General features: G+C 40.2%; 9 protein-coding genes, 2 long non-coding RNA genes, 1 other non-coding gene and 1 pseudogene across 25 annotated transcripts in view; 8 read left to right on the top strand and 5 right to left on the bottom strand.

Moving 5' to 3' along the window:
* Nucleotides 1-16072, top strand: part of ccar1 (cell division cycle and apoptosis regulator 1) — a 17532-nt gene extending 1460 nt beyond the window's left edge. Inside the window, exons 3-26 of the mRNA XM_086259489.1 lie at nt 63-238; nt 351-476; nt 996-1028; nt 1490-1686; nt 1942-2068; nt 2611-2730; nt 3313-3505; nt 3665-3809; nt 3926-4078; nt 4202-4427; nt 5061-5174; nt 6203-6369; nt 7250-7460; nt 8684-8767; nt 8854-9042; nt 9144-9335; nt 9456-9686; nt 9765-9888; nt 10005-10093; nt 10184-10324; nt 10459-10579; nt 10697-10879; nt 11985-12190; nt 15057-16072. Coding sequence (XP_086115615.1) covers nt 63-238; nt 351-476; nt 996-1028; nt 1490-1686; nt 1942-2068; nt 2611-2730; nt 3313-3505; nt 3665-3809; nt 3926-4078; nt 4202-4427; nt 5061-5174; nt 6203-6369; nt 7250-7460; nt 8684-8767; nt 8854-9042; nt 9144-9335; nt 9456-9686; nt 9765-9888; nt 10005-10093; nt 10184-10324; nt 10459-10579; nt 10697-10879; nt 11985-12190; nt 15057-15134 — 3626 coding nt within the window. The 3' untranslated portion in view covers nt 15135-16072. The remainder of the gene's footprint in view (nt 1-62; nt 239-350; nt 477-995; nt 1029-1489; nt 1687-1941; nt 2069-2610; nt 2731-3312; nt 3506-3664; nt 3810-3925; nt 4079-4201; nt 4428-5060; nt 5175-6202; nt 6370-7249; nt 7461-8683; nt 8768-8853; nt 9043-9143; nt 9336-9455; nt 9687-9764; nt 9889-10004; nt 10094-10183; nt 10325-10458; nt 10580-10696; nt 10880-11984; nt 12191-15056) is intronic.
* Nucleotides 5207-5271, top strand: LOC147316195 (small nucleolar RNA SNORD98). Its single transcript, XR_015124517.1, has one exon. It is a non-coding gene; the product is annotated as a small nucleolar RNA SNORD98 (small nucleolar RNA).
* A 15138-nt stretch (nt 16073-31210) lies between the features above and the next one.
* Nucleotides 31211-53330, top strand: stox1 (storkhead box 1). Its single transcript, XM_086259488.1, has 4 exons — nt 31211-31730; nt 48375-48527; nt 49689-52323; nt 52851-53330. Exons 1-4 carry the CDS (start codon nt 31400-31402, stop codon nt 53002-53004), a joined length of 3273 nt encoding a protein of 1090 aa, XP_086115614.1. The 5' UTR covers nt 31211-31399; the 3' UTR covers nt 53005-53330.
* A 1183-nt stretch (nt 53331-54513) lies between these two features.
* LOC147316192 (uncharacterized) lies at nt 54514-61186 on the bottom strand. 6 transcript variants are annotated; one of them, XM_086259486.1, is made up of 4 exons: nt 60321-60901; nt 58464-58524; nt 58263-58361; nt 54514-58104 (listed from the first exon to the last, which is right to left on the bottom strand). In XM_086259486.1, the coding sequence occupies exon 4, from the start codon at nt 57981-57983 to the stop codon at nt 56328-56330; it is 1656 nt and encodes a 551-aa protein (XP_086115612.1). In that variant the 5' UTR covers nt 57984-58104; nt 58263-58361; nt 58464-58524; nt 60321-60901; the 3' UTR covers nt 54514-56327. The 6 variants fall into 6 exon arrangements, with proteins under 6 accessions (XP_086115612.1, XP_086115613.1, XP_086115608.1 ...); XM_086259487.1 differs by lacking the exon at nt 60321-60901 and adding an exon at nt 59738-60300; XM_086259482.1 differs by lacking the exons at nt 58464-58524; nt 60321-60901 and adding an exon at nt 61007-61186.
* A 2383-nt stretch (nt 61187-63569) lies between these two features.
* Nucleotides 63570-67994, top strand: ftr14l (finTRIM family, member 14-like). The gene is made up of 7 exons (XM_086259478.1): nt 63570-64176; nt 64273-64368; nt 64496-64729; nt 64859-65018; nt 65128-65244; nt 66014-66150; nt 66273-67994. Exons 1-7 carry the CDS (start codon nt 63778-63780, stop codon nt 66654-66656), a joined length of 1527 nt encoding a protein of 508 aa, XP_086115604.1. The 5' UTR covers nt 63570-63777; the 3' UTR covers nt 66657-67994.
* Nucleotides 67679-69868, bottom strand: LOC147316190 (uncharacterized). Its single transcript, XR_015124455.1, has 3 exons — nt 69684-69868; nt 68055-68134; nt 67679-67956 (listed from the first exon to the last, which is right to left on the bottom strand). It is a non-coding gene; the product is annotated as an uncharacterized LOC147316190 (long non-coding RNA).
* On the top strand, nt 69777-93382 carry LOC147316189 (transmembrane protein 150A). The gene is made up of 8 exons (XM_086259480.1): nt 69777-70190; nt 70533-70758; nt 75344-75391; nt 76299-76385; nt 77431-77498; nt 82403-82530; nt 86603-86780; nt 87429-93382. Exons 2-8 carry the CDS (start codon nt 70694-70696, stop codon nt 87689-87691), a joined length of 837 nt encoding a protein of 278 aa, XP_086115606.1. The 5' UTR covers nt 69777-70190; nt 70533-70693; the 3' UTR covers nt 87692-93382.
* mat1a (methionine adenosyltransferase 1A) lies at nt 91264-98174 on the bottom strand. The gene is made up of 10 exons (XM_086259479.1): nt 97948-98174; nt 96386-96463; nt 96008-96130; nt 95803-95915; nt 94619-94762; nt 94297-94422; nt 94106-94198; nt 93834-94016; nt 93604-93737; nt 91264-91807 (listed from the first exon to the last, which is right to left on the bottom strand). Exons 1-10 carry the CDS (start codon nt 98012-98014, stop codon nt 91705-91707), a joined length of 1164 nt encoding a protein of 387 aa, XP_086115605.1. The 5' UTR covers nt 98015-98174; the 3' UTR covers nt 91264-91704.
* Nucleotides 98175-106297: 8123 nt separating this feature from the next.
* LOC147316187 (peroxiredoxin-like 2A) lies at nt 106298-108170 on the top strand (annotated as a pseudogene). Of its 2 annotated transcripts, none has more exons than XR_015124453.1 (6): nt 106298-106342; nt 106547-106716; nt 107080-107171; nt 107257-107397; nt 107495-107659; nt 107751-108169. The product of XR_015124453.1 is annotated as a peroxiredoxin-like 2A, transcript variant X1 (transcript). The 2 variants fall into 2 exon arrangements; XR_015124454.1 differs by having other exon boundaries at nt 106333-106371; nt 107751-108170.
* A 128-nt stretch (nt 108171-108298) lies between these two features.
* Nucleotides 108299-115178, top strand: LOC147316186 (peroxiredoxin-like 2A). 4 transcript variants are annotated; one of them, XM_086259473.1, is made up of 7 exons: nt 108301-108375; nt 111230-111472; nt 112230-112415; nt 112869-112960; nt 113066-113206; nt 114536-114700; nt 114780-115178. In XM_086259473.1, the coding sequence occupies exons 2-7, from the start codon at nt 111277-111279 to the stop codon at nt 114873-114875; spliced, it is 876 nt and encodes a 291-aa protein (XP_086115599.1). In that variant the 5' UTR covers nt 108301-108375; nt 111230-111276; the 3' UTR covers nt 114876-115178. The 4 variants fall into 4 exon arrangements, with proteins under 4 accessions (XP_086115603.1, XP_086115599.1, XP_086115600.1 ...); XM_086259474.1 differs by lacking the exon at nt 108301-108375 and adding an exon at nt 110618-110755; XM_086259477.1 differs by lacking the exon at nt 111230-111472 and having other exon boundaries at nt 108299-108375.
* A 1457-nt stretch (nt 115179-116635) lies between these two features.
* On the bottom strand, nt 116636-127002 carry sfxn3 (sideroflexin 3). 2 transcript variants are annotated; one of them, XM_086259472.1, is made up of 12 exons: nt 126863-126956; nt 126407-126561; nt 125119-125336; nt 123186-123356; nt 121662-121760; nt 121023-121098; nt 120825-120910; nt 120599-120726; nt 120182-120231; nt 119927-119976; nt 119758-119805; nt 116636-119668 (listed from the first exon to the last, which is right to left on the bottom strand). In XM_086259472.1, exons 3-12 carry the CDS (start codon nt 125280-125282, stop codon nt 119572-119574), a joined length of 969 nt encoding a protein of 322 aa, XP_086115598.1. In that variant the 5' UTR covers nt 125283-125336; nt 126407-126561; nt 126863-126956; the 3' UTR covers nt 116636-119571. The 2 variants fall into 2 exon arrangements, with proteins under 2 accessions (XP_086115598.1, XP_086115597.1); XM_086259471.1 differs by lacking the exon at nt 126407-126561 and having other exon boundaries at nt 126863-127002.
* A 5250-nt stretch (nt 127003-132252) lies between these two features.
* On the bottom strand, nt 132253-134422 carry LOC147316184 (uncharacterized). The gene has a single exon (XM_086259470.1). It carries the CDS (start codon nt 134220-134222, stop codon nt 132534-132536), a length of 1689 nt encoding a protein of 562 aa, XP_086115596.1. The 5' UTR covers nt 134223-134422; the 3' UTR covers nt 132253-132533.
* A 507-nt stretch (nt 134423-134929) lies between these two features.
* LOC147316183 (uncharacterized) lies at nt 134930-138080 on the top strand. Of its 3 annotated transcripts, none has more exons than XR_015124451.1 (5): nt 134930-135298; nt 135999-136064; nt 136415-136570; nt 137023-137115; nt 137408-138080. It is a non-coding gene; the product is annotated as an uncharacterized LOC147316183 (long non-coding RNA). The 3 variants fall into 3 exon arrangements; XR_015124452.1 differs by lacking the exon at nt 134930-135298 and adding an exon at nt 135314-135455; XR_015124450.1 differs by lacking the exon at nt 134930-135298 and having other exon boundaries at nt 135309-136064.
* The last annotated feature ends 3065 nt before the right edge of the window (nt 138081-141145 follow it).

Genomic DNA, 141145 nt, shown 5'->3' with positions numbered 1-141145 from the left:
TAGCACTTTACCCGGCGGTGCAATTACACTCACGTTTCACATTATACCCCACACCCCCACAGCTCTTGGAGTGCAGCAGCCGTCTCTTCTGGGAGCATCTCCTGCTGTTTACTCTCAGCAGTCAGCCTTGGCTGCAGCCTCTCTCAGCAACCAGTCTGCTGCAAACTATCAGCTTTCTCAGCAAACTGCTGCTTTGCAACAGCAAGCTGCAGCAGCCGCTGCAGCAGCATTACAGCAGGTCAGTCACAAAAGAGTAATGCTAAGCACAGTAAGACGTGTGTGTCTTTTCCCTGGTCACATTTGACGCTCTTTGCTACTGCCCCCCTTTTGTTTTTTTTAAATGTCCATAGTCTCAAATCAATACAGCGCTTCAGCAGTATCAACAACAACAACAGCAGCAGCAACAACAGCAGCAACAACAGCAGCAACCTCCCCAACAACCCCCCCAGCAGCAGCTGTACAATGTACCTCATCAGGTATCTTGCCGGCCTTTACTTTTATTTGTGTCACACCTTATTTCCTTACATTGGAAAATATCCTTTTCAGTTTAGAATCTTATTGACATTGTGCTTTAAATTTAGATTTCTCTGATTGTTTTATATAGCATCACCGTATGATGTGTTACAGTAGACTGAACGGTCGTTTGGAAACTGACCATAAGTTTGCTAAATCTTAAAGTTTTGTAAGATCACTTTGAAATCTTTAAAATTAACATAAAATCCATTTCTGCTATTTTTTTTAGCCACTTTTCGATTTTTTTCCCCAAGACAATGTAATGTAAATATGTAAATAAGGTAATTGTAATTTGATACGACTGCACAGCATGTTTACATCTTTCGCTAGATGGATCGTATTATTTATGTTGTAAGAATCTGTTAGTGAGCAAACAGCTGTTGGGAGCATTATGACAGCACAAGATGTGTCTTTGCTTTGGGTGTAAATCTGTTGTTTCATTTCAACAAAAAGTTCACTTTTTTTTTCTCTTCTTAATTCAGCTTCCACAGCCTCAGCAGGCACTCATTTCTCAGGTAATGTGTTTACAAAAACATATTCAAACAAACTCAAGCTGCTACATAGGACAGATCTCGGTGTCTATCTGCCCTATCTGTTTACATGTTAGCTGGCAATTATGCTCTGTTGTGGACACAGACAAGGGCAGCTGCTCCAGACGAGGTGCAGCAGCTACACCCTGTCTGCTCTCATACTGTCACACTTTTTCAAGTACTACAGTTTTTTTGTGGACGTTTGCACAGAGCATTTGAATAATCAAACTATCATTTAGGTTGAATTTTTTTCCAGATGACCATATCAAAGCATATTTCCTTATTATTTATTATTATTTTTAAGGTTCTTTTTCTTGAAGCTTTGTGTTTAATGCATATAGAAATAGAAAAGTTAGCTATCAAGCGATCTCCCTTGGTATATTTTAGATGTACCACTAAAATGTAATTTTAGTGTTTTGATTCTTCTTTCTTTTCCTGACCCTCAGCCCCCTGTCGCCCTGCCCACGAGCCTGAGCCTGTCTAACCCACAGCAGACAGCCCAAATTACTGTGTCTTATCCCACACCACGTTCAAGCCACCAACAGCAGACGCAGCCTCAGAAGCAGCGAGTCTTCACTGGTGTCGTCAATAAGCTGCATGACACGTTTGGCTTTGTAGATGAAGATGTCTTCTTTCAGTTAAGGTGAAAAAGGGTGGTCCTAACATCGCTCAGATTCTGTTACTTGGTGGTTTAATAAAATTAACACTTTCACTAGAGGTTTTTTAGTGTATAAATTGCACATACAATCCCTTTTCTTGCACCATTGTTAGCCTGCATAGGACCTTATTTATCATCCATAACTTAAAGAGCTACAAGTTTGCTTCTGTGAATCTGAAAATGATACAGCATTACAAACAGATTTTCTTATGTGTTTTTGTATATATTTGTATTTCATAGTGCTGTGAAGGGGAAGACTCCCCAGGTGGGTGACAGGGTCCTAGTGGAAGCTGTGTACAACCCGAATATGCCGTTCAAGTGGAACGCCCAGCGCATCCAGACTTTACCTCAACTAGCAAATCAGTCGGTGAGAATGTTCAAACGTTGCATTTTGGAGCACAGCATTACAGTTTGTGGCTTTGTATTGTATTGAAATGCATACTTTCAGCTTTAATTTAAGGAGTTTCACAAACGCATTGTATTTCAAATGTAGAGGTATTTATACAGTCCCTTATTCTGAGAATTAGGAACTTTACTTTTTTTCATATTATAATCACAATTATATCAGCACCAGTGTTTTCATGGAGTTCATTATAAAGTTAAGCACACAAACCTTTTACTGGTTTTAGTGTTTAAGTCCTTATTTACTGTAATAAAAATCATATCAGTTTTTCATGTTTGAATAAACTCCCACTGTTGCAAAGTGTTTAAATGCAATTTAGCGCTTAATGCACAGCAAACACGTTCTCATCATCTGAAACTGGTGGGGTTACTTCCAATTACAACAAATGTGCTCAGACTTTCTAGTCTTGCTATGAGTGTTTATTTATTTTATTTTTCCTTTTCAAAAAAAAATCTTAGTCCTGCTTTCTTTTTTTTTTTAACTGTTGTGTTTTCCATCCCTCCTAGCATCAGCAGCAGCCTCAGCCTTTACCTCAAGCTTCCCCACAGCTCGGCAGCCTTTACAATGAGCCAGGGATGCAGCTGCGCTACTCGGACATGCACACCACTGCGGACAACAGACAAAATGTAACCCCTTAGATGTGAATCACAGACTTTTTGTGTTCTTTCTCTCGGCTTGTTTTTTCATTTTTGTTTTTTTTGTTTTTTTACTTTGAAAGTGGTGAGCAAAATGCCAAACCTGGCTGCTCACTAAGTATATTAAATGTCTTTACAAATACGCTTCTTGATGACAAATATTATTATACTAATCATTGTCTTTTAACGTGAGAAAGCATCATGATTTTCTGACAGTATAAAGCTGTACATCAGAGATGTCTCTTAAACTGACAGTAAACAGGGCCTCATATATTTCTTATCAAAAGGTTTTTCCTTTAAACAAGTCAGAACCTGCTGTATTACTTTTAGCAGGTTAACTGAAATAACTTTGAGATCAAAGCTGCACGTCAGCTTTCCTTTGATTAGGACAACCTTTAAGGAAACCCCTGTTGAGATTTCTACAAGTCTTTGATTTAAACATATTCAGACCTTCTTCTAAGCAGGTGCTGACCAAGATTTTATTTGTTGCACAGCTGGCATGTTATTGATCGTTTCATGTCTGCATTTAAAGATTTTTTTTAACCTCCTTTTTCTTTGTTACTTTTTATGTAGAACCAGCCTCAAGCTTCGAGCATGATGAAGGCAGCCCCCACCATGCTGCAGTCACTACCTCCCCCGACCACATTCAGTGTTCCAGCCCAGGCTCCCCCTCCGTCTCTTCTGCAGGCACAGCTGTCTGCTGCTTCTCTTGCCCCTCTTCTCCAAAACCCTCCTCAGCCTCTGCTGCCACAGCCTCCGCCCAAAGGTACAGTACTTGTCAGTGGCATTTATCTAGCGTTTCCTTGTAAAGCAGTCTGAACAACTAGTAATGATGAGTGTTATTTGTGCTGCTGTTTTGGTACCACCTTTGAACACAGAATAGTATGTGTAGTAAGGAAGTGGTTTGCATTCTTGTCATTGCCAGAAGTGTTTCCCGGGGGTCTCCTCCAGCCCCCAGTGAGAATGATGGCACAGCCGCAGCCTGTCCGAAGAATTGAGCCTCCGCCTCGTTTCCCCACTCGCAGCGATCGAGGCCCTGAGCTCATCCTCAGGACTAAAGAAGAACGCAGGTGAGATGGCAGACCATATAATTACTACATCATACACCTATTCCACATCCATTTCATCCTCCTGTTCATTAGAAGTAATAAGTCATTAAGTTTTTAAAAAATTGATTCTTTAACAGAGACAGAGACCGTGAGCGCAGGCGATCGAGAGAACGGTCACCCACACGCAAACGTTCCAGAGACCGTTCACCGCGACGTGACCGCTCCCCAAGACGGCCTCGCAGAGTTGTACCTCGCTACACTGTCCAGTTTTCCAAGTTCAGCTTAGATGGGTATGTATATTGTTTCCTTTGTTAAAAACACATCATCCTAGATATGCCACATGTTAGCATAATACTGTACAGCAGGATGTGGCGCCCCAGTTTGAAATCTGAAAGCCTCCTTGTGTTCTGCAGCTCCAGCTGTGACATGATGGAGCTGAGGAGGCGCTACCAGAGCCTCTACATTCCCAGTGACTTCTTTGATGCTGTCTTCACCTGGGTGGATGCCTTCCCTTTTACGCGACCCTTCCACTTTAGTAATGCTTGTAACTTCCACATTTTGCACAAAGAGGTGGATCCTCTAGTCAAGAACACGGCTGTGCTGGACCCTCCTGACGCCAACCATACCTACAGTGCTAAGGTACGACTGCCAGTGCTAAATAAGTTGCAACAATATAAGTAATGTAAAAAAACTTTTCAAATAATAAACTTAACAGTAATCAGCTTTAACTGCAGTGTGTATATCATAGCACTGCAGCATTAAAGTGAAAGTAAATCAGAAAATGATAGGCTTGTATATAGTTGTCATGTTTGAGCTGTGCATATGTCATCTTTAGGTGCTTACAGAGGTACATACCCTACAGCCAAAAAGGCTTCATATACCATTCATTCTGTTAAAGCTGGTAATGCTAAATGGCAGCTAGAGGTGTGCAAGCCATCACCCACAGCTTTTCAACTAATCCTTGACTGTGACTGTTAACCCTCTATAGTAGGAAATGTTATGTTGGTATTTGTAGTATCTTTGTACACCTCTGACACAGTGTAAAGAGTGTGAATAGTAACAGCTGCCATCATAAGAGCCTCCGAATGAAGACGTGTATTTTCATAGGAACGCATTAGTGAGACAAAGCAGTGATGAAGAGGCATAATTACTGACTGAACTCTGACATTTTATACAAAGGGAATGCAGACCATAAATTGTGTAAAACATGGCATTTGACTTAAATAGTATAGAAAGGATTATAACTTTAATGTGGCCTCTTCCATTTTTCAGGTGATGCTGCTGGCTAACCCCAGTATAGAGGAGCTCTATCATAAGTCCTGTGCTCTGGCAGAGGACCCACAGGAAGTCAGAGACTCCTTCCAGCATCCTGCTAGACTGATTAAGGTATGTCAAACCCTTTAGAATGCACAGGAGCTGACGATGATGTAGTAATCCTATTCCATTGCTGAATACTCAGTGTGGAAAGCTATAAACTGATGTCAGCTCCCTTGTGTTAATTTACCTGTGGTGTATTATTTGTTTCACCTTTCCCTGAAAGCTATTTCTAATGCTGTATAGTACAAACAACAGTGAGATCAGAGATAGATTTTTATTGTCAGAGCTCACTTTACAGTGACAAATAGAGTTGACAGTAAGTTTCTTTTCTTGCTCCAAGTCTGCCTTGATGGCTTTTCAGTGTGCCACCAAGAACCAACAGGCTGCTTCAGTGGGAAAATTAGCTACATTTTTTGGAGGGCGGATCATCAGCATCAGAATTCCTACAAAGCTTGTGGAACTACAGTCACGCACATTAGCCGCCATCTCTGGAGAACAGTTACACTGACAGCTTGTTGGGTTTGCATCTGATAACATAGTTGCTATTGTGGGCCAGTAATATTGAAAGATTAATAGACCAGTGCTAACCTGAATATCGCTCACTGTATGAATGACAACTTCAGGCCATGATGCTGTAAAACGGGAGTTGCATCTTATGTCTGGAGATTTGCAGAGGTGTGTGTGTGTGTGTGTGTGTGTGTGTGTGTGTGTGTGTGTGTGTGTGTGTGTGTGTGTGTGTGTGTGTGTGTGTGTGTGTGTGTGTGTGTGTGTGTGTGTGTGTGTGTGTGTGTGTGTGTGTGTGTGTGAGAGAGAGAGAGGGGGCGACCTGCAGGGGGAATTCATTCTGGCATTTACATTTCTGTGTTATGTTTGAAGCATCCTCTGTGTCTGCAAGAGGAAAGGTCAGAAAATGAGAATATTGCACAAATTTATTAGACGTGTGATTATTTGGACATACTGCTGACGCTTTTCTGTTTTTGTCTCTATTCTCTTTGCTCTTTCCACTCTCCGCACCTTTGTTTCCCATATTCCCATTCCCCATTTCCATCTAACCTGTACTCTGTGGCTCTCCTTGCACCTGTCTTTTTCTCCTTCAGTTTTTGGTGGGCATGAGAGGTAAAGATGAGGCCATGGCCATTGGTGGTCACTGGTCTCCATCTCTGGATGGAGCGGACCCAGAAAAGGATCCATCAGTCCTTATTAAGACAGCGATACGCTGTTGCAAGGCCCTCACAGGCATAGACCTTAGTCTGTGCACTCAGTGGTAAGCTCCGCTACTCTCATCAGTATTTATTGTTCTCACTGGTTGTGTTATAATTCTTAACGTTGTAACTAAAATCCTAAATTATCTGTAATGTACTGCATCTTTATGCTACCTCGATACTAAATCTTTCCTGGACATGTAGAGTGTGGTGTTCTGTTTTGTTTTCATTTTTGTTATATTAATGATTATTGTGCTGTTAATTTGCAATCTATTATTTACTATTATAATTTTTTGTGTTGTGTAATGTCGTTTTTTTTGGCCTTTTGTGTGTTGTAGTCTTGGCTCTCTCTTTCTGTCACACACTCTTATTCATATACACACATTTCATTGTGATGAAAAACCAAACGCATGGACTTGGTGGCTGGAAGCAGTAGCCTGGACCAGAAGACACTGCCATTACTTTTTGTTTTTCTTTTCTTTTCTTTTTCTATTCTCTCTGTTAAATATCTTACATATTTAACTGGCTTTCACTGTCCTGTTGATTCTGTCTCTCTTCACACAACCCTAATGTAGTACGTCAAGTGCATCCTAGGGCAAATGCAGAGTACTCATCCATAATTGGCTGAAGCTATAATGGGGATGAATTTTGGGGGTGTGATTATTAATTTTTTTAAATTTTTTATTTTCCTGTGATTGTCTGTCAACTTTTTCAAAATGGCTGCCATAACCTGTGCCAACAGTCGGAGAGCTGCAGACTGGGTCCATTTGTCTATGCTGTGTGTTGTGTGGGAGAAGGGTCACTGTAATGACCTGTACGATCATTGAGTGACCTGATGGGAGGGAATAGCTGTAGAAGGCTCGCCCAATAGCAAGGCTTGCCTTTTATACTGTGCCCTGACCAGAATGTTTCTTTCCAATGCACCTTCTTCCTTTGCGACAGGTATCGTTTTGCAGAGATTCGCTATCATCGGCCAGAGGAGACACACAAGGGGCGGACAGTCCCTGCTCATGTGGAGACAGTGGTTTTGTTTCTTCCGGATGTTTGGCATTGTCTTCCTACCCGCTCAGAGTGGGAGGTGCTGTCACGGCGACTCCGGGAGCAGCTGGCTGAGAAGCTGTCGGCCGAGCGAAAGGAGGCAGATGGAGAACAGGCACTGAACCGCTAATCCCTCTCTTCTCATTTCCGCTTCTCACAGGAAGGCACAGGACTTACAAAAAAACAAACAAAAAACAAAAAACCCCAGACACACACACACACACAAAATACAAAGCACACCTCACCTTGCACGCACACAGATACGAACCCAGGCATATTACGGCTCCACCAAACCTCACCTAGGTTTCTTCTGTTTATTCCTCCACCTGTCCCCTTTTCCTCTGCTCCAACTCCTCCATTCCTCCATCAGCACTCCCACCTTCCCTCACATCCAGCAGACACACACAGTGGAAGCAGTGAGACTAGGTTGTGTTGTGTAGGCCCCGGTCGCAAATGGTAAAACAGCTTCCAGTTGCTTAAACACCACAAAATTGGGTGCTAATCTTGTTCAGTATTTTATGTTAATGTTGGCATTTGTTTTGCATTATTATAAAAAGGCATCTGCTTGCAGATTGATTGAGAATGAGTTTAAATTTGAACCAGTGATCAATTGTTAACACTGGGACCCATCATTTACAAACGTACTGGAATCTGTGGAGTCAGTTGCGCTCACATAATGTGTTTGTTGTAGAGAAATGTGTATTTCTATATGATTTTTCACATCAATTTGATATCGTCTGACTTCGAAAAGAGAACCTCCCCTAAGTCCTGCTTCTTGTCTGTTCTTGTTGTTGGATTCTACACTTTCATTTGGACTATATGTAGAATTTGGTTTTTCCAGGGCAGTTGGTTGGACAGAAGGACACATGGCTCCTATCTGACGTAGGTGTATAAAACCCATAAATGGCAATACCCCAGTCATAGAGCATGGTAGGGCCAGCCTATCCTCACTCCGTTTGGAGGCCAGCTTCATTCACCTGATGTACCTACACACCTTTTGGACACACCTCTCATTGATTTTTACCTTTTTTGTGTTCCACAGATTGATTGATTGGCAGCTGGGGGGGAGCATTTCTGTTGTTTTTTTATTATTATTTATTTAATTTTATTTATTTTTTTATAAGAGCTAGAGAGCTTCCCTGTGTACGCTTCAGTAGCAGTGGACTTAAACACAGTCGAGAGCTCACTAGGACAAGAGAATGAAAGACAAATGAGGCCTTGCTTCTTGCACGGATCAACTTTAAAGCTCACTAGGACCATGAGTGCTATGCTGACTGTTTGTTATCCCACCTCTTTCTCTCCCTCTGCCTGTCTCTATCTTAATGATTTTCTGTCAAGGAGGAAGAGGAGAAGGATGACGATGATTCGAAGGACGTTAGTACTCCCACTCACTGGGCTAAACTTGACCCGAAATCAATGAAGGTGCGTAAAGCTGGTGCAGGTATGAGTAGGGACCAGGACGAGAAATGTTCAACTTGCTTTTTCATGTCTGTTTTCTCCACTTGTAGGTAAATGACCTGCGCAGGGAGCTCGATTGTCGCTCTCTAAGCTCTAAGGGGTTAAAGTCACAGCTGATTGCTCGCCTCACCAAACAGCTAAAGGTGGAGGAGCAGGTAGAGGAGTCCAAGGAGCCCGAGAAAGTAGAGACCAAGGATGTGGAGGAAGAGGAACCAGCACGCACTGAGGATGACAGAGAGGTACAGATAAATTTTTTTTTAAGCCTTTTATATATAACAAAATCTTTTCAGTAATTAAGGTTAATTTTAAATTCCACCTGATGGATACTTTTGTCTGTCAGGAGGAGGAAAAGAAGAGGCAGGAGGAGCTTGAGCGCCAGCGGAGAGAAAGGCGCTACATCCTTCCTGATGAGCCTACCATCCTTGTACACCCAAACTGGGCAGCCAAGAACGGCAAATTTGACTGCAGTGTCATGTCCCTGAGTGTGTTACTGGACTACAGACTAGAAGACAACAAGGAGCACTCATTTGAAGTGAGAATTAATGCTCTGGGGTTTGTTACAAAGACCTGCAAACACACACATGTGATGTGTGTGTGTGTGTGTTTGCTTTCTTTACAGGTTTTTTTAATATACTGTCTTCTTTCTGTACAGGTTTCTCTGTTTGCTGAGCTTTTTAATGAGATGCTGCAGAGAGATTTTGGTTACCGCATATATAAAGCCCTCGCTGCGCTTCCTACCAAGGATGAGAAGAAGGAGAAGAAAGCCAAAAAAGAGGCTGAAAAGAAAGAGGCTGAAAAGCGTGAAATGAAGAAGGAGAAAGAAGAAGAGAACGAAGAACCGACAGCAAAGAAGACCAAAGAAGATGAGGAAGAGAAGAAAAAGGTTTCTGCAGCTTTTCAGGTTTTTACTGTTTGTCTGATAAATGTGAGTTTTTATGTCATTGTCATTTTTTTAAATTAGTCTGAAGAAAAGACAGTGAAAAAGGAAGAGTCTCGAGATGAAGAGGAGAATGAAGATGATGGCAGCACAGCCAATGCTGAAGAATATGATCCCATGGAGGCTGAAGATGATGATGAGGATGATGGTACTATACTCTTCTTGATTAAATGAATGATTTGGAACTGTGTACTACTTGGGATATTTTCTTTTCACAAAGACACAAAATGGTTTTAAGAAAAAATATTTCTGATTGTTTATTAGACAAAGATGATGACGACTCCACTGACAGAGACAGAAAAGACCGCAAAGATGACCGAAAATCATCGAAAGAGAGGTCCTCCAAAGATAAGGTTGGCTCTATGTTGTTATAGACACGTTGGTGAGGTGTAGATGTTGTTCAGAAAGTTGTTTTTTAATGAGCGTGGTTGTCGTTACACTAGGAAAGGAAACAGATGATCACGCACAACAGGGAGCTGCTGATGGCGTTTGTCTACTTCGATCAGAGCCACTGTGGCTATTTACTCGAGAGAGACCTGGAGGAGATCTTGTACACACTGGGACTGCATCTCTCTCGTGCTCAGGTGAAAACACAAGCACATGGTCTTTCTGGTTCTGTGATTCTTACCCTGTCAGACCTTCTTTTTCACTTTGCTTTAAGACACGTACCGTCAGCCTTACAGCTCAGTAAATCTGTCTTGTTGATTTCTGTTTTCAGATAAAGAAGCTTTTGAACAAACCTGTTGTCAGAGAATCGTGTTACTACCGAAAACTGACAGACAGGGGAAAAGATGAACCCATTCCTTCTTTCAATGAAGCCCAGATTGAAAATCTCACAGGTAAGCCTGAAGATATTTCTATTAGTGTGTCCTTTAATTTTCCATAAATTTATTTTAAGCAGGATAGAGCGACAGATGCCAAATGACTTTATTTTGTATCACATTTCCTTTCTTAAGGTAACCGAGGACTGCTTCCTGCTTCTAAAACTCGTGCTCAGTCAGAGGCCAGCGAGTCTGGTAACCTGATCGTGTATAACGGAGCTATGGTTGACATCGGCAGCATGATGCAGAAGCTAGAGAAGAGTGAGAAGGCGAGAGAGGAAATAGAGCAGAAGCTTATGTTGCAGGATGCTAAAATGGGTACGTTTTGGATTGCATTATATGTCCTAAACTGCAAGCTACACTCTGTGTCAGTAGTCCCTCGGGACAATGATCTGGCTCAATTTGAGCATTGCTACAGAGAAGCTCAGTCTCACTTCATTCTCCGGACCATCCTTCTGTGATGTCTGGTGAAACGTGAACTGGGACATTGTATGTTGGATGGCAAAGAGGAGTCTGCAAAACTGAGTTTATTGTAAATTCAAACTGGAAACTGGAAATTAGTTAAAAGTTTGACTGTAACATAAACACAAACACAGTCTTCAAAGAAAAGGCAGGCAGTGTAGGACTGAACCTTATTTTCCTAGCAGAGAACAGACAGATTTACATGGCTTCGCTACAGTATACGTGCAGGAGTGTAAACAAGTTAGAGCATATGTAACATATTATTAATCTACAGGAGAGGAGTCTTCCTACTGCCCTTACCCCATATTTTGCCCTTACCACATGTTTGTGAATGTTTAATGTTGGCATTTATAGACGCTGATGTTTACTGCCAGTCCACAATGTCCACGACTGAGCTGTTTCTTTGCTGTTGCGAGGATACCGCCACATTGGTTGCTTATGATTACACTGACATGGAAGAAATACTAAAACACAGGCATTCATAAAACATTAATGAGAGGTTACTGACCAGCTGTGCACATATTGTATAACAATCGTTTGTTAATCACAAACTGACAGCACAGACCTTTGTCACCAAGATGGTGGACTAACTTGAGAGGCAGTTAAATGTAGTGTATAGTTACGATGATTGGACGTTTTATTAGGTACACCTTGCTAATGTTAGGTTACATTCGTTGGCTGTAAGGAGTTGTTTTGGTGTGTGACAATCCCAGTAGATCAGCACTTTCTGAAATACTTCTGCAGGTCATCTTGACCTTGTTGCTAACATGTAACTGGCTGATTAGATATTTGTGTTAATGAGCAGTTGGACAGGTGTACCTAATAAAGTGGCTAGTTTTTACAGACTTCAGTGGGATACGCTGCTGTTTCCAGTTCCGATTTCATGTTTTACTGTGACCAGCGTTTGCCCACTGACCTGCTGTCTCTGTGATCCTGACTTGGTGTTGATTCTTTATCGCAGACGAAGACGCAAAGGTTAAAGCTCAGCTGGATCAAGCCAACAAATCTTTGTCGAGGGAGCTGGAGGAGGTGAAAAGCACTCTGAGCCAAACCGAGCAGACTCTGAAGACCGTGGAGGAAGAGAAGAAAGTCTACCGCGAGCTCCTGAGCAAATCAGCAAACTCACTGATGTCCACTGTGAAAGGAGTGCTGGAAGTGCTGAAGAAGGTGCAGCATGTTTAATCATAATGTCCTCCTGATTTCCATACACCTGTGGTCCTCAGGGGTCAAAAATGTCCCCACTTCATTTGAGTGTTTTTTTTTTTTAAAGTATAAATTGTCAATCTTTTCAGTGTTGCATCTTAGTTTTACTTAAGACCAACACTAACACAAAATTGACCCTACATTTTAGGGCCACCAGACCTTGTTAGATAAAGTACACTCTGTTTTTGAGCGAAAATAAAACAAGACAATAAACTATTTAAACGTTTAGATAATTTTGACTATCTGACTAACTACAGAGTGCTGTATGTTGAACTTTAGTAAGAAAGTTTTTTTTTTTTTTTAACCACTTAAAATTTTTAAATGGCAGCACGTAGTCACACCTGTGGTCCTCAGGGGTCAAAAATGGCCCCATCTGGTTTGATTGATACTTAATTAACATGAAGTGGATTTTTCCCCCCTTTTATTTAAAACTTAATTCAAACATTTTGACACTATTTCTTTATTCCATTTCAAATTTATGTCTGATAAAACCTCATTTATACGAAATGTTTCTTTGTTTTCGGGTAAAAAAAATTAATTAAATGATCAGTTATCGTGATTATCGTTTCACAACCAGAGTTGGTTGTTTTAACAGATTATCACAGACGGGTTTATGTCAAAGTTAATTTAGAAAGCTGTTTTTAAACTACAAGTTTTTTACTGGCAGCAAATAATCACATCTGTTGTCCTCTGGGCTCAAAAATGACCCCGTTTGCTTTGACTGTTTATAAAGCAACAAGTATAAAATATCATCCATCTCTGTGTTTCAAGGTTTTATTCAACTTTATTCCAACTCATTGCCTGACAGTTTTCTATATTTTGGCATGGTAGGAACACTAGCGCATGGGTCTGAGTGAAGGCAAACTTTCATGAGAACAAAGGCGTGTCCATATTTGACACAAGAGCAGGAGGAAGCTCAGGTTTATTCCTCTGCACTGGTCCCATCATGGACAGCTTTCTTTTCTGCAGTTGCAGGCCAAGGGTCATATACAGTAAACAAGCTGTTACAGGTGATTGTTTTCTTTTGGAAACCTTCTGCAATGTTAGGGACAACTTGTGTGCCCTGACTGCAGGACAGACGGTTTGCCATCGCACACTAGCATGTTCCATGTACAGCTGGACCTGCATCACATACTGCCCATGTTTTTATCTCATAGTTCCCTGGTTTACTTGGGATGTTCTGTTGGAATGGACAGAGTCCTCTGAAGGGGACTTGCTGCTCATACAGTCATATCAGTACCAGGACCTTACATCACAGCAGGAGAAACACCCACTTGTTCCATACACCTCAAATGGGAGCACGTTTGTGTCATGAACGACGATCATCTATTGTGTCTTTATCATGAAATGATATCACTTTTGTGCTTCTATGGATTAATCTTGTGTCACTTTTAAAACTTCTCTACCAGACTCAGGATGTCATAAACTGGCCGTAGCGACTCTACTGGATGCACGGCAGTAAGAATCAACACACCCACATATGCCTACAGCTGCATTCGGTCCATTTTTCTTCCTCTCTCGTTGTTCCTCCTTGTTCGTCATTGAGTTGGCTGTAGAGCAGGTCATCTGCTAATTGGATGGTTGTTGGTTCAGTCTCTGTGTGCTCTAGTCTGGAGTTCTTACCAAGGTGTCCTTGGACAAGTTACTGAACTCCAACTTGGTCTCTGATGCATCCATTGGCATGTGAACGTTAAAAAGCAGAATACAAGCAGAATACACTGTGTATAATGCTTTCAGTGCTCGAGTAGAAAAGCAACTGAAGGAGTATGGGACCTGGCACATGTGCTTGGACCGTGATAGATTGTCTTTCTCTGAGGCACATGAGAGAGTCAGGCATCGTCTGTCACTGGGAAGGATAGAAGACCAGATCAGTGTTTCCTCACATTACTGTAAATATTCCTCTGTCTCAGCTGATTCCTCTTTCTTGCTTGATTCTTTGTCTTCATCATAATTGAAATGGAAGATGTGCAGTCCTCTGACACATCTTCTATTTCAGTTTCACATTCTGAAACTTCAAGAAGCCCAGTCACTTTCTTTCCAAGCTCCTCAGACTACCATGTCCTGGATGCCTGAGAACCTACTTGAACATAGTTCAGATTCTTCATCACTTTTCTTCACTTCATAGCCTTCTTCCACTTCTGCAGGTGGCTGATGTGCTTTTTCAGAGAAAGGGTGGCACGTGATCTAAATATTGACAATATTTTCTTTATCTTCTAACCCTGGATCTTCCTGAACATTGATTCTTCCTCCTCATTATACTAGAGGACAATATATGCTTTGTTCTACTGGTCATTGCTTTGCACAACATGGTTAAAAAAAAAAAGTGAGCATACTTTGTGTATGTATTATTGTAGGGTCTACCTTACAATATGAAGCACCTTGATGCGACTGTTGTTGTGATTTTCCGCTGTATAAATACAATTTAATTGAATATAGAGCACTTGTCTCCTAATTGTGCTGCCTGCTGTCGTTGTTGTGGTTGTTATGACCAGTGCTTGACCCCACACATCAGTGATCCAAGATGTTTGAAAGCAGTATGGTGTGAAAATATGGCCCCTTGCAACACTTTGTACTTTGAGGTCATTTTTGTCCACGAGGACCACAGGTGTTATAAAATCCGATTAAAAACCCCATAAATAAATCAAATTACTTAAAATTTATTCCAATCATGCATAGCATAGTAATGAATAACTTCTGTTATTTTCAGACCATTTGATGAATAAAAAACACATTTCTTTAGAGGACAAATGACCCAAGGACAACACAAGGGTTTGTTTACCTCGATGGAGGAAATGAGCTCATATTCACTTTACTGCTTTTTCCTTTACAGGATCAGGACATAGACGAGCCTGGCAGCGAAGTCGCCGCTGATCACAGTCGGACATCCCAGACGAACGGCGCAGATTAATAAGTGACAGATTTCAAAGGAATGAAGCTGATCAGTACTGATCATCTTAAACTGTAAATATTCACTACACGAGTAATTTGACTGTGTTATATTTGAACCCGTTGTCTCCCAAGTATGTTTAATTTAATGAATTAGTTCCCTTGTAATAATTTGACCACCTCCTCTGTTTCTGAGGAGTTACTTTTCTTACTTAGAGTCATTTTAACAATGACAAAGCTTTGAAGCGCTTATTTTCAAAGTGAGTTGAGTTGCTAGCATCTTTTTGCCATCGCGTTTGCTTTGCTAAGGCCGCTCACGTGCCACTCTGTAGATTTAAATGCAGGCCTGTGTGTGAGTGTTACTTGAGTCTTGTTTTTTTGTTTTTTTTTCTAATAAGCAATAATGATGCTATTTATGTGCGAGAGTATTCATAAAATATTTAAAAGAAGCTAATTTTGGATGGAAGGAAGTGTTGGAGTGTTCCCGTGTGCTTCAGACAGAAGCACTTCCTTAACCAGCCCCTCTTTATTTCTCACAGCACTGCTCGGTTTGTAGTCCTTTTCTTTGGCTGGTTTAACAGGTTTCTGCAGGATTCTTTTTCCCCCACACACACACGGCTATGCATGGTTCCTGCCTGTCATGGACTTTTTTTTTCCTGTCTCATTGTATCCACCAACTTCTGCGCTGCCACTTTCATGTTTTACTGTGACCAGCGTTTGTCGTGTTTTCTGCTAAAGGAAACTAACACATGAACCAAAAGTTAAGCTTAATGAATGTGTGTTCTGCTGAAGGAATGAACACTTGAGATCCATCTCTAAATTGTGTGCATTGGTTTGGGTTCTTAACAAGAGGCACAGTTGCGTTTTAAATGTGCTCCAAAGCAGGCGATTTTATTTTTATATTGAAAATGCGCTCTATGGATGTCTTGTGCAAGAGTAAAGTGGTCCATTTTAACACTACCGTGTGTCTGCATTTCTTTTCCCCACTGTTTGTGTCACAGCAGGTATTTTGACTTGTCTTTATAGAAAAAAATGTTATTTGTTTATTTGCAAAGATAAGAGCACACTGAAAGAGATGAAAACTTAATAGAGCAGCTGCTGTGTGGGTTGCAGTGTTACACTGCTGACCAGCAGATGGCAGTAGAGTTGTAGCTCCTGGAAACTAGATTGATTTGAGGGATTAAACCAGGTTTAGTCCAACTCGTAGATTAGTTAGATACATGTTAGACAACTTTGTAAGCATTTTTAAGACATAAAATTAAATACAACCATGCCAGCAGTGCAGTTTTAACAATCTGTGATACACCCGTTGACCGCAGTTCCCTCACAACAAAGGATAGAGAGAAAAAAAAAGACTCATAATTTACAAAATAACTATTTTATGAAATCCACGTCATCATCCATAAGAAGCTGAGAAAGATGTTAGTTGCAGGAGCCAAGGTGATAGTTCCATTTATATCCTCAGCACCAGGAAGCTTTTCCTGTTTAGACAGAGCTTTTTCTGGAGGAGTAAACACAACCGAGTAGGTAGATGCTGCCACTCTGACTCATTCAGGTCAAATGGTTGTTAAACTTTCTGATTTTCTTAAAACAATGCATACAATTCCCTTATCAGATTTCAAAGATCTCTGATAATTACTCTGGTGTGATGATTTTATGAAGTTTAAAAGATTTTGTTTTTTGGTAGCAGTTTCTGTTCAAGCTCAGTAATAATGCAGTAATGGTGGTGTAATAAGGTTAAAACAAGCGGGTAATGGTTTTGAAATGGGAAGTTACTACTACTTAATTACAGTGTTGTCCACATAACAGCAAACTAATTCTCTTGCATCAACAGTAACAGTAATAGTACAGTAATATTACATTGAAATTTATGTTATATCCAAAAACTCGAGAGTAATTGCAAATATATATATGAGACAAGCCAAGTGTTACATTTTTTCCCCCACAACGGGTGTTTCTGTTTCATCATCCTTTAAATCAGCAAGTGTAAAAACATCTCTGCATAATGCAGCACGCAGGGCTACAAACATCAGCATCCAACAGCAATGGGGCTGTTTAATAAACCTTCCCAGCTAATTACAACAAAAACTGATCGATCTTCTTCTCACAGCTTCACAAAGTACATGTGTTTATACTCACTGCTTCTGCACAGAGTGAGCTAAGGGGTTTTATTTCTGCCATCATTTTCTCATTTCTAATAGAAAGCCTTTTTTTGTGGATGGATCCACATATTTGATTTGGGCCTTCCTGAAACAACCCTATGATGGATTTGAGTTTTCAGAGGCAGAGCCTTCAGCTATTAGTCCTCTCTACTATGGAACCAGCTCCCAGTTTTGGACTCGGCGTGGACACCCTCCACTTTTAAGAACGTCTTAAAACTTTGATAAAGGTTATAGTTAAGGTTGGATCAGAAGATCCTGAACCATCTGCTCCAATAGGCTTTGGGTGCTGGGTGAGTTCCCATAATGCCCTGAGTGTTTCTTCTTCTCTCCTCCCTTTTCACTCTGTATTGAGACACGACTACTCTAGTAAGCCTTAGCGATTATTAAACTCTGACTCTCTCACCTATAGTTTACCTTTGCTCTCTTGTTTTCCCCTCACTCCCACCCAATCACGGTGGATGGCTGCCCCTCCCTGAGCCTGGTTGTGTTGGAGGATTCTTCCTGTCAAAAGGGAGTTTTTCCTTTCCACTGTTGCCAATGCTTACTCATAGGGAATTGTGTGATTGTTGGGGTATCTTTCTAATATTGTAGGTCCTCAGAATAAAACACCTTGAGGCAACTGCTGTTGTGGATTGGTGCTCTGTAAATAAAACTGAACTGTCTTTTATTGAATCATGGATCTACACTTCTCCTTTACTGGAGGTCTGTTGGTTCCAGTGAAAACCTCACAAGCCAACTGCTCATCAGCCTCTATTAGAAATACAATTTACTGTATTTCAATGCAAAGCTGTGCGTATTTACATTTATTTGACTAATTTACTTATTTGCTTTCACGTGACTCAGGTCACTTTTAATTAAAGTGTAAACAACACAAACCACATAAAATCTTTTAAAACTGTTTTTTAAGTTCTGATTTGGTCCCCCTTCTTTACAATCTGACCTCAGGCTGAAGTGTCAGATCACACATGTGACTTTAACGCTAAGCTCCCAACATCAACATCTCGACTCTGGTGAAGAGGTGTTGAGGTTGTCTAAGAGTGGTGATCGTTTGGATCACAACATTTTAGATGAAAATCTGTTTGTGTCACAAAAAGGAAGGAAATTTGCAAGGAAATGTGAATAGCTGAAGCGATTTATTAAAACATCTGCAAGCGTAATTAGAAATACAGTATACAAGGCAAAAACAATGACTTTGAGAGTCAATATTAGGTATGAGGAGGACCTTTACAGTCCAAACATCCTTATGCAGGTTTCTTAAATTGTCTTTAAGTAGTGTTGAGGAATAGTTCTCCAGGCATCTTGCAGGACATTTAAAGTTCTTTTTTGGATGCTGTTCTTTGTTCTGCTCTCTGTCAGGATGATCCCACACTGCTTCAATAATGTAGAGGTCTGGGTCCTGGAGAGGCCAGTGCATGACTGATAATGTTCCACTGTATTTGTGCCATTTTTGCCATGCTAAAAAAATGACTCTGTTGCCAATCGGATGCTTTCTAGATGGTATTTCATGGTGGATCAAAATCTGATGTTAATTTTCTGAGTTCATAATTCCAGCAATTTAAAAAAAAATCTCCAACACCACTGTCTGAAATGCAGCCCCATTATCTGAATGAAGACCATTATCTGATCAGTTGCTCTCTAAGGGGTCAACCCCCCTCCCCCTATAATCCTGTTTCTTCAGACAAAAAGGTTTTTGTTTGCCCCTCCAACCCGGGACTGTGCTACCAGGTGATGGATCTAAGTGGAGAAAAGTGCACTAAAACTAAAACTTAGACATCATTGAAGCGGACGTGGAGCACACCCAGGTTTTCTGCAGGCAGAGGTCCATACACTGACAGGCGAGATAACGTAATGGACTCAAGAGGAGAGCACAAGAGTGGCTGCCACGCATTTATCAGATGTGGTATCACTGAAGATGTTAAGGGTGTGACCGGAGTGTTTATCATGTAGAGTAGAGTTTGTCTGAGGAGCATTTATCTTTAAACGTTTTCCTCCCACCACTCTAAAACACATTCATTCATGTTCTTTAATAAAGCAGAATGTTGCTTTCTTTGTGCCTTTTATGCTTTTTCTTATATTTTGTCATACATATGTTCAAGTTATCACTGTGAGGGACATAAACAGGCCTCAGGCTGCTCTGTGTGATCAACTTGAGAGACTTTTTTAAGGCTTATTTTGAACATGCAAAGCTACTCTTCTACATGTCCTCTAGATGTAGGTCCTCTTTAATGTGCTTTTAGTGATTAATCATTTTATCTCTCATACTTTTCTGTCTGTGTTGTCGCAGGCAGCTGCAGACACTGTCCAGATGTCGAGTCTAATCTGTTATTTTATACTCCATTTAGACCTCATTAGTATCCAGTGTGATTAATTGAGATTCTACCCCAATTTTTAATGTAATCCCACTGCTCGGCTGTCCCACAAAGCATCAGAGGCGCTGCAGCTGTGGAACTGACAGCTAAATTTGTTCCCACCAAGAAACAGAGCTAGTGCACACTGGGGAAAAAAAGAGAAAGGGTTTACTTAGCAGGACACATCTCAGAGTGTTTCCAGCAGCATGTCTGTGTCATTTCCAAGAGAACAATAACTATCTGTCACCCGGTACTTTGGTTATGTAGCTGCTTTTGTCCTGTTGTCATGCTCTGAATGCTCGACAAACAAAACTCATTTGTCCCCCAAGGAAACACGCGCACACTTTCTCGCCTCTCAAACTCCTGTGTGTGTGTTTGTGTTTGCACTTAATGTGCATGCTTATGCGTCTGCATGCACATGTGATGTGTGAAATTAGACCCCGTCAGCAGAGAGCGGGCCAGGTAACCCCACTCCCAGGCTGCAACAGAAGGCTTTTGTGGCCACTTCCCCACCCCTACTCTTTAACCCCCTCTGCCATTAAAGAGCTGCTGAACTCACAGGTAGACAATCAGGCCATTTCGAGGCATGCTCTAAGTTTTCAGATATGGGGCGCACACAGAGTTGGCTTAGTAACTGATCACTATGCCCCCTCGCTCCCCCACCACCTCCTCTGATCCCTCACTTTTTGTAATGATCAGTCCTCTGAAGTCTGAGGGTGCGGCTGTGCAGCATGTGCAGATGTAGCATGACGTTACACGTCTCTGGTTTACTTCCTACATGTCCTCGCCCTCGTAGCTTTATTTAAATTCTCCTCCCTTTCTCATCATCATTTTGTGAAATCACCCGTTTCCATCAGCACCCTCCAGTCTGCGTGTCAAAAGTTCAGAGTCGTAGTTATCATGACAAAAGCAGCTGCCTCACACAGCGTAATCCCAAAAGGCCGGCTTTTCAAAACCAGCCCGGAGTGCCTGTTTGTTAGCCTTCTGTGTTGGCAGAACACAAAACTTAATAAAAAGGAAGGTTGCAGCTAAAATGTAACAAAACAAGCTTATATCTTACAAAGCTATGTTTGTCTTTTTGTGCCAAAAAGTCTTCTTTAACCTCAAAGACTTACTTTGAAAGGGAGTTCAGAGAATTAGGTTCACTTAGAACCTAATTCTCTGAACTTCCTTTCACCTTGAAAACTGGAGACATTTTTCTTGCTGGTTATTGTTTAGCAGCATTGTGGAGCAAAGAATTGGACTTCCTGGACGATGAATTATGATTGAGATAAATCTTTCAGGCGACAAATGATCCAGCTTCTCTCCCAAATCCTCTGGGATAAATAAACCTTTTCTCACTCTTTTCACATTTATACTTTTTTCCTTCCCTTGAAATCTTTCTGACCACCAAAGTCAAACAAACAAGTCAACCGCCCTCTTATGTGCTGTTTGATATTTCAGGTAATTGATACTCAGAGGCTCCATTGAGCAGCTTTGCTTGTCTCCCCGGCAGCCTGCACAGGCCCCTGCTGGAGAACGGGGAGAGAGAGAGGCCCCTGTTCAGCTGGAGCTGCAGGAAGCTGGCTTCCTCCGGAGCGGCACAGCAAAGTGGTGTAGTTGTTGAGGAAACGATCCCGCTCTCAAAGGCCTTTCCCTGGGAATACTGGGTTACAGTGTGAGAAAGTCCCACAGTTGTTTTTGACATCGTGTCCCTGGGGCATGTCCTGGTGGGAACACACAAACGCCACATCTCTACGCAGCGTGGACGTCCATCAAGACACCATCAGGAGCAGCAGAGCGCCCACAGTCCATTGCTACAGTGCAAAGCGTTGGTTCGACTGATGGCGTTGCAAAATCAGGTGGCCCTTTAATGCAACTGGACACCTCGTCACATAAATTTGAAGCAAGTTTCACATATCGCTGCAACAATAGTCACACAAAGCCCAGCATTCATCCGGGCTTAGCATCTACACTTTGGGGGGAAAAGCAGATATTCTCTAATTGCCACTGCATGCTGCCCTGAAGGAAAGTATGTCACTCAATAAGATAATCACACAGTGGGAACCCTGGATTGCCAGCACCAGCTTGCTATCTGGAAAACAAATATTTCCATTGTGAATTTGCAGAGCTGGCTTCGACATGGTGCATGCAAACATCTTCAGAGTGTTTGTATGTGTAATGAATACAGGAAGCATTCCCATTCAGTCCAGCCAGTACAGTCACTACCAGTCAGTCAGTCAAAAAGCTGCAGGTGTGCAGGGTCAGCAGGTCAAGAGCTCAAACTGATTTGAATATGTGGAACAAATGGCTAACATATGAGTGCATATAGTGATGTTTGCAATCTCAGATAAATGCCTCTTTATCACAAAAGCTAGATTTTCTTGCATTTACCCTGTGAGGTCGTGATATGAGTTCCCACATGAGGGAATAGTGTATTACTCTGTCACGCATGCAGCTACTTGAGTTTTAATTTAAAAATGATCTTTTCCAAATATGTGTCTGTGACCTCTTGTTTTTTAAAGGGCTTCAGAGGAACAACTTGGCTTCAGAGGGACCGACTGGAATATGTAAAATACTGAGAGATGGACTAACATTGTTAGTTTTGGTCTTTTCATTGGATTTGTTATCAGGAAGGAAAATACAGTGGGGCAAAAAAGTATTTAGTCAGCCACCGATTGTGCAAGTTCCCCCACTTAAAATGATGACAGAGGTCAGTAATTTGCACCAGAGGTACACTTCAACTGTGAGAGACAGAATGTGAAAAAAAAATCCATGAATCCACATGGTAGGATTTATAAAGAATTTATTTGTAAATCAGGGTGGAAAATAAGTATTTGGTCAATAACACAAATACAACTCAATACTTTGTAACATAACCTTTGTTGGCAATAACAGAGGTCAAACGTTTACTATAGGTCTTTACCAGGTTTGCACACACAGTAGCTGGTATTTTGGCCCATTCCTCCATGCAGATCTTCTCGAGAGCAGTGATGTTTTGGGGCTGTTGCCGAGCAACACGGACTTTCAACTCCCGCCACAGATTTTCTATGGGGTTGAGGTCTGGAGACTGGCTAGGCCACTCCAGGACTTTCAAATGCTTCTTACGGAGCCACTCCTTTGTTGCCCGGGCGGTGTGTTTTGGATCATTGTCATGTTGGAAGACCCAGCCTCGTTTCATCTTCAAAGTTCTCACTGATGGAAGGAGGTTTTGGCTCAAAATCTCACGATACATGGCCCCATTCATTCTGTCCTTAACACGGTCGTCCTGTCCCCTTGGCAGAAAAACAGCCCCATAGCATGATGTTTCCACCCCCATGCTTCACAGTAGGTATGGTGTTCTTGGGATGCAACTCAGTATTCTTCTTCCTCCAAACACGACGAGTTGAGTTTATACCAAAAAGTTCTACTTTGGTTTCATCTGACCACATGACATTCTCCCAATCCTCTGCTGTATCATCCATGTGCTCTCTGGCAAACTTCAGACGGGCCTGGACATGCACTGGCTTCAGCAGCGGAACACGTCTGGCACTGCGGGATTTGATTCCCTGCCGTTGTAGTGTGTTACTGATGGTGACCTTTGTTACTGTGGTCCCAGCTCTCTGCAGGTCATTCACCAGGTCCCCCCGTGTGGTTCTGGGATCTTTGCTCACCGTTCTCATGATCATTTTGACCCCACGGGATGAGATCTTGCGTGGAGCCCCAGATCGAGGGAGATTATCAGTGGTCTTGTATGTCTTCCATTTTCTGATGATTGCTCCCACAGTTGATTTTTTCACACCAAGCTGCTTGCCTATTGTAGATTCACTCTTCCCAGTCTGGTGCAGGTCTACAATACTTTTCCTGGTGTCCTTCGAAAGCTCTTTGGTCTTGACCATGGCGGAGTTTGGAGTCTGACTGTTTGAGGCTGTGGACAGGTGTCTTTTATACAGATGATGAATTCAAACAGGTGCCATTCATACAGGTAACGAGTGGGGGACAGAAAAGCTTCTTACAGAAGACGTTACAGGTCTGTGAGAGCCAGAGATTTTCCTTGTTTGAGGTGACCAAATACTTATTTTCCACCCTGATTTACGAATAAATTCTTTACAAATCCTACCATGTGGATTCATGGATTTTTTTTTCACATTCTGTCTCTCACAGTTGAAGTGTACCTCTGGTGCAAATTACTGACCTCTGTCATCATTTTAAGTGGGGGAACTTGCACAATCGGTGGCTGACTAAATACTTTTTTGCCCCACTGTAAAGTCAAATGCCCAGAGGCTTTGCTGCAACGTTGATTTTACCCCCACCTCTGGTTAGCTGTGGTGAAGATGGTGCACTCTGTTTTAGCCACCTTTCCTCTGATCAACTGTCTCTCACAAACATGAGGTTTGAATAGCTGGTGGATGGAGCTTCTGTGCTCACAGTGAGAAAGTATTTAGGACGTCTACTCTCAGTGACGTCATACAAATCCAAGAGTAGAAAATATATGCCTGAAACAGAGCATTTAGAGCATTATTAGAATCGTTGGCCACCACTGTAACAGTAAACAAGAAAAATATTTGTGTCTGCCGGTGCTACCCTGGAACCTAGATGCATCTGTGGTTTTATTTTGAAAATCCTAGGAGATTTTCAAAAAAATTGACCTCTGACCTTGACGTTGAGTTCCAGGTCACTGATATTCGAACATTCAGGGATTTTAAATACACGCTCCAATAGTGTTTAAATCAAAATCCTATACTGCCTCATTCTCCAGTTTGTTGCATTGGAAAACTTGGGTGTCCAGGCCCGTGCCCACTCGGCGGGGTGACATCAGCCTTTTATGGGTGAGGCATAAAAGTCTTTTTTTTTTTTTAAACCGCTTTAAAACCTAAAGAATTTTCTTCAATTTAAAGAAAGCAGAACAGAGATTGTTATGTTTGTTTGTGCTGAGCAGCTGATTGTTGGCCACAGTGAAGCCCTCTCTTTCTCATAATGACCTTTGAATAGTCATAAATGCTCGTATTATGACAAGGCTGGATCATTATAGTTCTTACTCTAAACAGATTTACTATAGTTGTCTCTTCATCGACTTCAGCTGCTACAAAACACTGCTGGTCCACTCTTAACTGGGATGAGTGAACATGAACACATTACACCAGTTTTAGCTTCGCTCCATTGGCTTCCTGTCAACGTTAGAATTAATTTGAAGATTTTCTTGTTCACACTCCTGCCAGAGTACTGAGGCCCACTAATTAGATGATCCTCACTATTCCAAGATCCAAGACTTAAAAATAGAGATGTCTGGGCTTTTTTGTTTCCCCGAGTCTCTGAATGTCTTACCATTTCGAATTAGAACTGCCCAAAAGTATTTCCTCAAGACTCATTTGTACTCTCTGGCCTTTAATTTGCGGCCAGATGTTTTATTATTGGCTGCGTGTGAAGCACTTTGGTCAAGTCTGGTTGTTTTAAAAGTGCTATACAAATAAACTTGACCTTTCTCAGAGTGAACCAGAACAGTGGAGCTGCTGGACAAACCAGATAAGAACAATGAGCTGAAAGATGCTAAACTGAGGGGAACATCACAGCTGAGAGTGCGATCTACATGTTTCACATACAAGCAGCATGTTGAATCAATGTAATCAATCATAATTATGACTGGAACTAATTTTTACTTGAATAATTGCATCTAATAAATTAATAAAGGACTTCTTATGTCAGAAAATAGTTGAGAGAAGTGAAAATGAGATTTAAATGCAATTTGATGTGAAATAAATTGAAGCAAGAAGCTTAATGCTGCAAAGAGGTGACAGCAGCTGTCTTTAAAGGACCTCCGCTCGGCCTTGTGCATCCTCCAGCTCTCCTTCCTTTCTCAAACTGGACAGGAAATTACCATGAGGCATTTCCTGCATATTTCTCATCACCTTGAAGCAGGGGTCGCTGGGAACAATGCACGCCTGCTCTTCCTAACAGCAGAGTCCTTCGTGTGTTCCTGCATGTACTGTGTTATAACAAGAGCACATGTTTCTTCATGTGTCTTTAACTGGCTAAGTGAGAGTAGGTATTTTCTTCCTCTAATGAAGCTCATGTGCCGCACAGCTCTTTGATGTCATGTGATTGCCACGGAGCCTTTCAGCCTCTGCTTCTTCGTTTCAAAGCTTCGGTCAATTAGGTCCCGGTTTAATATAGTTTGTGGCTGCCTGGATGTTAATTTGGTGACAGGTGACACATCACGGAGCAAAATAAGCATTGATGTCGTTGGAGTCTGATGGGGTCTGATTTAGGATGCAATCAGAAAACTGCATCAATGAAAACAGTGACCTGGAAACAGTAACAAAATCTCACCACTTTCTGAGGTGTGAATGGAAAAACTGCTTTACTTAAAAAACAACCTCCTCTAATTCTCACCCAGTGATCACGTCTGCTTATGATTTTTTTCTTATTAATTAGAAAACATTTTCACATTTCACATGTTTTCACTTTCCTGTTTCATGAAACTAAATATGCACATCTGTTTCATGAGATACGTACAGTATTAGTACATTACTGGCACAGATTTAAAAAGGTGCTGGAAACATTTCTCACAGATTTATGTCCATATTGACACAATGTCATCACACGGTTTCTGCAGATTTCTTGGCTCCACGTCCATGATGAGAATCTCCCGTTCCTCCACATCCCAAAGGCGTTCTACTGGACTGGGATCTGGTGACAGCTGTCTTCTGTTGTCCAATCATGGCGTGCCCATGCGAGGTTTCCTGTTCTCAGGTGACAGCAGTGCCACAGCAGTGGCATTAGGAACAGTTATTTGTTGCCTTCCTATTAGTTCGAAGCAGTCTGGCCATTCTCCTCTGGCCTCTGTTATTAATAAAGCTTTATTGACCAGAGAAGTGCCGCTCATACTCTCTCTTTTCCCAACCACTCTCTGTAAACCCAGAGGTTGTGTGAGACCAACAGTTATCCTATATACTCAGACCAGCCGTGGCCTTACATTGTTGCGTTCAATGTCACATATTTGTCTTAACATTCAGTTGAACATACCTAATAAATTGGCTGGGGTGTGTATTTATTTGCTACAGTTTGAAACTAGACTATCAAGAAAAGGTTTAAGGACACAAAGTGAAGCCATCGGTAGTCGCCATAATCTTCTAGACAACCACATTCCACTAAGTCCTATAAAAATGTACTAATACTGAACATTTAATACATTCAACAGATAAACTCTGTATAGAAACACTCATTCATTGTCATAACCTTTCAAAAAACCGCAAAGAGGTTATATAATTTTAAGTGAACCTTGCAACAAATATTATTACTGCAAAACAACAAAAACCAAAACAGAAATATTTCAAATCCTGGCTCCCTGCAGCTAAAACCAGTTGATGTTTCGGAATTTCTTTCATTACATAAAATTGCATTGTCGGTTTGTTGGTTTCCTGTTGCATGGATTGTTGTTTACGCCACAATAATATCAGAACAATGATTCTTAAAACTTGTGGAAGCGTTGTTTACCTCGTTGCTTTATTGTTACATCGTCTGTTTAGCATCGCTCGAATCTGTTAGAAATCTTTCACACGGGAACTCAAGGAGACTGTTACGGCTTTACGAAGGTCACTGTTTGATGAGAGTCCATTGCACCTGCGTGTACACGGATGCACTGCAGAAACCAGGCGAGAAACACGAGACTAAACCAACCCGAGCCTCCCTTTCTCTCGCACAACCTCAAAGTGCAGCTATAGACGTCTCTCACATGGTTGTGATCTTCAGCATGTCCGCGGGGTCTTTGTGTGTGTGAGTGTGTGTGAATGTGTGTAAGTCATCACTCACCACCTTCTAACACTTTACACAGCAGTCAGAGTAGCTTTAAATGTGTCTTTTAAAGTCAAAATATCTTCTAAGAGGACTATGAGAGCAGTCCTCCCCTGCAGACTAAGTGCTTTGCTGGATTCGCTCTCTGTCCTAGACTTATTAAAACAACATGACTCAATTATAGTCCCGACTTAAGTAATCATGTTTTATGGCAAAACCACTATTATTATGTATGTCTGGCTGACTACTAACTCCACGAAGGAAGTCTGTCTTGCAGGTTTCACTTAAGATGTGCATTGATTTGTGCTCCCAAGCTCTCGAGCGTGCACAGGCCTACATTACTGTCTTAAATGTCTATACACACTGTAGAGACTGAACACAAACCAGCCTGGCCCCCCTTTGATCTCCGCTGTGATGGCAGAGTGCTGAAATAATGAAATTGTAATAACAGAGTACCACAACTGATGCCGGGACATGTTCGTTCAGGCATAAAGATTAAAAGAGGTGCTTTTTAAAATAAAAGATCTCAACAAGCAGGACTGATGAAGAAAGTACATTTGTGATCCAAGAAAATATTAACAAACGTCCTCGGCCGAGTTTCACCTCGATGCTCTTTGAAGAGCAGTTTGACAATTTGGAAAATGCGTTTTGCTTTCATGCTGGAATTTTATAAGCAGACTGATGCCGCTCTCATGTCTGAGCATGAGCACTGAGGAGGTTGGCTGGGATTTACCAGCAACTTTTAATTTAACACAGTCTATCTGATCTCGAAAGTGCCACACAGGTCACTAAGCAAATGGTCTCCGCCTGACCCTTGAATGAACTTTGACCTCCAGCACGTGATGCAGAACTGACCCATTCTGTTTTGGCTGTAATGACCAAATGCCTCACTGTCATCCTAACCTAACAAAGAGAGGACACACCCTCTAAAACACACGGACGCCTTATGAAACCGGAGCCTCTCCCGATGCAGATGGTATACGCGTATTGGCACATGTGCAAGAGCTCCGCTGATGTTTTGGGTCATATTTATTCCTGGCACAGGGGTTCAGAGAAAGCGTTCTGGGGGCTGTTTTACTCAGAAAATGGTTTGAGAGCCAAACTCCTTTAGCGGGACCAGATGTTTTAGTTTGTATGTACACACACAAACTTTGGGTTCAGGATCTGAAATTATCATATTCAAAAATATACACTGTGATCACGTCAAGGTCGCTGGCCCCTCAGAGACACCTGATACTACTTTAAAATTGCTTCAGTGCACAGCAGGAGGGAGACATATGTATGCTAATTAAAAATCAAGAGGCTGGAGTGCAGAATTTCACGTCATTATGGCAACTTTGCTTCACAATAATCAGTCCGGCCAGCAGACTAAACATTTAGAAGAAAGAGATTTTGAATGTAGGTCCGGACAGCGGGTCGCTTCTTATTGTCAGTGCACAGATTTTAAACAAAGTATGGGCCAAAGTTTTTATCTGCAGGAAGTCAATGTTATCAAACAATGATAGCATTTCTGCAGACTTCCAGGACATGACAAAAGCATTGTGTTGTAAGGCAGGGATTGTCACAGTATTTTTAGTAAAAGAAATGCACAATTTATAAGAAGTGTGCAAAAGCTGTAGAAAAAACTGATCAGTTAAAGGAGGAAACAGCATTTCTTGAGTTACAAATTCAGTTTAGACTTCTTAAAAGTTAGATGAGAAGTTTGATAAGCCCTATCTTTAGCCACCAGCTGAATGCTCAACACAAAGACTGAAAAAACACATAAAAAGCTGAATAGCCAAGCTCGCTTCCTGCCATGTTAAACCTTTTTATTCAGTTCAATTTGCTTTATAAAGCATCATAGTTTTTTTTAATACATTACCAAAGAATACTAGGTTTCAAAATCCCTGATCACACCTTCAATCAGCAAAATTACTTTTTCCCTCTTCCAGAAGCACAGTATATGCGCTAATCTAACCAGACTGAATGTGTGGTGGGAGTCTAGTTTCTTTACATAGCCTTAAAATAATGTTAACGTTTCTCTCTGTGGTTTTCAACATCACTCAATCCTCACAGACTTTCATGTTTGTCTGAAATAAAGATGTTGACAACCTTCCAAATTGCATTAAGGCTTAAAGTTATACTGCTGCTTTAAAACTCAGGCCTGTAACTGACATCTAGGCATCATCTCAGCTAATTTGAGTCATTGAATACTCAGCTGTCTTTGTGTGGTTGTGTTTAGCAGACATCTGTACCTGTGGGATGCATCTTTCAAACCAAACTAATGCCAGTAAATTCTTTAGCGCTGCATCTTTTTGTCTAAACGCAGTTACACGTGGCTCAGAAAACCTCAGATGGTGAGGGCTAAAATCAGAAATTCAAGCTTTCAAAATGGGTGAGGTGACTATCTTTTATATACAGTCTAATGAGTGGAATATCTAAACCAAAGATTTAACGTTTTTATGGCATTAAATGTACATGTTTTTCATATTTTTCCACAACAATCAGCCTCACACATTTTGCATAGTAAGGGTTTCTACTAGAATTTAGAAGTTGGAAATGGACTGGTTTACATGGTGCCATTCTAGTCTTATTAACTCGTCAAAGTGCTTTAGACAACAAGCCACATACACCCATGCGTTTGGACTGTGGGAGGAAGCTGGAGGAAACCAGTGCAAGCACAGGGAACACATGCAAACTCCACACAGGACCAGGGGATTTAAACCATGAACCTTCCAACTGTGAGGCGACAGTGTGTTTGAGCACACCTTTGCTGCATGTAATGACAGCAGAACCAGATCCAAACTACAAATGTTCAAACGATTATTAAGCTTGATTTCCATCTGCTCTATTAGTTTCTTACTGAACGACATAAATCTTTAATCCCACACATAATCTTTGCTCATTTGCTCTTCTAGCCTCCGACTTCACTCAACTCTGTTTCACTGACAGACTGCATATAATTCATCCTGTGCTGGCTGAGGCGATGTATTCTTTTCATGTACAGAGGAAGTGTAATATCCTGTTCCTGCATGAGCTCTAATACCACACTGAGGCAGAGTGGCCCCCGGCCTTTCAGGGGCCTGAATGCTCCTGAAAACTAAACTACAAGCCTTTTGAGACTGTGATATATGAGGTGGCTCTCTGTCTTAGAGCTTCAGTAAAAGTTGAGCCTAATGGGGTCCCTTTTTTTTTAGAGCACGGGAGGGGATGGTTCTCATTTCAGTGGCAAATGTACCCTGCAGCGGAGGCTCACGCATTTTAATCGGAGTCATTGTTGTGAAACTCCGCTTTCAGTGAGAGCCACAGATTGTCTGCCAGTGTGCTCTGGGATCAGCGTCAGAGCTGTCTGTGTCACCAACTTGCAGTGAAGATGAAATTAAAGTAATGTAATACCAATAAGTAAGAAATCACACGGGATTTATCAAAACGCGTTCAAATTGTTTGCAAGTTTGTGAGCAGGAGACGACTCGGGCTTTCCGGGGAGGCTTTGTGCTTGTTTTAAAGATACATTTAAAAAAAAATCTTGGTTGTTTAGGAATCACCAACTTTAACAATGAAAAACCAGAAAGTCAAATGGAAAGGTGAGGATAGAAAAAAACGCAAAGGTACAATGTAAAATAGCCCACGCAGGGTTTTTGCAGGGGTGCCTCTGAGACCCTGAGCTTCTTTCTCGTTGTAGGACTGCAGGTAAATCTTCCTCCTGCATAAATCATGGGAGCACTCTGACGTATTATTTTGGTAAACTCTGTTTGGCAAGCAAAACACACGCACACACCTGCGAACAATCGGTGGGAGGTCCACCTGTAGGTCCCAGCAGCGGCGGAGGCAGGCTGGTGAGTCCTCCTTCTGCCACCGTCACCATAGCCGAGAGAAACCAGTCGGACGTCCTCTGCGCCTCCGGTTCACACATTGCAGGATTCAGACGCGCAACGGGAGGAATGCGAGGCAAAAATCGGTGTTTATTTGGACTTTTGGATGAGAGAACTTCCTTTTAACGCGTGCGTTTTGATTTCGAGAGTCTCCGGAGCCCATAAAAAGGCTTTAAAATGTCTCACCAGCAGCGACTTGTTCAGCTCTCAGCAGCTTCGCTGGCTGTAGTTTTCGGCACGGACGAGGAGAGTGTGCGCGCCGGCGGAGGGAAACTCGGCGGCACCGGTGCGAACGGTCAGGAGATTTTCGATGACTTTAAAGCGCAAAACTCGCGAAGTTTCTGGAATAAGAGACTGGTCAAGGCTATAGCTGAGGTGTACTTTCAGGGATGGATGGAAAACTTCGTGCTTTTCATTCAAGGCAACGCCAGCAACTTGGAGGTGCTGAGGGAAGCGTGGATGCGCAGGGCTTTGAGGTCACCGAAGGGATTTATCATTAAAGCTGTCGGTATGTGAGCGAAATGTCCACAAAACACACTTGAAAGAAGAAGCAGCAGAACGTGTGTATACGCCACTGTCCCGTTTGCAATGCAAATAAGGTGATAGGACTCATTCAGCGCAGTGAACAGCTTCTATTCATGTAATGGCACAAGGTGTTTTTTCTTTAAAGGGGCTCTTTATTGTAATCACACCACCAACAACACGTTTACCACCCTGAGACAGATGTGTGAAAGCTGTAAAGTGTGACTGACACAGAGCTGGCGCAGTGGAACTCCACAAGTTGTAGAAGTTGTAGCAGTAAAAGTGGAGTTTACATTATTTTAGGTTTATTATTGTAGGTAGGATCTCTAAAGAGACAACGTGTTGCCTGCTTCATCACTTTGATATGTTCAGTTTGCTTGGAAGACTATGTTTCTAACTAGACCCCCACCCCACCCATCAAACCCCTCAAATGTCTGGTGTGTTTGGGAGAACTGCATCCCAAATCCGTCTGTTACTGACACAGTCATATGTTTACCCCAGCTTGTTAACAAACCTCCCTGTAATTGCTCCTAATTGCCCCCCTCTTCTCTGGCTGTGCTTTAAAGCAGCATATAGTGACACAGAAACAATGGAAATGGGGCAGAAACCTTTATGCAGCCTCCTATAGCATGATCTCACAGGCTGTAAATGTCTGACAGCACTGACCCCTGGAGAAAACGACAACCTTGTGTGGATTTTAGAGCTAATGACCTTATTCTTAACTGATACGTCCTTTTTTCCCTCCTTACTTTAATCTGTAGGTTTTTACAAATAAATGTGTGGGGACTAATACTTGACCACTTTTAAAATTACACAATTATGACATGAAAGTTAAAATCTCCAAAGGGTGTAGAAGGTGTTTTTCCAAATCTTGGCTGTTCGGGCAGTGTCCCAGTGTTGCAGCTGCCTTCCAACAGCTTCCCGGCTGCTTGCGGTACTGACGTTTCCCGGTCTGTCTCCAGAGTAGTGCCTTTTGTCTGGATGTGTGCCTTCTGCTGTCTTACCTGCTGACTTTGCGTCAGCTCTGCGAGACTGAGCAGTTCACAGACAAGCAAATGAAGGAATGTGAAGGGGAGGAAGAGACCACACAGAGGGAGACCCTGGGAGGGCGTGGACTGACTGAGAGAGGGAGAGGGTGGAGGCTGACATGCCATCCCACTGAGCAACCCCTCCTGGCCCTGACAAACAAACACCACATGGGCCAAAGGTGATGTTGCACCTATTGTTATGCACGGTCCAAAAGGTGTGCACGTTCATGCGTGAGCTCGTGTTCGAATGTGTTCTCCACAGCAGATGCAAACACGTCTGCGTGTGGAAATACCACCTCCTTCTCATCCTTAACAAATCCTTCTCCTCACACCGCAGAAATTTGTATGGAAATAAGCTCTGGCAGGTTGTCAGAGCCTGGTTTACAGTCTTCTCGCTGAGAGCTGGTCAGCAGTGAATCACTGAGCAACTGCCTGCCGACCGCAGCCGCTTTTCTGTTACCCAGGATTAATGTCCCTCCGTTTCATGGCCAGTGTGGGACTGTGGAAGTCAGACTCCTAGATTGATATCAGGCATGGACTTAAGGCCTTGACATTGTCCTGATATAAATATGTCAGCTCGAAAACACAAAATGTTATAAGTTATGGGCTACAGTGAATTTCAAATAGCCCTATTTCCTTTCTCAGGTCAGAGGAAGGTTCAGACTTTACTGCAGTGTGGAAGTTTTTTGTGTGTAAGGAACGCCTAATTTAAGAGATGCTCAGCTGAAGCTAACCAGATGTAGGCAAAGTTAGTTAAGATTGTCTAAAAAGAGACAAAGAAAGAGAGACGCAGGTGACATAGATGGTCCTGCCTGGTTATCTGTGCTGATAGTCTCAGTGTAGAGAGATTGGCTTGTGGTCCCATCACACACTCACCCACTCCCACTGAGGTAAACAATCAGTGTGAGAAGTTGGTATGGAGTGTTATTAACGTGGGCAATGGACCCAGTGGAACTGAGGATCTCTGATTAAACTAACTCTTGTCTGCAGGGCATTCTCTCATTCTTCATCCAGTGTCCTTCTGCAGGATAATAGCACTGTGGGGTTAGAGGTGGGGATAGCTCAGTAGGTAGAGTGGTGGCCCCATGATCGGAAGGTCGGGGGTTCGACTCCACTGAACGGTTACCCTGAGGTACCCCTGAGCAAGGTACCGTCCCTACACACTGCTCCCCGGGCGCTGCACTGGTGGCTGCCCACTGCTTCACTGGGTGAATGGGTTAAATGCAGAGGAACTATTTCCCTATGGGGACTAACACGCACACTTATTTATACTGTAAAACCAGCTCACTTATGACTAGTGTGAGGATTTAGTTTACTGGAAATGCAGCGCAGTTACAGTACCTCAATTATCACCCATTTATGACATGTGCTATATTTACTACAATTTGTGTGGATAACATCTATTGAAATGGCTGCAGGTATTATGATGCTTAATATGTGGAGCTGGATAAAGCACCACAGCTGTAGTTTTTAAAGACTATTCCAGTAAAGGGTGATCTGGAACTACATCAAAATGGAGTTGTAATCAAGAGGGAAAAAAACAAGACTGTGGGATCTGGAGATTTTTTACACCACCTTAACAGCTTGTTTTTTGTTAAAGGGACGGTTTATTTTCAATCAGTGAGTTGCCTTAACAGAAAATGCCTGTTGTGGGTTAAACGTGCTTGAGCAAAGCATTCGATAATTAGCTCTATACCTTGACTGTGGAGCTAGAGTGGTTTATCTAGACTTGCATAAGATTAGATTAGATTAGATTAGATAGAACTTTATTAATCCCTCGGGTGGGTTCCTCTGGGAAATTCGATTTCCAAAAAAGCACAGCACCGACAGAAGTTACAGAGTTACAGAATAGTATATATATATATATATATATAATACACACACACACACACACATATATATATATATACGTACAGAGACAATATAAATAAAATATACGAAGGGGATAAATAGAATAAATAGGAATAAAAATAAAAATACAAGTGAATTGCACATTTCAAGTATTGAGTCTATTGCACCGTTGACTATTTACAAAAGTATTGCACAAAAGGTATTGCACAGTGAGGTGAAGAGGCACTACAGCTTAGTTGTTCCCCCCTCCTTTGTCCTCCTGTTTCCCCTCCCTCTCCCCTCCAGGGAGGAGTTAAACAGTCTGATGGCGTGTGCATAAAGACAAAGCCTAAAACAGTCCAGATGAAACAAACAAGCACATCAGTTTGTGGGTACTTTTAAGAATCTTTTCAAACTTCAGGATGAGCAGGCTTGCTTCTCCTTACTCTTTCTCCGTAATTAAAAGGAAGTCAGTGTCATGAAATTCTCAGTAAGAGGGTAAAAAAGTTTTTTTTACTCCCCCAAAAAGTACAACTCTTAATTTAATCCAATTGTAGCTTCTTATTGCTCATTAAAATGCTCAAAGCACGTTGTTGGCTTTGTTTAAATTTAATTCTTTAATTCTCAGCGGTAAACCACTCCAGCTGTCCCTTTGAAACCAGAGGCTCGGTAATGACTTTTAGCTGGTTCTGCATTATTTAGCGTGCCACTATTGTCCCCCGCAGCAGGATGAGCATGGAGACACAGGCTTAAACATTTATATGGAGTAAGCCACCGGTGTAATGAGGTGTTCTGTATCCTTTCTACTGTCAGTCTCTGCAAACCTTCTTTCCTTTGAACGCAGGCGTAAACAAGTCTTCTCACCTTTGTCGGTGAAATCGCTACTTTTCAGCACATCTGTGTCATTCTTTGAGCACTGTAAGGCATGACTAAGCTGCTCTTTTTAAGCCAAGTTTCTTTTTTTAAATGGTATGTTTCATTTAACTTGCCATACCATGAGGTGGTGATGCATTCCTGAAATGCTTCATTTACTCTTGAGATCATTTCCTGAGCTTGCAGCTATGCAAGTCTCATTTCTGCCCTTTACTTTTCACTTGAAAGTGTTGTATTTTCACACCAGGGGTTTCTCCTTTCATGGGGGTATTTTGTCAGAGTCTCAAAGCGCTCCGCTAATAGTCATAACTCTTCCAGATGTTAGCTTATTAACCATGACACCCCCTTGCCCGCCCCTAAATGGCCCACCCTGTCCTAACTAAGCAGCACAGGTCAAAGGTTACAGCCTTCTTGCTAACAAGGTACCTCGGGGTTATTTAGTTTCAGAGGGTTTTATAGAAAGAAACATACATTTAAACAGTATCCAGGTGTTCTTTGCTCACTGCGTTTCTGCTTACGTCTCAGTATTTTACCCACCGGGTTACAAATGTGCACTTGTGAATGGACATGTCAGGCCTGCATTGATCAATATTACTGGTAACATTATTGCTATTCATTCACTATATATATATACTATAACGGTCTACTTTTAGATAACAATTTCAACCTCTTATTTAAGTTTATTCTTTTTTTTTTTTAATTAAAACTATTACTTTAAGCTTGCTATTTCAGTGTCAGGTGATCATTATTACTTCTATCCAGCTATTTAGTTTTTTATCCTTTCCTGCAACAGTGTCAATCATTGCCATAAGTTAACCATTAGTGTTGGCTAAAGCAAACTTCCTTTTGACCACCTATTGAAATTTGATCAGCTTATAACGAATAATCACATTTATCTTTGTTTTTCACACTCAGTTTTATGACAGTGGCCGTGGTTTCAAAGAGGTCCTAAGGTATGAATTTAAAACTATTTGTATACCAATCAGCTGTGTGAATGTTTTAACATCTGCCATAAATGTTGCTTTGTTGGTCAGAAAACATCTCATTGCACTGCCAAGATGAGAGATGAGGCATGTTGTAGATGCAGTTTGCAGGATCTGTAACAAGTGCTGAATTGGAGTGTTAAGAAAGGAAAATTCCATTAAATTCTAGTGTTAAACTGAATCTTTTTCCCTAAAATTGCAAAATAGGGCAACGGTTTAGGTAGTATTTGCATGTTTGAAGTGCCTTCTTGCCTCGTTCATATCTATAAATAACCAGTTTAAAGGGAAATTAATTAAATTGTAACTTGAAAGGAGTCTCTGTGATTTTTGTGCATATTATTTAAGTTTCAAATTGCTTTTCAAATTGCATTATTAGTGTAAGATGATTAGGATGCAGCCTTTTACAATCACTTTTACTGATTTTGCTTTTGGCGAGATATTTTTCTACATTTATCTACAACATTTTTTTTAGTTCCTGTGGCTGCAAAAATAGCTTAGCAAATAATTCAAAAACCTTGACCTGTATTCTCAGATGTGACCCTCCGTGTGTGTGTATGAAGGACTCTGCATTTGCATGCAGTCCTGCCACATCATTTGTTTGCCACATCCTTTCCCATTAAGCAGGAAGCTAACCCCGGTGCGAATCAGGCATGTCGGCCTCTGCATCGACCCAAACACTGGGCTCACCCGCAGCGGCTGAGTGGACCAATGCCAACAATAACAGTTAAGGAGTTTCCTCTTCATCCCTGAGCTTATGCACCCTGTCAATAACAGCTTAGGTTTCCCTTGGTGGAGTTATCTTTATTCAGTCTCCGGTCAGACAAATGGGTCAGACTACATTGCATTAAACTCTGCATCACTATTAATATTCAGTTTCCTGACAGGATGTTTTCTTTGCTTCATGTAGCAGTAATACATGCAAAGGTATGCTAACATTGGTTCAGTAATAGCAAGGTGCTGTGTTATTGAATTTCAAGAGTGGAAGATACTTCCAAGAAACTACGACAGAGCTGATGATTTTAAGGGCATTGTGGAGTGATGGATCACATGGTGGATAGCGGATGGGAGCTGTGCTCCAAACGCTGGGATGATAAACACTGGAATCTGCTGCACCTTCAGCTCAGTTTAAAGGAGAGGAAATGGGTTTCATCTGCAACCAATGACTACTATCACTCATGATTAATGTGTGGATCTGCTGAAAATATTCCTCGATGCTGGGTGTATATGTTTTTGTGGTGGGGTGTCAGTGGGGAAATGTCACATGTATGGAGTAGGAGTGAAAATACCCAGATCTTTCAGGAAGACAAGCTGGAGATTTAGGGCCTCCTGTCTTTGTCTGAGCTCCAAGCTTGGCAAAGTGTCAGAAAAATGCAAAGCAATATACTGTACAGGTCTTTAAAATGGGCCATTAAGAGTAAATGCTGAATATAGAGGAATCCTAAGAAAGAACCTTGGGGTACACCGTTTGTTAAACACACAAAAGACCTCATGTGGGACACTTCTTTTCACAGTGATAGTTGTATTCAAAATAGTTGCGAAACCATCCCCACACAGCTGGATCACAGTCTGAAAGTCTTGAAAACATCTGTGAATCAGTGACTGAATCAGTTGCTAGTTAAGTATCCGGAAACATCACAGCAGTGTCTTTGATTTTTTCCAGCAGAGGTCCAACATAAGGTAATGGCTGAGCTGGTGCTATGTTTGTCTTGATCCGAAGCCAGACTGATACACAAAGAGGATAGAATTTCCTTTCTGGATGCATGCCCTCGAATGCTGAACAAAAAATGTTAAATGATGTTATAAAATTTTGGAAATTGAACTGCCTCTTAGTTACATTACTACTTTAGGGTTAAACACGAGGTATTATTTAAACGTATCCTTATGCATTCCTCACTGAGTGCATTTACTTTGAGGCCAAACATCTGGCTAAACCGTGACTTTTTGTCTTATCTTGAAGAAATAAGCTCTTTCATTGAAATATATGCATATATTTATCTTTTTTATCAGTCTCAGAATTAAATTACAAAGCGATGCAATATTTTTTTCTTCCTTTTTGCACAAAGGCGTATTCAGTCAAGTGTTTTACATTTTCTTTAACAGCAGAAGCTTTTCAGACCCAATGATTTTTTTCAGTAGTATTGTTTTGTGCTAGTCCTTATGGGTAACCTAATAACCATCAGGCTTAACAGGTTCATACTGAATACCAGGAGCACCAAGAGAATCAGTTGGGTACTTGATGCTAATCTTTTAATATAAAGAAGTTAAAGCCTTTAAGGCTTTCGTGCCAAAAAATAGATCATAAATAAAAAACTAGAAAAAGTTGCATTAACTGCAAAAATGCCGGGTGAATGCCATGTAGCGGAAATATGTGCTGAAAACAGCTGAAAAAGCGTAATTATCTGCTGAAAAAAGAAAACTGTCTGCTGAAGATGGCTTTATTTGGAAGGGTACACTAAAGAGTGTCAAGAAAGCAAAGGCAGCACGAGCGGGGAAGACATGCAGTAACAGCCATAGGTAGGATTCGAACCTTGCTCATCTCAGTGAGGCAAACGGGCAGTCTTCCCAGAGAGAGACATGACGAGAGAAAAAACGGCTTCAATTCCAGGGTTTGAAATTTGAGAGAAGGACAGATTTCTGAAACAAACATAATTAATGGGAAAATGGTAAACTTAAAAAAAAATTTCTTTCACCATGAGCATCAGGAGTGTCTGAAGATATATTGGCACAAGACTCATGTGTCTGGAGTCCACGGTTTAGGAGATATGACCAGTTGAAATGTTAAAAAGCATAATATTTTAAAAAGTATAAATGTTATGAGCACCAAAGGATATAGCTGGCATAAGCAGAAATAGCAGAGCAGTTTAAGACTTGAGTGGTGAAAATAGCACCAAAACTGTGGCCATAGTTAAGCAGCAAAGAATAAAGAAACAAACTCAATAGGTTGAATGCCTTCAGCATTCACCCAATAAAATTTGCAACAAGATGCAGTATAGGTATTTTTCTTTTTAAGTAAAATGGCTCTGCTCTAGTTCTTCAACTCTGGTGGTGTCATTTGCACCAGCGAGTATGTTAGCTTATGTATAAATAATTGTAACCCTTCTTTTGAAATGGAAAAAAGTCCCCCTGAAAGTGCAACAATAATCTCTGGTATGCGTCTTTAACTGTGCATTTTCTGTAAAGAGGAAATATAATAGTTTTGCCTTGAACACTTCAGATGTGGGCTGGAACAAAGCCGAGATGAATAGTTTCTCAGGGTAATGGGACCAATTTGGCCAGAGACACTGCAGAGGACTAGTTTTTATACATTAAAGAACAAAGGAAAGGTACTGTGGCACAGAAATGGATCCGGCAGACTTGGAGGTAATGTTCAAGTTCATCAAAGCAGATGAGAACCAGAAACGTGGCGGTGTGGTCCACTTAGTCTGAAGAGGTATGAAGTGAAAGATTGAGAAAATAAATTGTCGGTAAAGCTGTGCTTTAACTCTGTCTGATGGCATTGGCATAAATTGAAATCATGCTACACTTAAGATGTTTTTGGTATAAAATACAGCCCTGTTTACCTGAGGTCTGCTGTTAAACACCTGGTCAGGTGTGTTTCCTATTTCACCAGGACGTGATGACGGGGTTCCTGCTCACTAGCTTAGTGCCAGGTCACTTTTATGAGCAGGATTGCTTTTCCAATTGTTCTTCTTGTGAATCAGACGGTAAAAGCATTATTTTATGCCATTACAGCTGCAGGGATTTGCAAGCAAGATTTGCGGTGACCCACTATAAACCACTAGATCTTTTGAGCTCGGTGAATGACAGTTTGAGAAGCTTAGTCACAGGCTCTTTGTGCTTACTTGCCAACATACATTAAATATCAAAGGCCCGCTTTGGCAAACTTTGTCTCGAGACTGTGGCTGTTACAGAAACGACACTTTTGCTGCTGTTTCTTCTTTTTCTTTGTTTTCGTATTGGACGTGGCAGGTCGCTGCCACAGTAAAGGTTTCTATGGTGATGTGGGACAACACAAACCCAGCCTGGGTTTTTCTTCGTTGCTCATGGTTTTAGCTCATGAATTTTCTTTAGTCGAGATGTTTTGACTTTTATCAGCTTTTATTCAGCTGTTTATTTTAAGATGTTGCAGTGCTTGTATGCCAATGAAGGGGCTAAATTGCCATTTTAATGTACCAACCCCCCCTCCCAAAGAAAACAAGCAAACACAGTCCATATTTGACCTTTTTTCTCCCACCTTGATTCCTCTCTTGCACTGCACTCTCTGATTCTGAACCATGAATAGGTCAGATTAAATATTTACCTAATGCAGCTAAATGTTTGGGCTAAAATGCAGGTTTTATTGGGAGGAATCAATCAATAAAGCTGTAAAATGCCCAGTGGCTCAGCATTTATAGCTTGATGTGTTAGACACAGGAAGCTCATGGATGGTAATTTTACGGCAAATTCTATAATAGATATTTATTTCATTGACGTTTTTGCTTAATGCTAGGCTTTTGGGGTGAAAGCGCAGTGTCGCCACACTGGGAGAGGTTTCATTGCTGGGATATTTGCTCTGTGATTGCTTTCTGAAGGGATCTTTTCACTCAGTTTATTGGGCCATTTAACTGCAACGCCCACGTCTGTGTTCTTATGTGAGTTAAAGACACAAACTCATAAAGCACTTTTAAAAAGTGCAGCACACACACATGTATAGGAAGGAAGGCAAGGGCGGGGTCACGGAGCCCTGCTTGTCCAAAATACCAAGGACAAAGGGACGGGTGGGAATTTAGCACATAAATTAGAAATCTGACAAAATGTTTGACATTGTGTCACCAAGGTTGACTGAATCTTGCATGTACAGTTAGCAGATTTACTGTAGCACATAGTTAAACTGACTTAGTGAGGAAGAGATAAGGAATGACTTTAGTCTGTTGGGGCAGGCTTTGAGATCTCGCTGAATGCCATGCTGTGTGTCTTTAATGAGGGAGAGAGAAGATTATCCTGTTTGCCTCCTGGAGCCTACAAGATTAGACGATAGCAGGATGAGATAAGACGGTGGGCGTCTTTGAGTAGTTTGTGTTCCTAGAGGGCTACTGAATGAGGGACTGTCTAAATCATACCTAAAATTTGAGTTAAATTTTACCTGCAGCAGTGCAAAGATGAAAGGTCAATAGTAGATTGCATACAACACAGCTCTGAATCAGGTGCTTCTCGGCTCAAGGACAGAAAACATTCAGGAAGCAAGGGACTCATGCACACTGAGCAGCCTTCAATGATCCAAACTATGGGGTCATTCATTAAAGGCTGTATATAAAAGATTCATGTAGTAACTGTTATGTAACTCATTGGTGTGAATTGGTCAATTTGACATTTTTGGCTTTTGAAATCTTGATTTTTGAGCCAAAAGTTACCATATTTAATTAAGAGGTTGGAGTGCTAAGTTAAGAGCTAATGCTTTCGAGCCTGGTTATAGGAAAACGGTAGTTGCGGTGCAACCAAAATGATTGCAAGTTCACTGCACACATTTACAGTCTTGTTGCCTTCGAAATGGTTGCATCCACAGGGGATAGGAATCAGGTGTGTGACCTCTCGTACTCAGTTGCCATCTTCAAAGTGACTTTGTGATAGCGATAGGACTGAGTTGGTCTGTTATCAGTTTGCAGTTGAGTCAACCTGGTAATTACACATGCTCTGTTGTGTCATGACAGAGTGATTGACTTTGATAAATCGCTAAAATCACAAATCTGTTGTCTTCTGTTCCATCTACATTCAAAGAAATTCACATTCATTACATACAATCAAAGTCCAACCAGAATCTCTGATGGAGAAATTCACAAATTCCTCCACAAACGTGCTCAGTAACCTTGCTTTCACGTAGGAATATAACCAGAGTACAGACAGTTAAGTCCAGTCCTCTAATGGGAAGAGATGCTTTGCAGATGAGTAGCACTCATCTGCACTAACTCAAATTGATTGCAATGTACTGGCCAGCTGTTTGTGATTGTTAAATAGATGTGGCAACTAATTGAAACAGAAAATTCAATTAGCAAGCTATAACTGTATGGCATATGATAGCATTGCGCAGAAACAGATAACAGTTTATTTACTATTTAAGTGGCAATGAAATTCAGACTAATTTTATTGTTTCAATTAAAGGTCAAATATATTTCTTTTACAAGGTTGTAAACACATTTAATTTCAGTGAAAATAATTGACATGCTAGGCTCTGAATACAGCTTTAAGTGGCCATTCAAGGGTTTACAGTTTTAGTGAATTTCAGGTTGTCTTATTTTATTTTTGTGTTTGAGGTTAAACAAAGACCCTATGAGCCAGCTCTGTGAGGCAGAGCTAAATATTATCAGTAGAAGTAGTACAGTAGAAAACAAAGCTAACGTGTTAATGTTAGCTAGCTGTTAGCTAGTTTAACTTACATGCTAACAACTACACATTAGCAGAAAACATAAAAATACCTAAGGGTGATTGGACTGCGGTTAGTTTTCGGGTATTTGGGCAAATAAAGACATGGACAAGCTAAAGTTTTAGTTAAAAAATTGTTGCTGTGACATTGTGTAACAAACCATCCGGTTGTTATTCAGACATTTGCTAAATGATGACATTAGAGAAAAATTCTCATGCACTTTTAGCCTCAAATGTCATGGCAATCCATACAAATATTTTTAAGATATTTCATATATTTATTGGTAGTCCAATAAACATTTCCATCACTACAACAGTGTGACTAATGGGCATACAGGATAATAACCAATATTTCACGTTAATGCGCAGTCTGTTTATATTTACAGGAATCTTGTACTGTTCCAAGGCATAACTTAAAGCCAGTACATCACATGTTTTTTGTTATCGAGGGCTGGTGATGATCAGGAACGGAAGACTTTGCTAGAGTTTCACTTCTTGGCAAAATATCATTAAATATTAAAATGTCAGCTAAACAGTTGAAATGTTAAATGATATACAAGCTGTTGTGAGACTTTTTTTTTTTAATTAATCGTTTTAATTTTTGCTCTGTGTTTCTGAAAATGTATGGGCTCTATTGTCTGTGCATACTTGTGATGTTTTCTTTCTGCATTGTGCAGAAACCAACATGTTTGATCATATTAGTGAGTTTCATAAAGTTAGGTGCTTCTAGTCTTTGAATATTGCTATTAATTTATGGCACGTCCACTGATTGAGAAGTCCATAAACAGAAGATTTTTGCCTTCTCTGCATTGAGTAAAGATCATTTAGAGATACTTTGACAGTGGTGCAATTTATGGCAGGTCTGCAGCATGTGCTTTACGGTGTGGTGCAGTATTTTACTCCAAGAGACTTAAGGTAATGCAATCACGTATGAAATGAGACTCAAGAGGCTCTAAGGTCTGCTAACACCATGTGAGCCATGTGAATACATGTGGTATTGATTAGTGTCAGCAGCCAAAAGTATCTCAGTGGGGATCGAGGAGAGAAGGTCTCTGTCAGTCATTGCTGCAATATGAACAGTCGGCTTTAGATATTTTTCATTTTGTTCCCCAGGCAGCAGTTTATTCTCACATGGAAAACTTATGACACTGGAAGAATGTTTTTTAGGTCTGCAAGGGGCAGAAATCATAGTGTGGACTTTGTCGCTTTATTTTAATATTTGGGGTAATGCTGTTCATGAAACAAAAATCAGGCTCGTTATATAAAACCACAATGATCTTTTAATTTCAAGTTATTTTAATACAAACCAGCATGTGATTTAAGCATTGCACCCCTGAGAAAGAAACTCATGCTCCTATTCCTGTAGGAACAAGATGGAAAGGATAACTATAACATTGCTTAAACTGTTTTTCTTTCTGCATATTTATTGTGTATCTGCATGAACAATCGTGTGAAAAAAGAGCTTTCTCAGGACTGTAAACATTCGAATAAATACATATTTTTTTCTGTACGACTTTATCAGGCTTACATTTTTATGGATGAATTTTAGCATACTCTTCTTTCAATTCATTAATGTTTGCAGGCATTTGTTTATGCAAAGCTCTCTTAAGGTGTCAATCAAGTTGAGCTCCAGAGTTTAACTGGACTTTGACGGGACCATTGTGATTCTTTGTTTTGTTGTTGTTGTTGTTGATTTCCTGCTGTGCTTGGGATCATTGTCCTACTAAACAATCAACAGCTCAACTGCTCCCCAGTTTCTGCCAGGTCAGCTTGAGCTGTCAGACATTACTTTGATATCCACAGGAGTTTATGTTACATCAGATTCTCAGGTCCTGTGGCTGCAAAACAAACCCAAATAATCACACCGCCACCTCCGCACATGACAACTGGTGTTTGTGTTGATATGCTGTGTTTGGATTTTCACCAGATGTGATCTAGTTCATTATGGCCAAACATCTCCACTTTCGTCTAATCTGTTTAAATGTCTGTCTAAAGTCTTGTGGTTTGTTCAGATGCAACTTTACAAGCCTAAGTCATGCTGCCATGTTAATTTTTAGAAAGAAGAGGCTGGCAAACTTCACAAACACACACCTGAATGCTGCAGATTAGCAAACTTTGAGGGCATTCGTATAGGTGCTCCATCCATAAATCAAGTGCATTTGATTAGTAGCACCTGGCTGCTACTTACCCTTTTAATGTATATGAAAACAGTGAGGGTGTTTTTCACAGGCATCTCTGCAGGTATTTGAAAACTTTCATTTTCACAGAAAAAGAATTAGCTCAGATTAGCTCAATTTAATTCATTCCCCAAAAAAAATGTTTTTAAACTTGAAGGTTGCAGAGAGCTGCACAAACCAATATTCCACATTTTATACAAGCTGAGAGCAGACAACCCTTTTACAAGGTTATATCGACCTGCTACTCCTTCTGTTAACTGGCATTAACACAATGCTCGTCCCCGTTTTGATTCTCAAGCTGCTATTTTCCCTGTCTCGTCCTTATGACACAGGGTTCGGTTGCCATGGTGCCCAGCCGGGTATTCATGCTGTGTATGACAAAGGGTTTAATGTCGGTGGCCCGGTCTTGGATTACAGCAACACAGAGAGCCGCTCCCCCTGGAGAGGAGGCGGTTACAACGCTGAACCTTTTCGACAGTCACGCCTGCTAATGTTAGACTCAATAAACACGGATCCTCAGCCGGCCCCATCCTTCCATTACAGCAATATTTCCCACATCTGAACTCCTACAGGTGTTTTTTGTCATGTCTTGCACCAGCATTTCAATGTAGTTGGAATTCATTGCATGTAACAAACCTATTGCATGAATATATTTGCATTTAGCCTCTTTAGAAGAACAAATCGTAATAGCATGGGTCCTACAGGATATCATGCATTAAACCAGGACACGATCGAAGAGGATAACAATCAATCCACTGAAATTACCTCTGTGCAAAGAGAAGATTAGTTTGTTGATTCCCTCTGATTAGGATGTTAATTATTTGCCTCCCACTCTAACCTTGCTGACATTTTCACTGTTGACTGTGTTTGTATGTGGTTTCTATGCAGACAGCCTGCCAGACATTCCTATAGGAAGTTAACGACAATGAGGAGCTAAGTCAGCAGCACTAATTTACTGCCAGGGAGACCGCTGTTGAGATATCCGCTCTGAGGTTTAGACAGCTTAATGTCTTGTCTCAGCTGGGGGAAGGCAGCTTTTATTTTCTTTTACAATCCCTCATAGGATCAGTTTTGCAAAGAAAGACCTCTGCCTGTGAACCTTACGAGCATTAAGTGAACCCCATGTGCTGATAATTGTTTTGTTACTTTTTTAGGTTCACATATTCCTTCCATTTTTTTTTAATTAACTGAAATGCAGGACCATTTGTAGTGATTAAAATATTATGTTAACAGTGCTTTTAGGCTACTTATTATTCATTTGTGTGGCTAAAAGCTGTTATGCAGGGTCTTTTTCCAACTTCTTTCCCTTTTTGTAAAAAGTTTAAGTCTTAACCCGATCTTAACCTTAGTTTTCATGTTTATATATGCAAAGAAGCCAGAATGTTTTAATTGTACCAATATGTATTTTCATATCACATATTTTAACACTGGATTACATTTATGGTCGTGTGGTAGATTGTACACACTGATTAAGTCATTTTTTCCCATATAAAATCTGTCAAAACATTCTGTGGTCGTAATGCAAGCGCTGAGATGATGGAAAATAAGTGATTTTGACTAATGACACGTTGCTCTTGAAAGAATAGTTTTTTTTGTAAACTTGCCTGCATCTGTCATCATGTGTGTGATACGTATGCGTGTTCTCATTCTTTACTATAGCAGATATTTGATTAGCTGTATATTTTCCCTGCCTCAGACAAAAGTGGTTCAAGTGTGAGGGTTGTAAATGTTTAGCTTACATCACGTGGTGAGCTTGGCAGTGCTATTGAATGAATGCCCCAGGGCTGATGAGGAAATCACTCACAGTCATACAAGTGTGACATTTATACACAAAACACTGTTGTCAACACAAGCAGTCTCCAAAAGTTCCAAGTGGTCACGTAGCTGAATTTAATTAGTTGTGTGTGTGTGTTTGTGTGTGTTAACTTTACACTCAAGTTTTCATGTTAGGACTCAAGTAGCATTTTTGATGGATTGCATTTTCTTTTTTCCTGTTTATCATCTTTTGCACTCCTTTCTCTGGTGTGGTGTAGATGATTAACTAAAACCAATTTTCCACTCCGATGGGTAAGGTTCTGTCCATGACTTTGTAAGTCTAATCATTCATCAGCAGTGGGTTTGAGACCCTTGGTCAGCTGGCTGGTTGTAAGCTGTATGCTGGATAACATTGTTGTTAGCATGTCAACATTGTAGATCATATTGCAAGCATTTCTTTCCCCCCTTTTATGTTAGTTTGCAAGACATAAGTTATCCACTGCAGCAAAACCCACATTCTCCTCGTACTCATTACCACATCAAATCCACCCACCACTACTGTTAACCTAACATATATATATGTGAACTCTACTCTGTAATTAATACTCAGCACCCTCTAAAAGTAAACATTGCTGATATTATGCTATGTCTTCTGGTTTTGGCTGGCCTTTGCACCCTCTTTGGAGAAATCTTCTAGAAATTTTGCTGCTTTCCTTCCTGGAACCCAGATCGAGCTGCAAATGTCTGTCCCTATGACGTTACCTCACTTTGTAGGAAAAAGAAGATTGCGTGTCGTGACACTGGTACTAGTAACTGCCTCTTGTCTCTGAACACAGTAACACATTAACCAAATGAGAAACTTTCATGTAACCAGTCTCCATTCATTTCCCCTTCATTCAGTCCACTCTTATAAATATGCTGTTAAAGAGTCCCCTCAATATGATCCCAACCCTCTAATCCCTGCTTCTCCGTGTGTGAAAGTTTATGTTGGTCTAAAGTTTCCTAAAATGCCTGGTTAGCTTCAGGTTTTATGATTGAAAGCTTTGTGGCTTTTTAATAGGCTCCCACAGTTTGTTTGCACGATAAACGAAGGTCTGTAAAGTTGTGCAGATTGCTGGGATATTGTGATATGAAGTGCACATTTAAAGAATCAATTTCATACTATTTTTGCAGAGACAAATGTTTCCAAGACCCCTTTTCATAGTGTCTCTCAGGTTTAGTAACATGTTTGTCTAGGGGCAGCTCCTAGATGTGTAGGTCTCTATGGTATGGGGGCAGGATATCTGATCTGCCCAGCAGGCAGAGCTGTGGTCATTTCTGTGGGAGTAATGGAATTCTGTGGTCAGTCCCAGTACCCATGGAATTCCAAAAGCAGTCAGGCATGGTTCATATAACTCACATAAATAGACCACCTTGGTCATGATTTAGGAGGTGGTTGGGACAGGAATGTCAACTTCAGTACTTTGAGTTGTTTTCACTGGCAGCGCAAGTCAGAGAGAGACCCTCTGTCCCAGGTGTGTTTATATCTCCTGCAGCAGGCCCACCTGTTCCACCCAGTAATCTGCTGGTGTGTGTGTGTGTTTTTCAGGTGACCTGTCCCCAGTGCAGATGTCGCCTGTTCCTCAGTCCCAGTTCATTCCCCTGGCTGAGGTGTTGTGCTCAGTCATCTCAGACATGAACTCTTCCCAGATCACCGTCAGTCAAGACTCACTTGTCAACTACATGAGCAAAGCTCATCCAGGTAATCCATGAAATACTGCCACAGCTTACTTGAGAAATGAATAGTTAGGCAAGAACATTGGACCTCGTTGTCTAACAGTGCACACACAAATCTGTGCGTATAAAAATTTCATGCACAAATGAGCGATTTATCAGTATTTTTGTAGCGGAGTTTGTTTGTACTCTATGAAAAAATTAGAAGTGCCTCTGACCGTGTGTAGAAATAACGAAGACTTTAGAAAATGCTTAGAAAATGTTAAAACACACCTTTAAACTCAATAGCAATACTACTACTACCAATAATAATAACAACAATAATAATAATAATGATAATGTTGCCTTTTGGTCATTAGTTGCAGTTTTCCAAAAACACTGTGTTACAAAATGCACAGAATCCCAATTAAATAAAAAATAGAATTAAAAAAATACTATTTCAAGAAAACAAAAATTAAAAAATTATTAAGTAAATGGAAAAATCAAGGGTTTAAATTTTAATCATATTTCAGTATTTTCTTATCTCATAATTAAATGATCTTGTATTTCATTAAAGGGATTATATCATTGCTAGATGTCAACACTTATAGTCTTAATTTTTTTACCAGCTGAGTAGAAAGGCACTATATAAGTGCCAGTCCTTGAGCCACAGTGAGTGTCTAAGGGGAAATTATATTAAGAACCTCTGTTACTTCAGCTGCAGCATTACTTTATTTAGTTTTTCTCAAGAACGAAATAGGTCAGTGCGCATGTTTCATAAATCTCATATACTAATATGGGAGCAGTATTTTCTTTTCTTTACAAGCAGTTAATTTTTTCATTTTATCGAGCATTTTATGACATATGCTGCTTTTGGACAGCGAGGCCTTCATTTGTTTGTACGCATGGTCAGTGGCACTACTAAATGTATTTGTATTTGTGAATTAAAAAATAATAATAAACCACTGATTTATGCGTGAAACGTTCACATGCACAATTAGTGCACAGATCTGCGGGTATGCACTATTGATCATCAAGGTACTTTGGCCAGAGCAAAGAAAGCCATAGAAACTGTTTTCAGCATTTGTTCTGGGCTAAGCTAAATGGCTGCTGGCTGTAGCTTCATAGTTTTCAGTTATGCATTAGAGATTTGGAATTATAAGCATTTCATCTCTTTTGGCCTTAATCGCATTCCCTTTTTGTGTCTCAGGGATAACCATCCCCACTCAGGACATCCTCTATAACGCTTTAGGCAATCTGATCAAGGAACGCAAGATTTACCACACAGGCGAGGGCTACTTCATCGTCACTCCACAGACTTATTTCATCACCAACAACATGGTCAGAGAGAAGAACTGGTGGACTTCTTCTTCGGCAGATGACGCTCCTTTACCTCCTCCCGTTACTTACCTGCTAAGTAACGACATCTGCGTCGAGAGCACACAAACGCCCCCAGTCGCCCACTGCAAGTCCTGCAGCTGTTTTAGCCCCCTCCAAATCTCCACTAATGCCACGACTGCTCCAGCAACTGTCCCTCCCTCCACCGTCCCAGATCAGCATTCCGTGTCCGTGTCCATAAGCGAATGCACGGGGAAAAGCTTAAAGTGGCCGCGACCTTTAGATCACAAACCCACCGTGCAACATCAGTCCACCTCCACTGCAGCAGATTGTCAGGCAAGTGAGATCAGCAAGACTACAGCCACTACTAACGCCACCAGCCGCAAAGAAAAAGATAAACCAGGGAGGAGGTTTGGGCTCAGTTTGTTCCGGAGGAATGGAGGAAAAAAGGAGAAACCGAAGAAGGAGTATGCATCTTTTTCAGGCCAGTTCCCTCCAGAAGAGTGGCCTGTAAGAGACGAGGATGACCTGAACAACTTACCCCGTGATCTGGAGCATGCAATCATCAAACGCATCAACCCTGAGCTAACTGTGGACAATCTGACACGCCATACCGTCCTCATGAAGAAGCTGGAGGAGAGAAGGGAGAGAGGGATAGAAAAAGTGCTGGACAAGGGTGTTGATAAAGATGATAAGGGAGTTGACAAGGGAATGTCTACTGAGGTATTGGCATCTTCAAAACTGAGGCATCATCACTCATCCAAGGCAGGAGCAGGCAAAAGATCTGCTCAGAAAGCCTCTTGCAGCAAGAGGAGGAGCCACTCGTCCAAAGAGAAGCACAGGGAAAAGGAGAAGGACAAGGTTAAGAACAAAGCTTCCATATGTGCGGACAATTATCCAGAGGGGGAGGATTTGATCCCTACGCGGCTCAGAGTGGAAATCGCTGTTGATGAACCAGTTCAAGTGGAAGAATGTGGAACTGCTGAGGGAAAGTCTCTTTATAAGAAACGCATTGAAAACCCTTTCCAGGCACATCCGCTGAAAGAAGCCGAGAACAGAATTCCCGCTGCCAGAGAGCACAGAAGACGAGAGGTGAAAGAGCACAAGACTTCGGGATCAGGGAGGAAGGACCGAACGAGTCATCGCTCCAAATCTTGGGACCCACACCGAGCCAGACTGATGGCAGCAGATGGAGAGAATGAAGGGAAATTCACTACATCTGAAGAACAATACAACTGCAACCCTGAGAGGGACTTTAGTGCTGATCTTCTTTTCCAGTCGGACACGAAGCCCAGCAGAGAGCTGCCACTAAACTACAGCTCAGTCTACCCACAGAGCAGTACGCTTCGCATAGATGACAAGGTCAGACAGAGAGAGGACAGAGAGAGCAAACATTTTCAGGATGCCCCAGAATATGACAGTATGCCAGATCGCAACCAAAATATAGTTGGAAGTCTTCCTAACATCCAGCAGTATTCCAGTGCTAATGCCTCTCTCTCCACCCATTCCTATGAGCTTGCCATAATAAACAATGCATATGATCCAAATCTGCCATGGCCCAAGCCCTCTTTACAGCGGAAACATTCCCTCAGACTCTCCAACCCACAAAAAGACAGCACACAGAGGCCTAATGAGCTCTCTGAAACTACAGAGACCCAGAACCTGCAAGAGATCAGACCTGTCACTGTCAATAACAGAGAGCAAAGAGCCATGAGCCTGGGAGAAAGGCTGGAACTGACATCTAACAGCACTGCCTTGGTAACAGACACTGATGGCTTTACAGAGGACGACTGCAGACTCTATCAGAGAGCAGCCGATCAGGAGGATGATGATGCCTGCAGCTCATTGTGCCTGAATGACGATGAGGTTACAGAGGATGCAAGTAAGTACACAGCAGGTGGTGCGGACTATCAGGGTCACCAGCTGGTTTACCAAAACCGCGACTCTAATCTGAAGTATCAGGGACCACACAGTCGCCATTTTAAATCCAACTTTCACCAGCCAGAAATCACCTTAATGCAGGGGTCAGCAGATCAAATTTCTCTGGCAGTCCAGAGGGAAGATACCCTCAGCCCGTCCAGACCTGAAGACACCAGCTGGAGACTCCATCGTCAACACCAGAAGATCAGATCACCAAGAACCGAAAGCAAATCCAGCCCAAAATGGGATGCAGCGATCCAGGGAGAAAGACAGCACAAAGATGACCTTGATTTGGACTGTTCAGAAGCATGTGAAGTTGGAGACAGTAGCATCTTTGACTACTGCCAGACTAGCGAGATCGAATCGGACACAGAGACTGTGAGGAAGTCAGCTGATGAAGGTGACGGTGAGTCTGCTCACTGGGCAGCTGAGGTGGAGAAGAAGGAGGAGGAAGAGAAGCATGTACCTCAGGCCCACAGGGCTGCTCTGAGCATGCCCGATGGAGCTAGAGGGCCAGACGTTAGGGAAGCTGTGGAAACGGGAGAGAATCAGAGCATCACAGGAGACAGCGGTATAGATTCTCCAAGGTGAGTCTCTCTCTTTAAATCGTTTTTTATAAATAAGATAATGAGGTGATACTGAATCTTAACAAATCCACTGATCCCAACCCAGATGCACGATCTCTTGTGGTCAGAGTTTTGACTACTTTTCACACCTCTGACTCATGTCTTTCCTATTGTGAGCCCACATCAGACTGCATCCTCCACATATTTCTGGAGGGGTTTTGGGCAGAATAAACACCATACTGAGGTTAGTTAACCTCTGGGTTACGTGTCTGCGGTTGGCCATGCTCTCAAGTTGATGTTTTTTCTTATAAAGTAAATTGCAATAAAGCTGAACAAACACCTTGTGGCCACTTATAGCATCCAGTATTTGAACAGAAGGGAGTCATTTATGATAATTATGTATAATTGCTGTGCGGTACTTAAACACTCATGTTATAATCAAAGAGGAAGAAAGGAGTTCTTTTTTTCTTTTTTTTGCCATTGAACTCGCCAGGGAGTGCACGACCACGTCACATACGTTACTGAAGTGGTGTATTTTTCCTCCACAGGACCCGGGTCAGCTTGGCGTCTAGCAACACTGTCATTCTTGAAGGCCTCAAGAGAAGAGGCTTTTTGCAGAACCTGGAGAAACTGCATTCGAAGAGCAGTGCCATTCGAGCACAGAGCTCACTGCTGCAGCTGACTCCTGTCATGAACGTGTAGCAGGCTTGAACTTCACGTTGGACCTTCACAGGCCTCATCTGGAAGAGGCCTCAAACCTCGTAGTTATATACGACTGTTAGTAATATATCCGATATCACAGTTTTATGCATATCTTCACATAATGATAGCCATTGCTAAAGAGGCATGTGTACAGGTGTACAGTATATATTTTGTGTTTTTGTAAATAACTTTGTGATATGCCATGGTGCATGGTGTATTAGCAGCACTGTGTCATTTAAATGTACAGTTTTCCTTCTCTACAGCTCTAGTGTTGCCCTTTTTCTTTCTCATCATGTAGAAATTACTACAAATAAAACTGTATATATAAACCCACATTGTCTTGAAATGGACGTCTCCATATGAAACATTTTACCAACACAATATGAGTGCCTGCAAGAATTATTTTACGCTATGCTATCAGTGTAACTGGCCCCAGTTCATCCATTCGTTTCTTCTGCCTTTCCAACTCAGGATCGTGGGGCAGCTGGAGTTGGGTGAAACTGGGCTGGTTGCCAGTCTGTGGCAGGACTAACACAAAAGGAGAGACAAGCATTCACACACACGTTCACACATACGGCCAATTAACAACTAATTAGCCTAACATGCTTGTCCCTCAAATGTGGGAGGAAGCTGGAGAGACCGACGGCATGCATGTAAACTTCATACAGAAATACCCTGGGATTCAAACCCTGGGATCTTCTTGCTGTCAGGCAACGGCACTGAACAGCTCTGCTTTTATTAAACTGGTAGATATTTCTTAAAACAGACAGATTCTAATGTATTTTATTTTTGTGAATAAATGAATTAAAAAATATGTTGTTGGGTTTTAAGAAGCAAGTAAATTTCGGGGGTTCACTATCTTGTCTAAGGATGGTTCAACCTGCAGGTTGGAGGAGCCGATGATCAAACCACCAATCTTCATAACAGCGGATAACCTACTCTTGCTCTTGAACCACAGCCACCCCAGTGCAAATATCCATGTGTCTGCATAACCTCAGTATTTCTGAGGGTTACGTGACAATGAGTCCTCAGCCTTGAACGTCTGCCTCAGCAGACTTAGGTCACCCTGCAGTTGAGAATGAATATAAACCAGTGTAGTGGTGAGCGTGGGAGACATTACGTGGATGTTTTTACAGAGGTCAAAGGAATTTCTTTGTATAGCTTCAAAAGGGCTGTTCCTAGCCTTGAAGGCCAAACAAGTTTAGGTGAGGTTTCAGTTAAAAATGTTCAGCTGCAGGAAGGATAAAACTACTATTTAAACAGATGTTAAACTGAAGACCAGGACCTGCTTCACAGCCGGAATCTCCCTGTTCTTGAAGATGTTTCAAGGAGAAAGAGTGACACCATGTGGAGACACTGTGGAAATGCAACCGCAACCTTGTCTTGAGGTAAACATGCCAACACATTAACCCACATAACCCACCAGTTGTGTGTCAGCAATACGGCATCCATCTAGAAAATAATGGACTTTGTCATAAATCTCTGTACTCCATTGACTGAACACCACAAGGTAGTCAACAACCTTTATTTATCCATATATGTGCCACTCAGAAACTGGGAAGAGGTGTTACAGGATTTGCCCTTAAGAGAAGTCTATATGGATCTTTTACATGTTTTCTCTCTACAGTGAGGCCATTGACAAAAATGAAGGGGCAAAAAAAATAGACAATATGGTAGTAACAGTGTAAACACATGGTAATATACACAAAAGCAAAAAAAGCAAAAAAAATAGGTATCAGTGACATCAAATTAAAATGTAGGGTAAAGTTAGTATGAATAAGAACAAAAGACTCCTGGAACCCCTAACTTTTTTTTCTCAACAGCTCGGCATACATTTCTACATAGCATGCAATAAGGCACCTATCTAACACAAGGAAGAAACCTATGCTACAGTGAAGCACAACTGTTATTGAAATAAAAAGAATATTGCTCACCAAAATGTTCACTCTGATAAAAACTGTATCTCTCTCATTCCCTTTCATATAGCCCAAGCCGTATCTAAAAAAATACATCAGTTTGTAAAAGATATTTTACACAGAACAGTAAATAGAACGCTATCCGTTGGACATTGGAAAATCTTGTAAAAGTGAGATTTTCTCATGTAGTCTTTTAGTATACACAATCTTTTTTCTCTCTCCATTTAGATCAAATTGTGATAGTTCGCAGATCAACATGAGTAAGAGTTACCTATATGCTATACACAGGTAATTGAATTAGTCTCCAAAGGATTAAAGTGTGATGTTGCATTTAATGTACATTTGGTGCTTGGGTACAGAGGAAACCGCACGGTAAATAATTAGGACACGGCTCATGTTGGAATATGCTACCCATTAGGTTTTTATTTTCTATTATGCATTTCTTTATGGCTAAACCGCAGGTCATAATAGACAGTGTGTCAGCCAGCCAGTATTGCTCTCTGTACAGTCTATGCAGCAACGCCAACTCATCATAGACATACAAAATAACAACCTTATAAATATACAGGATGGCTCAAGTCTGGTGGAGCCCAATGTCAAGAACAAGCTGCAACTGAACACCTGCAACAATTTGATCTCCAGCACTTTAAAAAAAAAAAAAAAAAATGGAGACAAAGTGGAGCTTACTATCAAAAATGTAATCTTTTGAAACATCACACTAGTCACCTATACATATATATAAAAGAAAATCAATATTATTTACATTGGATTTCTGATATTTGCTTCACATGGGTTGTGTGAGAGAAAACGAAAGAGCTATTTAAATCGAAACAGTTCTCGTTCACCAATTGTGTCGGTAACCTTGGATAAAGTTGCAGCTGAAAAGCTTATTTGCCCACCTGAAGGTGCATGACTGAAAAACCATCCAGTGGGCGAAACACATTTCCCCCCCAACGCTCCCCCAGGTAACAAATTTATCATGTAGATCTTCAAATCACATTTTGTTTTCTTTAAAAGTGTTCGAAAAGAGGTCCTGGAGCATGTGAAGCATAATCACAAACAAGAATAGAGACTTCTTCAAGAATCTATTATTATACCCTCTTTAAACTGAGCACAAAGCCCCGGGTTCAGCTCTGAATTATAGGTTGCAGTCTTTCAGGCCAAGCCGCGTCCTTTTGAAGACTTGTGTGTTACTGTCCATCCATTCTCAGCTGCTCCACTTCAGCGTCATGTGCTTACCTGACCTCTCCTGTCTATAGAAGCTGGGTCTGGCATTTCCTGTCATGTGGTAATATCAATGAAGAAAACATTGGTAGAACATAAATGAGGATAGGATAAGGGAGGGTTTCTTGGGAGCGGGGGGAGCCGCGTTGCATGGGACCACATGTGAGGGTGGGAAAAGGGTGCTCACTGGTCTACGTGGATCCTATGATGTCTGGAGAGGGAAGAAGAATGGTTAAAGCCTTTTCCACATTGGGAGCATCTGTATGGCTTTTCAACCGTCAGGATGCGCTGCTTTGGGAAGGTATTGTTGGGGAATCCCTTCCCTGTGGGGATGGTGGTGTACTGCTGCTGTTGTGCCTGCGGTGGTTGCGGCTGCTGCTGTTGTTGCTTGTTCTCCAAGTGAACTCTCTGATGCCTTGCAAGCGAGGAAGAGTGATTGAATCTTTTGCCACAGTGAGCACAGGTGTAGCTCTTTCCCTCAGAGTGGACTCTTTGGTGCCGCGACAAGGAAGAGGAATGATTGAAGCCCTTATCACAGTGGTGACACATGTAGGGCTTCTCTCCCTGCTGGTGCACTCTCTGCTTTGGGGGAGTGCCGTAGGTCATGGGTTTCCCAGGCTGAGGTGGAGAAAACACTGGATTCTGCAGGTGTGTCTTGTGATGGCGGGAGAGTGAAGAGGAGTGATTAAAGCCCTTGTTGCAGTGTCTGCAGGTGTAGGGCTTGCCTCCGGCATGGACTTGCTGGTGCTTCTTCAGATGACGTTTGCGGACAAAACTCTTCCTGCACATGTTGCATTTGTACGGTTTCTCGCCCGAGTGGATCCTCTGGTGCTCTCTCAGAGTGGCGGCTGCAGCAAAACACTTCCCGCACTGTGCGCATCGGTGGGGTTTGTCTCCAAGAACGACCGCAGCATGGGTCTTCTGGTGCTGCTTCAGGTTTGAAGATGTAGCAAAGCCTTTGCCACACTGCCCACAGGTATATGGCTTCTCACGTGCGTGCACCTCCTGGTGTTTTTTCAGATGCCTTCTGCGGACAAAGCTCTTCCGACACTGAGTGCACTTGTAGGGTTTGTCCTCTGAATGCATCTTCATGTGTTCCCTTAGGGTGATTGCAGCTGCAAAGCTCTTACCACACTCTGAGCATCTGTGGGGCTTGTCTGGCAAATGAATCATCTGATGAGACTTAAGGCTGAAGGCATCAATAACATCTTTGCCCATCATCTCAACTCCTGGAGAGACATAGGGCTTCTCTTTCATGTGAATTTTCATATGCTGCTTGAGACTGGCCTCTACAGCAAAGCTCTCACCACAGTGGACACAGATGTAAGGGTTGAGGTCCTTGTGGATCTCAAAGTGCTGGTGAAGATCAGCTATGCTGCCAAAAATTTCCCCGCACTCGTTGCACTGCAGGCCATGGGCTTCATGTATGATTACACCGTTTTCAGACTCAACTGTCAGCTCCCCGCCATGGTCAGACTCCACTTTTACCACATGTTCACTTTCCGTCTTAAGCAGCACCTCTCCCAGCAGAGCCTCGTTTCCCGTCGTCTTGATTTCAGCTCCAGTGAAACAGTGCATGTCACCATGTTCCACTTTAATGTAATCATGGTCTGTCTCGGCTACAATTGCATCCACACACGCTACAGCTCCGAGCTCTGTCCCCAGTCCCTGGATCTTTAAGTCTGAACCGTGGATTTCCAGCTCTAATCCACGCTTTTCTTCTGTCATAATCTCAGTTTCTGCTCCATAGTGAAGGTCGACATGGCTGTGGGCTATGACACACTCCGACCCAAGTGTGTCAAGGCCGGGTGTGTCACATTCAGTCTCTGACTCGGCCATGAGAACACACTCCAACCCCACGACCTCCGTTTTCTTGCCGGATGATGACCTACTAAAGAATCGGGGGGATAGACCTTTGTCTTGTGTTGTGCCGCGCTGTTGCTCTTGTTGTCAAGCAGACCTGTGAGAGTAGAAAATAAACAATTTATTTTAGATTACTGTTCACAGCCAAAGGCATTTGGTAAAGAAAAACTTTTGCTTGACTGTCACTTATAAATGTAATGAAATTTTAAGTAGGAGTCTAAGTCTGGGTGACAGATCATGGCAAAGTTTACTAACTTTGGTAAAATTGTAGATTTGCTGAACTTGAAAACGGAGTCCTTAAAATGGTGGGTTTTCTGGAAACTTTTGGGCTTTCAGGGAGCACCAAAAGTTGGACTGAAAGACAAAATTAGAGCAATATTATTAATCAAAACATGAAGTTTGACCTCGATTACCTCGTTTTCATAATAACAACTGAAATCCAAAACAGTAACTGACACTAAAATTCAGTTAATCACACAGCACCAGCCCAGTTTCAGCCAACATAGTCGAGTCATTTCTGAAAAAACAGGATAATTGAATAAACAGAATATCAGCACTCACTAATAAGTATACTCTAAGTATTAATTGTTGAGCAAGACGTGTACACTATGAGCAGACATCAGATCTATTATTTAACAAATAAAACAAGAGTAAAGTGAATAGTTCATCCATTTATTACAATCACATGGGAAGTGTGAAAGTATGACCACTGTTCAGTTCTGTCCCTTTTACAAAAACGTGTTTTCTGTTACAGTTGCACAGTTTACATTGGATAAGTGGAAGAAAATTGATGGATCCATCATTGGGAGGATTTAAAGCCATACCAAAAAAAAAAAAGATTTAATACTGAATCAAACATACACAGCCTCTCCAAATTATAAGTTAAATAAGACAGTTTTCACACCAACAGTCAGGTTTAATCTAGTTAGACAAGGTAAGCAAAAGCAAATCTTGGTGAACATAATTTTGCCACCTAGTCTCCAGGTAAAGATCACTGTATGTCCAGGATATACAGTCATGACCTCCACAAACACAAAAAGCAGCACAAACAAACGATGGTGACTCGTTTGTTTAACAGATGATCGGCAAGACAAGAGGGGCCACAATTGGATTTAAGTGTATTTGTATATTGTACTATACAACCACTGGCCTAAGGTAATAGGTTTTAAAACGGCTCAATCTTTAGCATTATGCTCAGAAACTGTGCATGAATAAAGTGGTGGGGCAGGAGTATTATAATGTTTTCATGCCTGCACTCCTCATCTCACATAACCTGATAATTTCAAATACTACTAAGAAAGGTTTACCGACAATTTGCTAGCCAAGTTAGCGTAGACTTCCTCAGCTAACAAATGTTAAAACCCAACTGAACATCATAATCAGACTCGCAATTCTATCTTAATCCGCAAGCAAAAAACTTGGCTGGCCTACACTTGTCGCTTATCTGCGCAGTTCATTGTGAGTCATAACTGAATACATCTCGAAATAAGAACGGGACAGCAGGGTTTTGTTATTAAACATTTAACTGCTGGTTGCTAGCCTTCCAAATAAGCTACAAATAGCCAATATAGCCGCTAGTTAGCTGGCTACGGTCGATGGGAGACTGGTTAACGATAAAACAGCATTGTGTTAGCTGCTAATGTGTTCACGATTTAGCCAGCTAACTAGCTTCAAGGAAAACCTCACCAGAGTAATTGTAGTGAGAAGTCCATAAACAGCGAAATACTTACACCAAACCAGCACTGAATTTTGCGCTCAAGTGCAATTTATGACAACGACCGACGCGGAAATTCTCCTTGTGCGAGTATTAACAGGCCATCTTGTTGTGCCACACCAGCACTTCCAGGCTAGCCAAGATTACACACTCGCCTAAGATGGCTGCCGCTTGCTAATGGTAGCTGCACTAGCTTCCGCCATTCTAAACATTAAAATTAGAGCGATCTCGACAGCGCTATGCTCACAAAGATTAACCAAGAGTGCTCAGGAAACCACAGAGACAACCATAAATCATAGTTTGAGCGCTAGTAACGTTATCGCACAACACCAACGCCGACGACGAGTTGGTTAGCACGCTAAGCGCCACACCGTGATTTCCAGTCAGGAGTGGGCTAGCTGAAACAAAGATGGCTAACCATGAAAGCCCGAAACGGTGTGCGAAAAGCCCGGGAAAGGACGTCTTTTACGCAGACAAGAACGTCTCGAAACACAAATCCGCCGCCATATGCAGCTTGAAATGAATTATACGGACAAAAACAACCAAGAAAAGCCGTTTAATCGCTACTTGAAAGGACACGATGAGTCTTGGCTACAAACCCGAAGCACTCCTTCACTGCGGCAGCAGTCGACAAACCGCACGCACGACTCCAATGGCGGCCTTGCTGATGTTAGCAGCTATCCAGCCGAGACATTATTAGCGTGCTGGCTAGATAGCCACGATGCCAAGCTAACCCCCAGCTAATCCAGTCTGCTAACACAGTTAGAGCCTACACTCCAGTTTAGTTATATAGCCTGTAGATAGTAAAACACTGGAGCGGAAGCTTTACTAAACCGCCCATCCGACCATGTTTAAGTGTGGTTTCGCATGCAAAGACAAACTGCAAGCAAATAGAAAGAAATACAGACGAGTTGAGTCTGCAGCAATCGCAAACAGCAATCAAAAAATAGCCTGGATAGGAATCGAACCTGAAATAGTCTTTTATACCAGTGTGTTGCTGTGCTTGCCTGCTGTTCTAGCAGCACATAATGTCACAAGCAGTGCCAGCCCGGGCCTGTATTTTTCCATCTCAAAGTTCAGAACCCGAGGCGCACAAGACACACCGCTGACTAAAATAACGATAAAAACTACGATATATTAAGCTGAACACAAACGACCCTCTATGCCTCTCTGCCGTTGCTGCTATTGATGCCAGAGTATGCTGAATTTAAACGATATAACACATCATTAGGAATAAAGGATCACGGCTGTTTAAACGTGTAAATTCTTGCAGGCCCGCACCCACCTTTCTGTCCGCTTACTTTGTGACTGCTGAAAAGAGAATTTTAAAAAGAGAGAAGCGTTGCAAACTGTATGTAGTAAGCCTGGGTAGACTGCTCAGTATCTTCCTCCCTCTCTAGCTCTCTCTCTCTCTTTCTCTATGCCTGTGTGTGTAGCTGGCGCCACAGCTCATCTGGCGCCAACGTTGGACAACCGACGCACTTTAGCGAAAGCAACCATTGTCCTTTCAACGCAGCACGGAAACCACAATCACCCCCTACAGGCTGGGAGTCGACAATGCACCACAGACACAAGCCTGGAGATTTCCTTTACGGTTTTTAGTTTGCAGTGTTTATCCATAACAGTGGCTCTGACGTTATTTTACTGTATTGTAACAAAGTTGAATATGAGGTTTATATCAGTTCACCTGCTAATGTTCCTGTTTCTTCCACCCCCCAAAAAAGGCAAGCTATGACAATACAGATCAATAAAATAAAATATGATGTGAAAAAAAATACTCTAACATGGCAAAAAAAAAAGTGCAATAAATCTAAATTCAAAAAAGTTTTTTTAAGCCTAAATAAATAATTGAATATATAAAGCTGTATTTGTGTGGTCCTCAAGCTCAGGGCCTTTACCATTGGCCAAGTATATTAGCTGTTCCTAGCACTGCACTCCTTTGGACAGATGCCGGAATCTGCTGCAGCCACTTTTCCAGTTTCCAGCTCCTTCCATAAAATCCACATCTGCTCCAGTTGTTCCTTCAGTTCCTGGTCCCTGCTTTGTAACCATATTATGTGGATAGTGTAGTGGCAGCTTTACAGTCTCTGGAACAACAGGTTGGAGACCAAATACTGGTCAGGGCATGTATCCAGTAAAGGTCCCCAGAGTAGATCCTCAATTATCCTAAATTCCCTCAGGGCACAAGCAAGGGACACATAACTAACAAGGTCAGAAGAACCACTGCAAACTACTAAGAAAAAGGCTACTGTTACACTGATAATATAGCACTGATTGAATGCTACTATGCCAGTCAGCCGACCAAAATGAGGGCAGGTGTTGGACTGAAAGCAAGAAAATGCAGATACATCTGTGTCTGGACGATATCTGCTCATAATACTCGGTCTACCAGTTAGGGCTGTAATAGCTTCTTTGTAGGTGATCATATTCACTCAAAAACATAATCAGGACATAATACAGGGGGAAGAGTGGGCAGCTATGAAGAGAAAGAAGAGTTTAAAGGCAGTTGGTCCAGATGACTTACCTGTGGAGGTACGGAGGTGTACATGAGAGAGGGTGGTGGACTTTGTAAACAGACTGTTTTGCACAGTATTGGAGAGTAAGAGGATGTCTGAGGAATGGAGAAGAACTGTGGTGGCACTAATTTTCAATACAGGTGATGTGTAGAGCTGTATACTAAATTACTAATAACTAAATGAGTAAATTATTATTACTTTCTTATGGGTTTTATTAACATTTCATTGTAATTTTTTGCAGCCAATCATTGCAACAGACACAAAGTAGCAAGACTTCAGGCAGATATTTGATGCATAAAGTGACAAAGAAAAAAAACGAATCTACAGAGATGAGTCAGAACAAAATCCTTTTCCCCATAAAAATGTCTGAAAATAATAATTAATTAGAAAATCAAAGATAAAATCAATCAAACAAACAAAAATGAAATGGAGAAGTTTAAAAGGTTAATATAATATAAACATCATCATCAGGTCAGCAAGGTTCTTTAAGTCATCTGTATATAATAGTCACCAATGACCCCCTTTGGACTTTTACATAGAAATGATTGTATGTATTCTGTCACTGATTACAACTGTTATTGCCAACATATTCCTAAACGATTATAATTCTTATTTGAATGTTCAATTTGCTGACTTCTACATTTACAAATATTTGCTTAAAACATACTGAATTAGTTTGTCACAGTGAAAAGATGATGGGTGGGGGAGTTGTTAGGCAAATTTAGCCTGAATATTAGCGCAAAATTCTGTAGGGAAAATATCAAAGCGAACACCTTCTTGCAAACTGTAGGAGATGTGAGACTACACTGTATACCTGTCACTCAAAAAATGCAGAAAGATGACAAAGGGTTAAAAAAAATCAAAATGGCTTTTTGTTTTTTTGTATGACACTAGTCTTTTTTTTTTTAATGGAAATCCATCGGCTTTGGGGGGAATTATCAACTACTGGCACAGCAGTCTAGATGCTTCTATTATATTTTCACAATGCACACATGTAGATTTGGTGTAGTAAAGAAGGAATCCCACAAGATGATGCTGTTTTCCCCTTCACATTGTTGATGAATGTTCTGTTAGTGAGAGTGGCATTAAGTATGGTTACATATAGAGGTCTATAAAACACAACCATAACAAATGAATTCTTCAACAGTCTAGCTAGTAATTCTGACACTTTTATATTTAGTTATTAAGTTCATCAGTAAGTAGTCCTTTTTTTATTTCCTTTTCTCTGTCTCACTTGTCTTTATTTCAGGCACCACCCATTCTTTGATTATTTAAAGTCCAACTAGGAATACTGGTTTTACAAAGAGAGCGTATTACATAGCAGACATTCTGTTACTCACAGCTTTTGTCACGCAGTTTCAGTGTAGCGATCAACTTCAGGAGCTCCTTGTAGATTCCTTGCGCTGCTTACTTTCAGTCAAGTCTTTTCTTTAGCTGCTCATCTCATCAGATTTCCTAAAAACTTCACACAGCCGCTGAACTTTAATCACCTGTGGATTGTCTTCTTTTCTAAATATATTTTTTATCTCCTGGTAAGAAAATGTCACACAGCGGGAGCCTGGATTTGGACAGATACACCAGCTTGGATAAATCTCGTCGACCCAACAGTCGCAGCCAAGCCAGGACCCTGGCCAGGAGCGGGGACGTCCTGTGCGACTTCTGCACAACAAAGAAGCAGAAAGCTGAGAAGTCCTGCTTGGTGTGCCTGGCATCCTACTGTGAGACTCACGTCCAATCTCACTACAACTACCCTACCCTGATGAAGCACAAGCTGGTCAAAGCTACGGGTCAGATGAGAGAGAAGCTCTGCGCACAGCATGACAAGCTGCTGGAGGCTTTCTGTCGCACTGATGAGACATCTGTGTGCGTTTTGTGCATGATGGATGAACACAAACACCATGACATCGTCCCGGCTGGCACTGAGAGGACTGAGAAACAAGTAAGTGGCGAAAGCAACACTGTGAACACAGCAAATAAGTTATCGACAATCCACTAATGACTAGTGATGGCTTCTTTCTTGTCTTTGCTGCTATAGAAACAACTTAGTGTTACGCTGCACAAATCCCAACAAAGGATTGATCAGAGGGTTAAAAAGTGGCAAGACCTCCGACAGGCTGTCGAATCACTTAAAGTAAGTCAGAAAGTTGCCTCGTGCAAGTCACACTAATCTAACTATAACAATTAAAATATTCTTTTTAAAAGTAACCGTTTTTAACTCATGATGTGAAAAAATCTTCCTCTCCTTTGTATCTCACCAGCATTCTGCTCAAACAGTCTTAGAGGAAAACGAGCGCATATTCACTGAGCTTCTGCTTTCCATCGAGAGAAAGTATATTGAAGTCAAGGAAATGATCCGCACCCACGAAAGGACCACCGTGACCCAGGCCGAAACACTGCTGGATCGTTTAGAAGAGGAGATTACTCTGCTGAAGAAGAAGCACAATGACCTGGAGTTGCTTTCACACACTGATGATCACATACACTTCCTACAGGTGAGGTTGGCGACCCCAACCAAGATAACATATGGTGCGAAAGTCAGGGGTCTTTGGAGAAAAGAGTAAAAATATTCACTGTCTAGTATGTCTCATGTGTCTTCTTCTTCTTCTTCTTTTTCCCGCCAGAGTTGGCAGTCCCTGTCAGGCCCCTCAGGATATGAAGATCTCAACAAAATCAGAGTCGCACCCTATTACTCCTTTGATGCTACCAAGAGAGCCATCTCTGCACTGAAATTACAAGTGGAAGAAGTCAGCAAAGTTGAAATGAGCAAAATCTCAGAAGCAGGTGAACAGACTTGCCTTTTTTCATCTCAGATAGCGCAGATGATATGTGCTTTTTTCTGTTGTTTCTTAATCTGCTGTTGTGTATGTGCATTTTTAATTTGCCTTCACAGTGAAGGAAGTCCACATCACAGAAGAAAATGAAGAAAGAAAGTCAAGAAGAGAATCCGTGCTGAGGGAGGAACCAAAGATAAGAGAAGAACCAAGAGCAAGAGAAGATTTCTTGAGATGTGAGTTACCGGATTCATTTTTGTAACCTTCCTTCAGCCTATCTGTAAATCTTCAGCACCAGCATTGCATTTACAGAAAATCCTACTTACATACTGTCATGGGAAGCACATTTTGTATTTTACCTAATGTTAAATAGCTCCAGTTACTGTTTCATGCATGGATATGCAGCTCTGTGTGTGAAATGACCGAAACTTGCAGTGGGAGGTATGCTGGTGGCAGAACTGGTTTGGTGAAACATAAGGAAGCAAAGTTACTTAAGTAAATACAGGTGTTCCTGCTTTGATGGCACCTATAAAAACCTTTGAATGAGCTGATTCATGGGAGCTAGAAACCTTTTTTAAAGGTATAATCACAATTGTTACCATACTCAGGCACATATCTCTCATTGATATATAACAAAAAACAGGGACAAAGGACAGTATATCAACATATGTTACATACCTGATGAACTGGTGTGAATAGTGCTATGTGTGTGTGTGTCACCGCTCATAGGTCTTTGAAACTGTGCTTTGACGTGGCAAGGAGGAGTAAGATGGAGTCCAGGGAAAAAAGCTGTTCCTCAGTCAGTTACTGTGATGATGTATTGTCCTGAACTATTCACAGGGAGTGTCAAGGGTGTGGTAGGACTTTGAATATACTGCTGGCCCTCTTTGTCAGATAGCTAGCATAGATGTTATCCAGGCTCAGAGAAGAGAAGAGTGTTCCAGTTCATCAAGTATTTTTTCTTTGCAGAATAGAGTTTTGGACTTGTTTTTCTGCTGTGTTCAGATGCTGGTCAGCTGATTCTGGATGTCAACACTGTTCACCCCAACCTTCACTTGTCTGAGGGTAACAGAGCTGCCACGATGAAGAATGAACCCAAGAACTACCCTGACCACCCTGACCGATTTGACCACTGGCAGCAGGTGAGGTTTCACATTAAACAGGATGAAAGAGAGAGTTGATCAAATTATTAGGGGAAAAAAGTAATTTCTATAGTTTGTGAAATCATGCCTTTTAAGCTTTCATTTCATCCTTTCTCTTCCAGGTGTTGTGCAGGGATAGTGTGATTGGGACTCGTTGCTACTGGGAGGTGGACTGGAAGGGAACAGAGATAGATGTGGCTGTTACCTACAGAGGAATCCGTCGTAAAGGGAATGCCAATGAATGCAGCTTTGGCTGGAATGACAAGTCCTGGAGTCTGTACTGCTCTGACTCCAAATTCTCTTTTGTGCACAACAACAAAAGCACAGACATCACAGCTCCGGTGTCTTCTCGTATTGGCGTGTACCTGGACCATGCAGCAGGAACACTGGCATTTTACAGTGTCTCTGATGGCATGCGTCTTTTGCACAAGATCCAGACCACATTTAAAGAGCCACTCTACCCTGCATTCAGTGTGTGGGGCTTTGGTACGAGTATAAGACTGTAAGATATTCTTCAGACTTACATTCTCCTTAAATCTGTGACATCTAGCACGTGGCGTTTGAGTCATTTTTGCTGGTTTTATCTTCTTTTATTTAACTTTTTCCTGATAAGTCTTTTTATGAGTGTTTTGGTTACAGGTTGCTCTTTTAAGGGAAATTAAGATATAACGGGTGCCATTAGTAAGTAGAAAAACATTAAATCATTGATCAGGATGCTTTCTCACATTTTCTTTCTTTCTCTTTATTATGTTAATGTATTATATATTTACATCACTGACATGTTGCACATGTCTGTAAAATACATGTTTTTAAAATATTGCTACTGATTAATTTGTCATTTTCTGTAATCTTATTAAAAACACAATAAATAGAAAGTGACTCACATTACTGGGAATGACGTTGCTGTAAGGGCTGATGTTAATCAGTCTATTAATACGTTATTCCTTCAACAACTTAGATTCAACAGTTTCTTTTCTTGTTCAAGTAAGTGACTAAAAAAATTTAATATCATAATACCATGTCATATTGACTGATACTGACTATTTTAACTAATACTGGCCACTTATTAAACACTTTTGAATTTCATCAGCAATAACCAGGAATTGATGGGTCATCTAATCAGCTGATAACAAAGACATTTCAAAGCAGCCAAAATGGAATAAAGTTTCTACCCAGTTGATTTTTTTTAAATGTATAATAACTTTAGTATAAATTAAGTCCTTCATGGTATGCTTGGTATAAAAATGTAGGTAAACATGTGACCTTCTATATGCTAAAACCAGGGGCTAAGTGGAGTTTTGTAGTTAAATCAGGTGTTGCAGTGCAATGTGGGGATGTGAATTACTTAAAAACAAGTCACATATGAATTTCTTTTGTGAGCTGCAGTAGATTTTTTCTTAATGTACAGGCTGTGATCAGCTGATCCGTGTTGCTACTGTGTTTTCTGTTTTACTTGATGTAACTTAACACATCATGTACTGATCCAACATCTGACTGAAGAACTCTGATTAAAAATAAATTTGGACATTAATGCAAGATTTAAATTTCCAGTTTATAAAACTGGAAAATTTTTCTTATTTTCAATTTATTCTGTATCTTAACTTTTTTTGATTTATTTTTTACAGCATTTCATTTTGTCATTTATTTTACTCTAATTTGTGTAAAATGCTTTTTGAGCACATGAAAGGTGCTTTATAAATAAGCATTACTTACCTACTTTTGAAAAAACGCTCTCATCTTCCTCTCCTGTCCTCTTTCTTACATTTTTCACTACCTCTGTGTTGCACACCGATGTTTTTTCTCGCCCTGGGAAATAAAGCAACTGTACATTAGCTATTAGATACATTTTGTGATGCACTGCTTGAGTTGTGTGTGTGATGATGTTTGTTGAACTTTGAAATTACCTGCAAAAAAAAATTACTCCATTTATGGTTGGTCCTCTTCTGTAACGTGAGCTAGATATTGAATATGCTCACATTTGCACCTTGAAGCCATCAAAGGGATGAGAAAAAAACAATGTGCTGAAAGGTGTAGTAAATGGACTGTGGGGCGACATTATTTTCTTATTACTGAGAAAGCATCACTGGAGGTAGCAAAATCAAAAGAAACTCATTTGACAGCAATATGCATTAATGTGCCAATCAGATTTCATTGCTCGTTGAAGGTACCAGGCGTTGTTCTGAGTTGTTCATCCCCAGTTGAAGCCGTTTCCAGGATTTTTTACATGGAGCCCAAAGGGGAATCAAGAATATAGCAGGAAAACCAAAACAATTAATAAAAAAACAAATCAATCAGAAATAGAAAAGTGATGTCAAAAACATAATTTCAGGTTTATGAAAATTGAGGCCTATTACACATTTTTTGTGAAATTATTAGGAACTGCCCAAGAATTTAAATATAGTCATCTATTGGACATTGGCAAAATGGAAGAAAGTATTTTGATTTTTAACTCACTTAAAACATATAATCCTACCTTAAATAACTTAACAGTGAAAAGGTTGAACAATCAAAATATAATTAAAGTACCTTAAGTAAACATATTCAGACATTTTTATGTCTATATGTTTTTGAACATATTTCATCGATAGTGTTCTGTGGCTTGATCTACAATAATAAGTAGCTAAAGCTGTCAAATAAATACTATAGCGCATTCAAAATATAGTTGAATAAAAAAGTAACATAGTATGAGAATACTAAAAAATATATACAGACAAAAATAAATATTACAAATACATTAAACCTAAGTAAAGTATATGAGTAAATGTTACATTCCTGGTGGTCCTATCCATGCTCTCACATGTTGCTCATGTGTTGTACACCTCTGATTGAACCACTGGCTGTGATAAAGTTTGACCAGCCATCTATTCCACGTGGTCATATAAGTCTGGAAAGCTCCAGTGAATTATAAGAAAACAGATAAAACATTTAGGGCACTGGTTCTCTTACTCTTTGTCATAGACATTATAATGGTGCAGTTTTTTTGCAATCTAAATTATGATATCACATTATATGAATATATTACATGATTGCTGTTTTAGATGGAAAGACACGTGGAGACGGTGTAAAAAGGATTTGTCTGCTGTTTTTAACGGCGCTTTGATATGTTTTTTGGCCCTGATAAATTCCACGCGTCTGTCTTTTGTACTAATGAAGTTATAGGAACTGATGAGAAAAGAATGGGGGGAAAAGTTTTGCATAGTTTATTAAATATGCTGATTCGTAATTGATTTTTTCACAGAAGGACCCAGCGCAGATTATGTATAGCTGACAAATGAAAATATTAATTCGTTAAAGCTGCAGAGGGCAGCAGAAACAAGTTTTGTTTAAGGGGCTCGGTGTCTCACGCTCATTCACACATGTTGTATATAAACAGAGAGTTACACGGTGCTGACGTAAAGACGAAGACGCGTGTCTTTACAATGAGATAAGAAAGCACGGGAGAAAAACACACACATGCACACAAAAAAGAAGAAAATGCGAAAGCTTCCAGGTTGTACTCAGAGCCCTCTATTCTGGCCGTACCCTCTTCCTACCGTTAACAGCGAAGGAAACGTACAGGTTCCAAGTGTAGTAGGCCTACTCTCAGGGTCTCACGGTGAAAGGAACTGATTTAAAACAGTAATATTCAAATTACAACATTGTGTGGATGTAATTGCTATTTTATAATTTAAAACTTTGTCCAAATACGGTAGGACAAACTTGTCTTCTTGAGCTTCCTCCGCGCTATCCCGCCCACACGTGCGTAACCAAATGTGGGCGGAGTCAAACAGCTGGATACTCGTGGCGGCTGAGATACAGAAGGACTGGCTGCTGTGAAGCCAGCCTTCCCCCCACTCATTTCGACGCGAACACGGCTAACCGAGGTCCCATCTGCTCTGGAAAAATCTACATACCCAAGTAAAATTAAAGCTAAGTCGTGATAGTTTTTGGGGGGGTTGGGGGTGCCAGAGTTGTGGAGGACACGCCGGCGTACTCAAAGTTTTCATTTTCCTAAAAAGAAAAAAACAATCTGCATTTGCTAGCTTACAAGGAGGCAGAAGGTGAGTTGTCACAGATTTACCTTTGATGCTTGTTGTTGCTAGCTAGAAACAGGAAGGTGGACAAAAAACCGTCGCATTTGAAATGTAAGCGGTTAATGTGTCCACCCCGAACACCCCCAAACTTATAAAATGTTGTTGAACATTTAAGAAAAGCAGAAAACTAAAGCTTCACGAAAGCAGGATTATGTAAGGTAATGCACCCTGCTGATCGATGTAAATTAAATTGCTGTGGTCACTAATAGCTTGTTCTTGATAGTTTACTTAATCATTTAATGATGATGAGTAGGTGAATGCTCCTAATCAACCTCACGGAACAACCCTATCGATCCTCTCATTCACTAGCTGAAAAGAGACATCTGTCCTGCCGCTGTCCCATCAACCGTCCTCCATCTTCAGGAAAATGAATCGGTGCACATGTCAGTCACACTCAGATAAATGTTAATCCTACTTGAGAAGACATTGCTCAGCTGGCTGGAGAGGAAAAAGAAGAAAGGTGCTGGAAGATGTCTCTGTGGATGATACTACCTGTTAGCCTCCCTGTCCTGACCATCACTGGGATATGGGTTGTGTAAGTATTGTCTGTTTTTTCCCCTTTCTTTCTTTTTTTTTTTTTGACATCAGAAAAGTTTAAAATCTATGTAAATGTTCTAAGGTTTGACATCTGGATCTATACCCTGTCCATAACTTTAAAAATGACAAAATACAAATTAAGAATTGGAATCATGTTGTAATAAAAATACTCTTTGATACTCCAGCCTCCTCTCCTGCCTACAGGAGTGCAGCACTACATATTTACCCTGAATTCCTGGGAGTCATGGCAATTGCATGTGGATTAACTCTTTCCAGTAATGATCCGGGATTATCACCATTATCCTAAAAATCAGACATGCAGGTTTGCAGTAAATCTTAATTATCTGTAGTACAGTGTCTGAGCAGATGTGCTGGAGAGAAACCCTCCTGGTTATACTTGGGCTGACAGCTCTTCTCTCTGTTCTATTATTTTGTTGGGACAAGGAATGCAAACCCCAGTGGGGAGAGAGACAGATGGCCCAATTCTAAATTGTTGTAGTTCTGAATCAAGGCTATGTGCTGCATCACTGATAAGTTGCATGGAGACTAAACAGCCTAATCAAGCACCAAACTTGAGACCATATGGCAATTAATGTTGTGATGTGCGTGGCTACTCAACAGTCCAATCAGTAGTGTGTATCCAGGTGTAGCGGCTTAATGTTTCCATGCTGATTTGAGAACATGAAGGTGAAAACCAATCTGTCTAGTTTGGGCATTTTTTTCTGAGCAGAAAGCTGATCTGAGTTCAGATGCTGAGAGCTGCAGATTGCCAGCCCCTTTACACCCATTTCCTTCCTGTTACCTTGACAAGGGCGCCTTGTTTCTAAGAGCAGTCAAGGGTCTTTTTCAGACTTGGGGAATGTCACAGAATGTGGCATGTTGCATAACTCCTGCTTCCCAGTGTGGATGACTGGGTAGGAGTAAGGTAAATACTGGAAAGGGGTGGGAAAGAACGTAAGCAAAATTTTCACTCAGTATCTGGCGCCCATACCAAGTGTTTTCTGTATCAAGTTGGACCACCAAGAAGTCTTGGCTTCTGTTTCTCAACTTTTATCAGTCAGTCAGTGTATTTGCATATGTGTCTTTTATGTTATCCAGCAACCATGCTGTAGAAGCAATGGGAGTTTAACTAGTACTTGCCAAATTTATCTATAGTTTATTGGCTCACACATTTTTCTGAGGTTATTTTTGTAGAGCTTTTGGGACTTTTCATTGTTAACACACAAATCCCCAACAAAAAAAGATTTTTCCATCGAAGTCTTTCTTTATGTAGGACTTGGTCCTAAATAAAAAACAGGGTCTGTTCCACTTAAACATTGCTTAAAGGCACATGCAATTACAGCCATTGCTGAGCTTTGATAGGGGTCTAATTATATAAACAAACCTATTATTACTTAGCCTCTGCTGAGCACATAAAGCGCTGGTTTAGTTCCAGCTACATCTAAATAAGTTCACTTTATTTAGAAGCTCCCCAGAGCTGCAGATGCTGTTCTAGCTTTAGAAGCTGGCCAGATGTATAAAATACACCCCCAAAATCAGGGAAAAATGTAACAACCTAAGCTTTCTTTTTCCTGCATTTTTTTTTCTAGAGTTTTGATTTTTGTTTTTGTCTTGTTGGTACCATTTGTAGTGTTCAGCACATATGGAAAGGAAGCAGACAAAAATGAAAGGTGTGTGTTTGTTACTGTGTTTCTCGAAAGGCTTAAATGTCTATCACCGTCATTTACGCCTGAAGGTACACATTGGCACATTTTCCTTTAAGGCTTATCACACACTCAATAGATAAAAGGGAGGACATGGTGCACTTTTGTTTCTGTTCCTTTATCATAATCAAAAGCTGGAAGTCTTCTTTCACTCACAGTGATGGATTTCCTCAGTGCTAGAGCAGCGCTCTTTACACGGTGATTGATGTGTCTTTAACCCTTTGTGGTCTCTCCTGTTCTGTGTACCTGGAGTACACCTAAATGAGTCATTTGTTTGTTAGCTGAAATCTCGGCCTGCAATTTTGAAAAAAACGGTCGGACCTACATAGTTTTTGTGTGTTGTAGCTTGCTGACTTTCATCTACAGTGAGAGATCCATGGGAACAGTAAGATGCAACCAATGGAAAAAATCCCAGAGGGTTATTGCCCCCATCTAACCAGCCAGCCAAGTGTTGACAGCCTTTACAGCAGTCAAAACCAGCTGTGCATTTCACTAAGCAAATGCAGTGTTAAAAAGCTGGTAGCAGGATTAATTTCACACTTGAAAGTTAACTAAAAATTGATTCTCCAGGCGTTTCTTTTCTAACACCAGCTGGTGCCCTCAGATTATTTTTTAATGTTGTAGAAATTAATAGACACATTGTTTTAATAGTAATGATAGCTATGCTCAGACTAATATTTTTGCCTGTTATCTTGACCTTTTGGACAGTCACACCTATCTTGCGTGTGATCATTGGATAGGAGGTGCTAGCTGGCGATTTCCAAGACAAAGATGTAAACAGACATTGGTGACAGAACTGCCATGTATGATACTGGGTTTCACTCCGTGTCCAAGTTCTATATAGCTGTGCACACCCTGCATAAGAAAAAACTGTCCACCTGCTCAGGTTGGACAGCCCGTGTTTTCTGAATCTGATATTGTGTCGACACATGAAATTGTAGCAGATACTGTGTAGTGGAAATAATTTAATACCGCTATTTTTAACGTTATGAAATATGTCTTGCTTTTGATTTCTTGCTTGTGTCTTTGGGAAATATCTCTGTCCTGTAAAGACTGGCCTGTGAGTAGGATATTATCAGCCATGGAAACATTCCTGATTGGTGCTTAACCTCTTGCTGAACTAGGACTGCATGCAAAAATGAGGAAAGATACTCTGTCTGTATGACTCGGTCTTCCTGTGGTTTTCTGGCTGTTACAAATAGTGTTTTTACTGTTGCATGTGAATAACAAGGTTATATGTGATTGTTGCATGTCCTTCCTGAAATGCCCACATAGAAATGTGGCTAAAACAAGTAAAAATAAAGATGATGTGGGATATGTAAACACCTCAGAAACCTGAGTTTCCCATGATTTCTTTCTGCATGTGCATATTCGTCCTATCTGCATATGCAGTTGTGTAGGACTTGAGCAACAGAGCAGACACAGTTGAGCTGCACATGTTCGTGTTGAGGACTTAATCACAGGACTCAAAGTTAAATAGCATTTTCTTCAGCCATTCAAAACCACACGCTGGACATCTGGCCCTTTAATGTGGCCTCTGTATCATTAGCTGAAAATGGTTTGTTATGTGAAAAATATGTCTTTTAAGTATTCCCAGGCAGGGTCACAATGTCAGGTATAATAATGCAAGTGGTCATTGCAGCCTGATTGAAGATGTTCCAGTTATAGAGTTTATCTGTAGCCTGTGCAAAAGGGGATTTTTGTGGCCAGCACTGGTCTCAATATTTTAAAATCTTAATTAGAAGATAATATAAAGTAAACGGTTAGCACTGTTGCCTCACATGAAGAAGGTCCTGGGTTCAAAGCAAGCTTTCTGTTTGGAGTTTGCAGATTCTCTTTGGGTACTTCTGATACCTCCTCCAACTTCCTCATACAGTCCAGAGGCATGCAGTTAGTGGAGTTGGGTTAATTGGTGATTCTAAATTGCCCACATGTGTGAATGTCAGTTCAAACGATTGTCTGTCTGTGTTGCCCCACAACAGACAGGCAGTCTGGCCAGGGTCTACCCTGCTTCTCCTTTCACATCTCCTCCTGCATCCCTGAATTGATGACAAGCGGAAGAAAATGGATGGATCAATATATTTAACATTGGTGTTTGTGTTTAGTGCTGACATATACAGATATTATGTTACTTATGTTAGATTGTTGACCTCTGTATGGCCGCGGCTGGTCAGTATCCTCACCATAGTCATACCACTTTGACAAAAATGAGCCATCTGAGGTAAATGGAGGTTCTTTAATAGTGCTTTTCTACTCTACATAAGCACCCAAAGTGCTTTATACAGCAGTTTCAGATAAAGGGTAAGAAATGGTGAAAAGTCAGCTCAACTGTTCCTGAAAGTTAAACAGGTGCAGGATTTTGGGTCACCCTAAAAGTTCAATAAATGAAAAGACCTGAAATCATATGTAGGTCATTTTCAGTCATATAAAATCATCACTGTAAATAAGCGACCACATGAGAAATGCTACTGCAAAGACATGACAGATATGCAAAAGGGTTTTAGTGAGCTTAACAGTTGATGGCTACGTGGGTTTTACATAAATCTGTTCAGGATTCATGTTCACTGTGATATTACGTTTCCTTGCCTTTATGGCCTGCTCACCTCCTGACAGTCTAGCGTCACAGTAGTGTCAGGTTATTATGTTAGCTGTGGCTTTTGCATTGAACTCCCCTCTGCTTTTCACTTGAATTCAATGACCTAAAAAAACTTCCTATTCTGAGGCTGCATGTGAGAAGTATCTTTTTTTCCTACCACTACCACTCTAATGGCTTTTGCCGTATGAATGCTCATTGAGTCAGTTTAAATTTACAGTGTATGCTAAAAATATAAAATAACTGTTCCCTTTGATTTTGGATAATCATTTCCTTTTCCTTTTTAGCTATGCCATGGCCCTTTACAACCAGCATGTCTGCCCTGTGGAAAACTGGTATGTTGACATCTATTCTGTATTTTGCTGATCCCTACAGTCAGTCTTGACCTTTGTAACCTTCCTTGCACCTCTTTTGCAACAAGAGCCAGTGAGAATAATTTCCTGCTCAGTCGGCTGAAAAACGTTTGAGAGACTCATTAAAATCCACTCACAGTTCAGTTCAGGTCAATGTTATTTACTTAGCGACAAATCACAACAACAGTTACTGCAAGGCACTTTATATTGTAAAGTAAAGACCACTACAATAATACAGAGAAAACCCCAACAATCAGACAAACCCCCATGAGCAAGCACTTGATGACCGTGGGAAGAAAAAACTCCCTTTTAATAAGAAGAAGCCTCCAGCATAACCAGGCTCAGGGAGGGGCAGGCACCTGCTGCAACCGGATGTGGTTGAGGGGAGGGAGGTAGGAGAAAGACACACTGTAAAGCAGAGCCAGAGATGAATATTAATCTAGAAAATCAGCACAAATCTAAAGCTGTGATGCTGAAAAATTTGTCGTTGCTGTCAGATCGTGTGCTTTGCTGCTCTGGATGCTGGGCTCGTTTCGGACAAGCTGAGGTTAATCTCCACGAGCAGAGCTAGCATTTGATGACACAGTGGTTTTCTGCCTCTTTGACACACCAACCCTAAAAACAAAAGAAATCCTGGGTGTGATCGCACAAAATGGTGCTTAATATACAGTTACTGTACTGTGGTTTAACAACATACTGTATTATACAGCTTCTCATATATTTTTACTAGACCCAGTGAAAAAAAATCAGGAATATGTCTTTGCTTTGTTAGCTATTTTCCACTGTGTGTCCACAGCCTAATATAAACGCAATTTTTCTCAATTTTTTTAACATTTGCTTTTGCACTGCCACACATGTTTGGTGTTTGTTTGGTTGTTTTTTCTTTCAGGTTGTATAACCAGTCATGTGAGGAGGAGCTGTATTTGCAGAGCGGGCCATCCTTGTGCTGCACACTAGACAATGTACCTCTCATCAGGTCAGTGAGATGGAGTCGTACCTCATGTCCGTCTCTTCTCTGCCCCTTTGCTTCTGCTGAGTCAGAACAGGAACACTGTCCCATTGTTTTGCGTGACCCCTGTCGGCACATTGTTGATTTAAAAAGAAAAAAAGCGAGTGAGGAGAATGAGACGTTTCTTCTGTGTGTGTGTGTGTGTGTGTGTGTGTGTGTGTGTGTGTGTGTGTGTGCATTCTGAAAATAACTTGTGGCAGAAATATCCTGCCTGCCACCGTGGCAGTTTGGAGGCAAAACACGGGCCTACGTTCAGCCATGTAAACACACATACGCACACGGAGGAGTCGGCTTACAGTCCAGAGGAAATCAAGACACTCCTGCTTCTTTGTTTGGGTTTTTGGCCCTCTCAGCTTTCGACATCAAAGACATGTTGTACCACATAGCCACAGTGGCTTTCATTTAACAAAAAAACAAAGCATAAAAAAAAGGAAAACCAGAAAAGATAATATGCAACGATAATGACCCCACCACCACCACCACCTCTACAAATCAAGTGTGCAGCTACAGTTTAACACAGAAAATTAATCTTTAATATAGCAGCGCTGTTGTTGCTAAGCAGTCAAAGCAGGGAAGGTGGAAGAAGCATTTTTCTTAATCTGTGTTAAATACCGCGCTGTTGGGTAAAAATAAAACGGACCTTCGAACAAGCCATAGATGAAAAAATTGTTTAAAATGTATTCATGTCAGCTTTAGTCTAATGAATGGTGCGTTTTGATCCATGTAGTGAAGAATGTGTGTATGACTTGAGCCAGCTGAGAGGACTTTGGCTTCAATGGGAGTCTGGGCACAGACAGCCAGTGTTGACTGTCTCTGAGTTTTCCCTCCTACAAACATTTCCCATTCGTAGAATAAAAGCAGCAAGCAGTAGGTGAAAAGTCAAACACTTGACTTCAGGATGTGAGGAACAGCCATAGAGTACCTCTGGATGTGTTGATGGTTGGAGGTGTAGGCAGTGGTGCATTGTTTTGCGGTATTGCTCTGATGGTTTTCTTGTAATTGTTTCTTGCAGTAAATGTGGGACTCTTCCTCCTGAGAGCTGCTTCTTCAGCCTTATCTGCAGCACGGGCTCATTCATGGGTAAGGCATCATAAGGCATGGCTCAGGACACATTAGACTGGCTTATATTAACTGTGTAAACCAGCAAGCTAAAATTTCAAGACACACCTGCAGGGCAGCCAGGTCAACAAATGAATGTACATAAGCATATTTATTGAAGTAGACACATTGTATTTCCCATTGTAGAAATAGAAAAAGGAAGGGGCTTGTTTGCCTAACAATGGTAAGATCCCCGGTTTGATTCCTGGAGATGACACAAATCCCTTTGGGTTTGTTTCAGGAAGGGTGTAAAAGTCAGTCAGATTAAACATGTGAAGCTGCCCAATGTGGCGACCCCCCCCTGTGAATAAGAGAGAAGCTGAAAGCAAAAATTAGCTGTAATACAGAACAAGTCCGAACACAGATGCAAAGAAAACTCTTGTGTCTGAAAGAAAGAATGAGCTCTCAATTGCTGGTCTGCATGTTTTCTGGGAGTCTCTACATGTGCTGCTGCCCTCCGTTCACTGGTGGCTTCGACTGGCCCGATCTTGATAATGTTTTCCAGCTGTGGTTAATTTTCTAGCTGTGTGTAAAAAGTTACTGTGCTTTGTTTTTATCCAAGCCTCTAGCAGCTATTTTTCTGTCTGACTGTGAGACTCTGGACATTGTAAGCTGTCTTTTTGAGATGCAAATTGTAGCTCTGGTCTTTGCTTGTGACAAGAATGGAGGAACTTTGCAGCATTGTATACTGTATGTGTACACAATGCTGAAAAAGGAGGCAGATGGTTGCATTTCAGGAGCTTCCCTTGTGTACTTACAGGCTTTTTCCAGGCTCTTAACAGACCCATTAGGTGGTGAATACACACCTGAGTACAACTGCTGCACACATAGTCAAAGAAGTATTTCTATTATCTGATAAAGAAAAGTATATTGTTTGCTTGAGTAAATTAGACCCCACTTTTGAAAATCTTTTGCAACCTGATTTTCCTTTAGAGGGAGGTTATATGCATAAAAAACCAGTGAGAATCTTTAAAATCGGTACATAATATTATTGGTGTCAGAGAAACACACCTTGGCTAAACACTGGCCTTTGATTTTTGTGTTTTATTTCACGGGTAAATTATGTGGCAGTGAGAAAATGTTGCAACCACTGTTGCTTCATCACGATGATGGATTTTATCTGGCTTAGTTAAGATGTAGCTCTGTAACTTTTGTTTGAAACATGCTTACCTAGAATGACTCTTTCATAATATGTATGCAGTATAAGTGTGAAATAATGGTGTGTGGTGGAGGTAATCCTGCACTACTTCCGCGCACAGTGACTGTTAAACAGCTTTCATCTAAATTTCTTAGTTCCTCTTCCTTGTGAATGAAGTTTCTCTTGCGCTCATTGTTAGTCACCCACCAAACCATCAGTGACAGCAACCAAAAGAAAAGATGTCTTAGAAAGTACATAGTGAGTAAAAGAAACAAATCCCTTTTCATTGTGAAAGGATAAAAGCTTGTATCTCTGTCTTTGTCATAAATGTGTTTTGAGATATTAGAGACGCACATTTTCCTCCCAGTTACATAAAATGTCAGCTAATATTTTGTTTTCATTAGAACACATAACTTGAGCTGAATCACTTAAGGAAGTGGGAAAATGAGCATGTCAACATGTTTCAGATTTTGATATTTGCTGTTTTCTTTGTTTTCCATGACCGTAAGATGATTATATTTCTAATTAAGAGAATTTAATATGACTGCTCAATAAGTAATTTCAGTGAAACACTCCACCTTCATCCATTAAAGTGTTTTTTGGAGAGCTAATGACAGTTGGGAATTGAAATTCTGCATAATTCCTTCATAATTTCCTCTGCATTTCTATTCTTTTTTTAAAAACAACATAAAAAATTGAGATTTAAGGACCCTCAACCTTGATGTTATTGTAAGTGATGTATCGCTGCTGCATTTGATTAAAAATTATCCATCACATCCTTTTAACTGAGTTCAGTTGCACTTTCACCCACTCGGGTGAATCTGTGAGGTTTGGAAGGTTTAATTTTCTAATTTTTGGCTGCATTTTTTCCCCCTTTGCAATCCCATCAGTCTGTATGTTAATACTGTTTATAAAGCTACCTCTTTTGTCTATACATAAGTATGTAAAGCTGATGTGGTATGTAGCTATACAACACTATTTTAAATATTGCGTGCTTAGCTAGTAGCTCATTGATTTATGTTTTACTTGGAAGGCTGTGTCTGCTATAGTTGGCTGCAGGTGTCACTTCCAAAAGGAGTAACATGAACTTGGAGAATTTTATATCGCCCTGTAATTGTTTTTTCTCCTTTTCAGTTCAGTTCCCACTTTTCTGCCAGTGTACACACAAAACATTTGAAAGACAATACATGCATTCTCTGTCTGCATACCTTCTGTGGGAGACGGTGAAATGTTGTTTGGGTTGAAATATAGCCCCTTGTATGGGTGGCAAGGTTTTTTCTACTGTGAGGTGCGAGTGCCGCTGGGTAATAAGCACTTTATTAATGCCCATCAGTTTTAGTGTTAACTCAGCCCTGCGTATGTGAATGCAAAGGCACGTGCAGGGCTATGTATGCATGAGAGATTGTCCACCTTGTTGCAAGTATACATGCAAGATAGAAGTAGTGTGTGAGTCAGTGTCTGTGGGAGCACTTTACTTCCTGCACTGGGTTTCCTGACTTCAGAGCAAACAGCATGAACTTGTAAAGGGCTGCTCTGTGGAAGGTAACAAAGTATTGGAACAGTGTTAGGTGCTGTTGCATGGCATCCTTGGGTAAAATAAGCTGTCACACTGCAGCTTGTTGTGACCTTCGAGTCCAGGTGGCGCTGATGCATGGGATATGAAGCCCTTACACTGGAGGAGGCCATGACTTTACTAAACATGCATCATCTGACAAGGATACCAAAAAAAATGCCCACACAAATGTGCCCAGAATAGAAGAAGAAACACTGATTTCCTATAGAGAGAAGCTGCTTGTCCTTGTCTTTAACCTTCAGGCGTAGCTTTCATCATTCCAGGATGACTGCACAATGCCAACAAGTTTAAACACGCTCATTTGTTATGATGAAACACACATTTAGTTGAAACAGAAAAGAATCCACCAGCAGCCAGTCTGCAGCAGGGTGAACGAGGCGCTTTAATCTAATGAAAAAGCTGCAGTCGACTTTCCTTTCCCTTCAGCAATACAGCATGTTCTCCATTATAAAAAGGAGCCAATGAGCAGACTGTTTCCGTGCCCGGAGACACAGTTGTTTGTTTTTCCGTGATTGTAACTGAAATCACTTTTGCCGAGTTGATTTGGGTACAGAAGGATGAAACAGAAGAAAGCTCGCACAAACACAGATACACACAAGTTAGAGCTAGTGAATATAAAAACATAAATAAATCATTAATTAGTTTTTTTAATAGCATTACATAACCATGTCTTGGTCTTGCTTGTACCAATGTTTGCCTTTAAGGTTTAAACAAATGTTTTTATTATCAGATTTAATAGCAACATTTCAGTGAGCTCATAGTAAACTTTGCAGATCAGATGGACTTAAAATTAATTCTCCCTCCAAACATCACATTAAAACAGAATGGTTAACATAACGGTGGGAACTTTGCACTATTGTTCTAACAGGAAATTATGCAAGACATAATTTCTCAACAAGAAATCAAGCTGTGTGGATGTGTAACTATGAAAAGATCGGCAAAAAAAAAAAAAAAAAAAAAAGCTGAAGGCCTTTTTTAAAATCTTTTTTTTCCCGTTTGGGCAGAACATTAATAAAATGTAGTATAACTATAATCATGAGTGACTTGGCTGTTGCATTAGTGTATTATTTTGTGTGTTTTTTTTAATGAAAAACATTCTTTTAATATCATCTTTTTATCTTTGCAGCTTGCTGGTGACTCATTTTTCACCCTAGTGTTGCGGCAATTGTGGTGTGGTGACTTCCCCTCAGTAATTTATCCTCAGCATGAGCCAAACAACTATCATCTGGAAGCTTTGCTGTTGTTGTCAAAATCAGAAAATGATGTGAAATATGCATGGCTGATTTTTTAACAGCTGCGAAGAAAAAGTCGCTTTAAAACAAACGATCAGGCCTGGAATCAATAATTTCTACTGCTTCATCCTGAGGTTGTGGCCGGGCTATAAAATGTGTCCGCTCACTGAGACGCTACTTAAAGCCAGACACGTCACGGCATAGACAAACCCTGGAGACAAAGCTTCAGAGAGGAAGGAAAAATCTATCAATGTAAAGACTCTACGTGGAAATGTTTTTCTTTTCTAGCCATGACCACAGTCTCCATTTGTATTCCCTTTTGGCAGACACAGACCTTCTGAAAAGCTGCCTCTTACACAGACACAGTGACAGAGTTAGCATAACACTTTAGTCCCTGGAACAATATATAAGCGTCAGGTCAAGACATGAGGGGCTCCTTGTCCTCACTAATTCTCCCACCCTCCACTTTTCACTCTCCCCATATGCCCCGCTTTCTCCAAGCCCAGTCAGCCTTCATCAGGCACCAGCCGTGAGGAGCCAACAAAGAGAACCCAAATGGGGGTCAGCTCCTCAGTGCTCCAACAATGCACCCAGTCAGAGCTTGTTAGCACATCGGCACTCATCTGTCCCATATACTGTACTTCTTTCCCCTTCACCTTTTAATCGTATGTAGGTTTGGATCGACCCCCCACCAAGATATCCTTCTCACTTTCCCGCCATTTTCTGCTTCTCATAGTTTTGAGTCAGAGAAGCTGCTTAACATCTCTGATTTCCTGTAATATAGCTTTCAGGGAGTTCATGTATTTCTTGGCTAAGTGACGTGTGAGAGTGTTTGCGTTAAATTGAAGCCAGGCACTTTTTTTATGATAGTCGTCCAAAAAAAGCCAGATGATGCCTTTTCTCCATTTCTTGCATGCAGTGACTTTCATCTCCCTTCTTTTAGTGATGGTGATTGTGCTGCTTCGCTACGCCCACGTCATTGAGAAGCATCAAAACTGTGTCCTGAACACGGCGAGTCTTTGCACGGGCTGGATCTGTGGTGCTGGACTCATCATGGTGGGCAACTTCCAGGTACGGTCTTCTAGTTTTTTTAACAATAAAACACAGAGAGGTCGCTGTAAATGCTGATGAAGACAAAGATTTATGGATACCCAAAGAAATTGTATTCAGCATGGGAAATAGTGAAATTAAACACACAGAGACTGAGGCTTCTGTTGTGTAGTCCTAGAGACTGGCTGGCAACCCTTTTGCAACCTCTGGTCACTCAGGAAAAATGTGTATTTCTTGACTGGTTGGTGATTGGATGCTGGGTACAGTTTCTCACAAAGAGTCTGCTGCACCAAAAGCGTCCTTGTAATTACTTGGGTCGCTAATGTAGCTGCAATTATTTATAGTTCGAAGAAAAGTTGCCAACTTGTTCTCAAACACTCACCAGCTATTAGTCAAGCTATAGTCAAAAATGTGTTGCACCTTTTCATGTGAAAAGTGGGGTTAGTGTCACACTTTTCATAGCTTCATTACCGGTCTTAGAGTAGTTGGCAGATATATGAGGACAAGTCGGCATCTTCCAAGCAGGTTGCGGGCAATAGCAGACGCAATCTCAAGGAGGTTTTTTTTGGTGCAGCAGACTCTTTGCTGGGTGAAATTGGTCACAACCTCCAGCAACTACATGCCAGCTGGTTGTAAAAAAGCTTTGATGTTCAGATAAAATGATAAAATGTCCAAAATATCTCTGGTTCCTGTTTCATTAATATAATGAGTAATTTCTTTTTGCTAAATGGTGTGGCATGGCTTCATCTCTAGTAAATTCTTATACACAGCCAAGAAAATAATCTGCTGTATAATCTTTAACATGTCTTTGTTTAACCTGGCTCTTTTTAGGAGTCTTTCTCTTTGCTTCTTTCCATCAATCCTTTTATTTGAGATTAAACACACCTCAATGTTTGTAATGTTAACTTCTTCCTTCATCAGCACAATACTGTTCACAATAATCCTCTTTCTTTGGTCCTAAAACTTCAAGTGAAGAAACTCAACGTGAATTTCTTCTTCTGTTCTCTGGGAAAGAATTTCTTGAAGTTTAAATATTTAGAGCTCTGGCTGGATGCCTAGACAGTGTGTGTGTGTGTGTGTGTATGTGTATGTGTATTAGTACTACCTTTGCTGCGTGGACAGAACTCTGTTTAGACAGTAACATTGTTACGACCGCTTCAAAGAAAGCGTGCATAATGTCAACTGTTGAGTTTTTGGTTAAAAGTCAGCGTACGTGTCAGATTCAGGAAGTGGTCACGGTTAGGGTAAGAAAAGTAAGATCATTTAACGTCCTCTGAGGGGAGGTTATTTTGGTGTTTGACGCTGGGCTGGATATCACTGCAAAATCTTGTTACCATGCTTTAAAAAGGCCGAGATAGTTCATGGGAAAATAAAGAGGGAGAGACAGCCACGGAGAAGGCATTTGATGCTATATTCAGAGTGAAGAGAGGAGCAAAAGTTTTGAAAGAAAATTTGGGTTGTGTTGAAGTAAAGTGAAGTTTCTTAGAGTGTAATATTTCTACAGATGTGACTATTTGGTTAAATTAGATTGTTTGACATGTTAGAGTCTCGGCTCTTTTTACATACTCCTCTTACAAGAGTTGTGTATGTGCGTATTGGAGCAGATTTGCAGATGTGGCAGTTCATGCGAGGGTGTAGTAACGGCAACCTCACCTTCTTCCCGCTTTTCCTATGAGGCTCGAGCTCTGCCGAACAGGGAGGAATTTTACGAGAAGAGCCAGGGGGAAGTGAGTCATCAAGTCTGGCCATGCATGGAGAGGAGCTAGGCAGACAGGGTGTGTGTAACAGATGCCCCATCTATAACCAATCACGAGCCTGATCCCTGCAGCCCGCCTCACACAGTGCCCTCTCATGAAGTTCAGGACATTACACAAACCCGCATTTTTAGCATCGAAAACACGTGTACTCAGGATCCACTGGCAAATGCCACAAACAAGTTTGACTCAGAGAAGAGGGAGCAGAGCAGGACTCTGACAGTCAAAATCGAAACAGATCAAAGAAAGCGCAAGAAACACAACACATGGCAGCGTAATCAGCCGCATCAACTGCTTGAGCGCATAGTTGTGCGTTACATAAGCCTTTGGCAGTACAGCTGTGGTGTGGTGGAGCCACGGGGACTTTTCCCGTCAAGCGATCTGATGATCTGGGAAGAGAAGTACATGAATTGTTGACGGAGAAGCACATTACTGCCACACAGAGGTGCCTGAGTGTGACACAGCTGCATGGAAAGCAGCTGTCAGGAAAACAAAGAGAAAAGAAAAAGGAGTAGAAAAGTTCGTTGGACTGCTAATCTGGATGAAAAAGACTGATACCACCTACAGTCTGAAGGTATTTCCAATCTTATTTGGCTGGAAGATGTCACGCAAATCAGGAACATTGTCTGAAGTCGCACACCAGTTCCTCACTTAAAACACGATGGTGTTTCATTCTTCTCTGTTTTTTTCTAAAAGCTCTGGTTTTCAGGTGATGTCGAAAGGGCCGTTGTAATCGGTGGTGGTGCCACTTTCAGTTACAGATTTTCACAGCCATTGTGTATGTCCCGCACAACGGAGGCGAGTCGGTAAAGTCGGTATGTTTCAGTTCATCTCATTTAGTTCTGTTTCCAGAAAATGAAAATAGAGAAAAAAACAAAGTTAGGCTTGTTCCCACAGAAACATCGTCACAGCGTTTATCTACCTCACAAAGTAGCAGTACCTGACTGCTACTTTGTGAAATATCACAGGTGCAGCTCAATAGTGTGCTGAATTTAGCTGCGGAAAACTCACTAATGAAGGCAGGAGCTCAGAGTGGTTTCAGATAAATATGTGTAGCTATAATAAGAGCTGTTGCTCTTAAGTGCCGCCCAGTCTTCTCTTTATTCTCATTTCCTTCCTTATGCTTTCCCTGTTTGATGTTACACTGCTTTTCACTGCCACACTTTGCTCACTTCAGTGTGCTCACAATCTGCTAATATTGCACCTATATATATTAGCGGCATACATTACCTGGCTGTGATTAGCAGTGATCAGTTGATAGCGTAAACAAACAGGTATTAGTGATTGAATCTGGCACTCCTGGCTGCACACACTCACTCACACACATGCACACAATCAATAGAGCTCACTGTGCAGTGTATGAATTGAGTCTGCAGCCAACAATCGATCGACCTGCCAAATGATAAAAAACGTGCCGTCACAAAGTCAAAGTGATTTTCTCATTAAATAACATAAACCATTATTTCACTTCACAATACATTGGATCAGAATCTTTATCAATACTGATTTACTGATTAAACTTTTGCAGCTCTAGCGTGGAAAATAGATTAGTCAGAAGAAAATGAAGTTGTTGATGTGTGTCCAGAGGTGGAGGTGCCACACTAGAGTAGAAGAAATTGGATTTATTTTACTGTGTGAGAGCTTTACAGCAGATCTCAACTGTTCAAAACTTTTCTTATGCAAGTCTTACATTGCCACTTCAAGGATCAGCCTACTACACAAGAATGTTCAGCATGTACTGACCAGGCCAATGGACAAATGGCTTAGATACCAAACTTTGAGGCTGTTGCTGTAATGATCTTGGAAAATGATAACAAATAGCAGAATTTATACATCTGGCATTAACCATGAAACTATTGTTTTTTATCTGAGCAAATCAGTCAAGTCGTTTAATGTGTCCCTAGCTCAAGTTAATGTACCACAAGATCTCTTATCTACTCAGTTCAGTGTGTGTGTGTGTGTGTGTGTGTGTGTGTGTGTGTGTGGACCCTTCAGTGGGAGCTGTAGTCACATGCTCCTGAGCGGCTCTTTTGTGTATTGTTTCTTGTTGTTCTTGTGACCAGCAGGGAAAAGGAGGCATTCTGTCGTGTTTCTTGCTGCTGTTGCCTCCTGTACGCTTGCCTTTTGTGTTTCTTTTTTTTCTTTTCCCTTTTTACTTAAAGAATCGTAAGAAGCTTCGACCAGAGTTTTAAATACCACTGAAACTGGGCGATGGGACCACTTCCTGAATTTGCCCACGTCACATTCACTAGATGTTTTTATTTTGTGTTACATCTTTGCGTCAACCCTTTAAATGGCTCCCTTACCTTCTCTTCCTGTTTTCTGTCCTTATATCACAGGTGGATAATGCTAAAATTCTCCACTATGTTGGAGCAGGCATTGCCTTTCCCACCAGTATGCTGTTTGTGTGCCTGCAGTCAGCGCTGACGTACCGACTGGCCAAAACCCAAGGGGAGTACAACTTGGCCCACCTCCGGCTCTGCATGACCCTGCTGGCCTTCGTAGCCTTGGTGCTCAGTATCCTTTCCAGTCTCTACAGATGGCTGCCCTGAAGCTTAAGGGACTAAGCATCCCCTTTGACCTCTTTTCATCAGATATTTTTATTTATTATTTCATGCAGTTAGTCCCTGGCACCTCTTCATCAATGACATAAAGCAGCAAGAGTTTTTAACTCTATAATTGCGCGATACAGTGACCTTTTTACCAGATATTAATGTAGTGCATTAACGCCAGTCTCGTGTCTGCTTCAGACAGTTTCGGAAGCACGCAGCAGGAAATCTTGGCGCACTCCAGCATATTTCATAGTAGGAGGTGGAAGATTAAAGACCGACTTAAGTCCGATCCAATATCTCTGTCAGCTGATATCCATCTAGAGAAGTTACAGTGCATGTGGGAAAAACATATTAGCCTGACCTACAGTACAGATATACAGTAGCTGTAGCCTGGGCCTGTCTCTTCATGGGTAACATAATCAACATGTGAGCACTTGTAAAGCTCGCTAATTAACTCATTGTGTCTTGTTTACTTAACCTGGACAAAAACTGAGTGTTTAATCTGCATCGTGCAGGTGAGTGGGGCCGTGTCCACGACTGCTTCCTGTTGGGGCGTTTCAGCTTTAGGTCCTCGCATTGCTTTGCTGCTGTTTTCCTTAACCGTGTGTTTCAGGTGGTGTTTTTTTCTGTCAGGAGAGCTTCGTCCTGCAACACGCCTCGGCCATCTTCGAATGGGTGTTCTGCATCATCATCATGCTTTTTTATGGGACTTTTGCCTTCGAGTTTTCCGGCATGTCAGGAGATACAATGGTGGTGCTGGCGAGAGGAGGCTCCCTGGGACCTGCTGGGAGAGAACACAAGATGGATGCGCTGGGAGGGCCCGGTTTGCACTCACAACCACATCCACACCAACCTGAAAGCATGTCCATGCTGTAGCCTCCTGGCACACGTTGATGCCACACAGTTGCCTCATTTTATTCCTTTCCAACTCTAGTCTGAATTATTCATTTCCAGCCGTGTTCGTCTGAAGGTTTGAAATGAACCAGGCCAGCGCAGCAGCCGTTCAGAGCGGGCGTAGCTCTGCTGCAGTTTATACTTACGTCAAACTTTGTGTCTCCGAAGAACTTGTTTGCATTTTGCACATTGCACAGGCGTGCAAAACCAAATTTTCTCCCTGCTCATGGCTGTGCTCCGTGACCATCAGAGGAGCGTTTTGGGAATCAGATCATGGAGTTCTTGTGAATCCGATGGCCTCGGATTCAGATGACTGCCGCGATGCGTTCAGAGTGTGTAAGAAGTGAAGGCTGCTGGACAGCCCAGCTGACAGTATTACAGTGGGAAGGTGTCACAGTGTTTCAATCCTGGAAACAGAACAGGGCGGCAGTTTGCATTTTTCATCACGTAAACCTCTGTTAAGCAATATTTTTGATGTTAAGTCACGTCTTTGTAATTAACACCCTACACTGTATAGATCTTCTTTTGTTTTTTACTTTTTTGGTTATTCATTCTGCATACTCATCTGCACATTACCTCCCTTCCAAAGCCACGTGTAAAGCTAAAATATTTCTGTGGAGCTGGTTGACCAAAGCTAATCAGAAATAATATTATCTGGTGGACATCAGAGTAGTTCTGAGCTCTGCTGTGCATCTCATGAGCTTGCATTTAGATACGAGTGTCATTTTGTTTAAAATGCTTATTGCAGCATTAAAGTTTGTGCCATATATGCAAGCCTAATATTGCTGTTAAAGTATCAGACCGCATGGACTTATTGTTTCCGGACTATTCGGGTGACGTTTCATATGTCTTTATTTAAACTGTGTTAAAAAATTCAGTGAGCTCTGAGTCACATAAATCTTCTAATTAAGACTGAAAAAATACACCCTTCCCCATTCTTCTTGGGATCCATAGACTAGATCAATGCTCAGCTCTTAAATAATGCTGGATTGAACTCCTTCTCTGTAAAAGAATATGAGGGAGAGGTGACACAGTGTCGAGAGGCCAAATATGTACCAGCTAATTCAATCCAGAGCACTGGCTTTATTGAGTTTAGTGACGGGGCATTACACGTGTCTTCAGGTCCTGTAGGCAGAGGTCTGCATCTTATTATTCCCACATGCAGGAGGAGGAGAACATGTTCTTATTGCTTTAGCTGTTTCCTTTTATTGTGAAGCTGGAAACTTCGCACAAGTGGAGATGTTTCAGCACGTCAAGCTGGTGTGGTGGGATAAAGGGAAAAGGATTTGTATAATGTAAGACGTGGTGGAGATGGACTGTCCTGCTTCAGTGTTAACGTGTTATTTTTCAGTATGTGCCAAATACAAGTCTGCCTATGGCATTGGTGCTAATACACAAATAGGCCTTACCTTGTTGTTTTCCCTTACTTCAGTTGTGATTACGGCAAAGCAATAAGAAGAGACATGAGGTAAATCGGTGACTCTGAGAGTGAGAGCAGGGACAGAAGGTTAGCGACACCAGCACGTGGAGAAATGCTCCATGCTTGCTAACATCTGTGCATAATTTTCTCAAGCTTTGAGGAGGCAGAGGCTTTACAACAGTAGTAATTTAATTAATTGGCCATCAGCACATCTGGCCACATGTCGAGCTGAGATGTTGTTTGTGTAATTTGTTTGCAAATTCACAGTATGTTACTGAAAGTAGTTATTCACTATCAGGCTGAATGTATCAGACTAACTGAACGAGAGTGATGGGGAAGCCTGCGCACGCTGCTCTGAGGACGGAGCTGAAAGCGACACCAGCTGCAACACTGAGCACTTGCTTCTCTCTGCTGGTCACACTGCTTATTGCATGTGTTAAGCTCACATGAGGGGTTTTTTTTCTACTTGAAAAATTGTCAGTTTTTTCTGCCCACAGTCAGAATACTAAGACCAACTAATGTTTTTATCCTTTTATTTCATAAAGGTGGAGGCTCAACTCCAGCCTGAGCTTCTGCCTGCGACAGTATGAGGTTCCTCTGAGAAACCACATTAAACATTCAATACATTTGAAACGTTCACTAAAATAATGGTGCTAATCATTTCACATTTACTCAAAGTACTTAATCCGACGTCATGGTTTGTGAATATTCCCTATTTCTAGCTGACCACTACAAAAAAAAGAAACATTACATTTCTTTTAAATCTTCACATTCGCCATCATTCTCTTCATTTCATACCTCATTCTTCCTCATTTATGGATCTATCTGATCTCTACACTCAGGAAAACATTACCACACCAGCTGTGTTCTTTGATTCAAGGCCTTTGGCTTTCTGCCGTCTTTGTTTAAATTGCATTTTTGTCAATGGGATTCCTTGTGTACATTTGTTTCTTTGTGTAGTATAGGTGCAGCTGTAAGACTGGTGATTAGCCATGATGTAATAGATTATTTTTGCTAATCAAGACTCTGTTAAATGTGCGAGAAAACCGAGCTCACTCGTGCAATCGAGATCATTGGTGAGAGCCTTCTGACTAACAAGAACCCAACACTCCTCACTCCCCACTCTCAGTTACACAGCTCCCTGTGCCTTATGTGCTGTTTTGATCATGGAAACCAAAGAGGTCACAGTTGTAAATTCTATTTTGATGAAGAGTCATATGATTGTATCCATTTATGCCTTAATATTCAACAAATAAAAAAAAACAAAAAAACAAAAAACAGCAAACGTTGAATCCCAGTGGCTTCATTACACAACATGAGCACAAAGAACCAGACAGCGGTTCTCTAATCTTTTTTTTTTATTGTTTAATTATTTACATTATCCAGTTTCATTGACAGAAGGTGACACTCATAGATAAGACATTAAACAGAGGAAAACTCCTATAACAAAACAGTGTCAGCTGTAGGTGAACTTACAGGTTTGGTACACTCGCCACCAAAACGTCCTGAAGCTCTACAGACTGTTTTTTGTTTCTCTCTTAAGACTTTCTTAATCCCATCAGAAGTGCTTCTCAAGGATCTAATTACATACTCTGTCATTAATAAATGCCAAAAAGCTGGGCCAAAATGAAATATTCTTAAAGGTACTTTTTAAAGAAGTGTGATATATGCTAGCGTGTGCTTCTAAAGTTGTAAAACACAGCAAATTTAAGACATCGGTGGTCCGCTAAATGCTAACGGATTCAGACTAAGATTCAGACTTCTAATTATTTGCTAAGTTGAGCCACATTTACAGCAGAAAGCCCGCAGGTACTAAAGGAAAAAAAAAGAAAGGCTGAAATAGCCGCAAGGCTATTTTACATTTTGACTTATAATTTATGCCTCCAGAGATCCGAACTTGACCTGTTATCTCACACAGTGGGAATGGTAGTAGTGCAAACAGCTTCCTGTGGCACGTTTACAACTGTTTTTTATAGTCATGACAATACGGTTTCTTAAGCCACGTTTTTGGTTGAGCAGTAGCTACACCTCTTACAATAATATGGCAGCCACTGAGGGAATACACATTTTGTAATAGCACCTTTTAAGAATAAAGCGCTGAACTTGTGTAAGTATACTGCCCCCCCCCCCCCCCCCCCCCCAACAGCTTTGAGGTAAAACACTGCTGCTAGTGATGTGGAGGTATTTATATTTTACTATTGTACTGTCCCTTTACTTTACTGACTTTGACTAGTGATTGTATGTGTATTTTTAAAGCACCGATACCTGGAGGTTATTTGGCCTCGGAAAGGACAGTGAAAAAAGATTAGTTACTGAGATGCCATCTGCAATGTCCCTCTCCTCACTGGGAGGATGTCCCTTCATATGTCTGCTGGCTACAACTGCTCACACGTATAACTACCTTCTCACATCTTGAAAGCTGACTTATCCCTCCCTAACTGTGGTTTCAGTTGTTTTGTTTTGTTTTTCTGTTAAAAAAGTGTTCAATCAGTTGCATTGGAGCTGGAAGTTGTAGTCCATGAAGAGGAGTCTTGTTCAGCATCCAGGTGGAGATCAGGACAGGCTGGTGGAGTATTTACAAGACAAGCTTTTTGGGCACTTCCCAAGAAAACTCCGGTCGGCCAAAGTGGCCGTAAGAGGCCGTCTGCTGGTAAATCGGCCTCTTCAGGTTCAGATCCCTAAGAAGAACACACAAGGGATGAGACATCGCTGGTGAGAAAGGACTGTGAAGATTTTGATCAAAACCATTTGAAGCCATAAATTCTTATACAGAGCAGAAAAAAACCATAAAGGTGAAACATGTTGTGCAATGAGCTGTAAGCACTGATTGTTTGCATGTCCTCTTGTGAGCTTGGAGTTTTTTGTTTGTATTTGGCGTACATGGGTGGCAAAGTTTGTCTGTGTGTCAGAATGGCTTGTACTGCACTTTGGACCAACCTCCAACATTTATCGATTACAGAACTCTTAAACACTTGAACCAAAATGAAGTCATTGGTTATGCGGCTCTTAACAATTAACGATTTTGGTAAATCAATTAAAAGTAGTTGGTATTGTTGAGTACGTTAAATTGGGTACTTTAAGTGCTTTAAGTTACTTAAAGTTACTGTGCTTTAAGTTACTTTCTGTTATATATATACTGTTACAATGATGAATGTTCATATTAGTAAAACATCTCAAAACACAACTTTCTTCTTGTTTTGCTCTGTACTATATCAGTTAGAGTGGATGCTGTGTTCCTGTTGGAGGGGCAGCCAATCAAAAGAAAGAGGATGAACTAAAGGGCTGCACCAAAGCTTATTATCAAATAAATCATTATTTTTATATGTGAATCATGCAACGCTACATTAGTAGAGTGAAGATGGATAAAATAAACAAACAGCATAATAGATCCACTTTAAAATGAAATGCTCACCTATAACGCTGCATCTCAACAAGAACATTATAATAGAAAAGGGAAATCTAGGGCTAGGTTTAAATAGAGGGAAATTATCCTAAAAGGATCAGCTAAAAGTGGAAGAATCTAAATGTAAAAGGACAGCAAAAAGGATATCATATCTTTGAAGCCACCCGGCGGGTTATGTGTCCACCACGATTCCCTCTCCAATGGATAGTATTGAGAAAAAAAAGAAAAGAAAAGAGGAAGAATTTTCTGTATCTAACTATACTTCAACAATTTCAACTTTGATTTTTGGTGTGATTCTCTCTTAGTTTGCTTCTCTTTCCCCTCTTCCCCTGCCCCTCCCTGAGCCTGGTTCTGCTGGAGGTTTCTTCCTGTTGAAAGGGAGTTCTTCCTTCACCCTGTCGCCAAATGCTTGGTCATTGTTAGGGGTCTTTCTAATATTGTATGGTCTTTAACTTACAGAATAAAGGACCTTGAGGCAAGTGTTGTTGTGAATTGGAGCTATATAAATAAAGTTGAACTGAAGTTTGAACTTAAATATTTACTTATATATTAAATTCATGTAAATGTTGCTGAACTGTACAATCAAAACTGCTCCCAACAATCATAGATGTTTACATCTGCGCTGTAACTGCAATAATTTAATCAACCGATTCGCACTACAACCTGGGTTTTCCTCTTATCTGTAGTTTATTTTATTTTATTTAATAACTGTACAGTACTCGTGTTTATAGTAACCATTGTCCTTGATGTAAATATGTAAAGAAAAAAAATTGTGTATGTTTCTGTTCTGTGTCCTGTGTACTGTTTGTTTGTATATGTGTCTTTCTGGCTGCTGTTACAACCAAATTTCCCCTTGTGGGACAATTAAAGGATTATTCTATTCTATTCTATTCTAAATTCATCAAGATATATGATGAATCTGATTTTTGATCAGTTATTTAATCCTCAAAATGCCAAAAATAGTTCCTAATTTTTTTTTAACTCATATTTAGAAAGCAAGCAGAACATCTTCATGTTTGAGTAAATATTCATATTTAATCTTATGCAAACGTCATGTTTATGTGTTTTTACCTGACAATGACTCCTGGCCTGAGATCAAAGTTCTTGTTGACAATCTTGAGCAATTCTGACTCTGACTTCTGAGAGGACCCGTATGTGAACAAGGAGATGGAAAGAGGTTGGGCCACTCCGATCGCATAAGACACCTGGAACACACACAGAGATGTGGTTTGCATATTTGTACTGTACTCCAGTCATCTGTCATCTATGCACAGCTTTGGAGGGTTAAGCTGTAACTTCACCTGAACCAGAACTCTCCTGCACAGTTTGGCTTTAACCAGAGACTTGGCCACCCAGCGAGCAGCATAGGCAGCAGAGCGATCAACCTTTGAGAAATCTTTGCCAGAGAAAGCTCCGCCACCGTGAGCCCCCCAGCCACCGTATGTGTCTACAATAATCTTCCTTCCTGTTACACCAGCATCACCCTGTTTGCAAAAAAGGAAGAAGATGAGCAAAAACCAGTGATGACTTTCTAGTTTGCTTTATTATTTTTCCCCCAGTGTGTGATGATTACCTGTGGTCCTCCAATGACGAAGCGACCACTTGGCTGGAGATGGTAGATGGTTTTGCTGTCCAAATATTTTGCAGGGACCACGGATTTGATCACCTGACAGAAACAAGCCAGCATTAAAACCAAACATGTGACTTTATTTCCCACACGACACATTACACAGAGCCCAGTCAGGTGTGTTCATGAGGATCTACCATTTCCATTAGGACTCTCTGTTGTTCCTCCAGAGTGACGCCGTCATCGTGCTGGACAGAGATCACAATGGTGTGAACTCTCTTGGGGATCACAGCTCCATTCTTCTGGTCATAATGCACGGTCACCTGTGGGATTAACAAGAATTGGTACACTCACTGAAGCTGTAGTTAGCTGTTTTATGGTGCCTGTGACAACACAGCTTCAGACAGGTTATCAGATTTTCTAATGAAATATATCCAAGCTTGAAAGAAAAAGTTCCCAAACTGCTGTGGTGTTGTGTTTTGGGTAAGTAAAAAATGTGCACATGTTGCACGACCTCACCTGTGTTTTAGAGTCGGCACGCAGCCAGGGAACGATGCCATTGCGTCTAAGTTCAGACATCTTTTCATTGAGTTTGTGAGCTAAGACGATGGTGAGCGGCATGCACTCCTCCGTCTCGTCTGTGGCATAGCCGAACATCAGACCCTACAGAACGAGTCAGAAAATCAGTGAAGGCAAAACAAAGAAGTAAACAAGGAATATCAAAATACTGATATTCAGCATGCTCTTTTATCAGTAATATCTTCAGCACTTTCTATTATCATATGACACAAAATACATAAAATATAAGCTATGAAAAGAACAATAATGGCTAATGGTCATACAGGCATTTATAGAAGACAAAATAGAAGTAGATGTTGAAATGATAAAAACAAATATCAGGTAGATTATACCGTGTACGGTTATGGGACTTTATATATAATATAGTCAAATTACTCCATATTTCATTGATTAGTCTTAAGCATGGGATAATTTTTTTCAGCCAGAAGTCTCTTATAGAAATTATGATCCTGAGCCGTGAGTTTGTCTCTTACTGAGGTATAATGCAGAGAAAGCATCAATTTAATCTAAACATGTTATTTCTTTATCTTTTGCCCAAACTATTAAGGATGATGATGGTGTTACTGATTAAACTACACTGATTCACTCAAGTACTGCACTCATATACAATTGTATAATTTAATAATTTCCTTTCTCTGCTGCATTATACTTCTACTCCACGACATACTGGACATATTTTTTTATCATGCTTCAGATTACTTAAAGACTGTGAGCAATTTCATGAAAAGGAAGTTTCGCCTCTACACATCAAAGTTTTATCCTCAAATTTGTGACCCTTTAAAGAGCCACAAACACTTGGCTGGGGACCCTATTTACTATACTACAATACATTTATTTGCAAAAGTAACATAAACACTTATCGAATCTAATAATGATATACCAGTCACGAAGCACATTTTTCTGCCTTACAATCAGCTTGTAACATTTAGGATTTTAAATATTGGACTAGATAAAACTACTTTTTCCACCTCTACTGAACTGATAAACCTGAACACACCAACACTATTGCACCAGATCTCGTCTGTATTCTCTACTGTTGAAGTAAAGAGTCAAACAAACTGTGCTCGGTCAGGGTCACTCACTTGTCAAGCCAAAGTGACCCAGTGACACTGCTGTGGCCCTACCTGGTCTCCAGCTCCAATGTCTTCTTCTTTCCGGTCAACATGGACCCCCTGAGCAATGTCTGGACTCTGCTGCTCCAGGGCCACCAGCACATTACATGTCTTGTAGTCGAAACCTTCAGAAGGGAAGTGAATTGGATTGAGATGGTTAAGAGGGAAACGCTAAATACAGAGAACAGAAATAATGTCTATTTTTTTGCTTTCTCACCTTTCTCCGAGTTGTCGTAGCCGATGTGCTTGATGGTGTCCCTCACCACCCTCTGATAGTCCACGACGGCCCGAGATGTGATCTCTCCGCAGAGCAACACCATGCCAGTCTTACACACCGTCTCTGCCAATGCAAACTTTAATTACAAAGCTGTTTTGCCATCACCAGCAAGTTGTCCACACTGAAATACAATAAACAGTATCAACACTGCATACGACATAAAATCCAGGTGAAATTCAGACCAGTGGGTTAGTTGGCTTATACTCTGCCTTCATCATGTGGTCCCTTTTTTTGCTAAGACAAACTGATTCATTAGATTGTGCCTCTTCTTGGTTTTGCCATTTTTTTTAACGGAAAAAGAGACAAATTCTGGCTCACCACAGGCCACTTTGGCATCGGGATCCTGCTTCAGATGTGCATCCAGGACAGCATCACTGATCTGGTCACAAATCTTGTCTGTGGACACATAACAGGTAAAAACATCAGATTCCGAAGATTTTTTACAAATGCATTGAAAAAAACGACATATTGCATTTTAAATTGCACGCTTAGCCTAACACTAATAATAGAAGATGTCAATTTTGTAATTTATATGAAAGTATGAAAGGTTACATCCTAATATTTCACATAGCAGTAGTTGAATGTTTTACTTTAGCATGGCAGCAGGGCAATGCCTCACTATACATCCCATTCATCTGTCTGTGTCGTCCTGCTGAAGCAATGCAGGAGACCGGTTACATCAGAAAGCCCATCAGCATCTGACTACTCTGCTGGTGAAACAGGTGCATCTTAGGAAAAGCCACTAAAATAGCCACTATCTGTGGGAACAGCCCAGACTTTGAGTTGTGTTATCAAATTCAAAAGTGTGTACTGCAATGTTCTGCCAAGGCCACCCAACTCTGTTACTGAACAAACAGTAGAAGTAAAACTTCAAACCTGTGAAGTTTATCATTAAAATTGGCTTCAGGAGTGCTACGTGCTTCCAAAATGAAATTTTTTTTTTTTAAAAGAACCTCCTTAAATGATAAATACAGGGACACCATGATGTGTGACACATGGATCTACATCACTTGCTGTTTCAGAGGACAGTTTGAAAGGGATTTTGAATTCAGGCGCATTGGTATTACCTTTTGTATGCTTCATCCTCTCATAAGCACTTTGTCAGATTAGCATACTTTTACTTCAGAACTACATTAATATAGATCCAGATTAAAAGAGCAGTTTTACTTTTTAATTATTTTATTTATTTAATTTTTTAACAGTCGGCATTTATGTGATACTGCCCCTGTCTGTGAAGCTGCACAACTCTTACTCATTATCGATTTAGCACATGGGACTTTGAAAGGTTACATATTTGTGAAAGGATTACAAAACACATTGACGGGGCACCGTGGGGTTTAAAGGCAACTACAAGTTAAGCAAGGTTTGTGTGGAACATCTGGGAGTCATTTTACTGAGTATTTGATATAATTTAACTAGATTAAAGTATAACATAGTCAAACTAATTTTACCACATTGTCACTTCTTATCTTATTGTGTACTTGAGACATTGTTCTTGAAGAGCATTTTGCGTGTCTTTAGATCTCTTCTTTTGCACACTAAATTAAACGTGTGTGTCTGCCCTCTTCTTGGACATTTTCTAAGCATGTAACTGTGCACCAGTCAGACACACATTTGCTTCCAGCTGCCTACAAGTGAGAGTGAAGGCCACTAAACACATGTTGCTGTGAATGGAATACCATCCATGCCTGGCGGGTAAACACGCAGCACTGTGGAGTTACTTTGGACATAGTGTCCAGCTTGCATCAAGTTTATTTATATGCATGCTATTTCTGCAAGATAACACTGCATTTTCAATGGAAGTGTTGAGCTTATAATTGAATGCATTAAAATTTAATGTCACTGTAGCAGAGGTGGCTAGACTTTGTAAAAAGACTCACCTGGATGTCCCTCTCCAACGGACTCTGAAGTGAACATGAAAGAACCTTCTTCCAGATGATCACTCATTTTTTCTGTGGGGTAAGGTTATTCAATTTCCAGTGCAGAGAGATCCTAAGGTGGCTTTATATTCCTACTGGCGTTCTTTACCAGAAAGATAAAAGAAAGGGAGGCCAACAGCCCTGCAGCCAAAGCGTAATCTGTCCTGCAAACTTCACATCTGTGTCCACATGGCCCAATATATATGGCTAAGGGGACACACACGCATTCTGTAACTCATTTACACACACACACACACACACACACACACACACGAATCCATGGGACAGTCCATTCCAGGGGGAGTGGATGATGGGAGGGAATTTCAGCTCAAACTGCTTGTTAACCCTTTGTAAACATTGTAATGTTCAATAGTGTGTTTTCAGTCTCCACCTGCTCTGACTGCTCTGCTTCAGGGCGGGACGTTTCCGTGTCCAAGCAGAAACATCTTTGAGAAGGAGTTCCCCTACCCCCCACAACACACAGGTGGGACAGCCAAGTTAGGGTAGCCTATGGACAGAGAGAGAAAGGTAGCTGCTGTTAGCAGGAAAATGATGCAATTACTTGTGTTTACATCATTCAAGTAAATCAGTTTACACTGCTGTGGTGAAAAGACACAAAAAATTACTAGAAAGGACTTATGAATAAGAGAAACTTTAAAAGTTACACAGTAAAACTAAATCAACAAATAAAATAGAAAAAAATCAATCTGTGGTTTCAAAAATATGGAAATAAATTAAAAACAGAACACTGTACTACATTTTAATGTTTCCTTTTACAGTGTAGTTCATTATTTGGTGTACTGACCAAAATGATTTTCTATTCATTCATTTGAATTTGATACGTTTTCCTGATTTTACATTTTATTAAACTGCAGCTGGAAATTGACCAACATTTCTTCGAATACACTTGAGCTGCTTATGAATTTTATACTTCTTTTTTTATACTTCTTTATACTCTACTCGGTGCTATTAAACATTGTTACTGCTCAAATATTTTCAAGCTTACGATTCATTTCATCATGTAGACATTTGCCAGTAGTTTAATAACTACAAATACCAACCACAAAAATGTACCATATAAAGGCACATTTGATTTAAAGGGCACAAAACAGTCACCTTCATCATAAGTGTCCTATTTATAACATCTGATTTTAATTATTAGTGCAATTCAAATAGAAATCAAATTAAAGGGAAAATTAAGGTTAAAAAATACTGCCTCAAAACTCCACTCCACTACATGAGCAAACATACCTGTTTTTTTATGACTGTATTCTCTAATTGAAATCTCCAAGTCCCAATAAAGTCACAACTTTAAAGAAAAAACACTCTAAAAGCAAAAGACATTTTAAAAAGAATAAATACGTGAAATTTGTACTTTGGTTCAGATCTATATAATTAGTTTATTTCATTGCCAATAATTAGGTTTAGAGAAGACAGTCACCTGTTGCCTGAATGCACTTTTCCATCCAAGTCCCAGCCTGGGGCTCTTGTCTTTGTATACAACTGCAGAAAATATCAAACCCTGTCCGGAGAGAAGATCAAATAAATGAAGATATGTCTCTTAGATACCTAATGACCTTCTCGTGATTCACCGTGTCTGTGTTTTTGCAAAATATTAGGAGCTATAAAGGGATGCTTAGGAAAAGATCCTCACTATCATATAAATACAAACACAATACATGCTTGAAGAAACATTAACATACAGAAAAATGGCTCTGACTCAGTTTCTTGTCCCATTAAATGCAACAAGAGTGCAGTGGGCCAATCCTTTTTCTCTACGTCTTTCCATCATCTGGCTCTAATTTCACTCAGTGTTGAGTTGGCCTTGAGAAATGAGATGAGAATTTTAACTAGCTTCCTGTAGTGAATAAAATACCACTCTTCCTGACAGCTTTGGGACTTTTAAAGCAGATTTGATGTATGTATTATGCATTGTGGAACTTATTGCTGAAAACAAGAGCTTTGCAATAATAATCGGCTTGATGAAATTAGTGAAAACAACTGATAATCAGGAATGCACACAAGAGAGGAATTTGGAATTTTTAGGAAATACAGGAGGGTAGGCGAAAATGAGAAACAGCTGTGTTGACTTACAAATAAATACCACTCACATAAGTAGCATGCTCACCGAACCTGAAATCTGCACAGCTATCTAGCTAAGATATCTGAACTATCTATTATATAGTTTATAGTTAAAATATTTAAAGGTAATATAAATTAGCATAGTGCAGCTAGAAAATTTTACAAAGGGGGCAAAGGAGGGACAAGAGGTCTTGGCAGGGTGGCACATATGTCTTCAGCGAAGTATGTGAAAATCCCCTATATGTAAATAGAGTCAACAAAATATCTACGAAACATTTATTGTATCGTTATCATAGAGAAAAATATAAATAGTAGATTAACATAATGGACAAAGAGTTAATAGCTTAAGATTGTTAGCTAAGATATTAAAAGCGATAAAAGTACTGTTTTTAACTGATGTACTGTTAAATATTAAGCCAAAGGTAAAAGCAAAAACAAGAAATATAAAAAACAAACAGTCAAACAACCTCCCACTCCCACCCCTGGCTAATTAGAGATATTTAGCTAAAAGTAATGTTGTAATATAAATGTAAAGGAAAAAAAATTAGTAGTGATAACAATAATTAGATGAAACCATTATCAGGCAATCTGAAATTATTAAAATACTTGATAGCCAAAGAAAACAGCTAACAGTTAACAACGATATCGTAACTGTTAAGAAACAGCTAAAAATTTAGACATTTAGCTAAAATCATAGATAGTAAAAAAACAAAACAAAAACAAAACCCTTTGTTTATGGCTAAATCATTTGTTTTTCAACTCTAATTCATCATATAAGCTGAAAACCTTAAACAGTTGACAAATGCATCAATAGCTGATCTTAAATAGTTAATTTGAAATAGTAGGCACGTGTTAATTATATATACTTAGCTGAAAGCAACAGTTAAAATGTCACTAGCAATGCACAGTTAGCTAATATTTAGCTAAAAAATCGCCTAATATTCAAACATAAATTAGCTTAGTGCTAACTGAAACATTTTTCAATTGTAGAAATTAGCCAGAAATAATTTATCTACCTGTGTTGTTTTAGTAATAATTACATGAAAAACAATGAAACCTAATTTGACATTACAAATAAAAAATGGATAACCTAAATTCCTAGTTGAAAGAGTGAACTGTATACATGAAATGCAAAATAACAGCAATCAAACTATTTTTATGGATTGATCTAAAATACCTAATTTCCTTTGTACATTGCTATCTCAGATTTTAAAGCATGACTTAGCAAACATGTTGGGCAATAACAACATAGTAGGAGATTGTTAGTAGACACGCCTTATTTAGTCATGTCTCCTGCTGTAAAAAATAAAACCAGTCAGAACCTGGTTAGATTTAGAGTGTACTGAGTGTCCTACCACAGGGACACTGCGCTACCTTCAAAATCTAATAATAAGCTATCTAATAGGAGACAGAGGTCAGAGGGGATTTAACATAACAAAACGTGAACTACATCAAACCAGAGAAGATGTGAAAGTCCTGTTTGATGCCAAAGAAAGTGGAGAACCACTCTGGTGTCATAACTGATTGACCTCTGGATCATACACCCCTGTATGTTTTGGTCTAAAAATGCTCAACACAAGCGCATGTTGCTGTGTGTACATGTGAACTCACAAAAAGAGAGTATTTGTTAATGATTGACTGAGAAAAATGGGTCAAAAGAAGGACTTGACAGGCTCAGAAAAGTCAAAAATAGTGAGATATCTTGCAGAGGGATGCAGCAGTCTCAACATTGCAAAGCTTCTGAAGCGTATTCATCGAACAATCAAGCGTTTCATTCAAAATAGTCAACAGGGTCGCAAGAAGCGTGTGGAAAACCCAAGGCGCAAAATAACTGCCCATGAACTGAGAAAAGTCAAGCGTGCAGCTGCCAAGATGCCACTTGCCACCAGTTTGGCCATATTTCAGAGCTGCAACATCACTGGAGTGCCCAAAAGCACAAGGTGTGCAATACTCAGAGACATGGCCAAGGTAAGAAAGGCTGAAAGACGACCACCACTGAACAAGACACACAAGCTGAAACGTCAAGACTGGGCCAAGAAATATCTCAAGACTGGTTTTTCTAAGGTTTTATGGACTGATGAAATGAGAGTGAGTCTTGATGGGCCAGATGGATGGGCCCGTGGCTGGATTGGTAAAGGGCAGAGAGCTCCAGTCCGACTCAGACGCCAGCAAGGTGGAGGTGGAGTACTGGTTTGGGCTGGTATCATCAAAGATGAGCTTGTGGGGCCTTTTCGGGTTGAGGATGGAGTCAAGCTCAACTCCCAGTCCTACTGCCAGTTTCTGGAAGACACCTTCTTCAAGCAGTGGTACAGGAAGAAGTCTGCATCCTTCAAGAAAAACATGATTTTCATGCAGGACAATGCTCCATCACACGCGTCCAAGTACTCCACAGCGTGGCTGGCAAGAAAGGGTATAAAAGAAGAAAAACTAATGACATGGCCACCTTGTTCACCTGATCTGAACCCCATTGAGAACCTGTGGTCCATCATCAAATGTGAGATTTACAAGGAGGGAAAACAGTACACCTCTCTGAACAGTGTCTGGGAGGCTGTGGTTGCTGCTGCACGCAATGTTGATGGTGAACAGATCAAAACACTGACAGAATCCATGGATGGCAGGCTTTTGAGTGTCCTTGCAAAGAAAGGTGGCTATATTGGTCGCTGATTTGTTTTTGTTTTGTTTTTGAATGTCAGAAATGTATATTTGTGAATGTGGAGATGTTATATTGGTGTCACTGGTAAAAATAAATAATTGAAATGGGTATATATTTGTTTTTGTTAAGTTGCCCAATAATTATGCACAGTAATAGTCACCTGCACACACAGATATCCCCCTAAAATAGCTAAAACTAAAAACAAACTAAAAACTACTTCCAAAAACATTCAGCTTTGATATTACTGAGTTTTTTGGGTTCATTGAGAACATGGTTGTTGTTCAATAATAAAATTATTCCTCAAAAATACAACTTGCCTAATAATTCTACAATCCCTGTAGTGGGGACCACTCTGAGTTCTTAAACTGATTATCATATTAATTCAAGCTAATTAGAAATTATTAGTATAAGCTCCATTCATTGAAGATTATCGTTACTATTTTGTTTCTATAAAGAAACTCCATGTAGAGCTGTCTTATTTATTTTTCTTCTATTTAATTGATGTGGAGGAACATTTGGGTATACACTAAAATGTGCCATGTAACCATGAATTGTTTGATATCTTCTAATTAGTCATTGTGTGTTTGAAATTTACCGAAGACACACACACTAGATAGGGTCTAAAGTTCAAATCCTCTTGAACTTTCAGCTACTAAGAGCCTGTCGGAAAATGAAAAGCACAAAAGATAGTAGACTTATGAACTTTGTATTTCTACAAGGGAGCTTTCCAGTGTATTTAAACCTTCACGTATTTTGAACATTAATTACCAAGTTCCATTTCTTTTTAATCGTCATTTAAGCTGCAATATTTCCCAATGTTGCCCCTCCAATCCGAAAGCACTTTGACAAGATCAAGCCACGTGACAGTGTAACCTCCTCCTGTTTGATTGGCTACCTGAAAGTGTGTCTTTTAAAGCCGGGTCATGGTTTCTGGGTCACCTCGGGGCTTGAGGGTCAGTCAGACTCAAACTTGACAGAACAAGATATGTTAAGCGAACCCCGAGGGCCTCAGAGGGAGTGGGTGTTAACACCTGTTTGTCTTTCCTCAGGTTCAAGGACATGCAGTTTACCTCTGCAGCTCACCTCTCCACAACCTGAGCTCATCTAGTCACCAACCAGTTTCATCTGGATGGCAGTGAGAGCAGGCAGGAAAAGTCGGATCTCTCCTGGCTTGGACTTTTATTGCACAGTTGAGAGATTGCAGAGGGTTTAGTGTGTGCCCTACAACTTGTTATATAAGCAGCAGCAGTCAGTAAACAGCAGATAATGCACACAGTTTGTCACCAGATTTAATTTACTATATGCTCAGATACATAGTGATTTCTTATCAAAAGTTTGTGGTTTTGCAGACTTTTACTACCTACTGGCTTGTTGTTTGTAGTCATCTGAATTATTGGCTTGAAAATCCTTTCATATCAAAAATATGATTATTACAATTTGCTCACAATTTTAACAAATAAAGAAAGCAAATCTATCTCCACCATCAAGGTACCAGGCACAGATTACAATTGCTATCATTCTCACTCTCCTTCTTTAACTACAGCTTTAGCTCGCTGATTGGCTTCACGAGTGCAATAAGAACATAACATGTCAACCAATGCAAATGAGCAACAACACCACACAGGAGGTGGGGCGCAGTTCTTCAGCTTTGATTGGCTGTCTGTCCCACACACTCCCAGCAGCACTGGTCCCACACAACAGTGTTCTACATTTGTTTATATGTTTGCATTTGTGTGTTAGTGTGACGGGAACACCAGCAGGGAAACAAAGCCAAGACAGATGAGTTTTACACAATGGTTAAAGCACATTAAATCATCACAAATGGATGAGTTTTTTCTAATATAAACGAAAACAAAAACAGGTCATCTGTTACGTTACCAAGTAAACGACCTATAATCATTTACAGCAACAAAAAGACGCCTCTGGGCAGATTAACCCAGCACATGGCTGAGCCAGAGGGAGTGCAGCAGCTGGGCTGGTGGAGAGTCACCCTGCCCTATCTGTACTCCAGCCCATTTGGGACTCTCAGCACATTCCTCTGTGAAGCTGACACCAATGAGTGAAATATTACCCTCAATACCACTCTAGCAATCCACTTTCCACATAGAAATCATGGAGCAAGGCATGATATTCGTTTGACTTGCCTCTGTGTAATTAAATCTTTCCTCAGTATCTTCTATCTTCAGTCCTTTGGCTTGTTGAAAAAGAGTACTACCACCAGTTTTTCTAACATTAATAGCAATGCCCTCAATATCAGGAAATATCCACCTGCAAAACCACTACATTAAAACGATTATTTATTTACTGGCCCACTCTATTTTACTGCATTATTAGGTAATAAAGTAGTAAACTGCAATGTCATTGTAATGGGAATGCTGATTTTAAGCATATATCAGTTGTTTTATTGCTACAGATAGGGACAAGCAGAAAAGGATACAAGGTTAGAAATAAACTAATGGGCAGCATTTAGCTTTTCAAGAAAAATTAGTTTACAAAAAAATAAGTCAAAATCAAGGTCAAATGTGAGAATTTGACTGATTTTGCATTTCAAATAGATTAAAATTTGTAATTTCATTAATCTGATTTAGGGAAAACAACAACCATTATGCTCATGATACTCAAATATATCTGACACTGAAACCAGACACCAACTCCTTAACCTGTAGTTTATCTGAGGTTAAATCTGGGCTTTCACAAAATTTCCAATTTAACAAAAATAAAACAGAAATTTCAGCAGATCATTGCACTGAACGGCAGACAGTTACACTTTGCATTAGTCCTTCACAACAAATCTAAAAAGTACAAAAAAAAAAAAAAAAGCTGAACAAAAAAAAATCATCAAATCAGTTCTCAAAGACAGTGTTTTTCAATAAAAACGTTTAAGTAAAGTTAAAACATTTCTTTTTAACAATGTTTTTCTAACACCCAGAATGAATTAATGAAATTCGTTATATGTGGAACTGAGCAAAACCTGAATATCACAACTGCAGATGGCTCAACATGTCTAATAGACTAATGTGTGGTACACAGAGGCATGTTTAATCAATTCTTGACTTGGCTATAACTGGAAAACTGATTAAAATGTGGGATTGATGAATGAGCAAAACAATAATAAACAATGCTATTTGTATCATGGAAGTCAGCTACTGCAGACTTTGTAATGTCGTTAACCTCCTGCAGGTGTCAGTGTTGGTCTCAGCTGATCACAAGAGATGTCCAGTTACTTTCAGCTTGTTTTGCTGGCAAGTAATGAAGAATCACAGAAAAGTGCAACATCCATAAGCAACCTCTGAGTTCCTGTCTAGTTTTATTTATTAATGTTAGCAGCTTAATTGTAATTAGAACAACATAACTCATTAAATAAATATCCAAAAATGCTGTTGCACCACCGAGTCTGCATTGCTGCTTGATAAGCTGTCTGTGCTGCACCATGCTGAACCTGGTACTGAGAATTCAGCTCATCGTAATCCCTGTTTAACAGCAGATTTTGAGGAATTCCTTGCATGTTTTCTTCATATGAGTAAGGATTTGACTGTGATTGGGCTGATCTGAGGGTTGAGAGATTACCAGGCTGCTTGAAAACATAAGATTTCTCCACATTTCTCCGTGCAGCACAGCCTGGTAAGAGTTACTTTACAGATTCTAGTTCAGTTAAGTGCTTATACATTATTAATGACACTATTTTATGTTGTTTAGTTTGGTGACATTCAGAGGGACTGTCCCATGAAAAGACTTTGAGATCATCTTGATTCCCAGCTTGCATGAGCGTGCGATAAAGACGGAAACATATCTGAAAGTTAATCTTTGTGCTTGCTTTCTGTGCAGGTCTTCATAGAGCCAGTTTAGGACCATGGTGACTGTTACCACTGTCCTGAAGGCAGTGAGTCTGTTTGTTGCAGAGGTCATAAGCTCCATTACAGACTGGTTCCAGACCAAACCAGTCTGGGCCGACCTAAAAATATTGGAGGACACAGAGCTGAAGACAACTGGAGGGGGTAAGTCAAAGAACAGTATTAAAATTATAACAACTTAGAGATCTGAACATTTGAAATGCAAATTGTATTTTTTTTTTGTGGTGGGAAAAAGTATATATATATATATGTGTGTGTGTGTGTGTGTGTGTGTGTATTAACACAGGAACTTGTCTGCAAGACTGATAAACGGAGAGAGTAATTAAATTATGTGAAAAATTGTAAATTTGTAAAATTATCCAACACCATTCAAACTTTCATTAACATTTAGAGGAGAGAAGATTTTTAAGACACATAAATATGGTTCATTTTAAGGATGTGAGTTCTCTTTCTTTAAGGGAAACTCAGTGGCATTTAGATTCAGAAATGCTCTGCTGTCTCTTTTAGTCCATGAGAGACACAAGGCCAAAACCCTGTGGGAGAAGACTGGAGCTGTAGTCATGGTCGTACGCCGACCCGGATGATTACTGTGCAGAGAGGTATGAAGTGAGATACCCATGTGTGTAAAAAGAACTGCTTATCTTTCACTCATGCTTTTGATTCTTTCTTTCCTTGTCCCTCTAGGAGGCTGCTGAGCTGTCCTCTCTGAACTCCCAGCTGCAGGACCTTGAAGTTCCCCTCATTGCGGTGGTGAAAGAAAACCTCGGCAAGGAGCTGGACTGCTTCAAGAAATACTTTTTGGGGAAAGTCTACGTGGATCAGAAGGTCTTATGTTGCTCCTCTATGCAATGTTTTGGGATATTCAAAGAAAAAAGGAAGGTTTCATAATTAAAGCCAATAAGCTTTATATTCACTCTCACAGAAAAACTTCTATGGCCCACAAGTGAGGTGGATGTGTCTCTCCATGTTTCTGCGCATCGGTGTGTGGAGGAACATCTGGAGGGCCTACAGGAGGGGCTTCTGGGGAAACCTAAGAGGTGAAGGACTAGTGCTGGGAGGAGTCTTTGTCATTGGGCCAGGAGATCAGGTAGAGCACAAGTGAAGTTTGAAAAAATACCTTATCGCAAGTGTATCTGGATATTTTCATTGGTTATGATTGATTATATTTCTTCTCCCAGGGTATTCTACTGGAGCACCGGGAGAAGGAATTTGGGGATAAAGTGAATATGCTGGCAGTGCTCAGAGCAGCCCGCAAAATGCGAGAAGACATGAAAGGATAGATGCCAGAATTATTATTAGCTTGTGTGATAGTGATAGATAACATGTTCCTAAAAGCATGTCCTCTAGCAAATAAGAATGAACAAGCTGAGATGTCATGCGATGTGGTTAAAATGTGACACTTTAAATGTGTAATGACTCAATGTCTGGTTATATGAGCTCGACTGTGTAATGATGTTTTGTGTGTTTTTAATGATGGGTTGTTTCTAAACTAATAAAGACAGAACAGCTCTGATCCCAAAGCGCACAAAACCAACACCTTAATCTGGGCCTAATATGATGAAAATTTAATGTAAACTGCATCCCTAGTAGTTAACAATAAAACGATACATCAGCGATGCTCATAGAGAGCCCGCACATTTACCTGTTTCTCAGTCTTGCTTTGACTTTTCTCAATTACGTCAAACGATATTAAATCTTGCTCGATTAGTTTCCCCTGCGCTTAGAATCGGTTAGTACGCCTGCGCAAAAGTCCGAAGACAAGCCGTTTAGTGAGAGGCGTTACTGGTGGCTAAATAGATTTTGGTAAGTGTGTATTTTTTGAAAAACTACTTCATTATCTTTGTCACGGTGACATTTTCGGAGCAAGCACGGATGCATTGGCAGGCACGGCTGGCTCAGGTTGCAGACTCGGTATTCATTTTAGATGCTAATTTACGGGAGACGGTTTATCTATGAGGCGGCGACGCTGTGATAAACCACAGTAACTTCTCTGGACTTTGACAGTATCTTTCACGCAGTTGCAATCGTCCAGATAATCACACCTTTTCATTTACAGTTTTGAAGTTTGGTCTGCCTGGGCAGTTGTCATCGTAAACAAACATCTTACACAATTACCAGTATCAAGGTCATTATTTGTATCGTGTGATCTGTGGGCGACTGTTAGTTAGTTTTTGCCATCTCATCATCTGATTCACATGTATGCTAAATGTCAAAGGTAGAGGAACTATTAATGCGTTGACACATGGGTTTTTGAGACCTCTACATCATCAGTGTAATGGTTTTATTTTTCTTTTCTACGGTGGCCCTGAGAGGCCAAACGTACTGCAACTTAAAAAAACCCCACCAGCAATAAGAATTTTTTTTAAATTTTTTTTATTGAAACAAATTTTCATATACAAAACAAGTCAAGGAAACAGACCAGAATTGTAACAATTTACATTATAAAGTTGGTGAAGCAAGTCATCATAACTTTACAGGGAGAAAATAAAAGTTTCTAGGGTAAAGTAATAAGGAACATAGACCTTTTGACACAGGCAGGAAAATTAGAATAGCAAGTATTTTGTGATTTTACAGTATAGTACAGCAGTTTTTTTGTTCATATTTGAAATAAGCTTAAGTGACTTAAAATATTGACAAAAGTAATTCAAGAAGATGGTAAACATAGGAGAGGCATTCTTCCACTTACATAAATGAATAAAAACTTACAGAGCACTATTACAAAATTGACAACATCTGAGATTTCAGAATCCAGATTGTCCATAAAGTAAAGAATATCCTTAGATGTGAAGGCAGGTACATTGGAAATTCTGAGTGAAACCCAACAGTGTATTTCAAACCAAAAAGCATTAACATACTGACAAGTGAAAAATAGATGCTCTAGTGTTTCTGGATCGGAAGCAATAAGAAAAATGCTGCAAAAGCACACAAAACACGCCAGGAAGTCCAAACGGAAGTCCGTTTGGCCTCTCAGGGCCACCGTACTTTTCCTTGAAAACCCGAATAAAGTGAACAATACATTTTTAAGCAATAAACTGTTTAAAAATGCCAGATCTAGCATAAACTATACAAATTAAAACTCATACATGCATCATAATTATTCAGAAATTGACAACACATTTAATAATAATTATCATAATTATTAATATATTAAGTTCAGTAAACAAAGAATTGGTTTTGTTGCATTTATTTCATGGTTCAGGCCTTACAGGGTTAAAATTACACATAATTATTTCTTCTTTCCGGTACAAACAAAGGTATTACCCCCTTATTCTAGTGTCTCATCCGCTACGTATTTCAGCCAAATATAACTGCATTGTAATTTCAGATTAAAAACAAACAAACATGGAAATTAGATTTAATTCTTGGATAATTACACCCTTAGTCGTGGGGTATAATATGAAAATATTTATGCAATAACAAAGAGTAGACAATACTAATGCCATACATCTACTCATAGCTGCTTTATACAAATCAGCTCATAATTACATTGAGTTATCAATTGTGATAATGAGTGACACGCTAGTTCTCCAGGTAAAAGTCACAGATTGAGCCACGAAAAGCTTATGAATACTTTAACACAAGTAAAAATAAAATAAAAAAGTTATTTTAATGTCGTAGCAGGTTACTTTTTTACTGTAGCTGTCAAATATTTTATTCAAACGTCTACTTTAGAAAAAGTATAAAGTTGCACGGTATTCTCATCGACATGCACTTGAGGTGTAAATGAGTTAAAGGACTCACTCTACAGCAAGATGACAGATGAAAGAAGTGAAAAGCAAAGCAAAAAAACGTTCAAATAAAGTGTAGATAAATCAACTAATTTACTTTATACCACAGGGTTTGTTGCGCTATCACCAGTGAAGCATTTTATTTTTTAGGAAACTTGTAATTTACTGGTCGTGCTCATTGTTTACATGTTTTGTGGAAGACTAGATTCTGATCAGCAGTCAGTGTTGACAGCTTTTTTTTTCTTTTTTTCACTTCTGGCTCTGCAGATGTAGAAAGTCAGACTCTTGTGTGCGTTGCACAGATGATTGGCTGCTGCGGTTATATTTTTTTGGTTCTTCATTTTCTGAGTAATAAGGAGTCAGAACTCAAATGCTTTTGGGTGATTGAGTTTTAAACCGGATGGGCTGAACCACAGGAGGGGACGCATTCACTCATTCTTTGGCAATGGAGACAAGTTAGTATTTTCTGATCTTACTTTAAAGTTGACTATATAGAAAAGCCAGATTTGACTCCCTCTGTGTAGCATGCTGTAAACTGGCAACAGTGTTTTGGTTTTCAGTGTAATTTCTGTCTTTATTGCTACACAGAAGAGAACTTAAGGGGCAAAAGTAGGAACTTGAAAAATAGTTACACAGTAGACTTTGTAAGGAAGATCAAACATTTTGTACGTTATGCTTTTGTTACATTTGATTGCACCGTCTGCAGTGTGAGCGTAACTGAAGCCTGGCGAACTTGTTTAACAGGTGGTAAAACCTGATAATTGGATCACAATGAAAGCAAAAGTTTGAAATTCTTTTCCTTTAAACTTGTCAAGTCGATCCTTGACTTTAGCTTTTGATAAAGGTGGATTATGCTGTTGTTTGTTTATGGCATTGCACTGCACTATGCTTTAACCTGCTTAGAAACGACTTGTGTTTCTGTCTTCCAGCGAAATCTTAAGAGTGTGTGTAGTCAGATCATCAGACTTTATCCACCATGCTGGCTCTGTCCAGATGTTCCACAGCTTTGAGCTGGAGGCTTGCCCTCCGCTGTTCTGCCCTCTCCGTGAGGGGCTCTAACCCAGGCAGCCAGCCCTCCACCACAGCCAGGCCTCAGTTTCTAAGGACCCAGGCTGCCCCGTTTCACCAAAGTAAAGCCAAAGCCAGTCCAGACCCAAACAAGATCCTTTCAGGCAAGGACACATTTGATTGCTCCCTACACAGTTAGCCAATCTCTGTCACAGCCCAGACTTCAGGTTTGTTCACCTGTGCATGGCGACTCTTTTTTTTTTTTTTTTTTTTTCTTTCTTCCCACTTAGCGTACACTGGAATGACTCCAGGTTGAAATGTTACAAAAACAAACAAGTTAAACGAGTCATTTAATAATTCAATTAACGTCAGATTGGAGTCCCATACGCACAGTTTACCAACCCTTCGGCAGTTAATCGATAAACCAGTTCTCAGAAAATAAAATTACAAAAAAACCCTAAAACAAACCATATTTAAAGATTTTCAGTTCTGGGAAATGGTGATAGATTATGTTTTAAATAATTAAAACAATAAAATAAGTAGTTGCAGCCTGATGTTATGCTGCGATATTTTCTAAAAGACACTGTCAACAAAAAACAAACTCTGCGGTTAGCTGTGCTTTATCGAGAAGCACATTTGCTCTAGTCGAAATTTGCCTGCAGATCTTTGTGTGTGAGGAATTTAATCGCATGGGTGAGTTTTAGATAAGAGTACAGTGGCAAAAACAAACGCACACTCACAGACTACAGTCTGCACCAGATTCAAATAAAATGGGCATGCTGAGCCTTGTTGAGATGCAATCTCAGTTGAGATGTGATGTCTGCACTAGCACTGTGAAATATTGTTCTAATAAAGAACAGTTAATGTCCCTTATGCTTATGTTTCTTCTTCTCAACATGCTTTTGCTTTTTTGTGTTGCAGTTTTGTCCTCTGCTTCTGGGCTGGAGGGCGAGCTCTTTGGAATGGGGATGTGGGCTGTGGGTCTGGGTGCCGTCGGAGCTGCGCTAACTGGGATCTTCCTGGCCAACACGGATCTGTGTCTTACTAAAGCTGCCAATGCAACGCTGCAGTACCTTGAAGATGCTGATCTGCACTCCACCACGGGTGGTAAGAAAGCGTTCTGATACAGTACAATATTGGAATGTACCAGACTAACAGCAGATGTAGTTAAGGCTATTAAAAGGAAATATAAAGTTACATAAGCACTAGAATCAGCCACATGTGGTTTCCTTTCCTCGTGCGCGTTTCGACACATTACACATGCAGCGAATGAGGTTTTGTGTAGTATGTAAAGTGAAGCCACTTTCTAGAATTTTCTGGCAGATTAAATCATTGTAAACTTTGGTCAAATTCCTATGCTGAGTATTTAATGAACATCGTGAAAGAGATGCACCATGTGACCGTGAACATTTTGTTGTTTTCTCTATCTTGCAAACTCTGTTAGATTCTTTTAACTGTGGCATTCGTAATCTTTGCGACTTGCGTTTAATCGCTAACGCGTGAGGTCATTTGATTTGATTTGATTTGATAAGAAATAGTTCAATGTGGGTTTGTCTGCAGATGAGAAGGTCATCAAAGCAAAGAGCCTGTGGGAGACGAATGGGGCTGTGGTCATGGCTGTAAGAAGACCTGGATGATTTTTGTGCAGAGAGGTGACGCCAAAAGTCTCTGTGAATGAACATTGTCTGTTTCCACTCAACTATAAGTGCATGTGATGAGATTGATTTTCTCTTTTTGGTATTTTTGTCTTGCTGCAGGAGGCCTCTGCGCTGTCCTCTCTGAAGCCCCAGCTGGAAGAGCTCGGGGTCCCTCTGGTTGCTGTTGTGAAAGAGGACATCGGCACAGAGATCCGGGACTTCAGACCGCACTTCGCTGGGGACATCTATATTGATGAACAGGTTAGCAGCTGTAGATAACAAGTGGGCATGCTCAGAAAAATTGTGAGAATAATCTGAGAGTTCCTGGCTGAACTGAAAAACCTCTAGCATAGATTTCCGGTTTAGGCTTCAGCAGGAAATCACCATCGTAGCTACCTCGTAACTGAAACCGTATGGTGTACTGAAATGCATGTCGAGTCCTCCTGTGCATTTCAGGTGACTTTTTTGAATTTAATATATGAAAGAATAATAATAACTGCCATATCATCCAAAAAAAGTAATCATAGCATCAATATAAACACTCACAAATGTCACATTGCTGCAGGGTGATTGCTGAAATGATCGGAATTTAAATGAAGGAATGTACAAAGAAATGGGAAAACTTGAAGGACAAATATGTTTACCCCCGAGGAAAAAAAACAAATCAAAAAACCAACTGACCACAACAAAGAGTGAAGACGCAGGAGTGGAAAAAGTCGTCGCATCTTTTTGTTTTTATTGGCCGACACCGCATATGAAACAGGACACGGTCACACTGGCACGCAATGAACCAGAAAAAGCTTAAACGCTGGCAACAACGTTGGCCACTCACTTCACTTACATTGTAGGTTCTGCAGAGATTCACTGCAAACGTCTAAATCAACATGCTCATAGTCGTTATGATCACTTGGTTATGTTTATTTGCCATGATGGTAACATGAGTACTGTTATCTGTCAGTTATTAATGCTGATAAATTGTTTGGCTTTTAAATATTTACACCCACAACAGCAGGGGAGGCCTGTTTGAAAGGAAGGTAATCGTTCATGTGAAAGGCTGAATTCATCGCCGCTGAACTCTTTGGAGTTTTTTTCTCAGCGATATCTTTTTCATTCTCGGCACGAGTGCGTCTCTAATGGTATCCACCACACACATTATCCACGCACGATCTAATCTGTCGCGTTTCATTAGCTCGCTGCTATTAAGCTTTTCAAGCATATATCTCCTCTTTGTCTTTCTGACATTGCCTCTGCTGCTTAAAAAGCTCTTAAATGCCCTCCTCCTTCCTCCTAATGGTTTTTCTAATGGGAGCTCTGTGAATAAATTAATCCTGACCAGCATCTTGTCTTAACTGCAAGGGGCCGTTTTACCGAATGTCCTGACAGAACCACAGTTACAAGTACCCCTGTCTTTTGTATGATCTTTAATCTCAAATCAAGCAGCAGTGCAGGGATTGCTTGTTGACAGTAAGAGTGTTGGGTCATGAGAACGCAGTGATAAATCAGTTTTAGAGTAGCAGTCAAATAATGCTACTGTAATTGCTGTACGCTGTGTATAAATGAGGCGGACTGAAACTAAAATGTGCATTGCAGAAACGTTTTTATGGCCCGGTGCAGAGAAGGATGGGAGGCCTGGGGTTCATTCGCCTGGGAGTGTGGCAGAACTTCAGGCGAGCCTGGAGGTCTGGGTACCAGGGCAACATGAATGGAGAGGGGTTTGTCCTCGGAGGGGTGTTTGTCATCGGACCAGCAGAACAGGTAGCTTCCACAGATTTGGCTCAGTGATGCTTCACAAAATTCGTCTCTATTTTTAAGCACATGTTTTGTTTTTTGGCAGGGCATCCTCCTGGAACACCGCGAGAAGGAGTTTGGCGATAAGGTGGACACGGCCGATGTTCTAGAGGCCGTTAAAAAAATTGTACCAGTGAAATAATTTTCGTAGCACGCTTTTATTAGATCACAACTTGAATAGCAAATTGAATATTTTTAACCTCATGCAGAGTTTCAGTCAAAATCGAATATAATTATTATTTCAGTAACGTTCTGGTATTTATGAAGTCCGTGTTGTTTAATATCATAAGATGCCGCTGACTTTTGCACATGTAATTTGCTGTTGGTTATGAAAATCAAGCCACCTACAAGCTAGATTCTTGACACGGGTATGAAAATGTTAGGGAATTAAAGGCATCACTTCCTTTTAGGTGCAGCAGCCATTTATTTAAGGTCACTTGAAAATGAAATGTTGACTCTGTGTAAAAGCTTAATTTGCTTCTACTGGTCAAGCTCTCAAACACTCCTTTGACATAACAAGAGCGTGCGGTCTGTGTGTGATAATGACAACTTCACTCTAAACTCTTGGTCGAGGGGAGCAAGTTTGATGCCTAAACACACACACACACTGCTGCTGTCGTCATGTTGAGGACTGTTTGTGGTGCAGGCGTTGCTCGCTTTTGTATGACTGTGCGTATGAGAGAGAATTTTATGCATCTGCACATTTGCATACCAGCTGCAGAACAGTGAATAAAGAAGACCTCATCCAATATCTGTGCTTTTCTTTTTCTTTAAATGTAATTTGTATATTGGTTAAAACTTGGTCTAATAAAACAACTTACACAGCTCTTATGAGAGTTTTCAGAGAACTTTAGTATTTTTTTGAGTTTTGAACATTTAAAACTTTATCCTTGAAAGCACAACAACAAAAACAAACCAAAAGAATTCCTCTGCATGAGTCTGGTTTTATTATGTTCTATCATTTCACCTTTAGACACAAAAAATACTCTTGTCAGGAACCTTGGTATTATTAATTACATCAGTAAGGTCACCAGAACGGCTCTCTCCCTCTTGCAAGTATATCAAAGGTTAGAAAATTCTTATCTCAAATTTGCACCGAGAAACTGGTCCATGCTTTATTAAGCAGGTTATATTGTAATGGTCCATTTGCGGGACTCCCCATCAGTATGATGACTTCAACTGTTTCAAAATGCAACATCCAAGATCCCTACAGGTACATGAAAATCTAACCATATTACCCCATTGAAGTGATAGCAGGATGAACCCATGTAATTTGGCAGGTTATTTTAACCATGTCTACATGATGAAATGCACTGAGCGATCAAAGATTTACATTAAACAGCAGTTGAATGGTGTACTTAATAAAGTGGCCAGTGTGTATAAATTCGAGGCAAAGTCCTTTACATATAGGAGCTACCACAAGGACAATTTACACACACACACTTGTGTATCTATAGCTCTCTATATGAAGCAGTAGTAATGCAGAGGAGCTTTTTACCACTAGGTAAGGCAAGCAACTGCTTGGGCCCCCAGGTCAGTGGGGTGGGACCCAGAGGGCTGCCAAACTTTAAGTTACAGCAGTGGCAAAGTCAGCAGGGACACAGGGAGAGACGTGATCACATTTACTTTGTTTTCTCTTATATTCATCAGTTAACTCATCTAACAGCAGCCTAATTCGTCCTGCTCTGCTGACTGTGACGTGACCATGTCATAGAGTGTGAAATTTCTTTGTTTGACGGTGTCAGATTAAAGTTGTGAATGTTCCAACCACCAAAATTCAGTGGTTTTTAAGTTGGGTTAAATGTTTACGCTCATATCTGAACTGTTCTGCTGAAATATTCACTTATATGGTGATAATAACCCGTGTTAAATATTACTGCATGAAACAAGCATGCTTGGGCATTGATGTTACACATTTTATTCTATTGCTCAGATTAAAATACATCTCACGTCCAGGAAATATACATTTCAAAACAATACAAACAGAGGGAGAAAACACAATACTTATAAGTCTACATGTATGTGAGTTGTATGTATATAAAATAACCAAAACATTCATGGAGTGTAGCATGACATGACTTTTCCATGCATGCCTTCAGTATGCAAAGTTGTAAAACACTGAAAGAACTCTGTGATCTAAAATGTTACTGTCAATAAAATCAATGGCAAAAAAATGAATTCCAAACATAAAGTGTGTGTTGGACTTTCTTTACATTTTCAAACTTGTAGCTTTGTATTCAAGACAATGGATTTGGTGGAGAGGACCACTTGTGTTAAAATACACAAAAAACAAACTGTTTTTGCACAAGTATGGCAAAAGGTCCATTTGCTAAAGCTGAAACAAAAACTTTTAAAAAGCTACACACTTCCTCAGTCCTTTACCCGTTTCATCTTTGGCTGGCTCTACAGGTGTGACATGATACGGTGGTAAAACACAGTCACAAGCTGGGACGATGAAAGTTTCCAAACGTGTCTGAATGCCGACTCAAACCCCTCAGTTTTGTTCTTAAACGTTTGTGCACCAAAACGCGAGTAGAAAAGGAGAAAGATGGGAACAAAGCAACTTGGTTACGAGCAACGAAAGCTAGCAGACCACAAATGATTAAAAATTAGCAGACGCGAAGCCACGATTCAATCAGCATTATCCAGCATGATGAAGACTCACAATCATCAATGCACACTTGTAAAAACTCCTTTAAAACAGCAACACAAATCCAGTTAACTCCTACAGCAGCACAGCAAACACATCACACAGTAGCTGCTGTCAGCATCGTAGCAAAAATGTCTTCAGTGGGCACTGCAAACATTTCTACATATAGACTATAGTAGTGATGCTAAGTGTGAAACACTGTCCTGCAGTGCATGTGATCCCACGTTGGTGTCCAATTCAAGCAGGGGACTCAAACAGAAGCCTTCTGTTCACATGGATGAGATGAAAGGGAGTGAAGTGTTCATATGAAAACCCAATTTCTCTCCAAAACAACAGAGCCAATAGTTAAAAAACAAAACAAAACAAAAAAAACCCCCAAAACACTACGTCCACTTTCATTTAAGTTTCAAGTAGCAACACTCTCCTAACGTTTGGTGAATAAAGCTACTGACTGTTGGAATCGCACATTAACACAATCACTGTGCATTTGTATCTGTACAAAAAGTCCATTCACAAAAATGCAAATGCTGTGCGGTTACTACAGTCCCTTAACGCCCAACATCTGTCCACAGCTACATCGAAGTGTCTTAATGGAGATGAATTTTGGTGATCTATACAATCTTACTGTGGTCACATTTTTAACCAACATACACAAAACATCACTTTATACTAACACTGAATCCGAGCTGGTAATTTGCAACAGTGATAAATCAAACTATAGGAACACTCCTTTAATCTGAGAACTGATTGGTCTTGAAGCAGGAGAAGCTCCTAGTCATTTGCAATAAGTTACACTATGTACCAAGAGAAGAGGACATTGTTTCCAAGTGCATATGTGGGGCCATCTGATGCATTCACTAACAGAGGCATACATTTTAATTAAAATCTCTAAAATCCCTCAAAAATGTGCTTCGTAGCTTCTACATTATATGTGCTTTGTACATAAATATATCCAAGAAAAATATAATTATTTTTACACCACTAAGACACCATCACCACTATCTAACCACACTGGAGACACTGCGTTTGGAGAGCTTGGTCAACAATGTGAATGACTGTTGATCAAAGATGCTCAAACTCGGCCGAGCTGTCCACATTAACAAAGCAGCTACAAACACTGTGCACACACAGCTACCATGACCTATAACCAGGAGTTTACTATTTTGACCTATTACACAACATTTATTACTGTCCTTTGGTTCAACAGGACATCAGTGGCTCTCGCGCTTTTGACAATCTGGCTGTTTTGATGTCTCCCAGCCCACTTCAGGTCAGGTGCAAACACTAAAAAACCCCCTCCTCCAAACTGTGAGTTAGTATTCACATAACAGCAGCAATACATTTAAGATAATTTAAGATCCTTATCAACGATATCAACAGCATTTCTACTTCCTCATGGACACACAACACACTATCCTCTTTCCACCAGATGCCACTATTTAAAAGCGCCATCACCTTTAAAAAGAAAAAAAAAAAACCCAGGCTGCCACAGTACATACTTATGCTGATGAGAACCACAGTTTGTAGTGTTGACTGATATAGGATGAGCAATTTGCTATATAAAGATCTTTGCCACAGGTACTGAGCACCTTATTACTTTGACTAAGAATATGAAGGGCATAAGTACACTTAGAGGAGAGTAGACGAGGGTAAGAAGCTGCACTGGGTAACAACAGGCATGGTACAACAAAACAGGAACTTCAACAGGAGTCGGGCTATTTAGAGCGACTTAACATACAGTTTTCTTGGGGCAACTGAGTTGGTGGCCTCAAGCTTTAACAAAACTGTCAGTGCGAAATATATGACACTGGAATATACACTGGAAAAAGTGGGAGCACAAGGCAGAAAAGACTGTTACATTCAGAAGAAGTTACACACATGAGTCTTCATTTTAACTGAATCAGAAATGAACCTGAATGCAACGCAAGATATTGGCGGGTTGAGGACAAATCAGTAACTTCATGAATAGCCATCCAAAAGTTCAGCTGTGACCAGCGGAAGACAAAAAGCACACCACAAAACAATAAACTGTAAATAGATGGTGCTCTTCTCTCAAGAGAAAAGAAAAAGAGCCTTAACAAAAAAAAACAACAACCCCTGCAAATATATTTTATTTCACCCTTCCAACTGAATCCAGAGCACTGTGTGTGTGTGTCTCAACATATGCATGGAAATGTGCTTGCTGCTCCTACAGGCCTTTGTTGAAGTAGACTGTGGTGATGTGAGGACTGGTCTTTCGTATCCTTTCTTGCAGATCTTCTTCCAGCCCGCTAACACTCATAGAGCTACAAAGCGATGGTCCAGCATCATTAAAAGGCAGCTAAGTTAAACAACTCTAGATATAGACTGAATGAGTGAAAGTGGCTACTGGTACCTTTTCTGAGGGAATAGGGCGCAGCACAGAGGAGTTGCAAACACCAGGCTGAAATCATGAGATGAAAACAGGAATGTTTCAGATGTTGTTGCAGGTACTTTCTAGGTGAAGTTAAAAATATCATTTGATAAAAGGATACTCTCACTGATAACAAGTCTACTTTACTCACCACAAACCGACTAGTCCCACCTGGACTGGAGCGTTAAGAATTGGGAACCGCTGCAGAGAAAACAGATAAAAATCAGGGACACATACATATCAGATGAGTTTGTCTGTACAGAGCGTCCACAGACACAAGCATTCAATGTATGTGCAACATGTGGAATGCGGTGCGACTCTTTAACCTCATAAAATACCAGCATGTCTGGTAAATCCACTCAGTAGAAACAAAACAGTACAGCAAACACGGATGCAATTCGCTTACCTTCATGAAAGCTCTCTTCTCCAGAGCATTCATTATGACAGGAGGAATGGCTGTGAACAGAACAACAAGTCAGGTGGGGGTTTCTGCTTCAATAGCAAAACAGGAAACTGTTAGTAAGGCTCAGAATGTGTGAGGTGAAGATACATTTTCTAATATATTTTTGGTGAGTGACGATCATAAAGTCAACATATATTCTCTTAACTTTGTGTTTGCTGTCTAGCGGCTCTTGAGATAAATATCTGGGTCATAGGCTGTTAAATGATGAACACTATACAGAACAGGCAGAAAAACGGGGAACCTAACCAGCCAGAAAACTCCATAAAGCAGAGAGGAGCTGCAGTTTCAGCTGATACTTCTTTGCAGATTGTCACTAATGCATGCAAGGTAATGACCAAGCAGAGAAAATGTCGACGTTACCCATTGCAGGCATCGCCATCCCAATCCTCGACACCACCACCTGCACAATGGCTTGTCTGGCAGCATTCGGAGACTCTCCTAACCGGTTTCCATTCTCATCAGTTACAGGGATACCGTACTTTAACTCCCTGATAGTGGGGAAAAACAAACATCATGTAAAGCTGTCATACCAGCTGTTAAAATATTAATCAGTGGCCTATTATAGTTAATACTTTAGTGACCTCACCTCTGCCTCATAAAGGGAATGTTGATACAGTTAGCAGCAGCAACAGCAGCAAAAGGGACAAACCGGCTGATGATTGGAGGGAGACGCTGCAAAGACAACAAAATTAAGCAATCAGGATCACATCTCAGAGCAGGTCATGTGTGTTTGTTTTATCTTCGGTTTACTTCATGTTTGTTGCACTTGAAACAAACGTATTACCGTAGCTAGAGACTTGAGTCCCAGTGCAGTGACTACGGCTCCAGTTGTTGCACTGACGTAGGCTGCACCGAGCTGGCTGCAAGAACAAAATTATCACAGGTCACACACTGAGAACCCACATCCCCTTTCAGCATTTTCATAAGTGAAATAGAGCCAATTATGCATCACCACATGAAGACAGCAGCTCAGAGTCTACAAATGAAGCTAAGGTGAATCAATGCAAAGTTTAAGTGGACCAAGAAATGTGTGAAGTCATGTATGAATATTTAAGAATGAACGAGAACATCCTCGCAAATAATTGCAAAACAGAACATTACAATATGTGTTTCACTGACTGCATGCTTGATCCATAAATATGCATTCGCATGTTGCTGTTCTTCATAAATGCATGCATTCAATGCATTTTTGCAGCGTCTGGAAGGGGCAATTTATTGCAAATATGCTGACCTGTTGTCAACAAGGAGCACGTAATCTAAGTCAGCATGAGATCACTGTGACACTGCCGAACATGCTTAACAGTGGAACGTAATACCGCTGTGAGGGAGAGGACAGCCGCTCCCACAGCCTCCTCACAGAGACTAGTTTAGACGTGGGACAGGAATGATCAAGAGAGGAAGGGAAATGAGAAGTCCTCCATACTTCACGGTGATGGGTGCGTCTCCACTGCGGTTGGTGTAGTTGACGACGGCGTTAAAGGACTGGTTAACCCACTGCCAAAACACCACTGCTGGAGTAGTCCTGCAAAAAACATGAAGGAACAGCGACAGTGTGTTTGAGGAAGTGAGATTTCACGCTGCGTGTTCGGTGCCGTTTGCGCTGTGGCAAAGAAGTGACACTACTTGAGAAAGTAGCTGCTAGCGACAAACACTTAAAAAATAATTTAAAAAAAGAGGATGCAAGCAAAACTACTAAGTAACCTACAGATGCATTTAGTCATAACTGCATACAGATAACTTTGTGTGGACCCTCATTTCACACTAGTGTTCCCAGCAGATAACATCTTCATATAAAATCAATCAGCCCATAGTCAAGTTTGAATAAAATTCACATGCAAAAGATACAGATCATCTTGATAGGGTATGTGTCACAATTTTATTCATGTGATCTAAAAACCAAATGGTCCTTTAGCACAGTTTACAGGCCTCCAGAAATATATGCTGAATTTCAACTTTAACTTAAATCACCTAAAATATTCATATTGGTATTAAGAAACCCCCCAAAGCACTCGCTCTCTTCTTTACTATACCAATTTTACTATATAAAGCTATAATATATAGACTTTAAAATGTCACCATATGGTGCCCTCAAGTGGTAGGATGCAAAAACAACATTGTGGTTGATGGTAGTGCACGATACATCCAACCTGAACCTGAGTAATAAACATAAACATAATATGACAAAAATGATAGACTTAATTGTTAAATATTAAATTAACAAAAACGTGAAAAAATACTTAAAATAAAATGTGAACTATTAACATAAAATTTTTAAATAAATCAGTTTTTAAAACTATAGCCAATAATCTATTATTTCGTTTCACCATCTATTTCTGTAATTACAAAGAGTATTAAAAGTCATCTCAGCTTTACTTTTTAATCATACTGTGTATAGTTTTATTGCAGATCAAACTGTTTCTCCACACCCATAAACATAAACTACACTCTACACTACACTACTGACACTTTATTCACTTTTAGTCACTTGCAGTTATTTATTCACCTTCGGTCACTTTAATTTTAAAACTGTGTAATTTTAAAACTGTATATACTGTGTATTTATTATTTCACTCCTACTGCCTGTTCCTATTGTCCTTATCTTCAACGTATGCTGCTCGGTTGTTTGTTAATTGCCCCTTGGGGATAAATAAAGTCTTCTGATTCTGAACATGAATTGATCTCAGCTTATTAAATGGTCACAGCATAGCGAGTTATCAGTAGAATTAAGAGCAACATTTTTTATTCTTTAAGAGGATTTTCCCTCTGCACAGGGATTAACATTTCTATTTTTGCTGCTGTATTAAGGCTGACTTTTGGTCACACAGAAACTGTATCAAATTCAGCCTTTCATTTATTAAATATTAGATTTTTCCATTTCTAGATTCTCTTTAGGGAATCATTTTAGAAGCAGATTATAGTGAATTGTGTGTTTAAACCTGAGCTGTACCTGTAGAAGGTGAGCATGCAGCCTGTGATGGACATGTTCATTGGCACCTGAGCAGACATCCGGCCAATCACAAACATCTTCTCCCCTGTGTCAGGGTGGAAGGCAGAGTCATAGATGTATTTGGCTCTCCAGAGCTCATCCTCCGTCAGACCAGGCTTCACGATCCCAGCTCTGAAAAAGTCATAACAGTACAGCGCTACAGTACAGTTTTTGTTACATGTAAAAAAAAATTTAAAAAACCCGGAGAAAACAAGTCAGCATATAATCTCGTTCAAACCTCATTCCTATCCATGCCTTACTCAGATCAGACATACTACCCCGCTTCCCAAAAGGTTGGGACATTGTTGTAATATGCAAATAAAAACAGAATGCAATGATTAGCAAATCTCATAAATCGATATTCTATTTACAAAAAACAACATCAACAAAAGACATGTCAAATATTTAAACTGAGAAAATATACAACTATAAGAAAACTATTAGCTCATTTTGAATTTGATGGAAGTAGTGGGTCTCGTAAAAGTTGGAGTAGGGGCAACAAAAACACTGGAGGAGTTAGTTCTCCAGCTGTTTGGTGTTGCTATTTTTAACAAATTAGGTTAATTGGTAGCATTTTAGCAACGTGATTGGGTATAAAAAGAGCACCTTAAAGTGATGGGGTTTCTCAGTATCTTTGCCTCACACAGTGCAATATATCTCCATCGCATAGAGTTGATCATGTTGATCCAAGAACTGGGATGTTTTTATCTTCCAGGAGTTGTGTACAGATCCTTGCAATATGGGGGCATGCATCATCATGCTGCAACATGAGGGGATGGTTTTGGATGAATGGCACAACAATGGGCCTTAGGATCTCGTCGTCTGACCTCGATGAGGACGACGAGCATTTGGATGAACTTCCCTGAGACAGTTTCTGACAATTTGTGCAGAAATTCTTTGGTTATGCAAACCGATTGTTGCTGCAGCTGTCCGGGTGGCTGGTCTCACACGATCATGGAGGATAACATGCTGGATGTGAAGGTCCTGGGCTGGTGTGGTTACACATGGTCTGCGGTTGTGTGGCGGGTTGGATGTACTGCCAAACTCTTTGGCGACAGCTTATGGCAGAGAAATGAACATTAATTTCACAAACAGCTTTGGTAGACATTCTTGCAGTCGGCATGCCAATTGCACACTCCCTCAATATTTATGCTGTCTAATCAGCAGCTTGATATGCCACACCTGTTAGGTGGGATGGATTATCTCGGCAAAGGAAGAAGTGCTCATGAACACAGATTTATGAACAACATTTGAGGAATGGGTCTTTTGTGTATCTAGAAAATGTTTCAGATCTTTGAATTCAGCTCATGGAAAATGGGAGCAAAAACAAAAGTGTTGCATTTATATTTTTGTTCAATGTCTGAAATTGCCAGGTAGCACACCTGGAAATCACCATAAAGATACATACGGGTTTAAGAGCAACGCATGCTCCCATCCACATGACTTCTTTTAACCCTAACCCTTGCATATTTCAGCAAGGCAATGCAAAACCACACACTGCGTATACATACTTAACCTTTCACCAACTGAAAACAGCACGAGATGAAAAATATGACAAATATGACCCCAAAATGTAGAGCAGTTCAAATCCTACGTGAGCCAAGAATAGGACAGCATTCCTCCCCCAAAATCCATAACTAGTCTCCTCAGTTCCCAGAAGAGAGGACTCAACACAATGGTAAACATGGCCCTTTTACAATGTTTTTGAGACATTTTGCTGCCAGTAAATTCAAAATGAGCTAATAATTTTCTTAAAATTGTACACTTTCTCAGTTTAAACATTTGATATGTTTTCTATATCCTATTGTAATTAAAATATGGGTTTTTACACAGTGTCTTTTGGAATAAGGGTTATACATTCCTATTCCCTTCTTTATATCTTGACCTTCTCTACCTGTAGTTCTCCACAGTCACTCTGGCCTCCTCCAGAGTCTCAGAGGACAGCAGGACGTTCCTGGGGTCCGTGACCATGAAGAAGTGCTTGGCGCGGCCCGTGAACGTGCCTTGGTCCCATCTTGGCTCCTTGATGTTTATGTTGCGGGACACCTCTTCTGACATCCTGGCTTCTTCACTCAGAAATTTTGATTAGTGCTCAGGCACAAACGTAAAATACTGCAGAAAACATCAAGTCAGAAGAAAAAAAGAACCGTATGAGTTGGATTAACTAATGCATTTCTCACAGAAAAGACTTGTCAAAACATTTTATAGGCAAGAAAAATAAACCCCAAAAAACAACAAACATGCCCTGAATGTTATTTTAAAATTTTATGCATGCTCAAATATCACAAACAGAGATCAAAGTTTGAAACAACATAAGTATGGCGACCTGATTCCTAGCCCTACAAGTGTAATTATTGTAATGAAAAACGCTGGTGGCAGAGATAAGCGCTCATCCGCGTTTCACTAAAAGCTGTGCTGCATTCCAGAGATACATTGTGCTAACGAAACCCTCCACCTTTACTATACAGGACACCACCCTGTACAATCTTTGTGGAAACAACCCTTCGGGGCATTCGAGTTTTACTGCATTCTTCATCACTCAGTGCTTTCTGAAGCCTAAATAACACTTTCTGTTTGCTGTATTACATTAAAACCACAATAAACTGTTGTTTTGTCCATTTGTGGGTTCCTTATAAGCAGCTCTTCGCTTTCAGTGCAGTCCAAATTAAAATGTGAGCTGTGTCTGTGAGTATAGGATAAAGTAAAATTAAGATGATGTTTTTATCCATTTAATGCCCACACCACACCAAAAAGCCCACAGTCACTTAAAGATCCAAGTTGGACTGTACAATTTCAAATAAAACAATACCTCACTTGTAATACAACTATTGACCTCTTTCAGATCCAACTCTTTATCTCTGTGCTGTTCACATTATGGCTTTTCACCACAGTGTTAACTGGATAACTTCATCCAGCACTTGGGCCATAATTGAGTAAGAAACTGGGGGGCACAGCAGTGTGGAGACCTTGGTTTTTGTTCTTTCTGGCATGAAGGTCACAACTACCAAATTGATTTAAAAACAAAAAAAAACACCTTAAAGAGCGAGATAACACCTGATAGCGTGGATAAATAGATAACAGAGGAGTTGGCTATTGGTTTGCTCCTTCAAACTATGTGTAAAGTACACGAGCCTCCAATCGCCTCACTAGCGAGACAACCACATGAATGATGTTTGTCATACCGAAATAGCCGATTAAAGAAAACCGCAACAGACACAGTGGCAGATGGGTTTGGGGTTGTCACGACAGGTGCCCCAGTTCCTGTCACCAAGCTGGCTGCTAAATGGCTAGCGAACACGCTAGCAAGGTAGCCGACAGCAGCACTGCAAATCACGAACTGGAGAACAGAAATACCCACTGTTGTTAATAAAACGGAGTTAAATGTAAAAAACACCCCCCCCCCAAAAAAAAAAAAAAACCATCAAATGTTCGGACAGATGGGAGAACAAACAGATTTCTAATGTCATCAAAATACCTGCTAACTAACGTCCCCTAACCAGCTAGTTTACAAGCTAGCAAGCACATTAGCACCACAGTTAGCGTTGTAAAGACAAATATGGAAATAGAGCGAGCGCTAATTTAATCAGATATGATCATTATTGATCAGTGATGTGAATTCAGCAATCACGGAAACATACCTGCTCTTAACTCCCTGGTTTTTGAAAATGTATGACCTCTCAATATCACAGCACCACCGGGAAGACATATGCTGCCTTCGCGTACTTATTGAAATATAGTAACATAGCATTTTGAAAAAAAGGATGGGTCGGTAAATAATTCGTGGAGCAAGTAACAATCAATAATGTTCTGTCTATGTTCTGTGTTACTCATATGAGGATTCATTACAGATGTCTACAGTGATAAAATAATGGGAATTAAAATGCGTGCCAGACGGTATGTGGACGGTCAAAGACTTCTTCGATTTGTTTGCTCAGTTGCAGTATGATGAATATCTATTCTATTCTATTGTTTTTTATTAAATACAACAGTAGAAAATGTAAAATATAGAATAAATCATTTAAATGTAGTCAAACTGTTCGCATGAAGCTGAGGGTTAAAACAAAAACGAGTTTCTAAGCTGCCCGTTAAGGGAGCGCCGTGCGACGAAACAGGAGGGGCGGTGTTTATGGTGAAAAACTCCTGGGCGTGGGAGGAAGATCACGCAGGATTGGCTAAAAGCTGGCGGGACAGGGGAGGAGTCCACTTCCCAGAAGTCCTTAGTTTATTAAGTGATGGGATTTCCGACTCTTTTTAGAGAACCGGCTCTTTCAGCTCGACTCACTAAAAAGACCCGGGTCTTTCGGCTCTTCAGGTTGTTTTGTTGCTTTAATTTATTTATTATTAACAATAATATAAAATTATGCACAAAAGGAATTACTAATGTAAAAAAAAGTGGTTTTATTTATATATGTTTATATATAAATATATGCAGTGGCACCTAAAGACAAAACATGTACAAATTCCAAAAATGGTAAATGGCCTGCATTTGTATAGCGCTTTTCTAGTCCATAGGACCCCAAAGCGCTTTACACTACACTAAATTCCAAAACACATTTCTAGCATTAACTGAACTTCCAAAACAGAGCTACCTAGATCACTTAAATTACACAATTGAAAGCATATGTGTATTGTTTGTGTATTTATACACAAGCACACATATATATTCAAATAATTTTAAAAAAAAAGTAAATTTACCTGTTACTACCACACACCAAATCCAGTCGTTGGTACTTGCTAGCTTGTGTAGCCACTGGGTAACAAAAGCTCAGCACTGCGCCTAGCATTCTTGAGCACTTCTGTTGTGTTTTGTACGTGTTTTGGGGTTTTTACGTTCTTCTGAGTTTTTACGTGCTTCTGAGTTTTTACGTGTTTTGGACTTTTTACGTGTTTTGGACTTTTGATGATTTATGTATTCATTTTAGTAACGGTATAAACAGTGGAAGGTGGTGGATTATCCAGATGCTGGTCGATGTGAAAAAATAACTCAGTTGTTTGGTGGTGGCGGAGCTCAAACAGAGAGCAGCCAGTGGATGAGGGAAACCGAAGGCAGAAGAAGCAGACCCAAGGCGGCTGCGGTCAGAGCATCAGGTGAACTGAATTGCAGGTAAGAAGGTATGAACTGCAGTCTATCTGGGATCAGATATAAACCAAGTTTAGGTGTAGTTTATTTTCGTTGTGCTGACTTACAATCAGTTACAATAACTGGTACTGCTAGCTAGCATGACGGAGTTTCTATACAGCTGGGTGGGTGCTTTGATGTTACTGATACCATAGTGAACTTTATTTTATTCATAAGGTTAGTTAGTAGAATTGCCAACCGTCCAGTAAAAACGCAATCGTCTGGCATTCAGAGAAAATATTAGCGTTTGGTATTGAGCTGAAAAAGAACACAGTTTGTCCTGTACTTCAGCTAGAATGTTTGTTTATCGCCCACTTTGCGCCAGAGTGGGGAAACTGGGGGATGTCGAGCAGCACATTTAAGCTTGATCAGCTGTTGTTAGAATTTATTTGATATAAATTTCTAGTATCAGGTGATGTTTGCTGGAGCCCCAGCTGTAAAAGCTGCTGGTCATTATATCGGTTTGGATATCTGGTGAGAGGGAAACATGAAGATGAAACCAGGAGATGTCCTTACTGAATCATCAGAGGTGATGGACAAACAGATTTACCTTTTAGGTTGACATGATTGAGTTGAAGGGAAGTTATGAACTGTTTCTGAGAGACAAGTGACACCAGAATCTTTTTCTGTGTAGCTGACAGCTGGTAACTGTGCAGGGGCGGATCTAGCAAAGTTTTTGCCAGGTGGGCCAGGTGGGGCATTAACAGGGAAAGGGGGGCACAAAGAAATACTTTTCTTTCCTATTTTCTTCTTTCAGCTGATCATTGATCAGTTTCAGGATTGAAGTAGCAGCAGGAGAGGGAGGGAGAGAAAGGCAGTCGCTCCATATAGGTTGTTAAGCTTAACGCTGGAATGCTTAACAAACATTCAGAGATGAACTTGCACACTTGCTTTACTTCTCTCTGGGATAACTTTGTCTGAGATGAAATGCCGGTTTGGTAGGAATGCTCAACCAGACAACAGGTCTTGCACGCCACAGCGCTCTATCATGTGAGCACACTGCTCTGACGTGCTATGGTTATGAGCTGAGCCATGTTGCAAGTTTTGTGAGGTGCTTTTTTGATATTTAATGAATCGATTACACTTTTTATTTCTCTCCGATATCCGATCCAGTAATTTGCGCCAGTATCGGACTGATACGTAATATCGGATCGGTCCATCTCTAGTTTTAATCACACTCATTTTGTGATTCTGATGTCACAGCATGCGGCAATGCAAGCATTTTATTTATTTATTTAAAAACGGCACAAGCGGGAATTTCTTCTATACGGGTAATTTCAGCCTTCATGACTGTTCACAAGTGTTAATCAAAGCGCTAGTTTTAATTTAACTAGTTTTTACGCATCCACTGGGGTTTCTTTCACGGGTTGATGCGATCATTTTATTTAAAAATCGGGATTTCGGAATGTTAATCCAAGAGGGAGACAGAGGCTGCTAGTTTTTAATGCAATAGGTGGTCACAAATAACATTCAGCCCCTTTAGAAATAAATGCTGCAGTGATACTTCTAAAACCAGTCTCGCAAGCCCCATCCGTCTTTCAGCAGCTGGTTAATTTTTTGAATTTGTTCAGGAACTCAAAAGCCCACCGTGGGTATCATTTAATTGTTGGGATTCCTTAGGAAAAGGTAAAAGCCGACAGGTGTAAAAGCGGGGACCGACCTATTGTTTAAGGTGGCCGGTGTCGGCTCTTTAACCCTGACCCTAACCCTAACCCCTAACCCTAACCCTCGACAAGGTAAAAGCCCTGCAGATGTACCAGTCGAGCAGGGTATCGCCTATTTTCTGAAGTCTGAAGTCCAGACCTATCTTGGCAAATTACACCGGAGCTCAGCAACTGCGTGCCCCACCCTCATTGTTTTAAACTTGCACAGCAAGGTGATGCCCTGCAGGTGTATCGCCCCCAGACTTATCGGCCCACCATCTATTGTTTTTGGAAGCCCCCCGGTCCTATATGAAGCGTTACTCAAAGAGTGAGACCCTCGCCATTTCGCGTCAGGACCAGCGCAGGTGCAGACCATTTTCTACCCACACAGAGCGTTTCTGACTGGCTGGCGTTGCTTAAGGGAAAAGCAACAATACAACGCGGTTCTCTGCTCCAAGACATCCGCGGTCCTTTCACACGGTAAGCATGTGTGTTATAGCCGGCGCTTCATAAATGTCTGTCTGTCAGCGCAGATTATTCAAACTGTTTTTAAAATGTGACTAATTTGTTGTCCAAAAAACATTTCCTCTAAATTTTCAAAGTTACTGATTTAAAAATATATATTTTCGAATTTTTAGCTGGATGTCAAACATATGATAGAGTCTTGAGCATATTTATATAGCAAAATTCACAGTGGTATAACCATAAAAGATGCCCAACTGGACACCAATGCACTCTAATGCAAGCCTTTAAACTGTATGCTGATAAGTGCATAAGTATACCTCAATAGCTGAAAAGAGTCTGTATCCATAATTTGCGGATCTGCGGATTTGTTTTTAATGTGGCACTTTTTTCACGAACTGCAGATGATGAAATCCTCTTTATTTGAGAAAGTGTCCCTAAGCTATTGCTGCTCATACTGAGTTCCCTAGCTACGTCTTTACTGTGTCAGTAAACTTTTTGAACAAGAAAGGTATCGTAGCTTTAAAGACACACCTTAATTGAAGCAAAGGCAAAAAATTTGAATAAATTTTATGTGGCTGTTCATATTAAATCCATCAAAGAGTGAAAAACCAAAAAGCTGGAATGCATTTCCAATCAGCTTTTTTTTCTCTTTTTTTTTTTACAAGAAGTGTAGCTCATACACTGCAATAAATGTATTCTGCTACATCTGCTAATGAGAGAACATGTTTTTTCATCATAAAGACTGTGATATGAAGCATCGTTAAAGTGTCACTTCAGTAATGCTGCTGAGAGAAACAAGTGTTGATTCATTTTTTTTTAAATAGATGACTTAAAAGACTAAACTCTAATTTCAAAGGTTTATTTTAAGTTTAAAGAATATAACAGCTGGTAAGACAATGGGTTTTGCTTCTCGCTGTCCGTGTTATGTTGTAGTATCCATTATCATGTATGCTACTTTGCTCTGTGGACTGTAAAATGTTTCATTGTATTCATGAAATAAACCAGACTTTCAATGTCTGAATCTTTTACCATTTTTCTGCTTTTGTTCACCCAAAGTTGACAAAACCCACAGACATCTGGAGTTATCTCACTAAAATATCGAGCAATCTCAGTGTCTATAGATGCTTTTACCTTAAACACAATCAGCTGACTGATCCTCACTTTGTCCTCACTTTGGTCATTATGAATGTTGAAGGAGATTTGTTCCATAGACACCTTATACTAGTGTTTCCTACACTTAATCCAACAGTACTATGTTATATTTAAATCCAGATTCCTTTTATAGTGTGCAGTGAAATTTGTTAAACCATTGCTTAATGGGACCGAAGTACAAGTTGCTCTTTACTAACACAAACTACACTCATTGGCAGCAGCATAGGCACGCTTAAAATTTCTTCTGAAATTTTCGTTTTCTAGTTTAATTTATTATACTCAGTTTTCACTAGTCTTGCTGTATCAGCTCCCTGGTGTCTGTGTAATTTAAACAGCATCCCAAACAATTTATGATCATTAAAATAACAAGAAGGCTAATTTATAGATAGAAGTACACAGCTAAAGAAAGACTCTCATTTTTGTGTGGTGTGACCGTATATTTTTCTGTGATTTTATGCACAGCTGAAAGGTCTACAACGTACGCCATCCTTATAATTCCCCAAAAGGTGGCAGCGTTTCTTTAACAGGTTTCAAGGGGAGTCACAGTCAGTCATATTTAACAAGTTTTATTACCTATTCATTAGTCTGTTTATCCACTGGTTTTTAGTTTATAGAGAAACAGGTTGTATAATTGTGCTTTCTCATAAAATGAAATGCTTATTTAGTTCTGATTTTGTTCAACTTTATTTTTTATTATGATACAGAGAAAACAGATCTTCACATGGAAAGACCTGTCGATGGACATGGCAAATGGAGGTTGCAGGGGTAGGGGGAGAAGGAGGGAAGAAGGGGGTAGAAGGAGGTGCAGGATATGGGTGGGGTGGAGATGTGAAGAGGGAGAAGGAGGGAAGAAGGGGGTAGACAAAGGGTAGAGGGAGGTGCAGGAAGGATCCGGGTGGAGATGTGAATAGTAATGAAATGGAGAACCTCCTACACTTGTCCAGACTCAGCAGCCTCTTCCACTCTCATCTCACCAGAACGTTTCTTACTCCTGAAAAACCAGCTCCAGCAGCCTGTCTTCTTCTTTCCTTTCGCTTTTTCTTCTACTTTGCCGTTTATCTTTTCTACCTTTTCTTCTTTCTCTACACTTTCCTGGTCTTGTTTTGGTTTTTCCTCTTTCTTGCTTGACTTCCTCTTGAAAAAGCTGGATCCTTTTTTCTTTTGCTTTTCTTGCACCTGCAACTCATCGTTTTTCATCTCCTGTGTGTTATTTTCTTTGAGGTTTTCATTGTCTGCTTGAATCTTCTCAAAATCTTCCTGCAGTTTGTCAAATTTTTCATCCTCTTCTTTGCCCTTTTGTTCAAGCTCCTCTTGTTTCTGCCTTTTCTGATCCACCTGGATTTCACTGTTTCTGCTTTGCAGTTCTTTGTGAATCCTCTCAAGCTCTTCATATTTTTGCAGGTGTTGGATCTTCTCCTGAAGCATTTCTGTGCTCCTGTCCTGGACTTCTTTATGCTTCTGCTCAAGCGCTGTATATTTGTCTTCTACCTTTTCCTTCTCTTCCTCAAATTCTTTATTTCTGTCCTCCAGTTTTTTCTTCTCTTGCTCAATTTCTTTATTTTTGTTCTCCAGTTTTGTCTTCTCTTCCTCCAATTCTTTATTTTTGTTCTCCAGTTTTGTCTTCTCTTCCTCCAATTCTTTATTTTTGTCTTCTAGTTTTGTCTTCTCTTCCTCCAATTCTTTATTTTTGTTCTCCAGTTTTGTCTTCTCTTCCTCCAATTCTTTATTTTTGTCTTCTAGTTTTGTCTTCTCTTCCTCCAATTCTTTATTTTTGTTCTCCAGTTTTGTCTTCTCTTCCTCCAATTCTTTATTTTTGTTCTCCAGTTTTGTCTTCTCTTCCTCCAATTCTTTATTTTTGTCTTCTAGTTTTGTCTTCTCTTCCTCCAATTCTTTATTTTTGTTCTCCAGTTTTGTCTTCTCTTCCTCCAATTCTTTATTTTTGTCTTCTAGTTTTGTCTTCTCTTCCTCCAATTCTTTATTTTTGTTCTCCAGTTTTGTCTTCTCTTCCTCCAATTCTTTATTTTTGTTCTCCAGTTTTGTCTTCTCTTCCTCCAATTCTTTATTTTTGTTCTCCAGTTTTGTCTTCTCTTCCTCCAATTCTTTATTTTTGTCTTCTAGTTTTGTCTTCTCTTCCTCCATGTCTTTATTTTTGTCCTCCAAGAGTGCCTGCTTCTGTTCCAGGTCTTGACATTTCTCCTTCAAATTTTGGACTTCTGAATGTTTCTCCCTTAGAAATTGCTGGTACTCATTTTCTGCTTTAATTCTTGAGTACATGTCTGACAGCTTTTCCTTCAAGTCATCCAAGTCTAGCTGCTTCCCTTCTAGTATTTTGTTTTCTTCTTCTAGCTTTTCATTTCTTTTCTCCAGTTGCTTGTATTTGGACTCCATTTCTTCTCTAAGAGCTACAAGCCCATCCTTATGACATAAATTGCTCCTCTCTACCAGAAGACCGTTTAGGCGACTTCGCAGTTGGTACTCGCTCTCTCGTAGACGAAGGTTTTCCCTCCTGCAGTTCTCAAAAGCTTTTCTGAGACCATTGTATTCGCCGGGGGGACCGTACTGCCCACCGCAGCGAGGAGGAGGTCCTCTGAAACGCGGTTGATAGATGTTTTGAGACATTGCAAAACAAACCAACGCAAGTAGACTGATGTTCTTCTTGTTTTTTGAAGACGAGTGGAAAATCTTTGCAAAGACGAATTCAAAACTTGTTTAAATATGTTCAGAAATGTGGCGATGTCAACGTCTAACCGGCGAAAACACACTAAAGAAAAATACCGAACACTGTGGTTACTTGTTGCCCGTTACTGTGGTTACTTCACTGTAACAAACATTAACACGTTCTATAAGCAAATTACGCTGAGACATGGCGTTCGGCTAACGTCTATCACGTGACATCAAATAGGATTTTAAAGAAAACACGGGTGTATTTTGCCATTTTCAATAAAGTTTTAATTTCTTATTCTTCAACATATTTAGGATCCTTCTTACCGAGTGTTTATATCGCGGGTGTAAGTTAGAAGGGTACGGAGCCCCTCTGATGACATGGTCCAAAAATAAGTAAATTGTGGCCACAAAATACTACTTGTGCCCACGAAATGGGAATAACGTGCGCACGAAATGCTAATTTGTAGCCACGAAACACTTGACAGATAACCGTGATCCTTCCCAGGCCCTTGCAGCAATAAAATCTATCCCGGCTCCATGTCGTACTTAACGTCTGTAAAGCAACTGGGCTCTCAATATCCTGTTTAAACGTCTCTCCGTAATGGTTCCTTGCATTGTCAGGCTTTTCAAAATGGATTTGTAGCTCATTCCCAGCCTAAAATAAAACGCAATCATACACTCAAAAAAATGAATGAGGTGGATTGTTCAGTGTATATTAATTATTTATTTTCATTTTACTTAAAATATATGTTTTTGTTAAGTTAACATATGTTTTTCTAATCAAGTCTACGTAATTGTGTCTATTATTCAACGTACATAATACTAATGTGTTACTTGATCGCATAACATTTAAGTTAAGTCAATTAGGATCGATATACCTTGTATATCCACAAGGTGGCAGTAATGCAAAAACAGTTGTAATGAAACCGCGCAGAACAAGAAGGTTTCACGGCTTGTGCCTGCTCATGCGCAAGACTTCAAATTTAACTGAAAAAGGCTGTTTTGGCGCCAAGCTACTGTTTCTTTGAGAGGTAAGACCACTTTTTTTCTTTGACTATGTTGTGTAGTATCTATATGTCCAGCATGGTTATATTTTGCGTTTGTCTTACAAGACATGTTATATCGTTTGCGTGCGCTTGTTTTACATTAGTTTTACTGGGTCCTGGACATGCTTATTTTGTGGACTGTGTAAGAAACATTTTTATTGTTTTTTGTTTTATTAAGGGATTAGCTACAGGGGTTCATGGGGTTATTCTTTCAAGGGGTTATTTTTCCATTTGCTTTCTTGGGATTCCTTCTCTGTAATCCGAGAGTCGGAAATATCGAATAGGATAGCAAGGATAGCATAAAGTGACATTTAAAATCCAAAAAGTCAAGGGCGAAAGCCACTGTGACACCATTGTTCTGCTCTATCAGTAATCTGTATTATGTAAAAATGGTCTGTAAATACAGCATGTTTCCTAGCGGAGTTATACATATCAATGTAGTTATAAATTACAGTTTGTGAAAGTACACACTTAATTTTTTTAATAAAATTATTCAAGACATATGAGTGGACAGACAATGGAGGTCGACAGACCTGGTGATAATTGCTTCTATAGAAAGTTAGCACATGGCAGTGTCAATCTCTTGCTTTTCTTCTGAGTAGTATTTTATTTAGTTGTAATTCAAACAATAATTTGCTTCTTGAAATTAAGTAATGAATTTCTTGTTTTACTTTATAAATCTCAGATCCTGCCTTTACCTGCTCCCTCCTATACTGATGTGGTGTATGTGGTATTGCTGAGCTTGTATGTGGTATGTGAACTGTTATACTTTTAAAAACAAAACTGTTTTATAAGTTAAGTTTTCTTTTGTGACCCATCCCATGCCCCTGTTATTTCTTCTCCACATCTGAACCATGGTAAAGGTTGCAGTTCAAGGGCCTGAGGCATGAAATTCTTTTCAGATCAGCTGTGATCAATATTTTTTGGAACTTGATAAATAACAATAAAAGCTGTAATGGCTCCATTAGCATTTTGTGTAAATGTTTGTGTTAAAATTATAGCTTTAATGAGGTCTTACTACATTAGTTTTAGTTTGTATATGTGTACATATAGTATGTATATTTACAGTACAGTATGTTGTGTTTGTTGACATATTTTCAGGTGGAAGCAGAATATGTGAGGATTACTACTGCTGCACATGTTCCAAGGCTTTTTACACAACTTGACCAATACACTGACCAGCTCATAAAAGTCTTCAAGAAAAAAGGAGGCGTTGCAGGGAAGAAAATTAGACAAACTTTGGCCCCAGCCACACAGGTGCGTTATTCTGTTGGTAGCAAAATATTATGGCTAATAAGATCATTTTCAAATTTAAACAGCTAGTGTATGGTAGCTGCACAGTGCACTTACATTTATATTAAGCAAGACAAAGTTTGGTACTCAAAACGTTGGAAAATTTAAATTACCTAAACATATGTAAAATCTGATCCCTTGATTTAGGTTAAACCAGAAGTGAATGTTTTTATGTTATGTTTTGAATGCAAAAAAGATGATGTATTAGTTTGTCTTTACCTCCATTATGGACATATATAATGTGGTGGAAACCCTGCCCAACAGGTTAACTATTCATGTCCATGTGATGATTAGTTGGTCTTGTGTACATGTCTATCTGTGCAGTGGATATGTCATTCATTTTGCGTATAATGTGAGTTTCTGTCATCCTAAAGTATATCTGTTTTCTCTTCCTGTATCTCTGCCACTCTCTACAGAAGGAAAGTATTGAAAAGGGGAGGGAGTGTGTCCTCAGGGCACTACCTTTTTACCTGAATGAAGACCCAAGCATCCTCTTCAAAGAATAATTGGTTGGTAATTTTAGTTTAGTTTTTTATCTGTATTAAACCAAATTTTGAATAACTAATGTTGTTGCATGTTGTTGTTGTTGTTGTAATTTGCATGGAACCTGTTTAAATGTTTTGGGAAATCTTCTTGTATACCCAAACTATTTATATTTATCGTTGAATCTGTAGTCTGAAATAGTGGCACACTGGGGTGCATGTTCCTAATATTGTGTTTACGTCATTAAAGGGTAGCTTTGGCCCTTTTTCTTTCTTTTTTTTAAACTGGATGCCATTTTTCTATGTTTTTGTGTCTAAGCTACAGCTGTTCAGAGGGAGCTGGAACAAATTACCCTTGCTATCTTTACCATCGAAAGAGCTGATGCCAGCACTCCTCCAGCCGATGTGGGTATAACCATCTAGTGTGTCCTGCATGACCTGGAAGACCTGGCCTCTGCATGTGCACTCTTAATGGGTGGGATATATGCACTGAATCTCAGTTAACCTCAAGACTGAAAGCTTTCTTTGAAGTACTTCAGAAGCTCTTCCTTCATCTGTATGTCAGCATACTCTTGACCAAGGTACAGTTGCTCAAGAATACACTGAATGAATAAGCCAACCTTTAATTTGGATGATGAATGTTCTGTCAGATGGACAGAAGTTTTTCGGAGGCTGAATGGGAATAAAATGGTAATTTGTAAATGACAGATAACGGGAAAATTACATTTAAGAGAAATTTAGAACATTTTGAAAAGTTTGTAAACTACTACAATTTGAGAGATTTTACTGTTGTGGGGGGCTAGTAAGAGACAATCAAAAGTATTGAGATTTAAAGGATTTAATTGAGAGATGATACTGCACCAGAAATGTTGAAGGGTGGTGTGTATATTAGCGTTCAAGGCATATTGTTATGAGGTGGAAATATGTTCATATTCAGTTTGTGTTACATTGTGTGCATTGTAAAGGTAATTGCAATACATACTAAAAATAAGGGTAAGTTAGGAGGTTGATCTGATATCCTCGTGTTGGTGTTGTTCCCAGATCATCATACTAAATGTTGTTCCAGGATCAACATTGCAAGTGACCAATCAGAATGTTGTGACGTCATACTTTTGCGACTTCGGGAAAAACCGGCGTAAAACAAAAAACTGTACTTAAGCTGCGTGAAACCGCCTCTGTCCGCCGATCAACTGACCCTAACCCTAACCGTAACCCTTTAATAAACAGTAAGCAGAATTGATATTGTCCTTGCAACATTGGAATTTCATAAATGCACGAATGGCTTGGCGCGCAAAAGAATAACGTCACAACAATGTGACAACATTTTCATGATGGTCTGGGAACAACACCAACACGAGGATATCAGATCATCCAAGTTGGGAATGCAGGATGAATGTATATTTTGTGGACTTTTAAAGACGAACAATTGTTTCCATGTTAAAATGTTTACATCTGAAGTTTTTTGCCCAAACACTAGTAAAATAAATGTTGACAGTGGCAAGTGTTAAATGGTTACTGCTATGCTGTTGCAAAAAAACTGAACGCTGACAAGCTGTTTTATTGTTAGACCATAATGTTGGCATGTTTTGTTAAAGTTTTATTTGGGATGGTGATGTAATTTTCTTTGATTGCTAATATCAGTGGACTATTTATTATTATTATTATTATTATTATGATTATTATTGTTGTTGTTGTTGTTGTTACATAAATTTTTTTAAATTGTGGCTGTTGAGGTGGACACTTCACTTTGCATTGTTAAAGGAAAGCACTTCATTGGCATTGTGTTACTGGACTGACCCTAAGCAATCATTGCAAATAGCAACTTTGCTATCCATTTTAGACACTAAAAGAAAAAAACACTCACAGACCTTACTAGCATCACATGTGCATAACTCAAGTGTCATCTTATCAATGTGTTATGTGATCTTCAATGCGTTTTTTTTTCTCTCTTCTATTTCTGGTAGATACAGACATTTAATTTAAAGTCTTGATGTTGCATCTGTCTACATACTGTTAATTACTAACCCTAATGAGCTGTTGTGTTTTATTTTGGACTGGGTTTACACAAATGCTCACTGAATGTGTTGGCAATAAAAGAAATTTTAAAAAATAAGTTGGATGTACTTAATTCATTTGTGTGGAACCTGTTGACAAAATAGATTTATGTAAAACTAATTAATAAAGCACAAGGTGGCTGAAAATATAATATTTGAATTAATCTAACTTAAATTTAACATTTTACTGCCACAAATAAGAAATGTGTTGAAGTAACTAATCTAAACTATCTAACCTGAAAATATATCATCTTTGTTCATACAACATAACTTGATTTAGTTAGTCTTAAATATGTCTTGTTAATCTTAAGTAGTTTTTTTAAATTAGATGAACTAAAGATTTTTGCTTTAAACTAACATAATTCAATTTCATGGAACCTGTTGACAAAATAATTTTTAATTAAAGTCAACGTTTCATTTTTTTGAGTGATACGGTCTCTGTCCATGGTTTATAGGTTTAGCCTACTCTTATGCTTGTGTCTCTACGCAGCTGTCCAGGAATTGTATCAATATGATGTGCGCACGTTATCTAATTGCCACAAATGCGTAATTCGTTGCCACGTTATACTCAATTCGTGCCCACAAATTTTTTTTGAATATTCTTTATTGTCATTGTCACAGGTACAATGAAATTGAAAGATGTCTCTGGTCAGTGCAACATCACAAAAGATAAATACTTAAAAACTATAATTAAATACTTAAAAACTATAATGATAGGATATAAAAGATAGAAATACATTAGCATTTCGTGGCCTCGAAATAGTATTTCGTGGGCACGTTATACTACTTCGAGGGCACGAAGTAGTATTTTATGGCCACAATTTATTTATTTTTTGGACCATGACATCAGAGGGGCTCCGTAGAAGGGAACCCCTTCTATAACAGGGAAAGTAGCAGGGCGTGATCACGGAAACAGAAGACGTAATACCCAGTTAAAATAGTCAATAAAAATAAATGAACTTTATTTACAACACTAAAACTGCCCTGATCAGGGGAGAGAAAACCCCCCATAAACCTCGGCATACTAAAAATATGATGATGCTCAGTCCATGAGCTAAGTCCCCAAAGTTCCCGATCAGGCTATGCCACACTTCCTGGCTGTGAAGAATACGCTTATTCCACCAGTGGGAGCCAGGCCGACCGCGTCCTCCTCCTTGTGGCTGCGCCTGCCGCCACGCTACTCCATGGCTCTCCTGCTGCCACACACGTCTTTCTGACCTGCCAGAGCCTCTTATTGGCCGCTGCCAACATGGGAGGCCCGATTGATTTCTGTCCCCTGTGCCCTCCAGGTGTATCTAATTGGGGAAGTAAGGGGGGCGGAGTCTGTCGGGGAGAAGTCCCAATAAATGGAATAAAAGCATGCAACACTAAAATACACTCAACATTAAAACGCAAAGCATGCAACCACTCGATAATAAAAATCCTTCTTCATAGGATGGCATTTACATAAGGTGTCCAAGGTCGATATTTCAGAGAAAAACGTAAATGAATCTTTGTATTGGCAGTAATAGTGCAGCACCGAAAAATGGCCCCTTGTGTGTTTGTTTCTTCTTTTGTTGTGGCCAAAAGTGGCAGTACATGGACAGTAAATATATCACATTAAATGCTGGCATTCAGTTAAAAACCAGACATGAATGAAAAAGATACACAAAGATTAAATGCAGAAAATAATATATTTATGATGAATATACAAAATAATAATTCTCCGAGAGCAGAAACAGGTTGCAGCTCTGATTTCAAAGTTTTAAAATGATTTTTACACATTTCAGTTTTTGAAGCAGAACATCATTTTGACATGAAACCTGGAAACATATTAAGCGTTACTAAGTCTTCTGTATCCGTTCTGGCATTTTTAATGAACCAAACTGAATCCAAATTGGTTCGAAAGTCAACGACTTATGATATTTAATTGAATATAGGTATCTGCCTCCATATGGCGCTTCGCTGACGCGTTGTTACACAGCAGCAACCAGTGGGGCATGCACGTGTTTATGTAGGCCTAT

This window comes from Aulonocara sp. 'chitande type north' Nkhata Bay, linkage group LG13 (genome assembly GCF_057382095.1).
Source record: "Aulonocara sp. 'chitande type north' Nkhata Bay isolate Kocher_YH1m ecotype deep benthic linkage group LG13, A_spYH_male_GT1.1, whole genome shotgun sequence".
Lineage (NCBI taxonomy): Eukaryota > Metazoa > Chordata > Actinopteri > Cichliformes > Cichlidae > Aulonocara > Aulonocara sp. 'chitande type north' Nkhata Bay.
The sequence above is the reverse complement of the archived record's forward strand: the minus strand, read 5'-3'. Positions and strand labels throughout refer to the sequence as shown.

Excerpts from the sequence above, each read along its gene's own strand:
- LOC147316192 (XM_086259482.1), bottom strand. The coding sequence starts at position 57,983 with ATGGCCGAGTCAGAGACTGAATGTGACACACCCGGCCTTGACACACTT.
- mat1a (XM_086259479.1), bottom strand. The coding sequence starts at position 98,014 with ATGAGTGATCATCTGGAAGAAGGTTCTTTCATGTTCACTTCAGAGTCC. Across the intron at positions 96,131-96,385 it reads CGATGCCAAAGTGGCCTGTG|AGACGGTGTGTAAGACTGGC; the intron begins GTGAGCCAGAAT and ends TTGCATTGGCAG. Across the intron at positions 91,808-93,603 it reads AGGCCAGGAGTCATTGTCAG|GGATCTGAACCTGAAGAGGC; the intron begins GTAAAAACACAT and ends TGTTCTTCTTAG.
- LOC147316189 (XM_086259480.1), top strand. The coding sequence starts at position 70,694 with ATGTCTCTGTGGATGATACTACCTGTTAGCCTCCCTGTCCTGACCATC. Across the intron at positions 70,759-75,343 it reads ATCACTGGGATATGGGTTGT|CTATGCCATGGCCCTTTACA; the intron begins GTAAGTATTGTC and ends TTTCCTTTTTAG. Across the intron at positions 86,781-87,428 it reads CTTCGTAGCCTTGGTGCTCA|GTGGTGTTTTTTTCTGTCAG; the intron begins GTATCCTTTCCA and ends CGTGTGTTTCAG.
- stox1 (XM_086259488.1), top strand. The coding sequence starts at position 31,400 with ATGTCTCACCAGCAGCGACTTGTTCAGCTCTCAGCAGCTTCGCTGGCT. Across the intron at positions 31,731-48,374 it reads ATTTATCATTAAAGCTGTCG|GTGACCTGTCCCCAGTGCAG; the intron begins GTATGTGAGCGA and ends TGTGTTTTTCAG. Across the intron at positions 48,528-49,688 it reads CATGAGCAAAGCTCATCCAG|GGATAACCATCCCCACTCAG; the intron begins GTAATCCATGAA and ends TTTGTGTCTCAG.
- sfxn3 (XM_086259471.1), bottom strand. The coding sequence starts at position 125,282 with ATGTCAGAAGAGGTGTCCCGCAACATAAACATCAAGGAGCCAAGATGG. Across the intron at positions 123,357-125,118 it reads GTGACTGTGGAGAACTACAG|AGCTGGGATCGTGAAGCCTG; the intron begins GTAGAGAAGGTC and ends TGACTTTTTCAG. Across the intron at positions 119,806-119,926 it reads GTGGGACTAGTCGGTTTGTG|CCTGGTGTTTGCAACTCCTC; the intron begins GTGAGTAAAGTA and ends TCATGATTTCAG.
- LOC147316184 (XM_086259470.1), bottom strand. The coding sequence starts at position 134,222 with ATGTCTCAAAACATCTATCAACCGCGTTTCAGAGGACCTCCTCCTCGC.
- ftr14l (XM_086259478.1), top strand. The coding sequence starts at position 63,778 with ATGTCACACAGCGGGAGCCTGGATTTGGACAGATACACCAGCTTGGAT. Across the intron at positions 64,177-64,272 it reads CTGAGAGGACTGAGAAACAA|AAACAACTTAGTGTTACGCT; the intron begins GTAAGTGGCGAA and ends TTGCTGCTATAG. Across the intron at positions 64,730-64,858 it reads ATCACATACACTTCCTACAG|AGTTGGCAGTCCCTGTCAGG; the intron begins GTGAGGTTGGCG and ends TTTTCCCGCCAG.